The sequence below is a fragment of the Rhincodon typus genome, chromosome 5 (genome assembly GCF_021869965.1).
Source record: "Rhincodon typus isolate 14 chromosome 5, sRhiTyp1.1, whole genome shotgun sequence".
Taxonomy (NCBI): domain Eukaryota; kingdom Metazoa; phylum Chordata; class Chondrichthyes; order Orectolobiformes; family Rhincodontidae; genus Rhincodon; species Rhincodon typus.
The window spans coordinates 54,807,492-54,951,670 of record NC_063336.1 but is presented as its reverse complement, the minus strand read 5'-3'; the positions used below and the strand labels follow the sequence as shown (position 1 = coordinate 54,951,670).

Sequence of the window (144,179 nt, the reverse complement as noted above, 5' to 3'; positions counted from 1 at the left end):
GTGCTGCACTCTGTAGACCCAAAATACTGTTAGGGAGGTACTTCCAGGATTTTGACCCAAAGACACTGAACGATCAGTACTATGTTTCCAAGTCTGGGTGATGAGTGGCTTTGTGTGAAACTTGCAGCTGGTGGTGTTCCCATGTATCTGTTGTCCTTTTGAAGTGGTAGTTGTCTGTGGTAATGGTAGCTACCAGCTTACCTTTGTCTTTATTTTGTCTTGAGCCAATTTAGATTAACGGTAGAGTACATGGATACACTGAGCTTCTACACAACAGACACTGTTCTGAGGTAACAAGAAGATTAATTGATTGATAGTAACAAGTACATCCTGTGTTTGAAGCATAACTATTAGCCTTGAGGGAAATACATCTGCTCCCACTTTTTCTTCAATAGCAGACTGTGTGACATCAGTAGAGTGGACTGAGGCAGTGTAACAGAACATTAACCCTTCAGAACTATTATCTTATGCAATACCATCTACATACACAAGGCAGCACAAAGCAGATTGCTTGATTGGCAGCCCCTTCCTCCAGCTTAAACGTTCACTCCCTCCAGCACTGTGCATCCTGATTGCAGTGTGCACCATCTGCAAGATGCTTTGCAGTAGATTACTAAGGCTCCTTAAATAGCACTGCCAAACCTGCGATCTCTATCACCTGCAAACTAAAAGGCAGCAAGCACATCACTATCACTATCTGCAAGCTCTCCTCCAAGTACCAGATTGCTCTGACTTAGAAATATATTGTTGTTCTTTCATTATTGTGGGATCAAAATTCTGGAACTCCTACTTAACAGCACTTGGCATACCTATACAATACTGACTGCCACACACCATAAGGAAATATTTCTCCATCACCTCCTTCAGGTTAATTAGAGATGGGATGTAAATACTGGTGCTGGCAGTGATGCTCACCTTTCAGTAATGGTTAAGAAAAATAAAATCAGACTTCAAGAAGGAAGCTTTGCCAACATTATCCATGCCTGGAGAAGAAAATTTACAAGTAATCTGGTGACCACTGTGTCTTGGCGAAATACATAAGATGATCAGCTGTACTTTTTGTTTATATGTAAGACATTGGCACACGTCAAAGAATATCTGTTTATTTTTAAGGGCTACATGTCAGGTAAAATGTTTTCTCTAGCTTTTCCATAAATTAATGTTTAAATAACTTGAGTCCAGTTTCTGTCTCTGCAGAGCACAGGAAGCACCCAAACCAAAGACAGAGCCCTGATGCTTGCAGTACATTACCCTTCCTTGTGGGTTTTGACGCAATTGAGTAGGCCATCCTCCTCAAAATCTCTTCTCCTTTGAACATCTTCATGGTACTACCTAGCTTAATTCCACTCCTGGCTATCTGATTGTAGCCAAAATGATTTTTCATCAAGCCGCATGGATAAATTTACAGGCCTATTTTCTTTGGTTACTGCGCCAGTGATGTGGTTGATTTAAATCTAATTAATTGAGGAGCAATATTTGAGTAATCTGTTTGTTCACTAAGTTGATCGAGCATTGAGTACTTTGCCACAAGCAGTGGTTGAGGCAGAGACCATTGCATCTTTACGCGTTAATTGCTAAGTATTTTGAGAAAGAGAAAGATTTGGCGCTTCTTCCTTTTCAGCTAATGTTATTATTTAAGACATTTATTGAACACTTATTGATGTTTATTCAGTCTCTGTGTTAAGTGTTTAATCTTTTGATGGGAATATTGGGTTTTGTTGCAGCTTTTATATATTTTAATACCAAGATAATGCCTGTAGTGCAGAAAATTATCAGGCTGAAAGTTAGTGAAAGACGAGTTTAAAAATTAATGACTATGTCATGTTAAGAAACATGTTCCAATATACACATTGGCACAAGTGTTAAATAGCTAACACAATTTATGAGAATCTACAGGACATAGTAGTGCAATTAATTCTGAGAATCAGATACAGTGGTGACTTGTTTGGCAAGTTCCTGGAATGTCAAATATGGGCGTGTTACAGGTTCTACCGTACATTATAGTATGGTCTGCACATTGTAGAAATTATTTATTTTCAGGTTACTGTTTAAGCTGTAAGAAAAGTATTTTGGTGGATATAATTTTTTTACCCATGGTTGTTTTGCATGCTTAATGCTGCTGTGATATGATTGCTTAGAGTCTAGAAGTCATTTCCAAATTTTCAGTATCAAGGCACACTTCAATGAGACAACCATTCCACAGCACGCCCACTTTTTTCACACCACATGTGTGTTATGGGAAGTCTACACAACCAAGGCTCTGGAGGCTTGCGCATGTATTTTAGATAGTGGTGGCTGGTGTCAGCAAACACAGCCTTCAATAATCGGCACCAAGGCTCCGGAGCAGTTTGGAAACACGCACACTGCCTCGAACTTTAGTTAAAGCAACGCTGCTTCTTGAGAATTTCTTGGCATACTTCTCACCTTACGGTTGCTGCAGTGCACCAATTGAAAACCACTGTTGTAGAACATTAATTTTCTTCTTGCCTTCAAATGTATTGATTCAATGATGAAGTAAGGCTGTAAGCCAGAAATGTATGTTCAATTACACTAAATCATAAAATGAACTTCATACATTGAGTGTCATTTTTGTTACTGAAGTGTATCTTGGGCAAATTGAGTACAAGTGTATTTTTTTCTGGAATGTTTGCCTTGTTTAAATTTGTTGAATTCCTAGTGTGCTATGGAAAATTTACTTCTGAAGACAACACTTGGATATATCTGGTTTCATATATTTGGCGATAGAATGACATTGAACTTAATAGTGTATATTCATTACAACCAAATAAAGTTTAAACCCTTGTGCAAAATGAAAATGTGATCATTACAAAACTCATAATGTTTTGAACTGTTAACCATTTGCTTTTCACTTTCCTCTGTAGGCTCAGCTGCTGGATTTGAAATCGGAGCTGATCGACAGCCAAGCTGAGAAAGTTGTGTTAGAGAAAGAAGTACATGATCAACTTCTCCAGCTTCATGCTGTCCAACTGCAGCTGCATGCTAAGACTGGGCAGAATGTTGACTCCAGCTCAATCAAGGCTAAACTAGTATGTTCTAGTAACAAAGCTACCTACTTTAATCCTCAGACAATGAAAACTGTTTTGTTCAGCCTTATTTAGAATGAATTATTTCAAGGTTAATTTTTTTTTTCAAATCAATTTTCTTGAGCCTGTCAAGCCACAGTTCAAAATACAAAAGACTCTTTAAAAAAAAAAGTCTGCTTCCCCTAGAAACATTCACTACTTCTGTAGACTAGTTTCTTGGAAGTTTATTCCATTTTTTTGATATTTTGCTCTCATCAAATTTTTATTTTTAGCCATAGAAAATAATGATACCTCCAAACTCTCATGGAAACTGGAGCATGCATATATTCAATGAAAGACTGATGAATAATAACCAGAAATGAAAATTTGTTTGCTGTTCCTCCTGCTCTAGCCTACGTTCCCAGGTAGCTTAGGTACATTGAGATCAGTTACTGTACTCTACTGCTGACTGCTGAGATCAGCTAATTCAGGACAACTCAATCACTAAACCTGAGCAACTTTTCACTGGCATAGCACAGTCCTTTGTCATGTTGTGTATTATTCACTAAAACTTTGGAACTTCAGAAAGCTGGTTTATGCTGGATGAATAACTCCAAAGGATGCTGAAACTCTAACCTGCTGAATATTCTTCATAAAGCAGTTCTCAGCCAAGAGATACAAAAGGTGATTCTGAAATCAGATGTAACCACTTGAAACTTGCTGCGATTTTCCATCCATTAAAAACAATATAATAAAATTGAAGTTCAATGCTATAGACTTTTAAGATGCAGTTATTTGGATATACTAGATATTTTATAGACTGTCTCTCAAAACACTCTGTCAGTGGCCCTGTTATTTGTAGAGGAGGATCTTGTGATGGGAATAGATGGGTAGGTAGCAGCTTTCTTCTAGAATTCTAGGTTCTCCACACGCTGTAGGGTTTTAACTCCACATTGTGCATTTTTGATTTCAGCCAGGGTTCTTCCCTAGAAACTGGCCTGATTGGCAGGCTTGTTTCTCTGATGAGCAGAAAATGCTCTTGAAGAGACCACAACTCCAGGAATAGACCATGAGACTGCAGTTATATTCATTGAAGTGTGGGTTGGGATCTGGACTTAATGGATGGTCACTAATTGGTTGAGAAGGGTTCTGATCCCCAATCCTGGGAGGAGGTATTTGAATGGATGGGTGGTATTAGGCTTATTCTGATAGTGAGCTGGGATAGGTAAAGTTGGTAGACTGAAAGGAAACACTCCTGCTTCATCTAGCTATAACTGTACTGTAAATATATTTGTTTTTTCCAGGAAGCAGTCCTAACCTCCATTCATTAGCTGAGTTTCCTGAGGCTTGAAAGACAGGTCAATAATATTTAAATTGTTGTATGGTGGCATGCTTCCTTGTGCAAATTGGAGGTGAACTGCAACTTTGTAGTCTTTCAGGTTTTCTCTAAGCAGCAGTCAATGCAAATAATTCTTCACTTTATGTTGCAATAAGCAGAGTTTATTTTGGTGTTTCATTGTTTTATTCTAAGTGTTGCTTTATTCACTAATGTAATCATAAAGCCATTGATGACTTGGATATAGATACTTTTTATCAACCTTTTCAGTCATATTATCGTAGATCGTAGATCATAGATCATAGAATCCCTACAGTGTGGAAACAGGAACCCGGGTCCCTGGCGCTGTGCGGCAGCAGTGCTAACCACTGAGCCACCGTGCCTCTGGAGCAGGTAGGACTTGAATCCAGGCCTTCTGGCCCAGAATTAAGGACATTGCCACTGCACCAGTTGCTAAACTTGATGACGCAAAGAAGAGTAAGTTGTGAAAAGAACATAAGGCAAAAATAGATTAAGTGAATTGGCAGAAATTTGTGAGGTGGCATATAATGTAAGAAATTGTGAACCTTTCCACTTCGGTACGCGGACTACGGAAGGCGTGTATTAATTAAATGGAGCGAGGGTTACTAAAATTCATTAATGAGATGTGGGCATCACTTATTGCCCGTCCTTAGTTGCCTTCAAGAAGCTGAGCTGCCTTCTTCAACCGCTGCAGTCCATTGCAGAACTCTTATGTACATAAAGATTTGGCTGTTTTGGTACAGGAATCACAATAATGTATGGAGATACAGCAAGTGATTAGGAAGACAAACGGGATATTTTTATTTGTTGCAAGGGGGATGGAATGTAAGCGTATGGATGAGACCACATCTCGAGCACTGTGTATAGTTTGGATCATCTATTTTTAAAATAGAATATAATTGCATTAGAAGCAGCATAGAGAAGGTTCCCTTGGTTGCCAGGGATGAAATGATTGTCTTACAAGTTAAGTTTCTACAGGTTGTGCATGCATATGTTGGATTTTTGAAGAATGAAAGGTGATCTTAAGAGCTGAGGGGTCTTGATAAGGTGGATGCTGAAGGGATGTTCTGTTGTTGGGGACAGAGGAACAAGTCTACACAGTTTAAAATAAGGGGTCATTCATTGAGGATAGAGGAGGAATGTCAGCCTGTGGAATTCTTCTTAGCCCAGAGAGTAGTGGAATGAGGGCCGTTGTGTATCTGTAACGTTAGATAAATCCAAGTTAGATTCTTGACTGACAAGAGTAAAAATTTATAAGGGAAAGCAGAGGCCATGGTCTTATCAAATGGTGGAGCAGGCTCAAGGTACCAAATGACCTACTCCTATGCTTCATTTGTGAGTTTGTGTGTTAATATTGAAATATAACCTCTGCTTTGCTTTTGGACAAAATCCACCGATTACTCCTTTGTTTTCCTGTGAGTGTTTTAACTTTTTTAAATGTACTAAAATGTCCCTTGTCTTCCTAATACCATTTTCTTTCCTGTCCCAAGTCTGTCCTTTCAGTGGATGAGCTGGTAAGTGAGTGCACTGGTGTGACTATTTTTCTGTCGATTCACTGACAACCGTCACTGCTTTCCACCAATCTTATTCTTTCATTATAAGTCATGCAGCGTAATATATTTTTGAACTGGAGTGCTGGATTAACTGTTGGCATAGAGTACAATACTTAATGTGCCCTTTCATAAATGTCAAACTATGATTGTTGCTCACAGCAGTAAAAATAATGATACATTAAAGCAGCTTTTAAGAATGATTTGCTAAAGCTATGTAAATTGACCATTTCTGCTAACTTCAGTTAATTGAAGATTTTTAATTTTGGGTATTTTAATAAAAGCATAGATTTATACATTTTTCAGAACTTTTTACCTAGGTATAATAGATGTTCTAGAAATGACTTATTAGTTTATGCCATTTATCAGAATTAAGGGAGTCTTTATAAATTATTCTAAGTGCAGTGAATATTCTTCATCTTATGAGCAGCTTGTGATTGCCATAACAGCCACTAGACTTGTGATGCTTACGATAATTATGTGTATTGGTAACCAATGTGTCTATTTTTCTGAAAAGGAGAAAGAATTAGAATCCAATAAAAAAGAAAAAGTGAAGGAAGCAAAGCTGGAAGCTGATGTGAAACTGCTGCGAAAAGAGAATGAAGCATTGCGTCGCCATATAGCAGTTCTACAAGCTGAGGTATATGGTGCAAGGCTGGCTGCTAAGTACCTTGATAAAGAACTGGCAGGCAGGTGAGGAGTCACTCTTGATGTATATTCCTGTATCTCTAACAGAAAGCGAGCTAGGTCTTTTCAGACATAAATAACTTGTCTTTAATATCTCGGTTGTGATAACTTATGACTTGTGATAACCAATAAATAAAATCACATTTCTTTACCATTTGCAATAGTAGTGCACATATAAGGTAGCATTTTAAGGTATTAAAAGGAAATTAAATTGTCACAGCCTGAGTTGAAGGGAATTGGAATTCGTACACTTTACATAGATGCATTTGATGAGCATAATCTTTATTTTATATATAGTTTCAGGTTATCTTAGTTAGCATATTCTATATATTCTACATGTTAATCCATGTGGTGAATTTAATGTAGAGTCCAGCGTGAAGTCTGGGTGTGAGAAATATAACACCATAAGACAAAGGAAAAGAAGCAGGCCATGCAGAGCAGACGAGATGGGCTGCTATTCAGTAGGATCATGGATGATCTGATAACCATCAGCTCCATTTTCCTGCCTTTTCCCCATTACGCTTGATTCCCTCACTGATTAAAAATCTGTCACGGTCTTGAGTATGCTTAATGATCCAGGCTGTACAGCTCTCTCTGGTAAAGAATTCCAAAAATTCAATATCCACTGATAGAAAAACTTTATTCTGAGATTATGCCCTTGAGCCCTAGGCTCTCCTATGAGGAGAAACCACCTAAGGCCAGCATTCATTTCATATCCCTAATTTTCCTTGGAAATATGGAAATGATTCACCTTCTGTAACCACAAAAGTCTATGAAATTTAGATAAATTCATGGTGCTGAAAATGTTGACCAAGACAATATTCACTTTCTAAAGGTGAAATGGTTGCACCCGAGTCACTTGCCTGTTTCTTTTTCTTAAATGTCCACTGTACATTTTCTGCATTTTTTATTTTTATTTCATGGCAAATTTGATTTTCCCATTTTGTTGAAAAGGAACTTCAGTTGGGTCATGCATTGGTTTAGCAAGCAAGCAGCCTCTGCTTTTTGTTGACGCATGTAAGGGCAAAAACATCCATCTTTCTAATGTTTAATACTTTGTGCAGAGTGCAACAAATCCAGCTGTTGGGTCGAGACATGAAAGGACCTGCTCACGACAAACTCTGGAACCAGTTGGAAGCAGAAATACATCTTCACAGACATAAAACTGTTATTAGGGCATGTCGAGGGCGCAATGACCCAAAACGACCTCTGCCCATGCCGCCTGGGCACGTACGTAAAATTCAAATTTTTACTGTTTGAATGAAAGATATTATTTACTTGTGTGTAAGTTTAAAAACTTTTCAAACGATGAAAATCCCCTGGAGTTGTGCAGTTTGAGATTTTATATATGAACCCAGAGGACATGATGCTAAGTAACTATTTTGCAACTATTTTTTAAAAACAAAGAAAAAGATGCTGCTAAATTCTTAGTCATAGAAGAGGTAGTTCAGCCATTGGATAGGCTCAGATTTGATCAAAAAGTATTAGGTTGTCTGGATATTCTTAAAGTTGATATGGCACCGGCACTTGATCAGCTGCATCCGTGGATACAGAAGGAATTAAGTGTGAGAATAGAGAACGCACTGCCCATAACCTTCTAATCCTTCTTAGGTACAAAATGGATACGAGACACTGGAGAATTCTAAATGTTACATTGTTTTTGAATAGGTGTGTAAGGATAAGACTAGCAACTGCACACCAGTTAGCTTAACTCATTGGTGGGAAAGCTTGTAGAAACAATAAACTGGGGAGAAAATTGACAAAATTAAGGAAAATAAGTTGCATACATTTAAATAATGTGTTTTTCAATGAAGTAACAAAAGAATTCTTAAGGATGATATAGTTAATGTGACATAAATATATTTCCAGTAGACATTTGATAAAATGCAATAAAGCTGCCTGTCAGCAAAATTGTAGCCCTTTGAAGAAAAATGACAGTACCTATATGTAAATGAAGTTGGAAACAGTATTAGTGATCAATCAGTTTTTGTAAGTTGGCCATGGGCTCCTGCAAATTCTATATCATCTCTGAGGAATCTCATCTACTCAAATAATTATTGACATGCATATTTGAAAACAATCCATTCAAAAGCACCTTTGTATTCGATTCTGAGCATCACATTTTAAGAACGATGTTAAGGCCTTCAAGAGAATATAGAAGGAATTTTATAGAATTGTACCAGGCATTATCATAATATATATCATCTCTGTACACAGTTCTCCCAATGCTGAAATTTTTGAATAATAAAAATCCTGAAAGTATAACGTTGTTACACATTTTGCCTCTTAGATTTAACTTCATATTCTCAATAATTACCAAATCAGAATATTTGATTGGAGTTGCTAATTTATTCTTGTGTGCCCAAGGTCAGGTTTCACTAGAGTCTTGTGTTGTCAATGCTTCAGCTGTTATTTAATTATCTCATTAAATCATTTCATTTCATGTTCTCCAATTTATACTTTTTTTTTGGCAAACACAGTTTTCTACTGCTCATTAAGAGTTTGTCATCATTTTCATTTGTCAAAATTATTCACCACTTTTCCTTCCTCAAATAGGATCCAAATATCATAAGGAAGTCCCAGGGTGTTGGGCCAATTCGGAAAGTCCTGTTAGTCAAAGAGGATCATGAAGGACTTGGCATATCAATTACAGTAAGTCTGCTTTAGTATCTACTTACTGAGATTCACATAGCTATCTAGAACAGGAATACACCAGTTTGGACAGAACCAAGGGAGGCTGTTTTTGTTGCTGAAGACCAGATGCAGGAGCTTCACATTTGTCTTAATTTAGGAAGTTTAAATGATAGGTCCTGTAATGGACAAATTTTTCATTGATTTCTATGATACAAAAATGATATGCAGCATATCTTTGATCATAGATCATAGAATCCCCTCAGTGTGGGAACAGGCCCATCTGTCCAACAAATCCACACCGACCCTCAGAGCATCCCATCCAGACCCATCCCCCTATAACCCACCTAATCTACACATCCCTGAACACTATGGGCAATTTAGCATGGCCAATTCACCTAGCCTGCACATCTTTGGATTGTGGGAGGAAACCGGGGTACCCGGAGGAAACCCACGCAGACACAGGGAGAACGTGCAAACTCCACACTCAGTCACCCGAGGGTGGAATTGAACCCGGGTCCCTGGCGCTGTGAAGCAACAGTGCTAATCGCTGAGCCACTGTGCCGCCTCGATCTTGCAATATACGGTAGCTCTATGAGCAGTAACATCTAGTGTCTCAAGATTTACTGGGATTTTTTTGTCCCAAGTGTTTTAGATCCATGGGCCTGTGTAGATTGTGGCAAGTAATGTAGGAGACGTCACTTAACCACCTCTACACACAAACTCTCACCGCTATGGGACAAATGAGTCAAGCACTCTAGATTCTGTGTCATGGAAAGTAGGCTACTTGGTTTCCTGTAGACTCCCTGATTTATCTTTTTCAAATCTCTCCTGGGCAGAAAGTTTGTAATTGACTATTTTGGGCTTGTTGCTTTCTTGATTGATAAATAGCATGTATCTGTTATCTATTGATTGAGATATAAGCAAATTAATGAGAATATTTACTTAAATGTTTGAGGTTTATAATGTTCCATGATGTACACAAAGTTAAACAGATTAGACGCACCTATATTGGTGTATATTGAAACAAATGAATTATGGTTGAATTTGTGAATATAATCTGACCTTTCATTTCATTCAAGCTAACAACTGATATTGTCTAGTTAAGAAGTAAAGTTGCATTGAAAAACTAATGTTGTGATTTGCCAGTTGATGTTTAATTTAGTATCAGATTGTCACCTGGATATAACAAGAATATACATCCATTAAACATACAAATAGAGAACAAAATCTCAGCAATTTATAGAATGTACACTAAATAAAAAGCAACATCAGAGTGTGTGGTCAGGAAGCAAAGGCAAATTTCAAGAAAAAGATTGAAATTAAGTGTTTGGAAGTAGCATGGGGATGAATTTAGGAGTTTTGACATGGAATCAGAATTTCATTGTAGCTAAATAAACAGACAACAATTAATTTCTCACTTTAATTGTACTCTATGTTTGAAGAATGAGTGGTGCATGTAGATACTCAGCTGGTAATACTGGTGAGATATGGTAGGTGAACGCATGAAAGGATTTAAACAAGGCTGAATAAATCCGCTTGGGTATGAGAAGTTGGTGAAGTTTGCAGAAGATGAAATTGTTGGGCAGTGAAGGAGAAAACAGGCAAGTTGTACTTTGCAATCTAGATAAGTAGTTTGAAAGGAAAAGGAGGTCAGCTCAAGGTATTCAAGAAATTGTGTCTTGGAGTGACAAAATATGGACTTGGGGTTAACAGTAGCAGAAATTTGGGAACAAAGACATGGAAAATTCTGAGGTTGAAAAAATATTGGCAATCATAAATAAATCTCAGTTTGGGTTTAAGTAGGATGCATCTCTTGGATTAGTTTGCACCTCTTGGACTAGTTTCAAAGTAGCAGTTTGGGAGATTGAATAAGCCTTGAGGAATGGCAACACGATGTGACTGGGAGCCAAAGACAAAACTGACAAAATTACAAATAGTTGTCTGGAGGAAGTTGCACCTCAGTAAAGGAACTTTAATGCTGCCCTGAGAATATTAATGTGCAGTCTATAATTCCATCTTCAATCAAAAGTGTAAAATGTCGCTTTATGGTGACAGTGAGGTAAATTTTTACAAGTTTAGTATTCCCTCTGATCTATATTATATTTCCTAATAGTATGCATGCATTGAGATTTTTATATGCATGTTAAGAAAATTCCCATAACATTGAGTCACCATGTCAGTTTTTTTTACTCTTTAATAAGAGAGGAGTTACATTATTTATTGGTTAAAACTTTATAGTAGACTTTACTTATTTAAACACTACTGCTCTATCAGGAGGTGTTGTAACAACTTGTAGCATACCATATAATGGGATAATTTATGGGATTAAAAATATAAAGTGCATTGTCCAGATGTTAACTAAATGTTACTGCTTTTAAAATACAAAACAGGGTGGCAAGGAGCATGGAGTCCCAATTCTAATATCAGAAATCCACCCAGGTCAACCTGCTGAGCGATGTGATGGCCTGCATGTTGGAGATGCCATACTAGCAGTTAATGGAATTGATCTGAGAGATGCCAAACACAAAGAAGCTGTTACTATTCTCTCCCAGCAGGTAATTAAACTGACCTACTATCGAGGAACATGTGTAATTTTAGTGTTTTCTTGCTGAACATTTGCCACTGGACCTACCATGTATTTCCTGCATTTTGACTTGCACTTATCTTGACAAAAAGTTATTTACGTGTTTACATGAGGAACTTTATAAATTTATAGTTCATTTATACCATCTTGCAAATTTAAGAATACTCTGCTTTTTCATATAATTCAATAATTCTGCTTTATCAACAATAGAAAGTTACAATAACCTTTTTTCAACATTTAACTGTAGAACATTTAAGTGTATTCTGAAAGCATAAATAGAACATTTCAAAGTAGTAACAGCACAAAAACATGCCATTCAACCCAATAGATCGATGTTGATATTTCTGCTCCATACAGACCTCCTTGTGTAAGATCAGCATATCTTCCTATTCCTTCATCCCTTGTCTGGGTATCAAGGCTCTCCTTGAATGCATTTTAGTGCTATTCACCTCAACTGTTCTTTTTTCCTTGGTTAGAATATGGAACTGCCAAAGTGTGAAGAGATTTTCCTCAATTTCACAACTGATTTAGTAGTTTCTACTTTATGAACCCCACCACTGATTTTCAACTGCAATGAAAATGCTTTGTCTATATGTCAATACTGTCAAAGCCTTTCATAATATTAAAAACCTGTATTAGGTCACACCACAATCTTGGTTTTACGAAATGTGGTCTTGGCTTGTAGAACATTTCCTTATAAATCCAATAACCTGGTGAATTGTTTTACATCTCCCTTCCATGCCCATATGTCCTTTTTATAAAATGAAGAGTAGAACTGCTCACAGTCCCCTTTTTGGCCCAATCAATGTTCTATCCAGAATTGTCATTCAGCAAAAAAAAAAATCATGGCCTTGCCAGCAATGCCTGCATCCTGTGAATAGATTAAAAAAAGGTAAAGTTGGAGTTCAACATGACTTATCTGCCCTTCAGTACCATTAGAAATAAGCCTGTGATTTTTTTCTCTAAATGAATTGTGTTGCTCCTTCCAATGATTTATGTATTTGTACCCCAAGATCTTGATGTTAATCTACCTTGTTTAAACATATTTTCAAAGGAGTAGGTCGCCTTATTCTTCAGCCAACTGCACTACTTCACAGTTTTATATATGTTGAAGTTTATTTCTCATATGAAGAAATTAACTTTATACCTAGGCATTTTCTGAAGTATAATGTGGGGGTTCTGACAATCAGTCAAAGATCGGAAAATGTAATTGCTACCTTCCTGACTATTGATTCTGTTTGACTGGCTGAGTGTTTCCAATGTTTTGTGTTTTTATTTGAGATTTCCAGCAATGCCAGTAATTTTATTTTTGTACATTGTAGAACCACTTATTTCAGGGCTAAAACTAAAGCTACTTTTTGTTTTAAAGAGAGGAGAGATTGAGTTTGAAGTGGTGTATGTTGCTCCAGAGATAGACTCTGATGATGAAAATGTTGATTATGAAGATGAGACTGGGCATCGATATCGCTTGTATCTTGATGAACTGGAAGAAAGCAGAAATGCAGCTGTTGGCAGAAATGATGGCAGTGGTGATGCCAAACCCCTAGCAGGTAGATATTTGAAAATGTTTACTAAGAGTGACTAAACATCTTAAGGCACTTAAGTATCATTTAAATACTATGCACAGAATTTTTCCAATTTTCAAATACTTTACAACACTTAGACAGCATTGGTTGTAATACGGAGAAATTTGACACCAATTTGTGCTCAGCAAGGACATATAAACAACTTTGTGATAATAACTAGATGATCTGTTTGAGTCATGTTGGTCAAGGAATATATTTTGGCCAAGAGACTGAGAGAATGCCTTGCTTTCGCTTCAAATAGTGCCTCTTCTGCCTGTAAGCTGGCTGAATTCTCGGTGTGCCATCTCAGGTTTTTATGTGAGTTATATGTTCCAATCTCCGAATTGGGACTTGAACCCAAATCCATGACTTTCTGGGTTCAGAGATAAGAGTTCTATTACTGAGCCAATGCTGATGACCATACTTTTAGATTGAATAGAGATTATGCTGTGTTCTGGAACTTGCTACGTTCCAGTATTTTGTCCAAATGGATAATCTCCAAGTGAAGCAAGATTTGAGTATCAACGAGTTGCCGTATCTGTCAACAATTAAGCTATATTTTACCTTTTCTATATATATATATATATATATTAAACACACAAAAAAAAGTCTGGTTGATTTTTATCCTTTGTATCCTGGTGCATTGGGGCCATCATGGGCATTTTATTGTGCAGCTGATATGTACTTCAGCAAAGACCTAAGATTTTTTTGATCTGTGCACTGAATTAGGTGCTGCCCTTAGCAGCCTAATTGTTGGGTGAATATTATTTCTTCTCTTTCACTAGAGGTTCTAATTTTAGAAATTAGTTTCTGTTTCTCCCTGCTGAATATCTGCATATTTCCCATGTGATAGGGCAGGTCTGTATTTTTATGATTGTTGCCAGCTGCTAGCAAGTGTTTATTGTGCCAACTTAACCACTTGAGTATTCCTGAAAATTTGCTTTATGGTATTAAATAATACTCTAACTTTTTTTTTGCGGAGTGAAAAAATGTCACTAATATAAATCCTAAAATGTCTATACCAGTTGCATGCATTTTCACATAAGATATTAACACTGACTTTTTTCACAATAGTGACAGAGCAGAAACCAGTTCTAGATGCCATCTTAAATGGGGATGCAGGAACAAGCAGTGAAACCGCTTCAGAAGATGCAGCACCCAAACAAAAAGATTGTGCAGAATGCTCATCTTAAGTTGTCCCTATGTTACTTGAACAATAAAGTGATATTTCTGCACTTGACTGCCAGTACCGAAGGAACATCGTGTGAATGTGATCAACTGTGTATACCTATATTGAAAATAATGTCTATAAGGGATCACCATGATTATCTTCTGTGCCTAAGGAGTTCCAAATACTGTATACCATAGAGTTGCATTATTAACGGTTCTGCATGTATGAAAATATTTAGATGTTGTATTAATTAACCATCACAAGTAAATTGTTGGGTCTGTATGTTCTGATGTTACAGCTACCTTAAGTTTTGAAATTAGTGGGAGATTTGGCATGTACTAGGTGCTAGTTTACTAGTTGGTGTCTTTTGGAGTATTTTCAAACTACCAGTTGCACTTTGCCCTGGGGGTTCTTTTTGTGCACAATATCTGCATAAAAAGCACTTTCACCTGTTACAGTTACATTCTATCAATCTATTCAGTGATGTTGCTCCTAAATTAAACCATAGTCCTTTGGGGAAAATTTGACATTGCATTTGCTCCTTGTTTTTCATATGTGATTAATCGGAAAATCTAATTTGTCTTCAAATATATGCAGAACTGTTAATTGGATTTCCTAATGGTACAATAGAACTGTCTGCGCCCTTGGCCTTCTCCATAGAGCATAGTTGCATTGTATTAAATGTTGCTGTTAATGTAGACAGAAATTTGCAGTTAACAATTAGTTAATATTCTCAAATAGTAAAAGTGTGATATCTTGTGTTTAAACTTTATGAGACAGAAATAATGAGTCAATGAGATATAGATTGTTAGGTTATATAACTGAATCTCATTGGAAGACTAATCTCTTGGAGTACATTTCTTAATCCAGCAGGAAGGATTATTTAATGATACCTTGACAGTTACTTTGTTGTAAGTACTCACTTCCTATGTATCTTCAATCCAAAATTGAAATGCACTATTTGTAACTATCAGGTTATCCTGTTAAGGGGATAAAATAGAACATTTGGTAAAGTTAAGGTGACCTTGATATATTTGATATAGTGTCACTTCTTCAGGTGCATTGCATCCTTGGAAGAGAAGCATGTTGTATGAACTGGCCTCCATGCCCTATGAATCCTGGTTTTCAAGTAGAGCAGGTGCAGAATGAAGTTCATATCACATTAAAATTCAATACAATTTCCAATGTATGCAGACATGCTTAAGGATGCTTAATAACAAGAATCTGGGGCTGGGAAAGCTCACAGTACTATAACAAACGGTTATTTAGGTGGAAAAATATTTTAAAAAGCACAATACAGTAGCTGTTGGAAACTAAAATAAAATCAGAAAATACATTGATTATTTAGGTCAGGCAGTATTTGAGGGGCAAGAGAGGGAGAAAACAGGCTTGGCATTTCAGTCAATTACTTTTTGGTAGATGAAAATAACTTATTTTCTGAACAAAAATCTCCCAAAAATGGTATCATCGTTTTTCCTGTTTTTATTTATATTTACACACTAGAGTTCACACTCTTTCTATTTATATATTATAATGGAACAAACACTTTTATAGTGCAAGTTTGTTCTCAGCAGCACTAGCTATTTCCTCACTATTTGTGTATAAGCAACTCTATTGTACATACATCTTAATTGGATTTTTAACTATTTATAAAGTTACAGTTTATGCTTATTTTTATGTCACCTCCCCATCCCTTTTCATCGCTTTAAAATTGTACCATAAGTGACCGTTGACTGCTATTACACACTGACATTTGGGTTTATTCACTTGCTGAAGTGGCTTGAAATTTCTTCCATATTATATCATCCACCTATTTTCCTTGACACTTTCTCTTTTAAATATCATTCATTCTCCACCGCTTCTGAAGCCTCAGCAGAAGTAGCAATACCATATTCTAAATTTTTCATCTATCACCAGAAGATAGGTGCACAGAATTTGAGGTGCAACAAATTTGTTGTGCATCTATAGGAATGTAGATTTTATTTCTTGCAATTTCATATCTTGTCACGAAGTGTTCAAATGGAATGCGTAGGAGTCTTTGATGTGCCAAGATCCTGTACTTCTGATTTCACAATATTCATGATGACGCTCATGGTAGAGACATCCTGTCTTATCTGGAAAACTTCTCATCTCAATGTCCCATTACATAATGTGATGGAATATTCTTTTACATAACTATTCATTTTAATATCCTTTAACACTGGGAATACTGGCCGTGAAATTCATTTAGTGATCTATGCCTCTTGCCTCACGGCACAAAATTTTGGCTTTGTGAACAAAACCGTGGAGAAAATGGAAAAGCTGTTTTAATTTATTTCCTATTCACTTGTTAGAAAGTTTTTAATGTATTGTTTACATTTGGTTAACACTCAATATATTTATGGCTTGTATTCATTTCTTTATGCATTGGGAAGTCTTAACCTGGATGAGAATATAATCATTATAGTTTTGCAGCCAAGTATAATTACAGAAAACCAAAAATAGACTAAAGTAACTAGGGACAAAAAAAGTGATTTTCTTAAAACTTTAAAAAGAAATTGAATCTTTCATACCTATGCAGAGAAGCAAGGGATTTGGGAGGATTAGAGTCTGAAAGTTATCTGCAAATGTGAATTTATACAGGATGCATCCAATTACACAAGTGCAAAACGGATGGCATATGGGAACGTTTTCATCTCCAATGTTACTATTCTTAAACACTTTTAAAAGATTTTAATCCCTGGTTCATTTATTTAATCAACGAGAAACCATATCGCTTTTTAAAGAAATTTCTTTGTGGTGTTCATTCAATGTCTTGAGGAAGAAAACAAAACCATAGAACTTGGGGCAAATTTAAATGTAACACTAGTCGTGCTAAGTATTCCATTCTTCCATTTAAGGAGATTTTTGATCAGTAATGTGCCCGTGAATATTACGTTGTTTTAGGAGTGTTGTTGTATTTCAAGTTCAGTACCTGTACACAGTAGTGCAGAGCTAGTGAACTAGAATTCCATCAACATTCTCTGTTTACCCTGTGATCAGCATTAGCAACACTTTGGAGAGCTGTGTTGAAAGGCAAGTTAAATTTTAATGTTGACACAAAGCTGACAAAATTGCTACTTGCTCTAGTTATATTTTAAAAAAAAATCTCCCAGGTTGTTTAACTTGCACTGGTTGAAGTGAGGCTACTTACTGGAAGGGCTACATTCAATTAAGCACCTTCATGTTGGAGTTGCTCCACAGATTTTCTGTGGAACCAATGAAACTGGTTTATATCAGTATGAAGGTGCAACGTAATTAACCTATAAAAGGAGCTGATGTAAAATGTGTTCTCCTTGTCATATTCCCAGCAGTTGATGTCTGATGTTTTGCTTATGATTCAAAAGCAAAGTCTACATTTGTTACAGTGATGGCGCAGATAAACTAGTGCACACCATGAGAACCATTGCAAAAGTATCGGAAATGTGGTTTCTAATGATATTACAGAATCACTTAAGACTTGTCTACAAAATATTTTGTACATTTGTGTTCCAGTTCAAATGTCACTGGAGAATGAAGGACAGATGACTGTACATTATTCTACTTTAAATGGCTTTGATTTCAAGTGTCGTGTTAATGAAAATATTCCTTAGTTAATAGTGTTTCATCTGAAAGTTCAAAATGAATCTTCTCTCATTTATTATTGAGTACATAAAATTACAACACAAAAGGGTCAGACTAATTGAAGTGTTGGCCAAAAGCTATGATCAATTCTCAATGACTACATTTGACCTTTAGTGGCAGAATGAATTTCAGGGACATCTTGTAATATTGCTTTCTCCCTCAATATTCCTTTTTTGTTTACTAGTCTTTTTTCCCTAGGGGGATGGTTAAATTATTGATGTTTATGAATATAATGCATAATATATACATCTGTATAATGAGATGAAATATTGTTTATGAATATTGGTACATAAAAGTCAACACATTTCCTTATTCTCAAAAACAGCAGCTAGTAAAATTAGTATGTAATGGCAAATGTATTTTTTTAAAAAAAATGCCTTTGTATGAAAGTTTTTTTTCTTTAAATGTGAAGCAGGTTTTGTCCATAAAGGTTCATTGGAAGACAAAAAGCAGGATCATTGAAATTATTTGTGCTAACAATTTAATTTTGCTCATCTAGATGAGGAAAGTTCATGCTTGTTACTTAATTGATTATGGACTTGTTTTCCAGTTTGTGTATCAACCATTTGATTCGAAACTAGAGACATTTTGTGTATTTCTCTCCTGTTAATTACATCTAAAACTCATCAGAAGAGGTATTAAGGTTACAAATCATTGACTTTACAAGGTATTTTAAACACAATCAACATGTAATAAGATGTCTGCTATTAGCACTGCATTGTTTTTAGGATTTGCCTTCCATTTTAATTTTCAATGTATCCTGGTAGCCTGCTTTCTTGAATTATTGTGACAGGAGAGATAGGAGTGTCAATTCAGAGCTATTTGAAACAACTGATTTCCCTTTTTTGATGCCATTTAGAGTTGTGAGCAGGGGGGCCCTGTTGTGGTGCAATGATAGTGTCCCTACCCCTGAACCGAAAGACCTGGGTTCAAGATGTGTAATAACATCTCTGAGCAGGTTGATTTAGAAAAAATAGGTTGAATTAAAAAAAAATTAAGAGTCGTGAGTATAGCTTTTCTTAGTTTGGCTGAATGGGCCAGGACTTCTATCTGCTACTGCTGAACTTGGCCAAGGGCATTCAGCCGAAATATGGTTTGATGGTTTTTATTTGTACTAGGCTCTGGTTTGGATGTTAGAAAGTTGAACTGCCAGTAAAATACACCAAAATTGAGTTTCCTTAGGGGCTTATGCGACACAATATTCAAGACATTTTCACAACTATGGCTAACTTTTTGTTCCCTCCATTCATACTTCAATTCTGAAAATATTACATTTAACTGTTGGCCCTTGTATCTAACGTCGAGACACCTCAAAGACCTAAAAGAATGTAATTCGTGTGTACTGCTTATGTATACGTGGATGCAGTCAGTGGCAAAAGAATGGACTGATGGCAATTTTAGAGGGAGAAATGGGTAAACAGTAGTTCAGAAGTGTGTATTCCTTCATTGTTACTGACAAACTTCAAATCTGTTTTCCTCTCCAATATCTTTCAGAATTCTGATTTAGATGGTCAAACCCTTAATGCATTTAGCAATCAAACCTGATTCAAACAGCTTATTTAGACTTACTAACTCCAGTGATTAAATTCATTTTCATTTATTCAACTATTATAACAGGTGACCAGGAGAATGGCCATTGAAAAATAGGAACAGGAGTAGGTTATTTGACCCTCCAAGATTGCATTGCCATTCAGTATGATCAGTACTCAGTATTCTGTACCTGCTTTATTCTCATACCCTTTGATTCTTATAGTTATCGGGACTAAAACTCCTTGAAAACCTTCAATGCTTTGGCTTCAGCTGCTTTCTGTGGCAGATAATTCCTCAGGCTCACCATGTCCTCATCTCAATCCTAAATGGCGTATGTTATATCCTTAGACTGTGACCCTGGTTCTGGACTTCCCCAGTCATCAGGAACATCTTTTCTATGTTTACCTTGTCTATCCTAACCAATCCAGGATCTTCATACATCAGTCCTGTGCTCCCAAAAATCAGTCTGGTAAGTCTCAATTGCACTCCCTCAACAGTCTGAACATTCTTCCTCAGATAAGGAGACCAAAAACTGTGCACAATACTTCAGGTGTGAGCTCATCAAGGTTCTATACATTTGCAGCAAGACACATCTGCCCTTGTATTTGAATGCTGCAGCAGGTGTGGAAGACAGCTTTATATTTGGCTAAGTGGAAATATAACCATTTACAGCTTTAAAAAAAAGTGGGAATTATTAGATACAAGATAACTCAAATGAATATAAGATATTTCTCATTTTAGATAGCCTCAGGCTTCTCAATCACAGACACAAAAACAAAGTTGCTGGAAAAGCTCAGCAGGTCTGGCAGCATCTGTGGAGGAGAAAACAGAGTTAATGTTTCGGGTCTGGTGACCCTTCCTCAGAACTGATGGTGGCTGGGAAAATGTCAGTTTATATGCAGAAAATAGGGAGGTGGGTGGGGTAGGGAGTAAATGATAAGATAGAGCCCAAAGAGAGAGAAAAATATTTGGACAGACAAAGGAGTTGCTAACGAAACTCAGGCTTCTCAATTATGTGTAATTACTGTTGGGTAGACAACTATGAAAGAATGAAAAGAGCTCTAGCAGAAGGGCTCTTGTGATACTTGTGTGGTATTCCTATCTCCACACCAGAGAACAGAGGTTCAAGTCTCACCTGTTTCAGAGTTGGCTGACAGGTTGATTGAAAAATATCTAAAAACTGGCAGAGCTGCCAGCTCTTTATCAGATGGTATCTGACTTAGTGGTAGTAGTTTTGATTGAGAAAATTATGTTCAAATCTCACTCAAGGGGTTTCAGCACAGCTTCACTTCACTGCAGTACTGAGGTACCATCTAACATGTTAAATATAGAACCGAGGCCATCTATGTCTCTAGTGGAAAAAAGCAAATCCTGTGGCATTGTCTGAACAGCAGCAGACTTCTCTTGATGGCTAAAACAGCATTCAAATAACTGACACTGCAAAGAAAAAAAAACGTTATTATGATATTTACTTACATGGTAAAAGTACTACAAATTGGTTGGGAGATCTTGAGGATGTGATAGATGGCTCATAGGTATATGATATGGAAGTCTCTTCATTGAGTAGCTTGATGTCTCAACTACTGTCAGCTAGAAAAGCAACTGTAGAACTTAAATTAGGAGATGCAATGGTCCAGTGGTATTAGCGCTGGACTATTAATCCAGAAACTCAGCTGAGTTCTGGGGACACAATTTTGAATCTCGCCATGACCGATGGTGGAATTTGAATTCAATTTTTTAAAAAATACCTGGAGTTAAGAATCTACTAATGAACGTGAAATCTTTGCCAAATTGTTGGAAAAAAACCCACCTGGCTCACTAATGTCCTTCAGTGAAGGAAATCTATCATCCTCACCTAGTCTAACCTACTTGTGACTTCAGACCCACAGCAAATGACGTTGATGCTAAACTGCCCTGTGAAATGGCCACGCAAGCCGCTCAGATTGTATCAATCACTATGAAGTCTCAACAAGGAAATGAAACTGGATCGTCCACCTGGCATTGAACCAGGCACTAGAAACAACAATGGCAGAAACCAGCCTGTCGACTCTGCAAAGTGGGGGCTAGTGCCAAAAGTGGGAGTGCTGCCTCACAGCCAAATTAAGCTAATGCCTTTAAGTCATACTGAGTCATCTTTAACAATGTCCCAGAAACCATCATCATCATCCCTGTCCCACTGGCAGGACAGACCCAGCAGAGATGGTGGCACAGTAGTTTATAGGAGTGGCCCTTAGACTTCTCAACATTGACTCTGGATCCAATTAAGTCTCCACTGCCTTGGATTAAACATGGGCAAGAAAACCTGCTGCTGATTACCATCTGCTGTCCTCCTCAGTTGATGAATCAGAGTTCCTCTATGCTGAATAACATTTGGAGGAAACACTGAGGGTGGCAAGGGTGCAATATCTACTCTGTATGGGGTATTTAAATATCTACCACCAAGAGTGATTCAGCAGCAACAGTACTGATTGAGCTGGTCAGGTCCTAAAAGACATAGCAGCTTGATTGGGTCTGCAGCAGGTGGTGAGGGTATGTACAAGAGGGAACTACATGTTTGATGTCATCCTTACCAGTTTGCTCCCTGCAGATGCATCTGTCCACGACAATATTGGTAAGAGTGACCCCTGCTGAGTCCTCATAGAGATGAAGTTCTGCCTTCATAATGAGAATACTCTCCATCATGTTGTGTGGCACTATTATCTTGATAAATGGGACAGATTTCAAACAGATCTAGCAACTCAGGTTTAGGCATCCATTAGGCACTATGGACGATCATCAGCAGAATTGTACTCGAGCAATTGTAGCCTCTTGCCTGCCATATCCCCCATTCAACCGTTACCACAAAGCCCAGGGATCAACCATGGTTCAAGGAGAGTACAGGAAAGCATACCAGGAGCAGTACTGGGCATATGTAAAAATGAGATGTCAACCTGATTCAACCAAGCTCTCAAATAGGTCTATTTGCATGTCAAGCAGCATAAGCAATAGATGCTAGGCAGAGCTAAGTGATTCCACAATCAAAGAATCAAATTAAGATCTGCATCCTGCCACATCCAGTCATGAATGATGGGGGACAATTAAACTACTCACAGGAGAAGGCTCCACAAATATCTCTATCCTCCATGATTGAAGAGACCAACGTATCAATACAAAAGATAAGGCTGAAACATTTGCAGCAATCTTCGGCCAGAAGTGTCAAGTGGATGAGCCATCTTGGCCTCATCCAGCAGTCCTCAGCCATTCCTATTCACTTCATGTGATTTTAAGAAATGGTTGGAGACAAGCGATACTGCGAAGGCTATGGGCCCTGACAACATTCTGGCAATAGCACTGCTCCAGAACTTGCTACTCCCCTGACTAAGCTCTTCCAGCACTGTTACAAGAGTGGAATGTACCTGCCAATGTGGAAAATTGCCCAGCTATGGCCTGTAAACAAAAAGCAGGAGTAATCCAACTTGGCCACTTACTGTCCCATCAGTCTACTCTTGACCATCAGTAAAGAGGTGGAATGTGTCATCAACCATGGGGCAGCATGGTGGCTCAGTGGTTAGCACTGCTGCCGCACAGCACCAGGGACCCGGGTTCGATTCCACCTTTGGGCAACTGTGTGGAGTTTGCACATCTGTCCCATGTCTGCCTGGGTTTCTTCAGCCCAAAGATGTGCAGGTTATACAGATTGGCCATGAGGAATGCAGGGTTATAGGGTAGGGGGTAGGTCTGGGGGGGGATGTCCTTCAGAGGGTTAATGTAGATTCAGTGGGCTGAATGGCCTGCTTTCACACCGTCAAGATTCTATGATATGGTGTTTTCAATCAGCACCCTCTTAGCAATAACCTGCTCCATGACATCCAGTTTGGATTCTTCCAGGGCTCATCAACTCCTGACCTCATTACAGGTCCAAACATGGACAAGAGAGCTGAATTCCAGAGGTGAGGAGAAAGTGACAGCCTTTGACATCAAGGCCACATTTGATCGAGGATGGTGTCAAGGAGCCTGAGCAAAACTGGAATCAATCAGTATCAGGGACCAAACTTTCCTCTGGTAAGAGACATACCTAGCACATGGTTGTAGTTGTTGGTCAGTCATCTCAGTTCCAGGACATCTCTGCAGGAGTACCTCATGGTAGTGTCCTAGGCCCCACCATCTTCAGATGCTTCATCAATGACCTTCCCTCCATCATAAGGTCAGAAGTGAGGACATTCTCCAATGATTGTGCAATGATTCAGCACCATTTCTGAATCCTCAGATACTCAAGCAGTCCATGTTCAAATGCAACAAGATCTGGACAATATTCAGGCTTGGGCTGACAAGTGGCAAGAAACATTGCCTGGCATTTTTGTGCTGTGAACAATCATCTGCGATAAGAGACAATCTAACCACTGCCTCTTGACATTCAATGGTTTCACCCTCACTGAATCCTCCACCATAAACATCCTTGGAACTAGCATTGATCAGAAACTCAGTTGGTCTCATTACAGAAACACAATGGCTACAGGAACAGGAGCAGGTCAGAGGCTAGGAATACTGCAGTGAGTAACTCACCCTCCTGACTCCCCAAAGCCATTTACAAGGCATAAATCAGAAGTATGATAGAATACTTCCCACTTGACTGGATGGGTACAGCTCCAGCAACACTTAAGAAGCTTGACATCAGCCAGGACAAGAGACTGCTTGATTTCCGTCACATCCATAAGCATCCACTCCCTCCACCACTGACACTCAGTAGCAGCAGTGTGTAGTATCTACAAGATGGACTGCAAAAATTCTGCCATGACACACAGACAGCACCTTCCAAACACATAATCACATCCATTTAGAAGTACAAGGGCAGCATAAACATGGGAACAGCATCACCTCCAAACCACTCACCATCCTAGCTTGGAAATATTTTCCCATTCCTTTCCTGTCACTTGGTCAAAATCCTGGACTTTCTTCCCTAATGGCATTGTAGGTCAACTTGCAGTGGATTGCAGCTGTTAAAGAAAGCAGTTCATCTTCTCAAGGGCAACTAGAGATAGGGCAGTATATGCAAGCCAGCATGTAAATAATGCCACAAATGAATTTTAAAGAGGTCCTGGTACTGTTGACCACCTTGTAAAGTCCCGCTAGGAGGTCCGCATATGCAAATTACACAGCTTCAATGCAGTTTCCCTTATCTCTTCACACACATGAAGCACATGAATAGCCTGATAATTTTTCATCTACATTCATAAATTCTGGGCACGGTACTGGATGCCCTTTACCACCATACATCACAGAATCATTATGATGCAAACTGATACCATTTAACCCATCGTGTGTGCACTCCAAATATGCATTATGACTCAGTGCCTTTCTTCTGCCTTTTCCAGTAACTGTGCACATTATTACTATTCAAATAATCATCTAACACCTCTTGAATGCCTCAATTGAACCTCTGTTTATGACACTCCCAGGCAGTGCATTCCAGACACAGAGTTCTGAGAAAGGGTCACCTGAAACGTTAACTTTGATTTCTCTTTACAGATGCAGCCAGACCTGCTGAGCTTTTCCAGCAACTTCTGTTTTCATTCCAGATACTTAATTACTTGTATGAAAGTTTTCTTTCTCTCATATTATTTGCTTCTTTTGCAAATCACTTCAAATAGAGTCATACAGCACTGAAACAGACCCTTTGGTCCAACAGTCCATGCTGACAATGTTCCTGGACTAACCTAGTCCCATCTGCCTACGTTTGGCCCATAGACCTCCAAACATTTCCTTTTCATGAACCTATCCAAATGTCTCTTAAGCATTGTAATTATATCTGCAACCAACACTTCTCTGGGAGTTCATTCCACACACTAACCACTCTATGTAAAAAAAGTTGCTCCTCATGTCCTTTTTAAATCTTTCTCCTAGAACCTTAAATATATGGTTCCTAGTTTTGAACTTGCCCACCTTAGGGAGAATACCTTTGCTAGTCATCTTATGTATACTCCTCAAGATTTTATAAACCTCTATAAAGGTCACCCCTCAATCATCGACACTCCAGTGGAAAAAGTCCCAGCCTTTTTTTATAATTCAAACCCTCTATTCTCAGCAACATCCTGGTATACATTTTCAGAACCCTCTCCAGTTTAATATCCTTCCTTTAAGAGAGCAACCAGAACTGCACACAGTATTCCAGAAGAGACCTCACCAACATCCCGTACAATCTCAATATGACATCCCAATGCCTATTCTCAAAGGTCTAAGCAATGAAGACAAGCATGCTAAACACCTTCTAACTACCCTGTCTACCTGTGATAAGCAAAGTAATTTATAACCTGCTTAAGCAGGGAATTTAGCACCTGGTCACCTCTACTAACAATTCTCCTGTTTGTCCAGTTACAAATCTGTGCCTTCTCATTCTTGACCCTTCTACAACTAGGAACAATTTCTCCTTATCCACGTATTGCAGATCCCTCATGATTTTGAAACCTTCTACCAAATCTCTTCTTAGTCTTCACATTCCCAAACTCTCCAGTCTTTCCTCTTGCAGTAATCAAAATTTCCTTTCCCTGAAACCATTCTCAAACTTCTTCTGCACTCTCCAATGCATTCACATAATTTCTGAAGTGTGGCACCCAGAAATGTGCACAATACACCATCTGAGGTCTAAGTAATGTTTTACACAAGTTCATCTTCAGTTCCTTTCTCTTATATTCTGTATCCCTCTTAATAAAGCCTAGGATGCTCTCTCCACCTGTCTATCTACCTTTAATAACTTAGGCACATATACATGTAGGTCACTCTGCTCCTGCACATCCTTTAGAATAGCACCCTTATACTGTCCATATTCTTTCTACCAAAAAGATATCACCTCTCTCTTTTTCACATCGACAAGTTGATGAAGTGGGCAGTTGGCAGCAGATAAAGTTCAATGTTCTTTTGGAGTTCTTTTGGAGGTTTCTTTAATCTGCAAACTTTGAAATTGTCCTCTGTAATATGCATCAGGCAAAGCAAAGATCCCAATATTGAAAACCTAGGTAACGTCACTACAAATCTTCCTCCAGCCTGAAAAATATTATTTAACCATTACTCTGTTTCCTATCACTCAGCCAATTTTGTACCCATGTCTACTGTTCCTTTTATTCCATGATCTCTAACTTTTTTTACAATTTTGTTATGCAACATGCTTTGATATATATTAACAATACTACCCTCATCAATCTCCTTGTTATCTCAAAAAATCTTGAAGGTGGTTGAACATGACTTTTCCTTAAGAATTCTTTGCAGGCTGTCATTAATTAACCAGCATTTGTCCACATGACTAAAAATTAAATTCTAAATTGTTGTTTCCAGAAGTTTTTACACCCCCGAATTTTAACTCACTAGTTCTATAATTGCTGGGTTTATCCTTAGATCTTTTGAACAGAGGTGTGATGTTTGGAGTTCTCTAGTCCTCTAAGGCCACCTCCAAGTCTAAGAAAGACTGAAAAATTATGGCCATTGCCCCTGCAATTTTCACTCTCATTTCCTTCAGTGTCCTTGGATGCATCTCATCTGGTCCTGTTGTCTCATCAACTTTTAAGTTCTAACAGCTTATCCAATATTTCTAGTGCCTAAATGTCCTTCTCTGTTGCCATGGCTTGGGTCGCATTGGTTTGCTTGGTAAAGATATTTAATGCCTCAATGGCCCATCTCCTCCTCTTACTATTTATGTGTCTATAGAAGATTGAGATTCCCTTTCATGTTAGCTGCCAGTCTTTATTCATTATCCAACTTTGCTTCTCTTCTTTGAAGATAGCCCATTGTTTAGTTACAGTTTTTCCCACCAATCTTTGACTCTATCTGTGTAGCTCAATCGGTTCATGGCCGACTGAAGTCACCTTTTTCCCAGTTCATTATTCTTAATCTTTATTATAGCCACAACATCATAATTCCTGATGGCAATCTGTGCCTGTAACGCATTAACCTTATTGTCTATATTCTGTGTATTCACATACATGCACAAGAACCATGACTCAAAACATTTTAATCCTCATTCCAACTCTACATATTAACTTACTATTCTCTATTGTAGTGCTATCTGTCTCCCCCAGTATTTCATGCACCCTGGTATTTCACTCTGATATTCTTTTTCCTCACTTCCATACCCCTGTGTTAGTTTAATCCCTCCACAACAGCATGAGCAAAATGCTGCACAAGGAACTCAATCCCAATTCTGTTGCCCAGAGTCTGTCCCAGTGTCCTTGGAATCTAAAGCCCTCCCTCCTCCATCAGCTTTCCAGCTACACATTCATTTGTCTTATCTTCTCATTTATGTACTCATTTGTACATGGCACTGGGAGTAATCTGGATATTGTTACTTTTGAGATCCTGACGGCTCATTTTCTACCTTGCTCCCGAAATTCTGGCTGCAGGACCACATTTCCTTTCTACTCACATTGGTGTCAATATGGACCACAACCCTTGGTTGATCACCCTCCCCCAGCTGACTGTCCTGCCACTGTTATGTGACATTCTTGAGCCTGGCACCAGGAGACAACACAGCGTTCTGGAGCATCAGAAACACATGACTATTCCCCAAATTAACAAGCTCTGTTCTCTACTTTTCTCTCCTATATAGCTAAGCCAAATGTGATGGTACAAGGCTACTATATTCCTCTGAGGAACTACTGGCTTCACCATTTTGCAGAATGGAAAATTTACTGTGAGCAGATTCATCTTGAGGCAGTTCTGCACTACTTCCCTAATTCTCTGCTCACCTATGTGCTATCCACTCAATCCTTTGCTTTACAAATGCACCACAGTGACTCCAACCTGGAGCTCATGTATCAGCATCTGCAGAAACTTGCTGCACTTGCTAATGTGAGTTAAATCAAGTGTCCGTGAAACCCCCACCTACATTCCACACACTTGAGCTACCCTGCTTTAAGGTTTACTTTTAGACTATTATTACAAACTGTACATTAGAGAGTAGAAAGCAGAATTACTCACCAATCAACTCGTCTGGACCTACGTATAGGATACTTAAGGGGAAGGGTGAGAACCAATTCCTATGGGGCTAAAATGGTTTTTAAAAACAAAGAAGCATCTCCTTGCAATCCTCTTCTAACTCACCCATCTCCTGGCACTCTGTTCATGTCACAATCCATGCTAAATCACACTGGGATACTATATGTTTGAACTGAAGACTTTTCTGAGCCCCAGTTACAGACAAAAACAAAACATTTTAATCTAGCTTCCTTAATTAATTGCTGCTGTACAACAGTTTGTAATGGAACTTTTTCTGAGCATGACCCATCATTTAAAATTAAACAGAGTAACTCTTTTTTTCATTCAATTAAACTAGAATTTAAGGCCATTGTAAAATTAGTTGTTTTTTATGCCAGTTATTATAATGATATCTATATAATACTCACATTTGCTGGGCCCCTCAGAGGGCAGAGTCTAATAAAGACTCCGGAAGGAGCTCTTCAGCCACAGGAGAAGGTGACTGAGGAGGATGCTCATATTAACTTTCCCTGTGGCTGATGACAGGGAAACTCCTGTGCAATCACTACTGATGGACCGGTCATCTTTCTTGAAGTAAGTCACAATTGCAGCATCTCTGAGATCTGCTAGCATGCTCTCCTTCTCTCTGATAGACGAAATGGGGTCATGCAATAATATTAATAGTGTTTCTCCGCCATATTTTAGCACTTTGCTGGGAATTCTATCTGCTCCTGATGCCTCGCTGTTCTTTTTTTATCTCCAGGTTGCAGTTGTGCTGACTTGGTGTGGGATGGAGTAAAGATATTTGTGTTAAAGACAGAGTCTCTCTCAAAGAAATTTTCAAAATGCTCCTTCCAGCAGGTGCTGACTGCCTCTCTGTCCATTCCTCCAATTCTTGGCCAGCAGTGGAGTTGGGCATTGGGTGTGTGTGTCATATAGTCTTCCCTGTGCTAAGGAAATTAGGCACATCATAGCTACTAGCTAACTGATGCATCTCCTGTGCTTTCGCTGCCCACCACCTGTACTTTAGGTCACAGCTTTTTTGCTACACATCAGCCTTCAGCCATCTCTAGAGCTACTTTCAAGTTTTCAAGATGGGTTGCTGTTTCAGCCTCAAAAATGCTTGTACTTGTGACCCAGCAGGTCCTGGACCTTCCCACTGAACCGACTCTTGGTGTTTTCTGATTGAGTCAACAACCGTCTCTTCACAGATACTTATTATGGAAGCCTTGGCACGGTCAAGGTCCAGTGTAAATGTTAAATTTAAATGTTAAGTTTAAAATTTAAAATGTAAATGTAAAATTTTCACTCTGCGTCACCAGGAGTCATCGGGATGGTAGTGAGGCATGGGCAGAATAGGGTTGTATTAGCAGGGTGGTCCAAGTGCCTGTGTTATAGTTTCTGTCACTGCTTTGGGCAACATTAATGTGGATGACACAGTGAACTATGTTCTGGTCCATCGAGCAGTTGTTGGCTCATGCCATGGTGTGGATGATACGCATGTCCTTTCTTTCCTTTTCTCGGATGATGATCATCCATATTCCTGACATGAAACTCCCAAAATAAGTGCTCTACTCAAGAGCTTTGACATGGTAAGCAAAGTCCTCAGCGAGGCAGAGGAAATGTCTCAAGGACACCCTCAAAATTCTCCTTAAAGAAGTGGAACATCCTTATCAACATCTGGGAAGGATCTGCACACCGGAGAGCATGGCAACCCAGGCAGCTCACCCCCACTGTTCCCCCAACCACTGTCTGCCCTTCCCTTGATAGAAACTGTAGGTTATGCATCGAATTCTTCAGTCACTTGAGGGCTCGCTTTTAGTGTGGACATAAGTTGTCCTCAAACACAAGGAACTGCCTAAGAAGTCATCGATTGCTTCAAACTTGTTTAATTTTGAATTTCTTAAAAGCATCCTGTTTCATTAACAGGAATGCCACTGAATACTTTCTACTTGATAGAGACATTTTACATGCTACGCTGTGAGCTTTACGATTATACAATACAAAAGCAGCTTTGAATAAAAAAAAGTATACCACCCTGAACTAGAAATATAAATTAATTTTATATTTATGTATACCCCTGGTAATTTGGAGAATCTATTGGGATTTCATCAGTCTCAGCACCCTTGGGAGGCAAAGAAAAATAAACCAGCAGCATTATTCTAATTAGTAACCTATTGGAAAGCACCAGCACAGACTGTCAATTGGATCAGGTCCGTTTGAGATCCTCCAAACTCAAAGCTTTTTATCACTATCCAAGCATGAAAATGAAAATGGACACTTAAGCAAAGTATTACTTAGCTTTTGGCCATTATGGAACATGATATTTGTAGGAGGTGGCAGACTGGGAGAATGGGAAGATGTTTTTACAACCTAAAAATAAAGACTAATGAATACAAAATACTGCTATGCAGTGTCTTGCAAATCAATGAAATACCACCATTTAATACCTGAATTATAACCAGTGCCTTTGGCACTGTTATAGAATGATATCACAATAGTGAATAACCATTTAAAGTCAGAGGCCAACAGTGTTAGGGTAAACTAGGTTGAACTTGAAACAAAACTAATTTTCACATTTGCTAGATTTATTTTTGAAACAGCTGTTACCTTGAGAAAGTTAAAATAAAACCCGTGAAGTTTAAACAATGCAATATGGTAAAAATACTATTTACAGTGGTTGGTATTTAACTGTTGGCCATTAAATAAAGAATAACAGCCAATTTCCATAGGCCATCGAATGAGCCAGCAAACAACTGCTACGATGAACTATATTAGCATACACAATGAGAAAATAGCAAACATCAAAAACTCTTTCCAGTTACCAGGAGTAAATTGAAACAAAAGCTTGCATACAACAGTGAAAGGTTTCTCATAGTAATAATTCATCCTTTAACAGCAAAAAACTGAGTTAAAATTTTGTCTACCTCCATTGCTTAAAAGTTAAAATCCTTATATTACATTGATGAAAATTGGAAAAAAATGCACATTTAAAAATTTACTATGAATAAGCAAAAGCATGTAACCAATGTCCACATTAAGAGCATCTCATAAATCAAATTGCACATTGTTTTTTAAGCAGCATATTTATACCAATTAAGGCATGGGACATTATAAATGTGTGCAATTTTGTACATTTTCTCTTTTGAAACAACATCTTGTTTACCAAAGTATACTAAATTTACATAATGACAGAAAATAAAATTTCATTATTGCAGTGGTAGTTCTGAGAGACTCACACCAGGTGTGGCATGGAACTACAAAAGCTTACTCAAATGTTCCACTTTGGTGACATTCTTGCAGTTTATTCCTAGTCTATGATAATGACTAAAGTCTTGAATTATCAGTTCACATCTTTAGGGATTTCTTTAGGGATGCCAGATATTTTTTTCACCGACAGTAGAAAAAATTTCAATTACCACAAAATCTGCCAACACTCTGAATGCTGTGACTTGCTGGCTGATCATATTCTGCTTTGCCATTCTTTGAATTATTATTAGTAACACCTTGTGGTATTTGATAATACACACTACTAGAGTGTAATCCATTACCATTAGGAATGTTGGGTTCAATGTGAGAATCAGTCACTTGAGAAGACAAAGGCATTTTCGTTAAAGATGTTACTGGTACATTATAGGAAGCTTCTTTTGAGCATGGATTCTTTCTTGTAGAAGAACTGAGGTGTTGCACTTTGTCAACAATTGGGGTTGCATATACTGGTTCCTGATTAGTTAAGGGTTCTGCATATTCATGTTGGTTTTCAACAAGAGGGTTCATTGAATCTGTTCCACCAATTCCACCATCTTCATCTGTGTCCATTGGTTTAAAGGTGGAGCCCTTTCTCGCCACTCTTACTGTTCCAACCATTACAGATAGCTGGTAATCTTCAAAACAAAGGACAATTCAAACACATTAGCACATAATTTTAATCCTCCATACCATCCCACACTGTAAGACTTCTTTCAGCATTAATACACAAATAGATTTTAGAACTGTTTTTAATGGTTATTGTTTTATGGGATTTCCCAAGAAAGGAATTCTGTGCATTGTGCAGGTAATTGCGATCGCAAATGTAATATAGAAGGATAAGTATTTGGGTTTCAGCAGCCAGCCAGTAAAAAAAAATGCACAAAATTTTGCTTTGGATTTTATTAATTCAAGGATGTAGGCTCCACTAGCTGTACCAGCATTGTTTGCCCATCCATACTGGTCATGTGATTAGCTTCTTTTCCTTGGTTTTTAAGAATAAGAAATGATCAAACCTTAAAGACATTGTGACCGCATCTAAAATATCATACATGTGGCAGATATGCAAAACGACTTTTAATTTTATAAACAGCATTTTTATATTAGATTGATCGTAATATCTCAATAATAATACTTATGCCACTGCTCATGCAGCTTCTTTCAAACATGTTACAAGTAGACCCTTTCAAGTAAAAGGATTAAAGATGCTGGAAATTTGAAATAAAATCACGGAACTGGACAAACCCAGCAGGTCTGGCAGTGTCTGTGAACAGAGATGGTGGTTAAGAAAGGCATATTAGATACTTACCTTTGCTATCCTACTGAAAGAAGGGAATTCCAAAGAATAGTCATAATGAATTTGAAATCTGTTTCTCTCTCCGCAGATGCTGATTTTCTCGAACACTTTGGTGTTATTTCAGATTTCCAGCATCTCTATGCTTTGTATCATTTTTATATAAAATGCTGGTAAGGCCACAACTAGAGTAGTGTGTATGGTTCTGCTCATCACATTATATCAATTATGTGGGTTAACTCGAGAGGGTGCAGATTTACCAGGATGATGCCTGGGCTGGAGGTTCTATGCTATGAGGATAAGCTGGGTAGCTGTCCACCTTCGAACAGCAAAAGGTTGCGAGAGCACCTTATCAATGTGTCACAATTAGGAGGATTATAGATGGATAGGAAGGTACTTTTTCCAGTAGAGGTGTCAATAACCGGGAGCACAAATTTAAGCTAAGTAGAAGGAGGCTTAGAGGAGAATTAAGGAGAAATGTTTTCACTCAGACAGTCCTGGGAATCTAAAAGAGAGGTTGAGTCAGAACCACTCATAATATTTAAGCAGAATTTTAGATACTCACTTGCATTGTCATAGCCTCCAGGGCTATGGGTCAAATGCTGGAAAACAGGATTAGTGCATTCAGATCTTTGTTGACTGGTTTGGTCATAATGGAGTGAATAACCTCCTTCTGTGCTATAAATGTCTATGAGAATAGAGGTGTTTTTCAAAACTTTAAAACTGGCTGTCCAAAAACTGGACAACTTTAAAATGTGTCATGCATTTTTATATAACCCAACTAAAATTAGTTTAGAGATAGTAGGAACTACTGATGTTGGAGAATCTGAGATAACAAGGTGTACTGCTGGATGAACACAGCAGGCCAAGCAGCATCAGAGGAGCAGGAAAGCTCGGGAAGCGTCAGCTTTCCTGCTCCTCTGATGCTGCTTGGCCGGCTGTGTTCATCCAGCTCTGCACCTTGTTATCTAAAATTAATTTAATTGGACAATTCTACTAGGCACTGCATGGCACTGGATTTATCCAATTTGTTGCTTGTGTGTCAATATATTCCCATATTCCAAGCACTCTTGAGGCCACCTGTTCCAGATGGACCTAAACGGCTCATTGCGTAAAGTATCCGAACCCAAAATTCACCTTAATCCAGTCTTGAGGCTGCTGTTGAGAAAGTGTACCTGTACAAACTTTAGTGCATAAATAGGTTTTTCAGGGTGTCTAAGTTCACAACAGTTTCTTTTACCTGATGAGTCACTCCTGACAACGTCAAGTTTCTGCAAGGTCTCCTTTTCATGGCTGTAGTTAATAGTAAACTCAGTTGATTGGGGCCTTTTGAAGGACTGTTTGAATTGTTTCCAGCAACCTATGTTACATAATATGAGTACTGTTTCAATTCATTATCATAAATGAATGAATATTTGACAATATTGATTGGTAGAGAAGCAAATCATCCACTTGTGACATTAAATCAAAGATTACACGATTGAGTACTGTACCTGCCAACATAGCAGCACCAAAGGAAGAGGCGCAGGTTGTGAGTAACTCAAAAACATGGTGGGGGAGGGGACAGTGGAAAAAAGAAAGGGAGGCAATGGCCTGCTGGTATTATCGCTAGACTATTAATCCTGAGACCCCTGTAATGTACAGTCTCACCAATGACCCGTATACTAAAGCATACCATCATTAATTTAAGATCAATTTCTCTCAAAATGAAAAATAGCATCTAATTAGCTTTCTTGATTAGATGCTGTACAATAACATTTTATGATTCATGCAGAACACCTAAATCCCTCTACAGCATGGAATTCTGCAATTGTGCTCTGTTTCTGTAATTCTTGCCTTATGTATTCTTCCCGCCAAAGTGAACCACTTCACATTTTCCCACATTATACTCCATTTGCCAGAGTTTTGCTCACTCACTCAAACTATCTATATATTTCTTCAAATTCCTTAGATCTGATTCATGATGTACTATCCTACCTATCTTGTTATTGTCTGCAAATCTTAGCTATCGTGACTTGGCCCCACTCAGCTAAGTCATTGCTGTAAATTCTAAAAAGTTAAGGCCCAGCACAGACCCCTGAGAGATTCCGCTGGTCACATCCTTCCAATCATCCCCACTGCCCTACTATACACTGTTAACTCCGTATTGTCTCTCTCCAGAGGCCCAACACTCAATTTACTCACTCTTTTCCATTTTAAATGTTCATAGAAATCCCTGCCCTCTGTTTTTACATTCCGGGATAACTTCCTTGCACACTCTTACTTGATCCTTTTAACATTTTAATCATTCTCTGTCTTTTTAAAATATTTTGACCAATCATCTGACTTGCCACTCAGCTTTGTGCAGTTTTGTTTTTGTTTTCCTAAATTTTATGTTTTCATTAACTTCTTCTGTAAACACAGTTGGTGGGTCCTCTCTGTAGAATAATTCTTTATAGAATAAGAAATATACTTATACTGAGTTGTTTGAAACATCCCCTTACATATCTGTCTGTGTGTCTCTATTCATTTATTCCTTAGGCTAATAGCCCTGTTCACTTCAGCCAGATGAACTTTCATCCCCACATAGTTGCTCTTATTTAGGTTTCTTAACTGCAGTTTTCTCCCTTTCAAATTGCATGTGATAATTAATTCCATTTCAAATTATTTCTAGAAGCTACCCCAATGCCGAAGGTAAACTGGTTTGTCTGTAAATGCTAGCCAGAACCCTATGCATTTTGTTTTAAACAACAGCATAATGGCAATTCTTCAGTTGAATAACTACACTTACATCGTTGGCTGTAAAGTATTTTGGGATATCTTGAGAAAATGCGAGGTACAATATAAATGCATTTATTTCTTTCTAACCTGTTCTTTGACTAGAGATACCAATATCTTGTGTCTTCTTTCTGCAACGGAAAAGCAATTCTTAGAATTAGGACAAAATAGAGCAACAACTGATTTTTACATGACAAGAAACAGTTTCTAGGACTACTTTATAGGATGTGTAACTGAAGAAATAATATCAGCTAAGTATTTGTGTCTTTCTTGTCCAGCAAAAGAAAAAGGTCTAAGCCAAAGATCTGCCTAGACTTATTAAAGAAGACACCATGCTCATCCGCTGCTCCCGATGTGGCCTCCTCTACATTGGTAAGAACATGCGGAGGCTCGGAGACCGCTTTGTAGAGCACCTGCACTCTGTTTGCAACAAACGACAACACCTTCCAGTCGCGAACCACTTCAACTCCCTCTCCCACTCCCTGGACGACATGTCCATCCTGGGCCTCCTCCAGTGTCACAATGACGCTACCCACAAACTGGAGGAGCAGCACCTCATATTCCGCCTTGGAAGCCTACAACCCAATGGTCTCAAAATGGACTTTACCCGTTTTAAAATCTCCCCACCCCCGGCCTCATCCCATGACCAACCCTCCCTCTCATCCCCGCCTCTTTGATCTGACACAACCTGTCTGTCTTCTCTCCCACCTATCCGCATCCCCCCACCTCACTGACCAATCCTCACCACTGCCTACCTGCACTCACCTATCACCATCCCACCTACCTTCCCCAGCCCCACCCGCTTCTCCCTATTTATTTCAGAGCTCCCTTCCCCCTACCCCATTTCTGATGAAGAGTCCCGACCCGAAATGTCAGCTTTCCTGCTCCTCTGATGCTGCCTGGCCTGCTGCGTTCTCCAGCTCCACACTGTGTTATCTCTGACTCCAGCATCGGCAGTTCTTACTATCTCTGAGCATGCTCTCCTCATGAGCTTTACTAAAAGATGTTCCTAGATAGTCAAAATAATAAACCACAGAAGAAAACATTAAAATTGTTTCACTGGGGACTGGGGTAAGGAATACAAAAAGTGAATGGCAGTGGGAAAATTCAGCCCTGAAATTCTTATTTTAGATGCATATAACAATGTTTTTTTAAAAAATAAATTACTTCCTCATTTACACTATCCTCCTTCAGTCAATTTACGAAGTTATAGAAAAATACTGATTAAACTTCGCTTTCAGTTACTTTCTTAAACTCTTGATAATGAAAATTCCTAATATTATTAACTTACTTTCTTAAACTCTTGAAAATGTAAATTCCCAATATCGTAAGTCCTATACAAACTACAACTGGAACCACAATAGCTACGAGCCATATTCCTGAATGGGGAGAGAAGAAAAATACTTAAATTATACATTTTCTTTCTGGATCTAATGGTTGGAGCATTTTTCTCATGAGTTATGGTTTCACACAAAATAATTATTTTATCAAAGTCAAAAGCATCAGAAAATGTCCCCTAATCAGAAACCAAATCTCTGTAGCAGAAAATCTCTGACTGAATCAATCGCTCATTTGTTAATAAACTTAAAATCTCTGGAATTTTCCATTTTTAGCTGATCTCACAATAAGATGATTACTGGTCGTGGAAAGTTTGTTAACATTCTACCAGTCTATCCATTATAACTCTGATGGAATACCCTCAAAACAGGAAGGGAATTATGATAAACATCTGCTTATGCAGCTTCCCTTAGAGTTCTGTGGTCACCTGCTGGAGTTTCTTCAGTAGACAGGTAGACCTCTGACAGAGTTTCAGAACTTCAGTCTCTAATTTTAACAAAAAAAATGACTTATACAAGATACATGTAGTTCTGTTACAAACTCACTAATTCAGGTACAAATTCCAGACAATCAGTTATTAACTTGACTAAAATAAGCAAAGTTGGAGATTATACTAACATCCTTACCACAATTTATATCTCTTGTAATTACTGGATCTGTATTGTTCACATGTTCTTTGTCTTGTATATCAGGAGGACGAGTAGGTTTTTGTTTATCACCTGTAATTGCTAGAAAAATACAAACAATTTCTCTTATTAAAATAACACAACTTTAATTACATTATCTCTCAGTTAGCAAATGCAGATCATGTTTCCCCACAAGGATTACATCACACCTGTGGTGTTCAGGGTGGAAAAACCCACAAATCCATTACACTGAAATAACAGGTAAACATGTAAGTGATAGTAATATTTTTACTTGAGGTAGATCTTTCCTCTGCTCTTTAATACTAAGAGCACATTTTTTTAACCAGAGAATTCAGCATCTTCTCTACATTTTTTCATTTTGTTTAGCTTCTTTTTGATTACACCATTCATTCATCTCTCCAGTCTCCTCATTTTTCAGCTCCATCTAAGATTCAAAAGTCTCATTTTCAAAGAAGGTTTGGAATCCCGAATTATCAGAATTCCAGCAGTATTATTTTCTTATGTAATACTGACATTGGAACACAAACTGCACACCATGTTCTGATATCTGCTAATTTAAATAAATAAACTAACCCTCCATTAATGCGATGGATGCATGGATTTAGGATGAATAAATACTTTTAATCAAATATTGAACAGAAATATTGGCATGGTTGAAATCCAACTAATTGTCATCAACAGAACACTTTTGAACAAACATTACTAGCTGATGCTCAGTATTGCTGCGCGTGGATGTCAAAGCTACGATTGGTATTTGGTTGAAGCAGGGACAAAGGGCAGGGAATAATTGGATCCTGGTAGTACAGAAGAAAGAATGAAGGTGGAGAATGACACTAAGAATGGAAGGTGCACAGGGTGCATTGGAGAAACATGGCTTGAAGGGGAGACGAAGGGTATGACAGTATTTGGGAATGAAGAGGAAAAACATGATGGGGTTGTGAGAGAATGGAAGGAAGATGTGGAAGCAATGGCATACTGGTATTAGCACTAGACTATTAAGTCTGAGTCCCTGTAATGTTAGAACATAGAACAGTGCAGCACAGGAACAGGCCCTTCGACCCACGATGTTGTGCTGAACATGATGCCAAATTAAACTAATCCCTTCCGCCTGCCCTTCATCCATCTCCCTCCATTCCTTGCATATTTATGTGCTTATCCACAAGTCCCTTAAATGCCCCTATTGTATCTGCCTCCATCACCACTCCTGGGCAGCATGTTCCAGACTCCTACCACTCTGTGTAAAAAAACTTGCCCCTCATATCTCCTTTGAACTCTCCCCCTCTCACCTTAAAGGCATGCCCTTTAGCATTAGACATTTCAACACTGGGGAAAAGATTCTGACCATCAGTCCTATCTATGCATCTCACAATTTTATAGACTTCTATCAAGTCTGTCCTCACTCTCCACTGCTCCAGGGAAAACAACCTGAGTTTTTCCAGCCTCTCCTTCTAGCTCATACCCTCAAATCCAGCCAGCATCCTGGTAAACTTCTTTGGACCCTCTCCAAAGTCTCTACGTCCTTCCTGTAATGTGGCGACCAGAACTGAACACAATAGTCTTAAGTGTAGCCTAACCATAGTCTTATAACGCTGTAACATGACATCCTGACTCTTGTACTCAAATTCTTGACCAATAAAGTCAAGCACCCTATCTACTTGCATGGTAACTTTCAAGGAGCTATGGACTTGAACCCCAAGATCCCTCTACACCTTAATGATGTTCATAGTCCTGCCATTAACTGTATACTTTTCCTCAACATTTGATCACCCAAAGTGCAGCAACTCACACTTAGCCAGATTAAACTCCATCTGCATTTCTCCGCCCATATCTGCAACTGATCTATATTCCGCTGTATCCTTTGACAACTTTCTACACTCTCCACAACTCCATCGATCTTTGTATCATCTGCAAACTTACTAACCCGCTCATCGACATTTTCATTAAAGTTATTTTATATATTATATCACAACAGCAGAAGTCCCAGTACAGATCCCTGCAGAACACCACTAGTCACAGGGACCTCCAGCCAGAAAAACACCCTTCCACCACCACCTTCCACCTTCTATGGGCAAGCCAATTCTGAATCCATGTGACTAAGACACCATGGATCCAATGCATCTTAAGCTTCATGATGAGCCTAACAAGAGGAACGTTGTCGAAAGCCTTACTAAAATCCATGTAGACAACATCCATCGCACTACCCTCATCTGAGGACCTGGGTTCAAATCCTGTCATGGCAGACGGTGAAATTTGAATAAAATTTAACAAATTCTGGGTGACTATCAATGTGGAGTTTGCACACTCTCCCTGTGTCTACGTGGATTTCCTCCGGGAGTTCCTGTTTCCTCCCTCAGTCCAAAGATGTGCAGGTTAGATGGATTGGCTGTGCTAAATTTCCCATAGTATCCAGGGATGTGCAGGCTAGGTGGATTAGCAATGGTAAATGAAGAGTTATAGGGCTAGGGTGAGGGTGGGTCTCGTTTGGATGCTCTTTGGAGGGTCGGTGCGGATTTGATGGGCTGAGTGGCCTGCTTCCACACTGTAGACATTCTATGAAGTGGAAGGTAACCTCTCCTTCTGTGGACCTGAATTCCCCTCTCAGGAGCCCATCCCACGGATCTATCCACCTCTGTCTTAAAATTATATAAAAACATTCAAGGGCTCTCCATCCACCAGCTTTGCAGGAAGAGGGTTGCAACACTCAGAAAAACATTCACCCAGTCTCTGCTTTAAGGCTGCGATACCTGATTTGTGATGACTAGTTCCACGAGGAAACTCCTCTTCATAGGATCATTCTTGATTCAATCAAAGTCACCTTTCACTCTTCTAAACCACAGCGGAAACAAGCTTAGCCTGTCCAAATGCAGCAAGACCGAGATAATATCCAAGTTCGGGCTGACAAATGGCCATACAAGTATCAGGTAATGACTGTCTCCAAAAGGATCTAACTATAGGCCTTGACATTCAGTGGCAATAAAATCACTGAGTTCCTCACTAAGAATATCACTGGGGGGTGGGGGTTTACCATTTACCAGAAGGTGAAGTTGGCTATTCATATATATATATATATATATATATAGGTTATAAAACCAGGTCAGAGGTTGTGAATCGTGCAGTGAGTAATTCATTCTTGATTCCCCGAAACCTGTCCATCATCAATAAAGGAGTGTAATGGAACGCTTCCCTCTTGCCTGGATGAGTGCAGTTCCAACAGCATGCCATGAAAATTGAAACCATCCAGGATAAAGCAACCTGCTGGATTGGTGCCGCATCCATATACATTCACACCCTCCACCAGATATGCTCAGTAGCAGTGGTCTGTACCACCTACAAGATGCACTACAAAAATTCACCATGGCTCCTCAGACAGCATCTTCCAAACTCACAACCGCTACCATCCGGAAAGACAAAGGAAGCAGACACATGGGAACATCGCCACCTACAAGCTCCTCCCCTAAGCCACTTGCCTTCCTGACTTGGAAATAAATTGCTGTTCCTTCAGGGATGCTGGGTCAAAATCCTGTAACGCTCTAATAGCATCATGGGTCTATCTATAGCAAATGGGCTACAATAGTTCAAGATGGCAGCTCACCATCACTGTCTCAATGCTAACTAGGGATTGACAATAAATGCTATCTTAGCCAGTGACACCCACATCACATGAATTAATAAAAGAAACCTTTTCTCGTAACGGTAACCTATTAATTTGAGCAATTAGTCTAATAAATTTTGTCTGAAATGCTTCAGATGTATTTAAATCCTTCTTTAAGGTGACCAGCACTGTGCACCGTATTCCAGATGTAGTCCCACCAGTTCCTTGTAGAAGTGAAGCATAACCTCCCTACTTTTGTATTCAATACTTTTCACAATAAGTGATAAAATTCCATTTGTTTTCCTAATTATTTGCTGTACCTACATACTAACCTTTTGTGATTCATGTATGAGGACACCTAAATCCCTCCGCATCTCAAAACTCTGCAATCTCTCACCAATTAGACTATATGTTTCAGTTTTATTCTTCCTGCAAAAATGACAACTTCACATTTTCCTACATCATATCAATTAGATTTTTCCAATCTATATGAGGATTAAAATTACCCATGATTAATGTACTTCATTTTTTCACAAGCCTTCATTTTCTTCTGATTTATTCTTTGTCCTGTAGAACTATTACTATTAAGGGGCCAATAGACTTCACCTATCAGTGTCTTCTTTTCTTTGTATTTTTCTTACCTCCATTCATATGGATTCTACATCATCAAACCCATTATCATTTCTAGCTAAAGTAATAATTCCATCTTGTACTAACAAGGCCACCACATCACCCTTCCCATTTTGCTTGTCCTTTTGAAAGGTCACAGACCCTGAATGCTCAGTTCTCAACTTTGATCTCAAGACAAGTGTGCTTTTTATCTTTATTATTTCAAAATCTCATCCTTAATAATGTAAAAGCAACTTATAATTTCCCTAACAAAAAACTCTTCAAAATGTTGTTAGAATTAACGTCCAAAACTGAAAAGCCATTATCTTAATTCAAACTGCTTAGAGTTATCAAAGATTGTGAATGACACTGTATGAATGTAAATTCTTCCTTTCTAATGGTCTATGAACATCAGATTAAGTCAAAAGAATATTCATACAGAAGGATTAATGATTATTAAACAAAAATTGCAGGCATAGTGATAAAAGATTGATTATGTGCAAATATACTCTAAAACTATAAATCAAAATACATTGATCGTATTTGGTTGAAAAGGTCTAGTCAATTTCATGCCAACACACCTTTCACATTTTGATTTCAATCTAAATGTACTCACATCGTATTTGCTGGCATCCTATTAACTCCATCTTAATGGCTATTCTCTGATTCCAGCTTTGAGGGATGACACGAATGTAACGTGCCAAGATGGCAGGGATGAAATTATTGCGAGTCAGTTGATTGTAATCAGTATTGCCCTCAAATATCTGCAATTAACATTAACATTTATTTATTCTCTTTTGAGAAGAACACTAAATACTTCCTAAATATAATTCAATTTTCACTAAGCATGAAATATTGACAGCTGTAGTTTTAGAACATAATTGATTGCTTATAGCAGTTTAATATTTTAAATGTTAATAATAATAAATAATAAGTGCCCTATTAGAGCAAATAAAGATTTACAAAAGTGTTTTTAAAGATGATGCTCAAACAAAATGCAGTTAAAAAATGAACTGCTATGATCAGCTGAGGTTTCCAAACTGCTGCAAAACACACATTTTCCCAAGCATACTTGCCTGTCCAACATTATTGTTGCTGTCTTTGTAGATTTTCCATTTTTGCCCATCTTTACTGAAGGAAACCTTATAAGTTTCTACATAAAACAGAAAGCGTGGAAGTGTGGAACCTGTGGTTATAATTCCTGAAGAGATTACAAAATAATATGAATATACCACTTGCATGAATTTTTATTTTTGTATATATATTCATTATGAATCTACAGAGTTCACAATGTCATTTAGAAGATAGAAAAATACAAAATAATTTTTAATATTGGTTTATTTTGAAGACTTCCAATGGAGACATGTTGCATAAAAGATTATCCTCAGATTCCAGTCAAACTACAATAATCCAGAAACCATTACATCCCTGCTCTTCCCTATTCAATGACTTAATTCTGACCTTGATGCATAATTAGTATACAGCAAACCAGGACAAGCTAGCCACACTTTCTTTACACTGTTCTCATTCTATTCTACATTTAATTGAAATTCAATTAAATCCTTGCACTTGTATTTTAATACTATCGATTTTTCTTTTGCAAAGTTCACATTCACATCATTTGAAAGGGGAGGTTGGGATAGGACGGTTGACACTTTGTTTTTTGGACAAGGCTTAAGAAACTAAGAACATGACAAAGTTATGTCCACACTTAAAATTTTCCTGAATAACCTTTCAGGAATTAAAAAAAAAGTCACTAGAAGGATTCACTAAGTAAGGCAACATTTGTAAAGAAAGGGAAGATGCTGATGTTTCAGGCACAGCCCTTCATCCAAATACATTTGCCTGGTTTTGTTTTAGGAAATGTTTCATAGTTTTTCATTTTTTTTTTGTCAGAGGTCAGGGGCAATGGTAACTTACTTTAACAATGGTATATTTAATAGGTGACATTACGGAACAGTTAGCTTTGCACAGCACATAGAATTAAACAGAAATTATAACATAGAAAGAAATGACTTAAACCAATGTGTTGGTGTTCAACTTCCTCATAAGGTGAAATATCAATTGAATATGATTTCTCTGAACATTTATCTATCTATTCACTATTCTTTCAATTTTTTTTTATTAGATGTTGCTACGGTCTCCAAAAACTCTTTAATAGTGTATTCAACAACCTCACCTCCCTGGGTGTAAAAATATTTCTCCTGCCGTCTGCCCCAATTTTCTCCAGAATTAATCGCCGCAAATTCCTCAATCAGTTTTTTTTGTCTACCTTTCCCTACCCTTTCACAGAGTCAGCATTTAATTCTTATGTTGCATTTCATGTTGCCGTAAAATTTCTATGTTTGCTACAGAACACATACATACCTGACGCATTAGACTTAATACACTGAAACAAAAACAAAAATTGCTGCAGAAACTCAGCAAGTCTGGCAGCATTTGTGGAGAGAAAACAGAGTTAATGTTTCATGTCCAGTGCTCCCTCCTCAGAACAGCATCTTTATAGAAGTTCTAAAGAAGGGTCACTGGATTGAAACGTTAATTCTGCTTTTTCTCCACAGATGCTGCCAGACCTGCTGAATTTCCCTAGCCATTTCTGTTTGTGTTTCAGATATTCAGCATCTGCAGCTATCGGTTTTATTTCAATACAATGCCCACGTTGGATTTTGATTCAACCACCATAAAATGCTTGATGCAGGAGCAGGACATGACTCCTAAAGGCAGCATGTTTACAGCATATCCATTTACAGTTGGTTCTGTTATAACACGTGTTTCATCAACATTAATTGGCTTTAATGCGATTGAAGAATTTAGACCACTATTTGTATTATGCAAACTTTCCTTACCTATAATGTAATTCCACCCCATTAGTTTAAATGGCACAGCTATTGCGCAATTTTCTTAGAAAGAACTATCTCGTTATATCAGAATCCCCTGTATTTGAAGGGCAATATTAACCTATGTTATTTTTTACAGATGAAATTTTTTAAAAAACCTTGTCCATCACAAATTGTATAAGAAACAAACAAAAACAGAAATTGCTGGAGAAACTCAGCAGGTCTGGCAGCATCTGTGGAGAGAAAGCAGAGTTCTGTGATCCTCAGAACTTGGTTAATATTAATAGGATCTGGAAATTGGTAGTGTGTTTTGGGTTTTTCTATTATTGCCATACAAGTTCACTAAAGCAACATATTACAGGACCATATAAACTGAAGAATATTATATAGGCCTCATAGAGGTTTATAAAATCATGAGGGGCATGGATAGGGTGAATAGTCAAGGTCTTTTTCCCAGGGGGTGGTGCGTGTATGACTGAACTGCCAGAGGAAGTGGTGGAGGCTGGTACAATTACAACATTCAAAAGGTATCTGGATGGGTATATGAATAGGAAGGGCTTAGAGGGACATGGACCAAATGCTGGCAAATGGGACTAGATTAATTTAGGATATCTGGTCAGCATGGACGTTTTGGACCAAAGAGTTTGTTTCTGCGTTGTACGTTTCTATGACTCTAAATCAAATGCTACGAAAAAGTGTAAATTTTGCAGGTATTTATAAATGTATTTATGTAAAATTTTGAAAAACAATATGCTCAGAAGTAGTAACAGAAATTCTTACCCCATCATATATACTACAAAAAGCCAATATAATTGATTTTTGCTTATGATGCAAATCATTTACTTATTATTTTCAACTCTTAAAGAACAGTATTTTTTTCCTGCTGTTTGCATGGTGGAAGGAGAATATTCTTTCTGATCTACAACTTGAAGTAATTTATGGATTACTTCCAGTTGCACAAGCTAGCGAGTACAGAAATAGGATGAATGCGTGACTCAGGACTTGGTGCAAGAGGGAGGGTTTTACACTTCTTGATCTCTGGGACTATTTCTGTGGAAAGTGGGACCTGTACTAGTGAAATGGTCTGCACCTGAACCAGAATGGGACCAAAATCCTTGCGGATAGGTTACTAGTGCTGTTTGGAGGGCAGAAAGGGCATTAATATAATAGGGACACAGCTAACATAGTAAAGGAATCAGGATAGAGAGAGTTCAGCCATGTTGTGACTCTATACAGTAAGGTAAGCCTTGATGATCTCTATTATAATGCTGGGAGTATGATAGGTAAGACAATTGAGTTAAGGGTGTGCATTAACACATGGAAATGAGATATTGTATGTCTCAGTACGGCTTTGTCAGAGACGGGAGGGAGAAACAGGACTGGCAACTCAATATTCCAGGGTATGGGATCTTCAAGCGAGGCAGAGGAAGTGCTGCATTACTAATTAAAGAGTTAGTTACTGTAGTACGGACACAAGATATTCTTTAAAAGATCTTCAAAAGAAGCTTTGTGGGTAAAATTGTGGAATAAAAAGGGTCAACCACATTACTGTATTATAGATCCTCAAACAGTAAGTGGACAATAGAGGAACAATATGTAGTCAATTCACTGAGGTGTGTAATGCTGATAGTAGGGTAATTACATTAGGGGAATTCAAGTTTCCAAACATTATTTGGGATAGTCACAGTGTAAAGGGTTTAGAGGGGGTAGAGTTCTTGAAATTGCTCAGGAGAGCTTTTTTATGTCAACACATGGAAGGTCCAACAAAAGTCAGTGCAGAGCTGGACCTAATTCTGGGCAATGAAGGCTGGTTGAGATGGCAGTGAGGGAGCATTTATCAACAACAACACTGTAATGGAAAAGGAAGGAGATAGTCTGCAAAAGAGAATTTTAGATTGAAGAGAGCAGATTTTCTTTTAAAAAAAGGCAGGAACTAGCCAGAGTAGACTAGTCTACTAGAAGTCTAGTCTACTAGTAGACAGCTAGTTGTGGGAAATACTTTAGCAGAAGTGTAGAATGCACAAAACAAAGGAAATGGGGAGAGAACAGGTCTTTTAGGATGAAATGTAGGAGTAACAAGCCCAGAGAAGCCTGGTTGTCTAGCAATATTCAGGACAGGATAAGAAGGGAAAAAGAGGATTTCAGCAGGGGCAAAGGGAGAGCAACTCAAACAGAGGCCTCAGTGGAGTATAACAAGTGCAGGAGGGAACTTCAGAAAGCAATTAGGACACAAAGGCAGGGCATGAAAGACCATCAGTGGGTAAAATTAGGGATAATCCCAATAATAGTAAATAAGTATATTAAGGAGAGGAGGTTAACCAGGGAAGGAGTGGGGCAGAGTAGCATGCATTTGGGACCAAGTGGGAAATCTCTGTGTGGAGCCAGAGGACTTTGGTAGGGTGTTAAATGATTACTTCACCTCTGTCAGGCAGAGCAGGATGTAGATACAGAGTTCCAGCAGAGCAAATATGAGGTTCCTGAACAGATTGACATAGGGTATGAGGAGGTATTGGAGGTTTTGGCAGGCTTAAAAGTGGACAAATTTCCAGGTCTGGATGAGGTGCATCTCAGGCTGCTCTGGGAGGTGATGGTGGAAATTACAGGAAAGCCAACCCTAATTTTTAATTCCTCTCTGACTACAGGGAAGGTACCAAAGGATTGGAGGACAGCTAATTTGTTTCCACTTTCCAAGAAGGGTGGTAGAGATAAACCAGGAATTACAGACCAGAGAGTCTCACAGTGATAGGAAAACTGTTGGAGATAATTCTAAAGCAGAGATTAATCTCCACTTGGACAGGCTTTGTCAGAGGAAGGTCATGTCTAAGAAATTTGATAGAATTTTTCAAGGAGGTGATCAGGTGTTTATATGAGAGTTGTATAGTTGATACATCATTTAGATTTCAGCAAGGCCTTTGGCAAGCTCCCACACGGGAGATTGAGAAAGAAGGTAAAGCACAGGGTAACAAGACAAAATGGATCCAAAACAGTCTTAAATATTGCAGACAGGGGGTACTGCCCTTTAATATATTAAATGAGAATGAGGGTTTGCTGGTGTTTGATAATGAGGAAGAAGGTTACAGGAGGATATAGACAGATTGGCTAGATGGAAAGATCAGTGGCAGATGGAAATTAACCTTGAAAAGTGGGAGGTGATGCACTTTAGTTAAGTTACAAGACAAGCGAGTACATGATGAATGGCAGAAGCTCAGAAGAACAGAGGGATCAGAGGGAGTGCTCATCCATAGAAGGTGGCAATAGGGTGGTTATGAAGGCATAGGGGACAGTTGCCTTTTCCAGTTGAAGGAAAGATTACACGAGCAGGGAGGTTAGGTTGGAACTGTACAAAACTTTGGTAAGGCCGCAGCTGGAGTACTGTGTGCAGTTCTGGTCACCTCACGAAAGGAAGCATGTGATTGCACTGGAGGGGGTTACAGAGGAGATTCACCTGGATGTTGCCTGGGATGGAGCATTTTAACTAGGAAGAAAGGCTGGATATGTTCACTTTGTTTTCTTTACAGCAGAGAAGGCTGGGGCTGGGGATATGATTGAGGTATATAAGATTATGAGGGGCAAGGATAGAGTGAATAGAAAGCAGCTGTTCCTGTTAGTTAATAGCAAGGGGACATTATTATAAAGGTGAAGGGCAAGAGGTTCAGAGGGGATTTGAGGAAACAATTTTTCACCCCCACAGTGGTGGGAGTCTGGAATGCACTGTCTGGGAGGATAGTAGAGGCTTTAAAAAGTGCCAGGACGAGGACTTGAAATGCCATAACAGTCATTGTTATGGGCCAAGTATTGGAACGTGGGATTAATGTAGATAGGACAGCACAAGCATGATGGGCCGAAGGGCCTCTTCTGTGCTACTTTTGTCTTTCACTCGAAAGAGCTTTGTTAACATTTTCCAGAGACACCTTGTCCCCTTGTCAGATCTCCAATGGCCGCTCTGCTTCTTCAATCCAAGACCATCAGCAAAGCACCTCATAAATCGTAACATCAGTTCCAACCAGAAGTGCAAAATAAAGTCCTTCTAAACACTATCCCAGCGCTCACTTAAAGACTGTACAGTTTGTGGGATATGTTTCCTCATGCAAATCTGCTATGGGGAATGAGGAAAAGCACAAACCAAATATGCTGATGCCCACAGCCTATCTACTGATCCATTCTCCACTGAGTTGGGGAGAGGGAAGACTTTCAAATCTGGCCTTAAAAAAAAATTATGTTGATTCCGGACCTCATACCAAATCAAGTGGATGGCTTTATAGTTTTTGATTTCCACTAAGAAGCACCATAGTATTAAGTTTCCTTATTTTCTGAGAGGACCGGAAACCAATCAATTCATGATCAAAAACGAAGTTGCTGGAAAAGCTCAGCAGGTCTGGCAGCATCTGTGAAGGAGAAAACAGAGTTAACGTTTCGGGTCCAGTGACCCTTTCTCAGAAATGAGTTCTGAGGAAGGGTCACCGGACCCGAAACATTAACTCTGTTTTCTCCTTCACAAATGCTGCCAGACCTGCTGAGCTTTTCCAGCAACTTTGTTTTTGTTCCTGATTTACAGCATTTGCAGTTCTTTTGGTTTTTAATCAATTCATGATGCTGGTTAAGTGCTAATAATTTATATGTTTGAAATGACAATCTCTGAATAGTATTGTAATCACTCAATTTGCAAGATAACATTTTTGCAATTGTTATTTTAAGAGTGAATTTATTTTAAATTTTAGTTAATGCTAAATGTTAAAATAGTAGACTAAGCAATTTCATTTGATCTTGTTTCAGTGTGATACTTTAAGGCTTTAAATTTATTTGTAATATTCATTGAATAAATTTGGGCATTTGTTTTAGACGGAAAAAAACACTGGATTGCTATGAAAAACCAGGCAAATATTAGTGAATGCACTTATTACACTATCATATAAGCAGCACCTTTCTTCACTAATTTTAGGAGCACAGCTATTTACACCATAAGCCCACAAGAAGGCCATAAGAAACAGGAAAAGGAGCAGGCTCTTCAGCCCCTTGAGACTGCGCTGCCATTCAACAGGGCCATGGCTGAACACTGAGAACAATTCTACATAACGTTAACAACTTTTTAGAATGAAAAAGTTACTTCATGGTGATGCGATAAAGATACATGCCTGTCATCAAGTATATTTGAACCAGCATACCTTTTCAAACTCAATAATCTATTAAATATTGACTAAACTCTTGTTTTGTATAATTTAAAATGGTTGACTCAGAACTAACCTGTGAGGCACTTCCTCTCTCCCAAATCTATTTCGAGCCATTGCTGGCTCTCACCCTCGGCAGCAGCCCAACTAGGTCCTGGAACATTAAGTCGTGCTTTGTCTGGTGACCAACTGACAGTTTGACCATTTTCATCTGTCCATCGCCAGAACGATGTGGCATTGATCCGATGTTCAGCAATGAGTCCCAATTCCATTCCCAAGGGTTGATTACAACCTGAGTAAAGAGATGTGTATATGAGAAAACTGTGGAATTGGGGTTCAAAAAGAACACGGATGGATAGACATTAGCCACCTGGATTACTTTAGTAGAATCTAGTTTTAACTCAGTATGCATCAATAACTAGAAACCTAGCAAATATTACAGCATTGAGAAAAAAAAAACTCACATTGCTCACCTACTCCTGATAGCTATCACAACTGCAAGTTTAATTTTACTCATATACACAGGCATCTTTGTAGAGAATTGTGTCAAGCCTCCAGTGTCCCAATACTTCATAGGTTCTGTGGAAACATCCCTTTGGCACCTTGTCTTCGCCATCATTGTGCATAATGAGCCAGAAATGGAACAACTCCTGTTTGGTTAGCATGTTATCCATAACTTTCTGCCCTTTGGCTCTCTTCAGCCAATAAGCCATGGGGATAACACATCATTTATGAGGGACAGAGTGAAATCATTTACATGTGATATCAGGCTTCATAGACACCAAACCTCCTGAATACACTTCCTAGATAAAACAACTCTGTCAAAAAGGCTGAACTCACTGCCTACCTTTCTGACAAACTTTTATTCAAAGTTGGCTTGTGGCAATTCCTGCAGCCCAGTTGAGCTTACAGTAACTGGATTCCCCAGATAACCAATAATTGTACTTGGGTCCTTAAGACTTGCTACTGCACCTTTCACCTCTACCTTAACTCTACTCAGGCCCTGGACCAGGCCAATAGAAGCCATCTCAGCCATGGATCAAAAAAATATTCAAGTTACACATCCACCTCTAGAATCTTAGCAAGTTGGATGCAATCAAACTATAGTTGATCTTAAAGCCAGCAGCCTTTTGATATGGAACCTAACTGTAAATACCCAAGCCTAGATGTCTTAATCTACATTAGTGTATCACGTTGATAACTCAAATAGCTAAACAAAAAGTTCCCAGCAGAATGATGAGGTGCTGCCCTTTAGTGACAGAAATAAGGATGCCACATCATCTTTGGGAAATAAGAGTTTAAATGGCGTTCGGATGCACAAATGATTTAAGGGAACAATGCAGGTTAACAAGGCTATAAAATATACCAACAATATACAGGGGTTCAGTTAAGAAGATCAGATTCGAAAAACAGAGTTATTTTCAATTTGTACAGAATCTTAGTTAGGAAAAAATGAGTCCTGGCCAATATTCATTCTGTCAATCAATATTTTAAAAAAAAAACTAAGAATTATCACATTATTGTTTGAGAGAGCTTTCTATGCATGCAGTTGGTTGCAGTTCTCAACACACAAGACGAACTACATTTGCAGAAAAAATAAATGCTCCACTGCTTAGAATGCATTTTACCACATCTTGAGATTGTGAATGGCGTTACATAAACATATCTTGAATATATAAAGATGCACTAGATAAAGTGCAATAAAGGTCTACAAAGATGATATTAGAACTGAAGGTGGAAGTTCCCTGTTTTCAGTTGAAGCGTGTTGTTGAAAGATTCATGAATCCAGTCTTGCATGGCACACAGCGTCTTTTTTTCTCACAAGCTTCCTCTCCTCATTTTGTTACAAATGCATTGAAGTGATTCAGCAGCTTTTTTGCGCAGCTGAACAAGGGGAAGTGCTGTTTGCTGGTAGGGCTTTCCAACATTCACTCTTTTGGCACCACATCTAAAACCCAGCTACGCGCCACTTCAGATGCTGCAAGTCAGGAACTGGCCCTCACGTTGTTATCCCTGAAAACATGGCCAGGAAAGGCACGTTAGCTCCCTGGAAGCCAGGAACCGACAGGTGCTGGTGGATGGAGTAGTGGAAACTTGCTACATTTTTGTTTCCAGCAGAGTTTTTTTTAAAATTTATTTAATGTGGATGTCGCTGGCTGGGGTGGGTCACCCCTCACTACCTTCGAGAAGGTAATGGTAAGCTGCAAACCTGAATTGCTGCAGTCCATGTGTAGTTGGACCCGCAATGTCATTAGGGAGGCAATTCTAGGATTTTGACCCAAAAACATCGAAGAATCTGAATGAACAGGCTGGAGAGAAAATTGCAGGTGGTGCCTCATCCCTGTGTCTGCTGCTCTTGTGCTTCTAAGACAGGAAAGATTATGGACTTGGAAGGTGCCGTCTAAAATCTGGTAAATTTCTGCAGTGCGTCTTGTAGATAGTACGCATTGCTGCTAGTGGGCATCGGTGGTGGAGGGAGTGAATGCTTGTGGATGTGGCGCCAATCAAGCGGGCTGCTTTGTCGTGGATAGTGTCGAGCATTTTGGGTTTTGTTGAAGCTGCAGTCATCCTGGCAAGTGGGGAGTATTCCAACACACTCCTCAAATGGGCCTTGTAGTTAGTGGACAAACCTTTGGGAGTCAGGAGATAAGTTGCTCACCTCCAGTATTCCCAGCCTCTGACTTACTTTTGTAGCCATTGCATTTATATAGTTAGTCCAGTTCAGTTTCTGATCAATGATACCCTCCAGGATGTTGACAGTGGGGGATTCACTGATGGCATAGCCACTTAATGTCAAGTGATAGTAGGTAGATTCTTTCCTGGAGATAATCATTGCCTGGCATTTGTGTGGTGCAAATTTTACTTGCCACTTGACAGCCCAAGCCTGGATGTTGCCCAGATCTTGTGTATTTGAACATGGATTGCTTCATTACCTGAAGAATCATGAATGATGCTGAACATTGTGCAATCATCGGTGAACATCCCAGAATCTGATCTTTATAAGGGAGGGAAGGTCATTGATAAAGCAGCTGAAGATGGTCTGGCCTAAGACACTACCCTGAAGAACACCTTTATGCCATGGAGGTGAAATGACTGACCTCTAACAAACACAACTAACTTGTGTGCTAGGTATGACTCTAATCTGCAGACAGTTTGTCCCCTGATACTCTTTGATTTCAGTTTGGCTAAGGCTCCTTGATACCACACTCCACTGAATGCAAACTTGATATTAAGGGCTGTCATCCTCACCTCCCCTCTGGAATTCAGCTCTTTTGTCCATGTTTGAATGAAGGCTGTAATGAGGTCAGGAGCTGAGTGGCCCTGGCAGAACCCAAACTGGGCATCACTGAGCAGGTTATTGCCGAGCAGGTGCTGCTTGATAGCACTGTTGATGACACCTTCCATCACTTTACTGATGATCAAGAGGAGACTGATGGGGCTGTAATTGGTCAAGTTAGATTTGTCCTGCTTTTTGTGTTCAGGACATACCTGGGCAATTTCCCACACTGTTACAAAGATGCCAGTATTGTAGCTGGACTGAAGAACATGATTAGGGATAGGACAAGTTCTGGAGCACAGGTCATCATCAGGATTATCGCTGGAATGCTATCATTGACCCAGTGCAACGAAATCCATCCCCAGACTTGAATGAGACTTTCTTTATGTCTCCATGGGCTGCCCCTTGATAAGTCCCTTGATCATTATTGAGCAAGCCTCTGGAACTGACTATGGCCCACTCCCAGACTGACTTTGCAGGACAACTCAAACTGAGCATGGCCCAGCGTCTGGTCTGAAATTTCCACAGCACCCTTACTAACTGAATTGTAATCCTGGGATTGGTTGGATTTGACCTACAGGACAGACTGTGGTCCAAAAGATTGACTGCTAGGATACAGATCCATGGAACCTAGGAGGACAAAGTGTCTGACTGACTGTGATCAATCGACTGGTTTGAAATCAGGTAAGCTTCTTGACTCAGTGTGACTATACCACCTCTTTCATCACTGTCAGGACTGCACCCTTTTAACTTTCAGACATAGCCATTAAATTGAATCAATGGATTATGTTTGCTACTTAAGCTGCTGGCACATGCTGTAGGTATGACATAGTGCCATGCAGCGATATATTCACCTTCTTTGACAGTTCTTTGCACAACACCATGACAAGCTGGCTGTCTTTGCCCCTGCACTAAAAGACAAGTAAGTACCACGTCAGAAATGAATCTAAAAGTTACAAGACTTTGTTGATGCCCAAGATATGTGATTGTTGCTGCATGCAACATGATCCAGCAGAAGCTTTCAAGTTATAAGTGACCCGTTATTCCAATATAAAGTGTGAAGGGCTGGAGTAGTGTTACAAGTTATCTGAGAGCTGCCACAGGTGTGGCGAGGCTGGTGGTTTGCTGCTGCCAAAGTACATCAACATGGAGCATGAGAGTGTGCAGGAGATAATGCTGAAGGCATAGGTAGATGTTGCCATGACTAACATTTAGTGAGCTGTGCCTGTCAGGTATCTGCTACAATTTCCATATCGACAACTTAAGGTGCCTGGTTTCTCAGGAAGAAGAGGAGAATTGGAAGTCGCAAAGAAACAGGGTGAGTGTGGCTAATGACAAGACACAATGCATGCAAGGAAGGTAGTTGGCACTTGATAGTGAGAATCTGAAGTCATCTTTCAAAGCTGGAGGGTAAAATTGCAAAACCTTTTCTTGACGTCAAGGTTCAAGATTTTTACATTGTTCTTGAATTTTCCATACTTTGTCACCATTTCAGGGAGGGGGAAAATACAGCCTGGAATGTTTGTATTCATCAGGAAAGTCTGAACCAATTGGACCTCTTCTCTGCAGAAGACAGAAGGTCAATAGGTAATCCAAAAGAGACAAATTATGAAGGAGGTTTGACAGGGTAGACAGAGGTAAGATGCGACTACTTGTTGACAGTTGAAACTAGATGGTCCAAATATAAAGATAGTAACTAGTAAATCCAATCAAGAATTCAGCTCCCTTCTTTAGAGGGCAACTGGTCTATGAAATTCACCACACATGGAGCAACTAACACAAACAACTGGTACCTGGGGATAAAGGACTAGAATAAAATGCTGAAATATTTAGGTGAAATAGGGCAGGGGGAAGCTCATATGGAGTAGAAGCAGTGACATCAATCCACTAGGTCAACTGGCCTTTACCTGTACTATAAATTCTTTGTTGATCTTTTAAAATCATTCTTCTGAGTTACTTCAGCAAAGATTCTCTTAGTCTGGCATTAATTTCATTTGAGTTACATCAATTCTACGGATCTAAACCTGTTTGCATTCAGCGCTTGATGAAAACATTTGCATACATCCAATTCAAGCCTAGTGACCAAGACGCTTGAATGTTTTTTCAGGTCCAAAAGCTATGTTAAAGTTTTCATTTTTGAGATATGTTCAAACTTTCACGTCGCCCAAATAATAGTGGGCAAAACCTTACCTTACAATATCTCCAAGAACCACCAGTGTTTGAGTAGGTTTTTGGTAAAGAGACCAAGCTGGTTATGGTCTTTAGTGACCCACACACACAAGATAATCACAACTACCACACTGAATATTTATTGGTTTTTGTACATTCTTTTACATAAAGGTCTTTTTAATACTATTGTTAATGTTCTGTACAGGAACAGCTCTTGTAATCTAATAAATAAGGACTTCAAAAATAAACGTGCATATTCCAATAGACATTATTTTACAACCTGACCCAAAATAATTTGATTGAAAATTCAAACCACTACGTCTAGCTTCCGGCTAGCAGCAGCCCTGAAAGACAAAAAACTTAAAGCAGCCTGTATAGTGGTGATGAGTGAGGCCTCAAAGAATCAATGAACGGCATTGATTTCTAAAATTGATGTACAACCATTGTTCACTTATTGCAGTTGCAGTGTAGTTAACTTTAAGAGAATTAATGCTGTGCAAGAAAGCAAGCTTTCGCAGTTGAAGTGTCAGTAGACAGTAAACCTAATTTGGAAGTTATTTAAATGCAGGTCATTGACTTTATGCACATTATCTGTCACACTCAGTTCAACTCCATAGTTGGTCCCAAGTCTCTCTGGAGAGAGTCATTCTCATTTTTCCTCATCACTTGCCCACAAGGCTTTGTATCATCGGCATATGTATTAGTATTACAAAAACTCAGTTGCCTATCATTTACATTGCAAACAGGTTTCTGCAAAGATTCCTGCAGAGCTACACACTCACTAATCTGTCTTCAAATGCCATACCAGTTAGACTGTTGGCTATTCCACAACTTTAAGACTTTTTTTTAATTAGCCACACATGAGGAAATTTGCCTAAGGCTTTCTGAAAATCTGCTGGATAACAGTCATAAATTAGCATTCTTAACTCCTCAAAGAACTGCAGAAAGCTTTTAAGCTATGCTGCATTACGTCTCAAAATGAGGAGCAGAATTTTACAGTGGTTTGCCAATAGGTTTTCAGGTGGGAAAGGGCCTGTAAAATTCCTTAGATGACCTTCCTACCACTCTGTTGCCTGCCCCTGACTCCTTTGTAATCATACATGGGCCAGCTGAGGCCTAAGATGGCCTATGAGCCCTTGTCCCAAGTGAGACTGTTAAGCAACAAATAATTGTCACAAAAACAAATTAGAAACAATACTGGATAAATATTAATTTTGTAGGCAAGTCATACTTTAGGCTAAGAAATGAACTTCCCTCATTTAATTTTTAAAATGACTGAAAATCCTCTCCATGGTTATAATTTACACCAATTCTTCAGTGGTCACTTCATTCTGCAGAAGCCAGTCCAAAGCTGTTCTTAGCTCCTGACGGCTCGCTTCCCTTTTACAACAGGATAAATTCAAATCTCTGAACTGACTCTCGTGGTGGTGGTTTCTCTGGAATCCCTCCCTTTAGTCAAAGGTGAATCTTCCAGCTTCATTTAAATCTCATGAAATTGGTCTCTGCAATCATTGTGTGAGCTCTTACCTACATTCTATGTGGTAAACAATGCAGACTGGCTCCCTCTGTCCTTCTACCCTCTCTTCCTCAAATTCTTGCATGCCTTGTCTGAAAGGTTCAAGGACATTTTCAGAAAGTCCTAACAAATATTACAATACAAAAGCTTTCTATTATGTTTCCCTTTCAAAGCCCATGTTCATGGCAATGTGAACCACACTTGTTTTGTATCTGGTAGAAATGCTGATTAACTATCTTCTAAATCCAAGTCCATTCTATCTTGGAACGAAATAGTTTAATTAAAGTGGAATCATTCATAAAATTTGACATTCTCGATAGCTCATTGTGAGACTTGGGAGACCAACAGACTACAGAAGTCATCACAGATGCCGTTGTTCCCCTGTGTGAATATCTCGTACCTTTTTCCCAGTATAAATAACCTAGATCACACTTTAACCTTTTAATAACCATGCCGCCCAAGCGTGGGTTGGGGAAGAAGTTAGAACAGCTCATATGACTCCCTTCATTCTTCCATTTTACCGAAATTTAAAGAGCCATTCACAAACATAACAACCTTACGAAGTTCATAATTTTAACAATACTATCTTACCATTAGTGTTAAACACAATCCGTTTATCTGACAGGGATCCACTGAAAATGCAACAAAACAAGGAGAAATGTAAATACAATATATTTTCAGTCAGACATTTGAAAATAGTAAACATGAATGACTTTTATCCTAAATGGTAGCTTGAGCTCAGTGCTCTTACTCTTTTGTAGCCTCAAGCCCTGCTACAGATTTCAGCACACAATCTAAGTTTACATTGGAGTGAAATAACTAAATAAATTTGGTCTTGCTCTTTTTCTTTTCCTTTATTGGAAAACCCTAAAGCTTTCTATAGGTATGTCAGGAATAAAAGAATGACTAGAGTAAGGTTGGGGCCGGTCAAGGACAGTAGTGGGAAGTTGTGTGTGGAGTCCGAAGAGGTGCTAAGTGAATATTTTTCGTCAGTATTCACGCAGGAAAAAGACAATGTAGTCGAGGAGAATACTGAGATACAGGCTATTAGACTGGACGGGATTGAGGTTCATAACGAGGAGGTGTTAGCAATTCTGGAAGGTGTGAAAATAGATAAGTCCCCTGGGCTGGATGGGATTTATCCTAGGATTCTCTGGGAAGCTAGAGAGGAGATTGCAGAGCCTTTGGCTTTGATCTTTATGTCGTCATTGTCTTCAGGAATAGTGCCAGAAGACTGGAGACTAGCAAATGTTGTCCCCTTGTTCAAGAAGGGGAGTAGAGACAACCCTGGTATTTATAGACCAGTGAGCCTTACTTCGGTTGTGGGTAAAGTGTTGGAAAGGATTATAAGAGATAGGATTTATAATCATCTAGAAAGGAATAATTTGATTAGGGATAGTCAACACGGTTTTGTGAAGGGTAGGTCGTGCCTCACAAACCTTATTGAGTTCTTCGAGAAGGTGACCAAACAGGTGGATGAGGGTAAAGCGGTTGATGTGGTGTATTTGGATTTCAGTAAAGTGTTTGATAAGGTTCCCCATGGTAGGCTATTGCAGAAAATACGGAGGCATGGGATTGAGGGTGATTTAGCGGTTTGGATCAGAAATTGGCTAGCTGTAAGAAGACAGAGGGTGGTGGTTGATGGGAAATGTTCATTCTGGAGTTCAGTTACTAGTGGTGTACCTCAAGGATCTGTTTTGGGGCCACTGCTGTTTGTCATTTTTATAAATGACCAGGATGAGGGCGTAGAAGGATGGGTTAGTAAATTTGCGGATGACACCAACGTTGGTGGAGTTGTGGATAGTGTGGAAGGATGTTGCAGGTTACAGAGGGACATAGATAAGCTGCAGAGCTGGGCTGAGAGGTGGCAAATGGAGTTTAATGCGGAAAAGTGTGAGGTGATTCACTTTGGAAGGAGTAACAGGAATACAGATTACTGGGCTAATGGTAAGATTCTTGGTAGTGTGGATGAGCAGAAAGATCTCGGTGTCCATGTGCATAGATCACTGAAAGTTGCCACCCAGGTTGATAGCGTTGTTAAGAAGGCGTACAGTATGCTAGATTTTATTGGTAGAGGGATTGAGTTTCGGAGCCATGAAGTCATGTTGCAGCTGTACAAAACTCTGGTGCGGCCGCACTTGGAGTATTGCGTACAGTTCTGGTCAACGCATTATAGGAAGGATGTGGAAGCATTGGAAAGGGTGCAGAGGAGATTTACCAGGATGTTGCCTGGTATGGAGGGAAGGTCTTATGAGGAAAGGCTGAGGGTCTTGAGGCTGTTTTCGTTAGAGAGAAGAAGGTTAAGAGGTGACTTGATAGAGACATACAAGATGATCCGAGGATTAGATAGGGTGGACAGTGGGAGCCTTTTTCCTCGGATGGTGATGGCTAGCACGAGGGGACATAGCTTTAAATTGAGGGGTGATAGATATAGGACAGATGTCAGAGGTAGGTTCTTTACTCAGAGAGTAGTAAGGGCGTGGAATGCCCTGCCTGCAAAAATAGTAGACTCGCCCACTTTAAGGGCATTTAAATGGTCATTGGATAAACATATGGATGATAATGGAATAGTTTAGGTTAGATGGGCTTCAGATTGGTTTCACAGGTCGGCGCAACATCGAGCATTACTGCGCTGTAATGTTCTATGTTCTATGTTCAATGTTCTATTATTTAAGGTAACAAGAGACAAAGATGTGTTTGCATAGTGCTACTTTAAGCAGGGAATTACTCTGACTATAGTGATTCCCTCGGGCAGATGGCACAACAGGCAGTTACCTGCAAAGTCCATGTGTTGCTTGGCAACGATATCAATGAGGAAATCTACGAGGGAGTGCTGATAGCAATCTAGAGTATCGTCTGCCACCGAAGAATCAATACATGGCTGCATAGCTCTGCTTGAAGTGACGTTGCACAAGCTAATCATTCCTAACGTTTTAAAACATTTACGACTGAAAATTCCACATTTTATTCAATTCTCGATAACAATTTTCGACCTTCAAGTCACCTTTGGTTAAGGGGGCTGTGGGGAGAAACTTAGCATTTCAATTTATCTTAGAAGTTTTTGCTGCCATAATGAATTTATTTCTCAATTAACAAATTTGAATTTGAATTTGAACCGAAACAAAGGAAACTTGTTACTTACTCTTTTGACAGAACACCATTAGCCAGGATGCTTGCATATCGACTCAGACCTTTGTGCTGAACAACATCTATCTTGCCACCCAGTTCATCCAGAATTACACCAGCATGAATGGCAGCTTTGCAAAGGGCAGATGTCTAAAAAAAAGTTAGTTAGATTGGCAACATTGATGTGCTAATAAATTGTTTATTTCATTCACAAAGGTAAACAAATGTTTCACAATCAAAGTTTCCCACCCTTAGCATCATCCTGTTTTTGAAAATCTTGAGATCCTGGGAATACTTCCATTGGAATAGAGAAGGTTAAGGAGAAATTCAAAAGTTTCCAATGCTGGTAAGGAATTCCAGTCTTGCTAACAGGCAAAGACCATCAGCCTCATCTCGGTGGAAATATGCCACCTCAGGAGCGTGGGTTCAAGTCCCACCTTGGTTCAGGTCACACCCAGTGCTGAACCAATAATTGAAATTGCACTCAAACACAGTACAGAGGGGGTGCTGCCATTTAGATGAAACATTAAATCACGGCACAATGCATATACTAAGGTGGACAAAAATATCGCAAATTTGATTAAGATTAGGAAGTTCACCTCCTATCCTGATCAGTACTGACCCCATAACAAACATCATTACAACGACTGGTCTCCAGAAATGGTGATGCACAGTTAGGAAAACTCAGTTATATCACAACCTCTAACACATCTCCTGAGCTGCTCTGAACATACAAAAGTTTGCTGAATCACAAACATTAAATAGTCTCCTCATTTTGTGTCAGCTGCTAAAATACTAGACAGCTGACAGGATGGGTAACAACGACTTCTGTCTAAACCACAACCTGTGGCTAAGTACGCCATATTCCAACAACCTTTTGAATGAAAAACTGGCAATTAAGTATTGCTGAAACACTCACTCATGACATTGTTTCCTCTAGTGGTTACGGGACTGGGCTTCCAACCACCACCTTCCACTAACATCTGTGCACCCAAAACTCTCCTGGCCTGTGTTTGAATACAAACCACATCCTATCAGAGATAGTAGGAACTGCCGATGCTGGAGTCTGAGATAACAAGGTGTGGAGCTGGATGAACACAGTAGGCCAGGCAGCATCAGAGGAGCAGGAAAGCTGACGTTTCGGGTCTGGACCCTTCTTCAGAAAAAAGAAGGGTCCAGATCCAAAACGTTAGCTTTCTTGCTCCTCTGATGCTGCCTGGCCTGCTGTGTTCATCCAGCTCCACACCACATCCTATCACGTCCACTTGCTGCCTGACATTGGTTACTGGTCCAGGAACTGCTCAAATTTAAAACGATCACCTGTTTTTCAAAACTACCCCCATGCCCTTTACTATCCATAATCTGTAATCCCTGTGATCCTAGATATCTGCACATCTCTAATTCTGGTCTCTTGTGCATTCGAAACAGTGACTTTTCATACCTTGGCTCTAGGCTCTGGAATTTGCACCACCTTCCTCTCTCTTCTCCGTTATGGAGAATCATTAAAGCCTACTACAAAAACAAGCTCTCATGAAAGGTTATTGACCTGAAATGTTAACTGTGTTTCTCCGTTTGCAGATGCAGTCTTGTCTGCTGAGTTTTTGCAGCTTTTTTTTAAATTTTCAGTTAATCCTTAAAACCTACCTCTTTGACCAGTCTTTTGGACACTTCTAAACACTCCTCATGTGGATACCTGAAGAATTTTGCAACATTTAACTATTTTAAAAGATATCACGAAAACGTAAGTTGATGTTGTATTTTTTATATTATCCACGCTACCAAGGCCCCTTAGGATTTTGTATGTTTCAATCAAGTCGCCTCTAGTACTGCTGAACTTTAACAGGTATAAAATCTAGCCTGACCATCCTTTCCTCATAAGCCAGCCTGTCCACTCATGTTTTAGTCTGGTGAATGTTCCCTGTCCTTCTACCAACACATTCACAACCTTCCTAAAATAAAGTGTTCGACACTACACCAGCTACAGTCTCACCAGTGCCTTGTATAATCATAGAATCCTACAGTGTGGAAGCAGGCCACTTGGCCCATCAAGTCCACACTGATATCCCAAAACTCCAGACCCACCCTGTTCCTGCAACCCTGTAACTATAACTGAAACATAATCTCCCTACTTTTGTATCAATTCCTCTCAGAATAAATTATAACATTGTACTAGCTTTCCTAATTATTTGTGGTACCTCTGTACTAGCCTTTTGCCATTAACACTCTAGAACATCCCAGAGTTCTGCAATCTCAGAGTTCTGCAATCACCCACCATTTGGGTAATAAGCTTAGTTTTATTCCTCCTACAAAAATGAATCATTTACCCACATTATACTTCATTTACCAGATCTTTACACACTCACTCAACAATCTCACTCCTTTTGTAGCCTTCTCAAGTTCCTCTTCACAACATGCTTTTCAACCTATCTTTGTTTGATCAATGTCAAAACCAGGATCCGTTTCAGGATAGCTTTGAGCTCCACAGAATCTATGAAATGTACAGTCAGAGAATTAAAAAGCGACATTTTCTCTAGTCTGATACTCACATGCCTATATCCTTGAGAAAAATCACCAGAGACTTCTCCAACCACAGCTTTGCAACCAGCAGGACAATTTTTGCTAAAACAAACATGAAAAATATCAAATTAATGTCTGTTTTTCTAAACTGCAAGTAGGACAGGATGCCTGCTCCAGTTTTAGAATCAGAAAAATTCCAATAGACAGACTACTCACTTTAAAAAGATCATCAACCACAAAGGTCCATTAATATGGAAGGCACTGCCATTTACTCTTACCAAGGATGACATTAATTACTTGCATATTTTACACTGAAACGTAACAAAAGGATTATAACAGCCTAACACAACCCTTGAATTTCAAACTTATTTGTCTACACATAGTACTTGGACAAATTCTACATTTGAAATATCTTCGGTTGTAAGGCTAAGGACAAAGGTGAGGAACAGTCTTTTTTTTCCCCCATAGAGATTAGTAATTATGTTTCAGTGAGAAATTGCTTCAAAACGCAGTTCTTTAAAAGGCATTCTCCCAATTTCTCCATCTCAAAGCAGATAATGTTACCTTCCATACCAGTACTTGTAAAATTTCCCCCTTCACTTTGTGCTGAGAATTCCACTGCACTGGATGACCAGGCCCTTCATTCTGTCTATCCAATTTGCTGCACTGCCATTCTCTTTATTCCTTGTCCTACCAGATCCATTATATTGTTCCCTTGTGTCTTTCCTTTTGCCCAACAGCTTCTATCCTTTATCATTTAGGTATGACCCCACAAATGCATCTTCCACTCCATTTCCTAGTCGGCCTCTCCACCATCCCCAAACCTGTTTGCCGACCTCCCTGAGCTGCAAGAACTGTGAACAGTGATGTCCTTGTATTTCTTACAATTTAATGCAATGCATTCACGGTACACAATGTGATCTCCTCTACACTGGGTAGATCATTTACCAAACACCTTGTTATAGTTAACATGCGAGGCCTTGAGCTTGCTTGCCGTCTTAATTCTCCATCCCACTCGATTCTGATCTCAGCCTTATTCACTGCTCCAGCAAAGCCCAATGCAAGCTTGAGAACCAGCACCTCACTTTTTGATTAGACACCTTACAAGCTTCCAGATGCAATATAGAGTTCAACAACTCATGGCTTCTATTTCCTTTGGAGAGTAGATGCTCACATTAGTTCTGCCTACAGCCAGTAACACTTTGTCTAAATCTATCCTTTGTTTTTTTTTAAAACTTGTTGCATTACTGCCACTATCCACCTGCAACACCCTTTTGTCATTTAATCACTCCTCCCAACCATTCTATCACAGACCTCCCTCACTGTTCTTTCCTCCAGTCCTCAACCTTGCTCTGCACTTGTCTATGAACGGTTAAATGTTCACTTTCTTGCAGTTCAAATGAAAGCTAACCAGAAATGTAGAGTCTTTCTCCCTCCCTCTACCCACACACTCAAGGATGATCAGACCTGCCAAGTATTTTTGCTATTTTCTGCTTTCACCTCGGTGATTTTTTTTTTTGACAGATGATGCAGTATTCACTCAGCTCTGCACTTGTCTGTTATTCTAGAATACATTCTCAAATCGTACAGTGGAGCCTGAAATCTATAACTGCTTTACTGAATAACCATAAATTGTGTTATCAACTGGCTTAAATTACATTAAATGGTAAATGTATCATGACAACCCTATCATTTTCCAAATTCAAAATGTGAAGGGAGAAGCATGTGTTATGATATAGTGGTCACAATATCTAAATTAATCCAAGCTAAGTACTTTATTCTACATGGATGTGAGATATAAAGCATACATATTCTGAAGCTGGAAATTTTTAGGAGAAAGATCAATTACTCTGACATTTCTGATAAGAGTTTTAAATAAATTGGAAGGCAGTTCTCCAGGTCTGAAGAGTGAGAGGGAACCAATAAATATTTTAAAATCTGGCTTGATTGTCTTTGAGGAATCATGCAGTGGTTACATCACAGAAAAAGGCCATTTTGCCTTCTGTGTCTGTACTGGCCCTCAGAAAGAACAACTCACGAAGTGCCTTCTCTTCCTTTTCCCCTGCAGCCCTATGATTTTTTTTTCATTTCAGATAATGATCCAATTTCTCATTTGAAAGCCTCAATTGGTCCTGCTACCAGCACATGCACAGGCAGTTCATTCCAGATCCTAACCACACGCTGTATGAGAATGTTTTCAAATTGCCACTGCTTTTATTGCCAATTACTTTAAATTTGTACTTGCTGGTGATTGAAATGTCCATCGATAGAAACAGTTCCTCCTCATCTATTCTGTCCAAAGCCCTCAATGTTGAACACTTCAATCAAATTTCCAATCAGACTTCTGCTCTCTATGGGAGAAGTCTGGGCTGTTCTCCAACTTCATACATACCTTAAGTTCCTCATTCCTATGAATCTTTTCTCTACCCTTTCCATTTCCTTTCTAAAGTGTGTTGCCCAGAACTGGGCACATCACCCCTGTTGAGGCCAAATCAGTGTCTTATTCAGATTCAACATAAATTGTTTGCTTTTGTACTTTATACCCATATTGCTGAAGTCCAGACTACTATATGTTTTATTAACTGTGCTCACAATCTGTCCTGCCAGCTTCAATTATTTATGCAAATATACATCAAGTCCCACTGTTCCTGCACCTCTATCACTGATCCATGGGGATCTCCAATATAAACCTTCCTTCCGTTTATGAAACAATTGCTTCACCACTAATTATACTTTATTTCCAGCTTTTTAGCCATTTTTTTTGTATCCATTGGCTAGACTTTTCATGCTTCTACCACATAGTTACTTTACTAATGTGACAACGTTACTCTGGGACCTCAGAGATTTGAAAATCACTGCCAGAGATCCTAATATCTTCTCCCTTGCCGTCCTCAACAGCCTTGGCCACATGTATTCTGAGCTTGTGGATTTATATACTTATGGAGGTTGCTAAAGCCAGTATCTCCTCTCTCTCCGTGAACTTCTTCTAATATGTACACAGTCCTCAATCTAATGTCTATACCTTTTCCATTGTGAAGACTGATGCAAAATATTCATCAAGTTCTGTTCACAGCCAGATTACCTCTAGGTGCCCAGTGGGCCCAAATCTTTAGCTTTGTGTTTTTCTTCCCCCTGTACTCCACCCACATTATCTTAGCTGTCCTAATTTCCCCTCCCGTACTTTTTATAATCCTCCAGGAGCTCTGCATTAGTGAGCCCTCAGTATCTGCCATAAGCTTTACTATCTTTCTTAATCCTAATCTTTATGTCCCTTGATATCCAAGGTTCTCTGGTCTTGGATCCCCTCTTTGTCTTTAAGGAAATATATTTGCCCTTTGCTCTTGCCATTTCCCCCTTGAATGTGTCCTGATTCTCCACGACAGTTGTATCTGCACGTGACTGCTCCTAGTTCACTTGCAAATTAATCTTTTATAATTAACCTTAATAAAATTAACCTTTCCTCAGTTTAGATTCATTATCTCTGGCCCATCCTTATCCCATTCTATAAGTAGCCTAAATCTAACTAAGTTACGATTACAGTCTCTAAAATGTCCCCCAACTGAGTTGCCTTCATTCTGCTCCAGCTTATTTCAAATATTATATCCAAAACTGTCCCCTCCCTTGTGGACTTTCTACTTATTGGCTAAAAAGGTTCTCTTGGATGCAGTTTAAGAAATTTTCCCTCCCAACTCTGCATGCTATAATGATCCCAGTTAATATCTGGGTAAATTTCTCTGCTATTCCTTCCTTATTATGCTTACACTTCTCTAAACTTTGAGCAACTAAACAGAATACAGATCATTTACTTTTATGTTACCCTTATGCCTACTTAAGTACAGACTAGAAAATTCTTGTTCAGGTCTTGAATCTCTTTCAGGTCTGCCACCAATTTGTCTGTTTCTCTGTGAGAATCCTCACCTCGCTCGCTTCTCTCACTGATACTGACTGGCTATCACAGGGTCCCACTGCTCTTCAATACAAGAGATTACAAGAGCAAGAAGATTATACTGAAAGTTACACAACAACTGGAGAAGTCTCTGCAATCCATATTATAGGAAAGATATGATTGCACTAGAGAGGGTGCAGAGGAGATTTACCAGGATATTGTCTGGGCTGGAGAATCTAAACTATGAGGAAAGATTGGATAGGCTCAGTTTGTTTTCTTTGGAGCAGTGAAGGTTCAGAGTGGTAATAAAAACAAAGAGCTGGAAAAGCTCAGCAGGTCTTGCACCATTTGCAGAGATAGAAACAGAGTTAATGTTGAGTCTGACCGATTTACTTCACTCTGCGGTTTACTGGGTCTTCTTTGGGCTCCTTCCTGGAGTCCTGCCAGCACCCACTAAACTCTTGGCAGTGCCAGAACTGTTGGCAAATATGATTGGGCAGAGGGTACAGCTTCATTTCACTGAGGGGTGGAAGTCTGACTGGCTACTAATTGAGCTCGCCTGTATACAGTATAGCTGCAGAACAGGCTTCATCAAGTCGTCACCCAAGGGCCTGGAAAAAGTGTTATATAACCAACTCGTGAGCTCATGAAATAAGAGGGACAGCAGCAATACTGGGAAGAATTTTATGGGGACATCCCCAAAGCATTTTGCCCCAAATTGCTGCAATCTCTCTTATCCAATGAGCTCACATGAAGCACTTGATCAAATGTCTTTTGGCAGTCCGTAACCTCACGCCAACTGAATTATCCTCATCAACACTTACTGTTACCTCATCAAAAAGACTCAAATTAGTCAAACATTCTTTATCCTGAAAAATTCCATGTTGGCCTTTCTTAAATAATAACATTTGCCAAATTGAGTATTAACTTTGCCTTAAATTATCACTTCTAAAAGTTTCTCCATTGAGGTTAAAATGAATAACCCATAGCTGGATGCTGGGCTCACCTTTACATCCTGGTGAGAACAAGTATACAACAATTGTCTTCAAGATATTAGCAGGAAAAGACAGACTAGATAAAGATAAGCTATTTCCACTGGTTGGAGATTCTAAAATTAGGGTGCACAGTCTGCGAATTAGTGTCAGATCATTCAGGAGAGATGTTATGAAGCACTTCTACACACAAACGCTGGTAGATGTTTGAAAGTGTCTTCCACAAATGGCAAATGATGCTGCATCATTTGTGAATTTTAAGTCTGAGAGAGATAAATTTTGTTAAGTCAAAGGTATTAAGGGATATGGGCCAAAGGCAGATTTATGGAGTTAGGTCATAGATCAGCCAAGATCTAACTGAATGGTAGAACAGGCTCAAGAGGCTGAATGGCCTACTCCTGTACCTCTGTCCCTATCTGCCCGTCTTCCAGTATCATCCAAGTTTCTGGAAGACTAGAAAATTATGGCCGGGGGCTCTGTAATTTTTTCTATTACTTTCACAGCAGCTTTGGATCGCTCTCTTCCAGTCCTGGTGTTTTATCAAATTAAAGTACAGACAACTTATGAATGACCTCTTCATTCTCAGTTTTAAATGTTTCAAGTGTTTGAACTTTCTGCCAGTTCACCACCACCTGGGCAGCATCTTACTTAGTGAAGACAAACACAAAGTATTCATTTAATACCTCAACTAAGCCCCTGTCTCCATTAATGAGAAGTGATCTCGCTGAAACATATGGGATTATTAAGGGGCTTGACAGAGTAAATGCTGAGAGGATATTTCCCCTCATGAGATAGTCTAGGACCAGGGGGCATAGTCTCAGAATAAAGGGGCACCAATTTAAGACTGAGATGCAGAGAAATTTCTTCTCTCAGAGGTTTGAAAGTCTTTGGAACTCCTTGCCAAAGAGAGCTGTGGGGGCAGAGTCCTGGTGTATATGTAAGGCTGAGATAGATAAAATGTTATCAGTTGGGGAAATCAAAACGCATCTTGGTGTTTATTGCAAAAGAACTGGATTCTAAAAGTAAAGAAGTGTTGCAATTATGGAAGGTGTTGGTGAGATCATACCTGGAGTATTGTGTCCAGTTTTGATCTCCTTACTTGAGGAAGAATTTGGTGGCATTGGAGGCAGTTCAGAGGAGATTCACCAGATTGATTCATGGGACAAAAGGGCTATCATAGATAAAGCAGTTGAATAGCTTGGGCTTGTACTCACTGGAGTTCAGAATAATGAAGGGGATCTCATTAAGCATATAAAATGCTGAAGGGGATTGATAAGGTGGACATTGAACAGATGGTCCCTGTTGTGGGACCGTCTAGAATAGGAGGTCATAGATATAGAATTAGAGGAGATAGGGTCAAAAATGAGACAAGGAGAAACTATTTCTCTCAGAGGATTGTGAATCTGTGGAACTCATTGCCCCATAAGGTAGTGGAGGCAGAATTAATCAACAGATTCAAGAAATAAATAGACACGTTTCTGATGAAAAGTGGGATAAAGGACAATGGGGAGCAGGGAGGAAAGTGGAGTTGAGACCAGGATAAGATCAGCCATGACCATGTTAAATGGTGGAGCATGATCAAAGGGCTGAATTGCCTACTTCCGTGCCTAATTCCATCAAGGGTTATGGAATTACTATCATCCAGGAACTCCAGATTTCATGCCATGTTTCCTTACATGGGAAAGCTTCATGACAGTATTTGGACTCTCTCTTCCTCAAGGGGAATACGTTCTTCAGTTACAAATCTGACTGTTAATCTTTCAACCAATGTATTTGTCAGATCCATTTTGTAAAAATCATTCATGGGATGTGGGCATTATTGGCTAGGGCAACATTTATTGCCATTGAGAAGGTGAGCTGCCTTCTTGAACCACTGCAGTCTATTTGGTGCAGGTATCCAGTCACTGATGTTTTGGGATGGTGTTCTGGGATTTTGATCAAGCGACAAAGAAGGAGCAGTGACATGCTAAACAGGATGGAGACTGAAATCGAAGAGGAACTTGCAGGTGGTGTTGTTCCCATGTAGTAGACACTGTGGTTATTGTGTGTCAGTGGTGGAAGGAGAAAATGTTTGTGGATATGGATTAATTAAGCAGACTGCTTTGCGAATAGTGACGTTAAGCTTCTTGACTATTTTTGAACCTGCACACATTTAGGCAAGTGGACTGCATTCCATTGCACTCCTGATGTATACTTTGCGCATGGAGGACAGGCTTTGGGGCATCAGGAGGTGAGTTACTGACTGTAGCATTCCCGACCTCTGACGTGCTTTGTTTTTTTTAAAATTTACTTGTGGGGCATGGGCATTTCTGGTTGGCCAGCATTTATTGCCTGTCCATGGTTGTCCTTGAGAAAGTGGCGGTGATCTGCCTTCTTGAACCATTGCAGTCCATGTGCTGTAGGGAGACCCATAATTCCCTTAGGGAGCGAATTCCATACTGAAACAATTGTGATATATTTCCAAGTCAGGATGGTGAGTGGCTTGATGGGATACTTATAGGTGTAGGTGGTGTTCCCATGTATCTGCTGCTCTTGTCCTTCAAGATGGAAGTGATTGTGGGGTTGGAAGGTGCTTTGTGAGGAAATTTCTGCTGCTGCTACTGAGTGTAGGAGATGGAGGCAATGGATGCTTGTGGATGTAGCATCAATCAAGCAGCCTGCAGTGTCGTGGATGTTGTCAAGCCTCTTGAGTGTTGTTGGAAATGCACTCATCCAGGCAAGTCACACTCTGGACTTGTGCCTTGTAGGAGCTGAGATATACTTGCTGCAGTATTGCTAGCCTCTGACCTGCTCTTGTAGTCACTGTTTCTACTTGGTGAGTCTGATTAAGTTTGTAGTCAATGGTAACTCCCAGGATGGTAGGTATTCAGTGATGGTAATGTCATTGAATGTCAAGTAACAGTGGTTAGATTGTCCCTTATTGGAGATGGTCATTGCCTGGCATTTGTGTGGTACAAATGTTATTTGCCTTCTGTCAGCCCAAACTTGTATATTGTCCAGGTCTTTCCGCATTTGGACATGGACTGCTTCAGTACCTCAGGAGTAATGAATGGTGCTGAACAATCGTTAGTAAACATCTCCCCTTCTAACCTCATGATGGAAGCAATATCATTGATGCAGCAGCTGTAGATGGTTGATCCTAAAATACCATTTTACCCCATTGAAATTGGCTTTCCCTCAGTTAGTTATTTTTAAATTATTTTATAGGATGTGGATATTGCTGGCTTGGCCAGCATTTATTGTCCATCCTTAATTGCCGTTAGGAAGATGGTTATGAACACTGTTCTTGAAACTGTGCAGTCCACTGGGAGGTAGGTACATTCACAGTACTGTTTGGAAGGCAGTTCTAGGCCTTGTGACCTGGTGACAGTAAAGAACAGCAATGTATTTACAAATCAGGATGATGTGTGGGTTGGAGGGGAACTTGCAGCTGTTGGTATTCCTATACATCGACTGCCTTTATCCTTCAAGGAGGTCCCAGTTTTGAAAGGTGCTGTTGAAGGAGCCTTGAGGCAGGATATCTTTTAGATGTTATGCACTGCTGCTACTATGCGTCAGTGATGGAAGGCGTGAATGTTGAAGGTGGTGGATGAGGTGCCAATCAAGTGCGCTCCTTCAACCAGTTGTTCTTTCTCAGGATTGATCCTTGCCAGTTTCCATAACCAAACTAAATTTTATGATGCAATGTCTTTTATATGTTCCCAATTGATAATTGACTGACTTGGCCTACCTCATTCTCATGAAACAGATCGAGCAGTGTTTTCTTTCTCATTTGACAGGAAAGGTATAACTGCGGAAGATTTTCCTGAACACATCCTAGGAATTGTCTGCCCTTTACACAACAAGGAGATGGTGCCCTAGAGGTAATGTCGCTGGACTAGAAACTAGTGACTCAAGCTAATGCACTGGGGTCATGGATTCAAATCCTACTAGGGAACCTGATGGAATTTAAATTCAATTATTAAATCTGGCATATAAAGTTACTTTCAATAAATGGTGATCATGACACATCATCAATTATTGTAAAAACCCAAACTTTTTGTTTTATTTTAAATCTAGCCTACATGTGACTTGAAACCTGCAGCAATAATTCTCAACTTTTCTCTACAATAGTCCAAGCAAACCAAGCAGTTCAAGGGCAGTAGTCCTAGGCAACAAATGTTTTAAGATCTTGATCAATAAAGTCAATGGGCTGAGGAATGGTAGATGGTGTTTGGTTTGAATAAATGTGAGGTATTGTATTTTAGTAAAACATACAAGGACAGGAATTAGACAGTTAATGGTTTGGCCCTGGGTAGTGGTGTAGAATGGAGCGACCTAGGGGTCCAGGTACATAATTCTTTGAAATTTGCATCACATGTTGACAGGATGGTTAAGAAGGCTTTTACATGCTTGCCTTCATTGGTCAGACCTTTGAGTATAGGAGTTGGGATGTCATGTGAGGGTGTGCAGAATGTTGGTGAGGCCTCTTCTGGAATACTGTGTGCAGTTCTGGTCACCCTGCCACAGGAAGGATATTATTAAATTGGAGAGGGTTTAGAAAAGATTTACCAAGGTGTTGCCAGGAATGGAAGGTTTGAGTTATAAGGAGAGGCTGGATAGGCTAGGACAGTTTTCACTGGAGTGTAGGAGGTTGAGGAGTGACCTTATAGAGGTTTATAACATCATGGAGGGGCATAGATAAGCTGAATAGCAAGGGTCTTTTCCCTAGGGTGGGGAAGTTCAAACCTAGGGGTCATATTTTTAAGGTGCTACAAAAAAGATTTAAAAGGGACGTGAGGAGCACACTTTTACTACAGAGAGGGTTAGTGTGTGGAATGAACTGCCAGAGGAAGTGGCAAATGCAGGTATAGTTGTAACATTTAAAAGACACTTGGATAAGTACATGAATAGGAATGGTTTGGAGGGATATGGGCCAAATGCAGGCGAGTGGGTCTAGTTTAGTTTGGGAACATGGTCAGTATGGACTAGTTGGACTGAAGGATCTGTTTTCAAGCTGTATGACTCTATAACATTAAAATCCCATAAAAGTGAACAATAAATTATCACTATCCCAGTCTAAGTTTGACTATTTAGAGACTCCCATTATAACTACTCTATAATTTTTGCACTTCTCTATAACTTGCTTGCAAATTTATCTCTCTACATCTTTCCCACTGCTTGGTGGTCTATAGATGACACCGAACCATGTAACTGCACTTTTTTTGTTTATCTATTTGGCTGGAACAAAAGAACAATTTCATTGAGGATGTCCTCTCTTTGTAGCATCGTAAATTCTCTGAAATCATATTGCCACCCTTCCCTTCTAATATATCCTTAGTACCGTGTATCCAGGAATATTAATAGACAGCCCTGCCTTTCTTTGAGCAAGGCATCCATGAACAACAAAACTAACACCCCACCGCCACCCCCCCCGACCCCAGTCCATCCCTGGCCTTCTCAATACCTTATCAGGTTGCAAATTCAGCCTGATATTTCTTAAACTAATGCAGAAAACCATAGAAACTCAACTTGTACTGATGTAATTTACATTTCTTTCTGCAATGTTTTGCACCTGTTTGGCCACTTTCCCATCTAACTGTGACAAAAATAACTAACACAACCAGTGGAAACACCCATCCATATTACCACAATTAATACTATTGAATAATATACAGAAGAAAATATTCATTCAGAGAAAATCTGTTGATTTGAAGCCTTACCTGAACTGTGGCTCATCATAATGGTTTCCTTTATCCAGACAGGTAATCAGATCTGCATAGAATAAAAATCAGTATCAATGTACATTATAAACCCAGCCTATGCTGCAGCTAAGATGACCTCTAAAAGTGAATTCACCAAGTATCAATCATCAGAATTTCCTTTTATAAATCTATAATTTATAAGACATAATTGAGGCCAGTTAATTAAGTCAACTGTGCACTTTATTCCATGGGGATTCTACTGTTACATTCACGTTGCTGATTCCATCCAGTTGTCAGTGGTTACAAAATTAATGAGTTCAACAATTTTTAAATTTTAGTTAAACATCATTTATATTCCAAAGACTGTCTACATTATTTAATTATTTTAAAACTGAAAAACAACTGGGGTAACTAAACTACACGTGACAGGTAAATTATGGGACGTCACTTTTGACTGGATTACTAGTAAATAAATTGCCAACTCTTAGCATTTACATTAGATATTATCACAGTCACAGCAATATTAGTCATTCCTATGAGTGGACCTCATTTCCCTATACTCTGGAGTGCATCTTTTGTTATGTCAGACTAGACCCCCTCAAAATATTTTAAGCAGGTAATCTAAACCCTATTTATTCTTATTTTAAAGGCAAATGTAAAGTGAAATGTGATCCAGATGCAATGCAACTGGTCAAACTACTTGATGCTAAGCAAAACACAATTTATTCAAACACTATCGTTAAAATACAACAAAAGGAAGTACGTATAAAAACTTAACTCTACTGGAAAACTTAACGGAATAATAGATACAGTAACTATTATTAAATAATTGTTCTAATTTAATAACATCCAATAAACACACCCCTTGGCAAAAAGGCAAATTCAGAGATCAAACTTTTTTTCACATGCAATGCTCACAATAGGAAGAGAAACCCCAGCTTCTAATTGTAACTGAGAGAGAGGAAAAATAGCTTCTACCTTCTTCAAAATTCCAGCAGCTCCTGCCGAATCTAAAAGCTAAAGAAATCTAAACAAATCTACTCCAAAACCTTAAAGCTAAAGAAAACCTAGAAATTCTGGTCTGAGAGAGCTGGCCACACCCACCCAGACTGCTTCTATTGTAACAATTTAAAAAAAAACCAAGGCCTCACAATCTGTTTACGTAACCACAGACTGCATGGCATCTCTTGTTAAATCTCTCTTAAAAGAAACCAAAACAAGATACATCTCTTAAAGCGACAGCATTGTCACATTTCTTCATTGTGTAACAATTTGACAGATGAGAGCATAACCTGGGGTTTGAAAGTTTTTTCTGAACTTTGAGTCACAGATGTACAGCACAGAAACACAGCCTTCGATCTAACTCGTCCATGCCGACCAGATATCCTAAATAAATCTAGTTCCATTTGCCAGCATTTGGCCCATATCCCTCTAAACCCTTCCTATCCGTGTACCCATCCAGATGCCTTTTAAATGTTGTAATTGTACCAGAATTCATCACTTCTTCTAACAGCTCATTCCATACACGCACCACCCTCTATGTGAAAACGTTGCCCCTTAGGTCCCTTTTAAATCTTTCCCCTCTCACTTAAAACCAATGCCCTCTAGTTTTGGACTCCCCCTCCCCTGGGGAAAAGACCTTGTCTATTTGTCCTATCCATGCCTCTCATGATTTTATAAACCTCGATAAGGTCACCCCTCAGCTTCCGATGCTCCAGGAATAATAGCCCAGTCTATTCAGCCTCGCCCTATAGCTCAAACACTCCAACCCTGGCAATATCCTCATAAACTTTTTCTGAACCCTTTCTGGTTTCACAACATCCTTCCTATAGCAGGGAGACCAGAAGTGCACACAGTATTCCAATAGTGGTTGAACCAATTTCCTGTACAGCTGCAACATGACCTCCCAACTCCTATATTCAATGCACTGACCAATAAAGGCAAGCATACTAAATGCCTTCTTCACTATCCTATCTACCTGCGATTCCACTTTCAAGGAACTATGAACCTGCACCTCAACGTCTCTTCGTTCAGTAACACTCTTCAGGACCTTACCACTAAGTGTATATGTCCTGCCCTGATTTTCCAAAACACAGCACCTCACATTTATCTAAATGAAACTCTATTTGCCACTCCTCGACCCATCGGCTCATCCGATCAAGATCCTGTTGTATTCTGACGTAACCTTCTTTGCTGACCACTACACGTCCAATTTTGGTGTCATCTGCAAACTTACTAACCATACCCCTTATGATTCCATCCAAGCCTTTTGTATAAATGATGAAAAGCAGTGGACCCACCACCAATCCTTGTGGCACACCGTTAGTCACAGGCCTCCAGCCTGAAGAGCAACCCTCCACCACCGCCCTCTGTCTTCTACCTTTGAGCCAGTTCTGTATCCAAATGGCTAGCTCTCCCTCTATTCTGTGTGATCTAACCTTGCTAACCAGTCTACCGTGAGGAACCTTGTCGAATGCTTTACTGAAGCCATAGAGATCACATCCACTGTTCTGCCCTCATCAATCTTCTTCGTTAGTTCTTCAAAAAACTCAACCCAAGTTCATGAGATGTGATTTTCCATGCATAAAGCCATGTTGACCATCCCTAATCAGTCCTTGCCTTTCCATATACACGTAAATCCTGTCCCTCAGAATTCCCTCCAACAACTTGCCCGCCACCGATGTCAGGCTCACCAGTCTATAGTTCCCTGGCTTTTCCTTACCATCTTTCTTAAATAGTGGCATCACATTAGCCAACCTCCAGTCTTCTGATATTTGCCTGTGTCTATCGAAGATACAAATATCTCAGCAAGGGGCCCAGCAATCACTTCCCCACCTTCCCATAAAGTTCCAGGGTACACCTGTTCAGGTCTCAGGGATTTATCCACTTTTATGCATTTTAAGACGTCCAGCACCTCCTCCTGTGTAATAAGGACATTTTTCAAGAGGTCGCCATTTATTTCCCCACATTCTCTATCTTCCATATCCTTCTCCACAGTAAACAATGCTGAAAACTACTCATTTAGTATCTCCCCCATCTTGTGCAGTCCCACACATAGGTGGCCTTGCTGATTTTAAGGGGCCCTATTCCCTCCCTAGTTACCCTTTTGTCCTTAACGTATTTGTAGAATCTCTTTGGATTCTCCCTAACCCTATTTGCTAAAGCTATTTCATGTCCCCTCTTTGCCCTTCTCAGTTCCCTCTTAAGTATACTTAGCCACTGCAATCTCATTCATATGTGCTATCACTGTTCTCTACTCTTAAGCCTGAAATGAAATACTGAAATGGTGCATAATTTTAAACAAAATTGTTGTGATTATGTACATGAACAGTTTTCAGTGAGTTAAATCTCCTCCCATACTTGCATGCCTATTCAACACTTGCTTCTTAGCTCTTTCTCTCTCTCCATAAAGATTTTCCTATGTGCCTATTCTCCCTGGAAGTCTTCTGCCCTGACATTATGGTTCAACAACTGTCAAACAGCTTATCTAATTCACTGTGAACAATGTCACAAGGTATGTACCAAAATGGAAGAAAGGAAATCAAATGTCATGTCTAGTGTTATTCAAATTGCTTATCAGATTTCACATGTTTTATCTCCTACCTTTGCATTTGTATTTTCTGAGATCGATATTTTTAAACTAAACAGAAAATGCTAGAAATACTCAGCAAGTTATAGCAACATCTGTGCAGAAAAAACATAGTTAATGAGCTAAACATTCCCATTTTTAGGCGAAGTTTTTTTTGAGGGATATTAATGGCACCCATTCCCCCATTTGCCATGGCAACATTCCTCACACAATCTTCCACTCTTCACCTCATTAATATTGCAACTGCCCTTTAAGGAGAACATCTCGTGGAATCATGTGGCAGGAGAGATGAAGTGCTCACTGCTGCTTGGAATGTGACATTCCTATTGCTGGCTCCACACATAAACTCCAGAACAAAAGTACCTCATAAGTTTCAAGCCAGGAACCGTCCTTATACTGTGGTCCAGCACTCTTATCACCGAGGAAATGGCTCAGAAAGGCAAGTTAGCAATTCAGTTCACCGAGTTAGGCGGGCCAGTGACAAAAGAAAGGTCGTACACTGAGTTCACCAATTTCAACCACAATATTTGTTTCCTTTCTTTAGTTTTCTTCCTTCATTCAGCTGCTCAAGTTATGTCTTGCCAGGGTAGATGTGGAGAGGTTGTTCTGCCCTGTGGGAGAGTCTAGGTCCAGAGGGTATAATCTCAGAATAAGGGTTCACTCATTCGAGACAGAGATGAAGAGGAATTTCTTCTCTCACAGGCTGGTGAATTTGTGGAATTCTTTACCGCAGAGGGCTGTCAAAGCTGGGTCATTCAGGATATTCAAGGCTGAGATAGATTTTTAATTGGTAAGGCAATCAAGGTTTTTGAGAAAAGGCAAGAAAGAGGAGTTGAGGATTATCAGACAGCCGTGACTTTAATGACTGACAGAGCAGGACTGATAGACCAAAAGGCCTACTTCGGGTCCTAGGTCTTTAGATTGATTTGTTTCTTGCCCCCATCACCATTCTCTTTAGCCATGGAATGCTGGATCTTATGTCCTTCAATCTCTCCTGACTTTCGCCGTATCACAGATGTTCCTTTTGGCCTGGTCCTACCCATCCCTCGCTCAAAACCTATTGCATTTCTAACTTCTACCACCTCTGACTAAAGATCACAGATTTAAAACACTGACTTTGTGTTTCTCCCCAGTTGTAACCTGCTGAGTTCTGCCATCATTTTCTATTGATATTTTTCATTTCCAGCCTCTGCAATATACTACTTCTCAACTATTTTTATGAAAATATTTTTTGTTCTTCTTCTGCTCACAATTGACATGATCGTGATGTTAGAATAAGAAGAGTTATTGATTTTCAATTCCATCATTTTTAATGCATGGCTTTAATACTTGAGACCTTTGTGCACTAAAATAGCTTTGAAACCGATACAGCAATTACCTAATGACTGGCTATGTGAGATAAACAAAGTCAAAAATCACACGACGTCAGGTTATAGTCCAACAGGTTTCTTTGAAAGCACTAGCTTTCAAACTGTTGCTTCTTCATCAGGTGTAGTGAGAGAGACATCAAGATACGGAATTTATAAGTAAAAGATCAAAAGATCACACATCTGATGCGAATGTATTGAATAAACTTAAAATGGCTGGCTGATTCCATCCTGTTAAATCTTTAATCAGTTAGACAGCAGATGCTGGTTTTGATTGATTAAAACGCACATCCCAGAATTTCTTTCACGTCACTGCCCTGAGATAACTAAAGGTTTTATCAATGTATACAAGAGGTGACATCTCAGGTCAGACAATGCATTTTAGGTTTGAGACCTTGTTTATAATCTGCCTGTGATTTAACCTGGAGTCAGACTGATTTTATTTCCAAAGCAGGAATTTAAAGTGCCCCATTGACTGACTGTGTCTACAAATTGCGTGCTTTTTGAACAAAATAGAATGTATCTGCAAATACAAATTCATCCCATAGATTTGTTTGCGTGTGTATGTGTGTGTCTGCATGTGAGACAGAGAGTCCCTGAGTGTGAGGGAGTATGTGTGTAAAAGACTGAGTGTGAGAGTGTGTGTGTGAGAGAGGGTCTGTATGAGTATGTTTGTGTGATTGAGTGTGTGTGTATGTGTGTGAGAGGGTATGGTGTGGTGGGGTCACCTGTAGTGTGACATGAACCCAAGAACACCGTTGAGGCCGTCCTTGTGGGTACCGAAGTTGGCCGTCAGCCTCTGCTCGGCGACTCTGCGTTGTTGTGTATCCCGAAGCCCGCCTTACAGGATGTTTACCCGAAGATCCAAAGCTGAATGCCCTTGACTGCTGAAGTGCTATTTTTGACCTTGTCCAACCCAGTCCAACACTGGCACCTCCACATCAGAGATACACAAAAACACTGATTTGAAATTAACATTTTATCTTAAGGCACTATAACTTAGTCAGCTGTGAAGGAACCCTAACTTCCTATGTTGATTTACACCTATATGCTAAAATTCACAGAGGAGATGGAAGACATTGCCAGCAACTATCAAGCTTGGAAACACATAACTCGGATATTGGAATACACAGTTCTGAGGAAGGGTCACCAGACCCGAATCTTTCTGTTTTTGTTCCTGATTTACAGCATCCGCAGTTCTTTCGGTTTTTATTGGAATGCACAAGCCAGCTATTTTCCAGAGTAGGGAAGATGGATTTGTGACTGCATTTAGCTTGGGAAAGAAAGTGTTCTCTTACCTTCTAAAGAAGAAAAATGTCCAGTGAAAAAGCTGGTTAAAAAGAAATATCAGGTCACTGAGAAATTAAAGGAAAACTGAAATCTTCACAGAAGTTGCTGGAAAAGTTCAGCAGGCCTGGCACCATCTGTGAAGAAAAAATCATAGTTAATGTTTCGGGTTCAGTGGCCCGTCCTCAGAGCCCTCCCCTTCTGAGGAATTGTCACCAGACCTGAAACATTAACTCTGATATTTTCCTCACAGATGCTGCCAGACCTGCTGAGCTTTTCCAGCAAGTTATGTTTTTGTTACTGATTTACAGCATCTACAGTACTTTCGGTTTTTATTCTGAATAATCATTAGTGCTGAGGATACAAAACATGAATTAACCAACCATCGTCTCAGGTTAAAATTGTACACCTCAAGGATACTCCAAGAAATTTAAATGAAAATTCCATTCATCTTCCTTTTCTACTGGAAACTATCCCTTTTAAACTTTGCACCTGTGTATATGTGTATAGTTGATGCTGTGTCTATGTTATTTTGCTCAGGGTTAACAGATAATTTTTCTCTCAAGAAACCTTGTAATTGCCTCTGTGCTGATACAGTGTACACTGGGTACGTACATTGTGGTTAGAGAAAGGTATAAGCTAAAAAGAACATAAAAATCTTTGTCCGACCCATGCAGAGAGTAAAAACAGAGTTCATGATTCGCCCCTGACCTGGTCATTTACACAGTTCAAACATGAATCTTGTTTTTGTGAGATGTCTACTCTAAAAATGAATACATTTTAGAAAATCCTTAAGTCTCAAAATAACTTCAAGGAAAAAGTATCAATGCAGAAAACTGATAAAGGCAGATTTGGAACAAATGCAAGCAAATTCTTCTACGTACAAAGTGATAAACACAGAAATAATTCAAAACTGGGTAGAAAAGACAAAAGCATTAGAATCATTTAGGCCAAGCAGCATCAGAGGAACAGGAAAGCTGACGTTTAGGATCCAGACCCGAAGTGTTAGCTTTCCTGCTCCTCTGATGCTGCTTGGCCTGCTGTGTTCATCCAGCTCTACACCTTGTTATCTCAGATTCTCCAGCATCTGCAGTTCCTACTATCTCAGAATCATTTAGGAAGCACTGACAGGCATTTTCTGACAAAGTAAAGAAACTGGTTAAGTGGCATTCTTCGTTCTAATTCTATTACGATCTCATGCAAGACAATTATCTTCAACCATACACTGAATAGTTTAACATGAGTTAAAGTAACTAATAAGTTTGGTTCAGGACATTCAACTATTTCACTTATATGTGGAAAAGACCGTTATTGATTTCAAAGAATCATAGGAATGCCTACAATGTGGAAGTAGGCCATTCAGTCCATCGAGTCCACACTGATCCTCCAAAAAGGATCCCACTCAGTCCCACTCTCCTACTCTATCCCTGTAACCCTACAATTCCCACGGCCAATCCATTAAGCCTGCACATCCCTGGACACTACAGGCAATGTAGCATGGCCAATCCACCCAATCTACGCATCTTTGGACTGTGCGAATAAACCGGAGCATCCAGAGGAAACCCACACAGACACGAGGATAATGCAAAGACTCCACACAGTTGCCCGACGGTAGAATCGAACCTGGGTTCCTGGTGCTATGATTGCTGGTATTTTTTTAAAAATCGTGTTACAGAACTAAACAAAATATCTCTTTTAAAAAATGCTGGAATCAAGGTGATCCTTGGTTTCTAATACCTTACCTGGACGGCTGCTTGTAGCATATGATAGTAAGAAGCCACGTCCTGATATGTGAGAGCCACTTTTAAACTGAATGCTCATTTCATTGCTGTCTATGTGGATTTCTCCGGAGTCTGAGTTTAGGCTTCCACAATAAGTACCTATGTATAAATAGAAAGTTATTCAATGACACTTAGATTAGCCCAAATTTACATTTTTAAAATATTATTTGAACACATAATAGACACTGCACTTCAAACAAGCACTCTAAAGTATTTTGCAGGCGTGGTAAAATGTGATAGGAATATTAGCTTCTCTTTTCTATCGGCATGTTTACTTTTTAAGCTGATTTCCACATTATGAGAAGCACAGTGTTTCTTTTAGAAAGGATTTATAACTTTAAAAGGGTACCTACCAAAGAAGATAACATGACTAGTTTTAGATTGAGCTAGCAAAAACAGGTTGCATGTTTTCCTGCACTATAAACATCCAGGATTCACAATTAGTCAAAATTGGTCCATTTTATATTACTTCCCCCAATCATAAACCAAGAATGTCCAAATGTAAACAACTTCAAACAAACAAAAAAATCTGGATTCATTAAATCTGATGTAATTAGATTTGGATTCCAGATGTTATTTCAGCATTCTGTTTTTATGTCATATTAATAAATTAATTCTAATGAAAAAAGTACTGATCACTGATGCAGCTTTTTATTGAAATTCTCAGCACTTGGGCATTAAAAAATTGTGTATAACGATATGGAATATAGTGGTAAAATATGTCATGATGATGTGTCATGTGCAATTCTGTGATATTAATCTTTAGTTTCACCACCTGGTAAAAAGCTTAGGGTTGTTTTATCCAAAAGGAAGGAAGGAAACAACTTGAGCTGCATGGACACTGTTTTAAGATGACTGCAGAAAGCACTTGACCTACAAGTCACAGCCATAGAATTCAAATTACCAAGCAGCATGCTTGGGCAGTTCACTTGCAAAATTTCATATCTGCAATTGGTTCAACTCTCTCAGGAAACACACATGAAAATAATCTAAGGACAAAAAGCTACCAGAAATCTGGACAACTGATGTTGCTGGAAAAGCTCAGCAGGTCTGGCAAGATCTGTGAAGAAAAGATCAGAGTTAACATTTCGGGTCTGGTGTTCCCTCTGTTTTTTGTGCCTGATTTATAGTATCTGCAGTTCTTTCAGTTTTTATCTGGACAATAGAAACTGCCAAGGACAAAGGTGATCTATCTACATTCATTGTACAAAGAGGGGCTGAGAACACACCCTATCTGTTTCAATAGTGTTTTAATAGCTTTGACAATGGCAGATTAAAGTACTTTTTTTTAATGTGAATTATAGATTCATAGAATCCCTACAGTGTGGAAACAGGCCCTTCGGCCCAACAAGTCCACACCGACCCTCAGAGAATCCCGCCCTGCACATCTTTGGACTGTGGGAGGAAACCGGAGCACCTGGAGGAAACCCATGCAGACATGGGGAGAATGTGCAAACTCCACACAGACAGTCACCTGAGGGTGAAATCAAACCCGGATTCCTGGCGCTGTGAGGCAGCGGTGCTAACCACTGATCCACCATGTTGCCTCAGGCCAATGAAGAACATTTTGGCTCTGAAATTAATAAACCATGTGCCGCTTAGCACGGGTGGGGATCGAACCCACGATTTCCAGTTTACAAGACCAATGCCTTCCCACTTGGCCACCATATCTTCAATATGTGGCAATAGTCAGTTATCACATGATCAAACCCATCCTTATGAAAAGCTATTTTTATAATAAAATTCAGGAAATCTGAAATAAAAACTGAAAATGCAGGAACGTAGAACAGCCTTTGGATTCAATATGTTAACTTTGTTTCTCTCTCCACAGATGCTGCCGGACCTGCTGAGTTTCTCCAGTATTTTGTGTTTTTATTAACTTTGATTAAAAGCTTGTATGTTTATTACAACAGGCAGCAAAATTCAAGATGACCTGCAGTATGGAACAGTAACATCAGCTGTTTCTCAATACATTTTTTTTTGAAGTTGGACCATATTTCTGTTACAGTTTGGAATACATCACAACAGCTAAAGAATTCTACTTGAAAGGAACTTCAAATGCCACTTTGAACAAGGTTGGATTAGAGTTTAAAAGAGACTGTTTTCAGACAAACAACAGCTTGCATGTGCCAAAACATCACTGGAATTTGTCTGACTCCATGTGTGTTGTGAGATTAAGGATAGTTTTACCTTTTAATACTCCTTATACTTTTAACTGAGGGAGCTTTTAACAACAAAAACCAAACTCTCCACTTAATAATCCATGAGACCCAGCTAGCTTATTTCTGTATATAGCTTTATATTGTCAAATTCATACCAGTTTAGGAATTTAAACAACCTTTCTTTAAAAAAAATCAAACTGTGTTTTAACCAATCTCAGGAGCGAGAGGGAGGAATTTATTCATCCCTCCAGAATTGGTCGTAACAATAAATTGAGGACAAACTTCATTTTGTAAATGTTATCAAAGGCAATATGGTATGAATGATTGTCAAATGCCAGATAATATATTACATATTGGGCAAACATATTGACAGTGTGATAACCTAACAGAGAAGATTGGAACTGGCATTTCTGTTCATTACCTTAAAACAGATGTTCAAATGATTACTCATTTGCACGCCAACCATATACACATTAAAACATAAAAGCTTTCTAAAAACAGCATGTTGCAAATTCTGACTGATGAAGTACTTTTGAAATGTAGTTACTGTGTGATTAGTGAATGCAGTAACATTTTGCTTAAATGAAGGACACACACACACACACACAGTCAAATAGTCCACATTAATGTTTTAGTTAATGGATAAATCTGGCCAAAATTCAAACAGAATTCCAATTCTTCAAATACACCAAATAGAATCTTTTGCCATCATGAGAAAGGAAAGAGGCAGCCTCGGTTTAACATCACATTTGTCAAATTGCTGAAAGTTCAATAGCTTGTTATGGTCTACCTGACCTGGAAGACTAAAATCAGCAATCATGTAAGCACTTAACTTTTTTTTTCAGATGGAACATGCTTAAGTTATAACTTTGTATGGATTCGTGGGACAACTGCAACAAAGCAGGTCATTTGACCAGTTGTGTACATACTGGAGCAACTTATCTAGTTTCACTTCGTTGTTCTTTCCTAATAGCCCTGCAAGTTATTTTCGTTTAGATAATTATCTAATTCCCTTGAAATTGCCTCTAGCAGACCCTCAGGCATAGTACTTCAGGCTCTAACCAAAAGCAAAATACTGTGAATGCTGGAAATTTGAAAATAACACAGAGAATGATGGAGAAACTCAACAGGTTTGGCAGCATCTGAGGAGAGAAAAACAGAGTCGTCCACGCAATAAAAACCAAAAAAGAATCCCCCTCGTCCTCACGTACCACCCCACCAACCTCCGGATCCAACGCATCATCCTCCGACACTTCCGCCATCTGCAATCCGACCCCACCACCAAAGACATCTTTCCCTCCCCACCCTTATCTGCTTTCCGGAGGGACAACTCTCTCCGTGACTCCCTTGTCCACACTCCCCTCCAGCTCCACCACACCCGGCACTTTTCCCTGCAACCGCAGGAAGTGCTACACCTGCCCCCATACCTCCTCCCTCACACCCATCCCAGGCCCCAAGAAGACTTTCCACATCAAGCAGATGTTCACCTGCACATCTGCCAATGTGGTATACTGCATCCGCTGTACCCGGTGTGGCTTCCTCTACATCGGGGAAACCAAGTGGAGACTCGGGGACCACTTTGCAGAACACCTACGCTCGGTTCGCAACAAACAACTGCACCTCCCAGTCGCGAACCATTTCAACTCCCCCTCCCATTCCTCAGACGACATGTCCATCCTGGGCCTCCTGCAGTGCCACAACGATGCCACCCGAAGGTTGCAGGAACAGCAACTCATATTCCGCTTGGGAACCCTGCAGCCCAATGGTATCAATGTGGATTTCACAAGTTTCAAAATCTCCCCTCCCCCCACCGCATCCCAAAACCAGTCCAACTCGTCCCTGCCTCCCTAACCTGTTCTTCCTCCCACCTATCCCCTCCTCCCACCTCAAGCCGCACCTCCATCTCCTACCGACCAACCTCATCCCGCCCCCTTGACCTGTCCGTCCTCCCTGGACTGACCTATCCCCTTCCTAACTCCCTACCTACACTCACCTTTCCTGGCTCCATCCCCGCCTCTTCGACCTGTTTGTTTCCTCTCCACCTATCCTCTCCTCTATCCCTCTTCTATCCGCCTCCCACTCTCTCCCTATTTATTTCAAAACCCCCTTCCCCTCCCCCTTTTCTGATGAAGGGTCTAGGCCCGAAACGTCAGCCTCTCTGCTCCTATGATGCTGCTTGGCCTGCTGTGTTCATCCAGCTCTGCACCTTGTTGTCTCGGATTCTCCAGCATCTGCAGTTCCTACTATCTCTGATTCAACTCTTCAAGTCCTCTTCAGAAATGCAGTTTCTCCAGCATTCTGTGTTTGTTCAAATTCTAACCACATGCTACATAAAAATACTGAATGGCGCATTGCTTCTTTTGCCAATCATTTTAAATCATTGTCCTTTATTCTCAACCATTCAATCCATGGGAACAGTTTCGCCTTGTCTGCCCCATCCAAAATCCTCATCATGTTGTATGTCTCTATTAAATGCCCTCTCAATCTTCTCTTCACCTTGAAAACAATCCTGGCTTCTTAATTCTATCCATGTAACTGAAGTTCCTGATTGCTGCAAGTATTTGGCTGATGATTTTCTGTGCTCTCTCTAATGCCTTCCAATCTGTCCTGAAGTATGGAGGCTTGAATGGGACAGTCATCTCTTGCTGAGGCCAAACTATTGCCTTATTTAGGTTCATCGTAACTCCCACACTCCTGTACTATCTGTCCCTGTTTATAAAACTTGGGGTCCCTTATTCTTGATTAACTATTCTCTCAACCTGCCTTGCAGGTTGATTCAATGATTTGTATTGATATGCTTGCAGTTCTCGCTGTTCCTACACTACATTTAGAAGTGTACCTTTTATTTATATCATCTGTCCTTTAAACCTTTAATCCTCTAAGTACTTTAGAGTGTCATTGATACTTAAATGTGCACCAGATGTTTTGGTTGAGTATCAATTGAGCAGAACATTTCCTCATTAGATTACAAATTCCTCCTGATGGATCACATTTGAATTGAAGTAATGAGCTTTATGGGTAGCAAAGGAACAAACAAATTCAAGCGATTTCTTCTCATGCACTTACATAAACATTTGTGCAATTCAATTAATTTAATATTCTGTTCTACCAAACACTTGTATGGAATAAGTAACTCATTCAGATGGCTCTCCATTATTTTCCCCAGCTAACGATTCTGCACGGAAGACTGACATTCTGCAATAATTACAGAGCATGTTGGGGGGTCGAGCTAATTAGTTTCAGATTGAGCTAGCAAAAACAGGTTGCATTGTTTTCCGGCACTATAAACATCTAAGATTCACAATTAGTCGAAATTGTTGCACTTCATATTACTTCCTCCATTCATAAACCTAGAGTCCAAATGTAAACAACTTCAACAAACAAAACAAAAAGACTCATTATAAATTATTTAATTGGATTTGGATTCCAGAATTTGAGCATTCTCTCATATGTCATATAAGTAAATTATTTGTAAATGAAAAAGTACTGATCAGTGATACAGCTTGAGACTGAAATTCTCAGCACTTGGCCATTAAAACATTTTGCATAACGATACAGAATATTGCAGTAACATATGTTCCAATGATGATGTGTCACGTGAAATTATGGAATATTAATCTTTAGTTTCATTGAATGGTATAATGCTTAGGGTTGCTTTATCCAAATAGGAAGGAAACAAGCTGCAAAGGCACGGTTTTAGAGAAACAGTTACCAACTAATTTATCTTGATATTTTCTTCCTTTAAACAGTACCAATACCATCACTGAAGGCAGATCACAAATACAGCGAGTAAGAATGAGCAGCGCAACACACTTGAGCATATTCATGAATTGTTCATTGATCACCTTCAGACAACAGAACAATGCTCGTGACAGAGTAGTGCTGGGTCAATAGCAATCTTTCAGTAACACAATTGAGACCCGTCAAACAATTACAAATAGCAACTGAAGACATCTGACCTGATTAACAACTTGAGGGAGATAAGCTGCAGATGATTCCATGGGACAAACTAATCTCCATGGACCCTGGTCATTGTCAAGAGGAAGAAACTGCCTGGTCCCAGCATCCAGGAAACCGTAAAAAAGAAAAAGACTACCAATCAGGCAACAAAGTACTTATTTCAACAAGGCAGCTGTCTTCCATAAGTGACATTTATAAGATTGAAGACATTCTAGATAATTAAAGTTTTAGCAAAGATTTGTAACTCTGGTTGTGGGTGAGGTTATTGACTTGCTCACCGAGCTGGCTTGTTTTCATTCAGATGTTTCATCACCATGCTAGGTAACATCATCAGTGAGGCCTACGATGAAGCAATGTTATTCTACTCCGCTTGGAATTTATATTGTTCTGTCCGTTATGGTGAGTAGTGCCATTTCCACTTTTGTTCTTCATAGAATATCTACAATGTGGAAACAGGCCCTTAGGCGCAACAAGTCCACACCGACCCTCAGAGCATCCCATCCAGACCCATTACCCTTTTCCCTGTAACCCATCTACACATCCCTGAATGCTATGGGCAATTTAGCATAGCCAATCCACCTAGCCTGCACATCTTTGGACTGTGGGAGGAAACCGGAGCACCCGGAGGAAACTCACGCAGACAGTGGGAGACACGCAGACACGGTCCCTGGTGCTGTGAGGCAGCAGTGCTAACCACTGTGCCACCATGCCGTATGGATTTGTATATGGGGTCCAATTCTATGTGTTTGTTGATTGCATTATGGGTTGAGAACCATGCCTCTAGGAATTCCTGTGCGTGTCTATGTTTGGCTTGGGCTACTATAGTTACATTATCTCAGTCAAACTGATGGCCTTCATTGTCCGAATGTACTGATATTAAGGAAAGAATTGGACACTATATAGAAACCCATACAGAGCAAAACCGGAAATGACTCTACTCACCATAATAGACCGGAAGTATAAATTCCAAGCAGAGTAGAACAACATCGCTTCATCGGAAGCCTCACTGATGTTACCTAGCATGGTAATGAAACGTCTGAACGAAAACAAGCCAGCTCGACTAGCAACTCAAAAACCTCACCCACAACCCGAGCTACAAATCTTTGCTAAAACTTTAAACACCTATGAGCATAACATGCTAAAAATTGCCTTTCCTGCCAACCGACTGAGCTCTACCTGCGAACAACTTCATTTCCTCCACAAATGCCTCAGGAACCAGATACTGGCCCTCATTTAAAGTACAGACTTTGACTCAACAACTCATAGGCACACAAAGTAGCTGAATAGAATGGACGCAGAATGCTACGGGTAATGATTAATGATCTCCATAACTGACTCTACAAGTACAAAGGGGAAATTTTGTGCTAAAAATCACAGTATCGGAACACTGCAGACCAGCAGTGGACTACAACCCTAGAACAAACCATCACCATCAATCAACACAAGACCAAAACTAAGAAGAGACACAAGCTACAAGAGAAACTGACCAAACTGATCCACCACAAAGACAAGGACAACAACAAACCAGACACATGGATAAGAAACCCATCCAGCAGACAATTCACGGAAACTGAGAAAGCTGTCTTATTACGTGGACTGAACTATAACCACAAAGATGCGAACAGAACAGACTTCATGGCTGCCCTGGAAACTACATTAAAAGACAACAGACTCATGGACGAAACACAACAAGCCATCCGACAAACTATAATCCCCACACTAAACTGAAAGACGGAATGGGACACCCTGAACACAGAGAGAAAAACACTAGATAAGCTCAAGAAAGACAAGAACATTATAATCCTACCAGTGGATAAAGGACGCATGACCTTCATTATGAACAACCCAGACTACATTAAGAAAGCACAGGTACTGCTCGCAGATACAAACACTTACAAACAGGTGGTGATAGACCCAACACCACAGCTCGGTAATAGGATCACCCAGACACTGAAGAGACTGAAGGATGCAGGACCGATAACCAAGACAGACTACATGAGAAAGAAACCAGAAGGCACGAGCAAAACCCCCCGCCCTCCCCCGGCTTCTATGGACTTCCTAAAGTAAGCAAACCAGACATTCCCCTCATACCCATTGTTGCAGCTCCTTGGCCAGTTTGTGTGAAGGTTTGCCCGGTTCGGGAAACAGAGACTGAAACACCTAGTCGACTGATCACCCCATTCCATCCACTCAACCCAAGAATTCCTCAATATTCTCAAGAACATAAAAATCAGTGACGATGAGATTATGGTATCCTTTGATGTCACAGCTTTATTGACATCAATCAACGTCCCACTAGCCAAAGAAACACTGGCCACATTACTAGAGGAAGCAGGAACGCACACCAGCAGTTCCATCAGCAATGACAACATACTCAAACTACTAGACCTGTGCCTCACCACACACTTCGTCTTTAATGGTCAAGTATGCAAACAGGTCAATGGCACGCTCATGAGGTCACCCATCTCAGGACTCATCGCAGAAGCAGTCATGCAAAGACTAGAACACACCACCCTTCCCCGCATTCAACCTAAACTGTGGATCCGGTACATAGACGACACATTTGTCATTATTAAACGCAACAAACTAGAAGAGACCCACTACCTCATCAATGCATTCGCCGGGATTAAATTCATGAGAGAAGAAGCAAACATCAATCACCTTCCATTCCTGGATGTCACAATTGAACATATAACCAATGGGGAGTTCCAAACCTCAGTATATAGAAAAGCAACCCACACTGACCAAATCCTCAACTTCTACAGTAACCACCCCAATGTCCACAAACAAAGCTGTATTAGGACACTATTTAAATGGGCCATCACTCACTGCAACACTCCAGAACTACGCAGGAAAGAGGAAGAGCACCTATACAAAATCTTTGCTATAAACGGATATTCCTGCAACTTCATCCGCAGGTGCTTGCTAAATAGACAACAACTGGAGGACACAGTACGCCCTAACACACTGGCCACACTGCCATACATCACGAACATATCAGAACTGACAAGACTCCTAAGACCACTAGGAATCATTGTAGCACACAAGCCCACAGCCAGTCTACGACAAACACTTACAAAGATTAAATACCCCATTCCCACAACATGCAGAACCAACGTAGTTTACAAAATACAATGTAACGACTGCCACAAACATTACATCGGTCAGACAGGAAGGAAACTAACCATCAGAATACATGAACATCAGCTAGCAACAAAACGACACGACGAACTTTCCTTAATATCGGTACGCTCGGACAATGAAGGCCATCAGCTTAACTGGGACAACGTAACTACAGTAGCCCAAGCCAAACATGCACGGGAATTCCTACAGGCATGGTTCTTAACCCATACTTCAATCAACAAACATATAGAATTGGACCCCATACAGAACAAACCCGGAAATGACACCACTCACCATAACGGACCGGACAGTATAAATTCCAAGAGGAGTAGAACAACATTGCTTTATCGGAGGTCTCACTGTTGAAGTTACCTAACATGGTGACGAAACGTCTGTACGAAAACAAGCCAGCTCGGTGAGCAAGTCAACAAGCTCTCTATGATGTTATAGGACAATTACCTCAGTTAGCAGAGAGAGGTTCCTCAGCTAAGGCAATTCACAAGGTTAATGGTCCTCCATATAAAGTATTGGACAAGATTTACAAGGAATGATAGAACTGTATCCAGGAGATAAAAACAAATCCTCCAGCAGAAAAGAGCCATAGGTAGACCCACAATGCCATTAGGGAGGGAATTCCAGGATTTTAACACAGCGACAGCGAAGGAATGGTGACATATTTCCAAGTCAGGATGGTGGAGAGGAACTTGCTGCTGGTGGTGTTCCCATATTGCTGCTGCCCTTGTCCCTCTAGATGGAAGTGGTCATGGGTTTGTAAGGTACCGCCTGAGGATCCTTGGCAAATCTCAGCAATGCATCCTGTAGATAGTCCACACTGCTGTTACTGAGGATAGTGGTCAAGGGAGTGGATGTTTGTGGATGCAGTGCCAGTCAAGTTGGCTGCTTTGTCCTAGATGGTGTCAAGCTTCTTGAATGTTGTTGCAGTCATACTTATCCAGGGAAGTTGAGGTTATTCCATCACACTCCTGATTTGTGGTTTGTAGATGGTGGACTAGTTTTGGCGAGTCAGGAGGTGAGTTCCTCGCTGCAGTGTTCCTAGCCTCTGACATGCTTTTGTAGTCACCGTGATTATATGGTGAGTTGAGTTTCTGGTCAATGGTAACCCCCTGGATGTTTACACTGGGGATTGAGTGATGGTGATACTATTGAACGTCAAGGGACAGTGATTTAAATGTCTCTCATTGGAGATCATCATTGCATGGTATTTATATGGAGCAAATGTTACTTGCCATCTGTCGGTTCAAGCCTGGATATCGTCCAGATCTTGCTGTATTTAAACATGGACTGCTTCAATATCTGAGGAGTCGCAAATAGTGCTGAACATTGTGTGATCATCAGTGAACATCCCCACTTCTGACCATATGATGGAGGGAAGATCACTGATGAAGCAGCTGAAGACTGTTGGGTCTAGGACACTACCTTAAGGAACTCCTGCAAACATGTCCTGGAGCTGACTGACCACCAACAACCACAACCATCTCTCAACCAACAGAGAGTTTGCCCCTTGATACACAGTGATTCCAGTTAATCCGAGTGTTCCTAACTGGAAACTATGGATGAACCGGAAGATCCATTCCCTACTGAAGTCTAGGTCTGAGGCATTCAAGTTGAGTAACTCTGACCTATACAGGAAATCTAGGTGAGATCTTCGCAAAGCCATCAGGGATATGAAAAGACAATACGAGACTAAAATAGAGTCCCAGACTAACCACACAAACACAGGTCGACTGTGGCAAGGCTTACATGATATAACAGGTTACAAAGCGAAGTCGAACAGAATTGCTGACAACAATGTATTCCTCCCCGATGATCTCAATGCATTGTGTGCTCGGTTTGAATGTAGGCTCAATAAAATGATGTCACCTGCTGTGATAGCCTTGCGTGCACCTGTACCCACAGTCACCACCACAGATCGGCCATCTTAAAAAATACCAGGGAACGCGCCTTAATGACCATTACTCAGTGGTTCCAACATCCATCATTATGAAGTGCTTTGAAAGGTTAGTAATGGCACACATCAATGCCAGCCACCCAGGCTGCCTTGATCCATTACAATTCACCTACCATCACAATAGGTCCATGGCAGATGCCATTTCCCTGGCTCTACACTCATCCCTAGAACATCTGGATAAAAGGGACACTTTGTCAGACTCCAACACCTTAATTCCAACAAAACTGATCCCCAAACTCCAAAACCTAGGACTCTGCTCCCTGTTCTGCAACTGGACCCTTGCTTTCCTGACCCGCAGACCGTAATCAATAAGGATAGGTGCACATCCTCCACAATTATTCTCAACACTGGTGCCTCACTCCATTTACAAATTTGCTGATGACACCACTGAGTCAGATCTCAAACAACAAAACAGGAAAGAAATAGGCAGCTTAGCGGCATAGTGGAAAGAAAACAATCTCTCCCTCAATGTCAGAAAAATGAGGGAGCTGGTCATCCATTTCAGGAAGTTGACTGGAGGACACGCCCCTGTCTGTATCAATGGTGCTGAGGTGGAGATGGTTGACAGCTTCAAGTTCCTAGGAGTAAATATCACCAACAATCTGTCCTGGTCTATCCATGTGATGTTACAGTTAAGAAAGCACACCAATGCCTCTACTTCATCAGAAGGCTAAGGAAATTCAGCATGTCCGCAATAACTCTCACCAATGTTTATTGATGTGCCATAGGAAAACATCGGATGTGGATGCTTGGTATGGCAACTGCTCTGACCAAGATTTCAAGAAATTACAGAGATGTGAACGCAGCTCAGTCCATCATGCAAACCAGCCTTCCTTCCACTGACTCTTTCTACATTTCCCATTGCCTCAGGAAAGCAGCTGACATAATTGAAGACCCCTCCCACCTCTTCCATCAGGCAGAAGATAGAGTAGGTTGAAAACATGTATCAACAGATAGGAAGCTTCTTCCCTGCTGTTATCAGACTTTTGAATGGATGTCTCATATATTACAGTTGATCAATCTCTGCACCTTCTCTGTAACTTAACACTATATTCTGCATTCTGTTCTATTACCTTGATGTACTCACATAAGGTATGATTTGTTGGTATAGCACATAAAACAATACTTTTCACTGTATCTTGGTACATGTGACAATAATAAATCAAATCAAATGATTCCAGTTCTGTTAGGGTTCCTTGATGCCAAGCTCAGTCAAACATTGCCTTGGTGTCAAGGCCAGTCAATGTCACCTCACCTCTGGAATTTAGTTTTTCTATTTATGTTTGAACCAAGGCTGTAATGAGGTCAGATGAACATCCCACTTCTGACCTTTACAATGGAGGGAAGGTCATTGATGATGCAGCTGAAGATGGTCTGGCCGAGGACACTACCCTGAAGAACACCTGCAAGTATGCCATGGAGGTGAAATGACTGACCTCTAACAAACACAACTAACTTGTGTGCTAGGTATGACTCTAATCTGCAGACAGTTTGTCCCCTGATACTCATTGATTCCAGTTTGGCTAAGGCTCATTGATACCACACTCCACTGAATGCAAACTTGATGTTAAGGGCTGTCACTCTCACCTCCCCTCTGGAATTCAGCTCTTTTGTCCATGTTTGAACGAAGGCTGTAATGAGATCAGGAGCTGAGTGGCCCTGGCAGAACCCAAACTGGGCATCACTGAGCAGGTTATTGCCGAGCAGGTGCTGCTTGATAGCACTGTTGATGACACCTTCCATCATTTTACTGATGATCGAGAGGAGACTGAAGGGGCAGTAATTGGCCAGGTTCGATTTGACCTGCTTTTTGTGTACAGGATATACTTAGGCAATTTTCCACATTATCGAATAGATACAGTCTTGTTACTGTACCAGAAGAACTTGGCTAGGACTGTGGCACAGGTCTTCAGTACTATAGCCATAATTTTGTCAAGGCAGTGCCTTGAACCATTTCTTGATATCACACGGAGTGAACTGACTTGGCTAAAGATTGCTATCTGTGATGCAGGGGACCTCTGGAGGAGGTCAAGATAGATCATCCACAGGGCATTTCTGGCTGGAAATTGCTGCAAATGCTTCTGCCTTGTCTTTTGCACTGACGGGTTGGTCTTTTCCATCATTGAGGATGGGAATATTTGTGGAGGCTCCCCCCCCCAGTGAGTTGTTTAATTGTTCACCACCATTCATGAGTGGATGTGACGGGACTGCAGAGCTTACATCCGATCCATTGGTTGTGGGATCACTTAGCTCCATCTATCAGCTGCTGCTTATTCTGTTTGGTGTGTAAGTCGACCTGTTTGGTCACTTCACCAGGTTGACACCTCATTTGAGATGCTGCTCCTAGCATCATAATAAAACCAAAAACTGGGGGTATTGGAAATCTGAAACTAAAACAGAAGTTGCTGGGGAAACACAACAGGTCTAGCAGCATCTGTGGAGAGAAAGCAGAGTCAGAAATTTGGGTCCAGTAATCCATCATGAGAACACATGCTCTGGCATGCCCTCCTGCACTCTCCATTGAGCCAGGGTGTTCCCCTGACTCGATGGCAATGGTCGAGTGGGAAATACACTGGGCTATGAGGTTATAGCTTGTGCTGGGATACAATTCTGCTGCTGTTGATGGTACACAGCGCCTCATGGATGTGCAGTCTTGAGTTGTTTGTTTTGTTCAAAGTCTGTCTCATTTAGCACAGTCATGGCGCTACATAACACGATGGAGGGTATTCCTAAAGTGAAGGCGGAATTTCATCTCCACAATGACTGGGCAGTGGTCACTGTTACCGATACAATCATGGACAGATGCATCTTCAGCAGACAGATTAGTAAGGATGAGGTCAAGTATGTATTTCCCTCTTGTTGGTTCCCTCACCACCTGCCGCAGACCCAGTCTAACAGTTATATCATTTAGGACCCGACCAGCTCAACTGAAGTGCTGCTGTGAAGTCACTCACGATGGTGAACATTGAATTCCCCCACCCAGAGTACAATTTGTGTCCTTGCTATCGTCAGTGCTTCCTTCAAATATTGTTCAACACGGAGGAGTACTGATTGATCAGCTTGAGAGAGGACAGTATGTGACAGGAGGTTTCCTTGTCTATGAGACTTCATGGGGTCTGGAGTTAATGTTGAGGACTCCCATGGCAACTCCTTCCCTCCTGTATACCACTGTGCCGCCTCTTGTGCTGGGCCTGTCCTGCCAGTGGACATGACATATCCAGGGATGGTGATGGTGGTGTCTGGGACATTCTCTGTGAAGTATGATCCCGCGAGTTTGATTAGGTCAGGCTTCTGCTTGATTTGAGTTCGAGACAGCTCTCCCAATTTTGGCACTAGCTCCCAGATGTTGATAAAGAGGACCTTGCAGGGTCAACAGGGCTGTTTCTGCTGTTGTCGTTTCTGGAGCCTAGGTCAATGCCAAGTGGTGCTTCCAGTTTCATTTCATTATTGATATGTTATAGTGATTGATACAACTGAGTAGCTTGCTAAGCCATTTCAGAGGGCAGCTGAGAATCAACCACATTGCTGTGGGTCTGGAGTTACGAGGCCAGACCAGGTAAGGGATGACAGATTTCCTTCCCTGAAGGTCATTAGTTAGCCAGATGAGACTTTTGTCCAGCAAAAGACAATGGTTTCATGGACATCAGTAGATTCTTAGTTCCAGAAATCGTTATTGAATTCAAATTTCACCATCTGCCGTGGCAGGATTAAATCCCAGGTCCCCAGAACATTAACTGAGTTTCTGGATTAATAGTCTCATGATAATAACACTCGAAAGTTTTATTATTATGAGTTACTTAGTTACATTCAAAAGTCTACATAGCTGCCACAGGCTCAGAGAAACAGTCAGCCTATGTTAATCAGGTCAGAGGTCAAACACTAAGTGCCAAATTTCTGAAGGAGATCAGCAAACAAATAACCACCTACCATTTTACTGTCAGCAAACAATGACACTAAGCAAGCAATTTATGAGTAACAAAAAAAAATTGACTTGGTGGATTATAGTGGTGAGATCAACAGCACTCATCACTGGCATGGATTAAGTCAGACAGGAGCTTCTGCATGACATATAGAGTCAATTGCAGCAGAAATTGATGTGGGAAAATTGGTGAGCTATTGAAGTAGATAAGGGGGCAATTAGAAACTCTACTGTGTCAAATGGAATTTTCCAATAAGCTGACAGGCTCCACACAACAGCCAAGCCAAAGTTCAGCAAAGTGGCTCTTTAGGGCAGGGCTCAAAATCTCACAGTAATGGCCAGGTGACTGAGGCTTGGGCAAATTAGTTTTCTTTTATGTCCTCTCTCTCGCTTTCTCTTTTTGTTGGCATCAGCAACTCCTATCTCAGGAAAGGAAGATGCTGATGAGTCATCGCCTCCTATTGGTACTTCAGTCTTGGAAGTCTGCCAACCAGCCTTAATTTTAGGTGCCAAACATTCCCTTTAGTACTAATTGGCCAATCCAGTCAAAATCAATGTTGGGTTACTGGACAATTTACACCCAACATGAGGCAGCCAGTACCTACATTAACCCCAATGTCAGAGAAAATCCTGTTCCTGATGTGCAGATAACCTAAGGAGTCCAGATGTAGCTGTCAGAAATCCCCACTTTGGCTGTACGCTGTGTTTCCGACTTTACTGATAAACTCAGTATTAAAATGAATCTAGTCACTTGAACTTCCACAATAAAAATTACTGGTGAAATTAGAACTAGGCAAAGTAATTGCGTATTTAAATCTCAGAATATGCAATAATTGCTTCCGAATGATCAGAAGGTCTGAATATTAATTTTAATGGTGTCAAGTGTAGTGCCTCAAGAAAATTAATGGAGATTTTAATAAAATTACAACATAATTTAACATATTTTAAATATTTTATCAATTAATTCCATCTGTATTTCCAAACCTGTATTTGTTTTCTGTACACGATTTAATTTCAACTTAGATTTCCCAGCTTATACATTTTTTTATTCATTTGTGGAATGTGGGCGTCGCTGGCTGGCCAGCATTTATTGCCCATCCATAGTTGCCCTTGAGAAGGTGGTGGTAAGCTGCCTTCTTGAACCACTGCAGTCCACCTGCTGTGGGTTGACCCACAGTGTCATTAGGGAGGGAATTCCAGGATTTTGACCCAGTGACAGTGAATGAATGGCCATATATTTCCAAGTCAGTATGGTGAGTAGCTTGGAGGGCAGCTTGGAGGTGGTGGTGTTCCCACACGTCTGCCGCCCTTGTGCTTCTAGATGGAAGTGGTCGTGGGTTTGGAAGGTGTTGTCTGAGGATCTTTGGTGAATTTCTGCAGTATATCTTGTAGACAGTACACACTGCTGCTACTGAGCGTTGGTGGTGGAGGGAGTGAATGCTTGTGAATGTAGTGCCAATCAAGGGGGCTGCTTTGTCCTGGATGGTGCCAAGTTTCTTGAGTGTTGTTGGGGCTGCACTCATCCAAGCAAGTTGAGGATAATTTCATCACACTCCTGACTTGCGCCTTGAGGAGGCTTGGAGCAGTCAGGAGGTGAGTTACTCACCGCCATATTCCTAGCTTCTGACCTGCTTTTGTAGCCACTGTGTTCATATGGTGAGTCCAGTTGAGTTTCTGGTCCACGATAACCGCCAGGATGTTGATAGTGGGGGATTCAGTGATGGTAACACCATTGAATGTCAAGGGACGGTGGTTAGATTGTCTCTTATTGGTGATGGTCATAGCCTGGCATGTGTGGCGCGAATGTCATTTGCCACTTGTCAGCCCAAGTCTGGATATTATCCAGATCTTGTTGAATTTGAACACCGACTGCTTCAGTATTTGAGGAGTCGCGAATGGTGCTGAACATTGTGCAATCATCGGTCAACATCCCCACTTCTGACCTTATGATGAAGCAGCTGAAGATGGTTGGGCCTAGGACACTATCCTGAGGAATTTCTGCAGTGATGTCCTTGAGCTGAGATGATTGGCCTGCAACAAACATGACCATCTTCCTATGTGAGATAACAAGGTGTAGAGCTGGATGAACACAGCAGGCCAAGCAGCATGTCTGAAGAAGGGTCTAGGCCCTAAACATCAGCTTTCCTGCTCCTCTGATGCTGCTTGGCCTGCTGTGTTCATCCAGCTGTACACCTTGTTATCTCAGATTCTCCAGCACCTGCAGTTCCTACTATCTCTGAAACATCTTCCCATGTGTCAGGTATGACTCTAACCACCGGAGAGTTTGCCCCCGATATCCATTGATTTCAGTTTTGCTAGGGCTCCTTGATGCCACACTCGGTCGAATGCAGCCTTGATGTCTAGGGCTATTACTCTCACCTCACCTCTGGAATTCAGCTCTTTTGTCCATGTTTGAACCAAGGCTGTAATGAAATCAGGAGAGCTGAGTGGCCCTGGTGGAACCCAAACTTCCTGGTTTAGAATTTGCAAGTTGGATTTCCAATGGGGATAAGTCCAGACGCAGGGGGGTTGGAAGTAGAGAATTGTGCACTCAGAATACATCAATGGATCCCCGTGTCTCAAGGGATTCTTTTTGATTTTCAAAGGGAAGGGAACATGGCAACTTGCACATATCCAATTAATTGTTTGTTGAACTCATAGTCAAGCTCATGTGGGGTTTGAGAAGTGAGAGAGAGCAATTTTCACATTGTTCATGCAGGGACCAGAGAATCTGAGTTATGCTTATGTAAAGCTTTCATGGTCTCAGCAAGGAGCCATTAGTGTTCATGAAAGCATTGTATCGAAACGGGAGATTTATATTTAGTTGCTCATTCAGTGGAAAAGTTGCCATGGTGAGAGCTGAGTAACTTGGTTTGTAGGGATGAAAGTTTCTACTCTGTTTCTGTAATCTTTCGTGGTGGATCGCTGGCTGGGCTATTTCTATAGTGACTTATGTCCTTTTTGATTTAACCCTTTCCCACTCTCCCTACCTCTCCCTGACTATTGATGGTTTGCATTGCTCATAGTGGGCTTTGCATTTCTAATTAGCTGCATAGGTGATTTACTGGTGGATGTTAATAGTTTAAAAACAAAATTATTTTATGATGGGAAATAAAACCATTAAGTTGTGTGTAAAAGCACTTCTGGATATAAAGAAAGAGAGAAAAAAGTGACTTATTAGGCCTTTTCAGAGGCCAGTTAAGAGTCAACCAAATTGCTGTAGCATCACATGGAGGCCAAGCCAGATGAGGTTGGCAGATTTTTTTTTTAAATTAATTCAAGAATTACAGGCGGGAGAGGCTGGTGCTTGACTAGTCTAAGAGACACTTCTCCCAACTTTGGCACTAACCCCTAGATGTTAGTAAGGAGGACTTTGCAGGGTTGACAGGGCTGTTTCTGTTGTCTTTTCTGCCTAGGCTGATGCCAGGTGGTCCATCCAGTTTCATTTTGCTATTGAGTGGTTATGATTGATACAACTGAGTGGCTTGCGAGGCCAATTCAGAGGCCGTTTGAGAGTCATCTACATTGCTGTGGGTCTGGATTCACAATAAAATCAAAATCAAAATCAAATCAAACATATAGGCCAGACCAGGTAAGGATGGCCAATTTCCTTCCCTGAATGACATTAGTGAGCCAGGTAGGTTTTTGTTTTCCTTGACAATCAACAATGTTTTCATGGTCATCATTAGATTCTTAATTCCAGATAGCTTTTATGGACTAATTTTGGATGATGTTTCTGGATAAATCATCTAACAATAATACCACTGGAACATCACATTCACTTTTTAAATGTTAATTTTAAATGAATAATTTAAATTAACATTTAATCAGTTTGTGATTCTTCATTATCCCTAAAATCAGTGTTTACTATAACAGAAAACCTTACCTTTCTGTAAAAAGCTTACTGTCCATTCCCTTTGCCCTCCCTTTTACCCAAACCTATATGCAAGCTTTTTGTGATTCATGTATAATGACCAAAAATCCTTCTGGGCTTCAACTTTCTTGCAATCTTTTTCCATTTAAATAATGTTCAGCTCCTCTATTATTTCTGCCAAAGTGCATAACATCACATTTTCCCACATCATATTTCACACATTCAATATGCAAGTTCTAGATATTCATATATCATTGGAATGAAAGAATGAGAAGTGATTTTATTGAAACATAAGATGATAAGGGGACTGAACAAAGTGGATGCCAGGAAGATGTTTCCTCTTGTGTGGCATTAAAAATAAGAAGCCTCCCTTTTGAGAGAGAAGTGGAGATTTTTTTCTGAGATGTTCATTAGAATGGGGAATTCTCTATCCATGAAGATCGTGAAGGCTTGGTCTTTAACTTCATTGAAGGCTGAGTTAGATGGATTTTTGATTCAGAAGAGAGTCAAGGGTTATGGGAAACGGATAGGAAGTGGCAAAGGATCACAACCAGATTAGCCACATTCTTATTGAATGATGGAACAGGTTTGAAAGGCCAAATATTTCAGAGTTTCAGTCTATCAGTGCATTTCAGTCAGATGCTCCTGCATCTACATCAGAGTGGTGCTTCATTTGACTTTCCATGAGGTTGGTCACTCTCTCAAGGGAAGAGCACGCACGCTTAAACTCAGACTTTGCCAACCAAGATTGCTACATAGATTCCTCCATTGTGCAATCTACAATATCTCTAGGAGCTCCATCACTTTGGAATAAATATGCAACTAATGCCAGAGAAAGCCCTCTTTGTACTTGTGGGGTAGTTTTTGACTGGCATGGACTTGATGGGCTTTTAGTGTTGTAGACCTCTGTGATTGTGACCCGAGACCCAAACATCTCCATCCATGGAGCACAGCTGTGTTTGTCCTCCCTCCTCAAAGGGGCACTGTCAAGGGCGGCATCATTCGGACGGAACATTAAAAGATGTCAAGACAACATTTCATAGACTAAGGATATTCAGGCTGATTACCTCACCAATATTTATCCCTCAATCACTACCAAAAACATATAATTTCCTCAATACTGTTTGTGGCATCCTGCTACGTGCAAACTGATCACTGAATTGAACTGAATTAGCTTTATTGCAACATGTACTTAAATCAGTACAGTGAAAAGTTCATAAGTTGTCACTTGCAGTAGGTACCTAGGCACAATCCTTAGATACAGAATAGAGAATTGAAGAGAAAAGTTACATGACAGCTATACACAGTATAACCGTAGGTTGGACAAAAAAACAACCAGTTAAAAAGACAACCATCACAGTCTCTCTCCAAAGGCTGTCTGCAGGGGGCCTCCACATAGTCTGACCACTGGCTGCCATCACACTCCGTACTGGGCCGCTATCCCTGCTCCTGCACCAGGCTGCTGGCGTCTTGCTCCAGTCTCAGGCATCTCCGCCGACCCCACTTCAGAGGGCAGGGCTGGGAGTCCAAGGCCATGAGAAGGGAGGAGAAAGGGAGAGAAAAAGAAAAAGTAGAAAATGACGGGTGTAGCGGAGGAGCTCCGGCTGGAGCATCCTGCTGCACTACCATTTTAGCGGAATTTGCGAACAATACAATAGTGACTACATTTTAAAGGTATGCCATGAACTGTAAAGCAATTTGACCCAACTGGAGGTCATTGCTTTGTAAATGCAAGCTTTCCTATTCATTTTTCTTGAGTCTCTTATTAATCATTCAAAAGTCAAGATGAAACAATGATTGTTTATTATGAACTGACGAGTGAACTGGTTATTATGTTTATTATGAGTGAACTGATAAACATCTAAAGTAAATCTTACCACAACAGAACTTGATGCAGCATTCTTCTTCCTCACGAGTAAGCAACAGAAATCAGCAGTAACTTGCACTCTTCAGTAGTACCTACCGTTAGTTCCCTGAACATAAAGACCCATTTTCAGAAAGATTTGTGTATGATACACAGGAACAACTTAACATCATCACTCTGTCCCACTCATTTAACCACCTCATTAGATCGGAATGATCAGTCCACCAGGCTTGTCTACACATTCATTATCTTCTTCCCCCTCTCTGCCTCCAGAGCGAACTGCAGGCAGGGGATTAAATCTTTCTAGCTTTCAGCATGAATCATACCCAAATGCTTCCTGAAATACGACATGTCAAAATTTCTCAAACTTCATTGACAGTTTAGTACAATAGGTGTTTCAGGTGTTCAACAAAGTGGTGAATAGCACTTCAAATAGATGAGTGGTGTTCTGTTCAAAGTGCTAGCATGAGGTTTAAACACTGTTCAATGGATCATCACGGCCTTGCTATCTTTTGATTTATTGTTTGTTTAGAAAACATAAAACAACCTACTGGAGTCAAGGAGTTGTACAGCACAGAAACAAACCCACAGTCCAACTCATCCACGCCAACCACATTAATGTAGTCCCATTTGCCAGCATTTGGTCCATATGCCTCTAAACCCTTCCTATTCACGTACCCATCCAGATGCCTTTTAAATGTTGGAATTGTACCAGTCTCCACCACTTCCTCTGGCACCTCATTCTATACACGTATCACCCTCTGAGTGAAGAAATTGCTCCTTAGAACCCTTGTAAATCTTTCCCCTCTCACCTTAAAAAACTATGCCCTCCAGTTTTGGATTCTCCTACCCTGGGAAAAAGACACCTTGGCTATTCACCCTGTCCCTCATAACTTTATAAACCTCTATAAGGTCACCCCACCTCCCCAGCCTCTGACATTCCAGGGGTGTTACAACACATTTCTGGAGCAGTAGGACTTGAACCCTGATCTCCTAGCTCAGGAGTTAGAACACTACCACTGCACCATTTGGGCCACAATTATTGCACTGCAAAGATCATTTGGGAAACATGAGTAGATTAATCTCTAACACCAAATTTTCAATTACTATAGGGAGGCAATGGCCTGGAAGTATTATCGCCGGATTGTTAATGCAGAGAGCCAGGTAATGTTCTGGGGACCTGAGTTCAAATCCCATCCATGGCAGATAGTGGAAATTGAATTCAATAATTTGGGGCGGCACGGTGTTTCAGTGATTAGCACTGCCGCCTCATAGCGCCAGGGACCTGGGTTCAATTCCAACCTCGGGTGACTGTCTCTGTGGAGTTTGCACATTCTCCCTGTGCCTACGTGGGTTTGCTCCAGTTTCCTCCCACAGTCCAAAGATGTGCAGGTTAGTTGGGCTGGCCATGCTAAATTGCCCATAGTGTTCACGGATGTGTAGATTACATGGGTTATAGGGGGACAGGTCTGGTTGGGATTCTCTGAGAGTTGGTGTGGGCTTGTTGGGCCAAAGGGCCTGCTTCCACACTGTAGGGATTCTATGATTACATAACCTATTTTTCCATGATGTTCCAAAAGTGAGATTTTGAAAATAGCAGAAGGATAGGTTAACTCCTTGAAGGGATTGAAAGTTGCTGGTACATGATGCCTCCGCTGCCAGCTGACCAACTGACACAAGAGGTTATCACTTCTGTGTGAGCCTAGACAACAATGGTCGGCAGGTTGTTATCAATCACAACACAACAATAAGTATCAATAGATATCATCCTTCCAATATGAATCAATGTTTGTAAAGGGGGCAGAAACACAAGTCCACCAACCTGTCAATGTCCTTTGAAGCTCCGTACTGACCACTTCACAATTTACAATTCTTCTAAGTTTTGTTACTTTGGAATTGGCCCAGCATGCTGGCTGGGTCTGATTGGGATGCTCTGTGGAGGGCCGATGCAGACCCGATGGGCCGAACGGTCTCTTTCTGTACTTTGGGGATTCTATGAATAGCCTGTAATTGATGGAATTATCCTTACAACTTTTTTTTGAAGAAGGACAACATGTTTTCCATCCTCCTTCTGGCTCCTCCTTCTGGTGCAGGGAAGACTGAAAGATTATGGCCAGTGACTCCAAAATTTTTACCCTCACTTCGTTCAAATGCATCGTATCCAATAACGGTGCCTTGTCAGCTTTTAAGTATCAACAATCCATCCAAGAAATCTTCCTTATTAATTTTGAACCTCCTCTGCCACCATGGCCTGGGTAGCATCCTCCTTTTTTGTGGAGACAGATGCAAAATATTCATTTTACACCTGAGCTGTGGCCCCTACCTCCATGTGCTAATCTCCTTTTTGGTCCTGAAGAAGGGTCACTGGACCAGAAACGTTGACTCTTCTTTCTCTCCACAGATGCTGCCAGACCCGCTAAGTTTCTCCAGCTATTTCTGCTTTTGTTCCCCTTGTCAGTATCTGATTGTCTCTACTTCTCCTTAAACTACTCTTATTGTTTGTATTCCGAGAAATGATGATGGCATTTCTCTTTATGTTAGCTTCTAGTTTTCTCTCATAACTCGTCTTTGCTTCGCTTATTTGCTTTTTCACCTCCTCCCTAAACCTTCCATATTCCTGTTGATTATCAATTGTATTTTCAGCCTTACACCTGTAATTAGCAAACAGTTTCTTTCTCATGTTAATTTCTACCTCCTTTGTCATCCAGGGAATTCTGGATTTGTTTTTCTATTAGAGGGAATATATTTCACTGTATCTGAACCATTTGCTTTTTGAAGGTAGCCAATTATTCAGTTGCAGTTTTTCCTGCCAACCTTTTGCCTGATTAAAGTCAGCTCTCTGCCAATTGACTTTTTTTTTACTCTGGATTGTTGCATGTCATTCTCCGTCACCATCCTAAAGCTTTTAATACAATGGTTACTATCTTCGAAATGTTCTTCCAGATACTTGATCCACTTGGCCTACCTCATTTCCAAGGATCAAGCTCCGCAATGTATTATTTCTTGTTGGACTGGAACACTTGCTCCTCACTGCCCTTTACATTATTAGCATCCCAGTCTAGATTTGGGTAATTCAAGACCGCCTTTATAAATACTCTATAAAGTTGACATTTTTCTGTAATTCCCTTACAGGTTTGTTCCTCTACATCTTTTCCACCAGGTGGTGGTCTATAGACTACACCAAACAGTGTAATTGCATCCTTTTTATTCCTTAGATAGTACCAATTTGGTACTGTCTTTGGACCTGCTGAGACATCTTTCTTATCCAGCACCCTAATGTTCTCCTTAACTATTACAGCTACCCCTCCTCTCCTTTCATTCCTTTAACATCTTTCCTGAACAATTTATACCCAGGAATATTTAACATGCAGTCTTGCATTTGGAGTAAGGTGTATTTGGAAAGAGCATCCTAATTTCACAAGGCCAGCTCTGTAAGTGCATAAAGATGCATTTGAAAGAACTGTGGAACATTAATAATTAATTTTATGTAGATATTACCTGCCCCTCATTGCCCTTGAGAAGGTGCGATAGTAAATTAATTAAATGTTGCAAACAGAAGATAAGGAGAGAGGAACTAAAGGTTGCTCACACATCTTTTCACTACTGTTTTCCTTCTGTAGACCACTGACCACATTCAACAAATTCGAATGAAGGTACAGCCGATAGGCAATTTGAAACTGGATTTTTGTTTTGGATAGGGCTGTACAATACATTTTAAACCAATAATTATGTAATTCATAGTTATTTGGCATCGTGTGACAAGAAATTTGGATGCGTGAGGGATGCGTAAGGAATGCAACCTCAAACTGGTTCCAAAGTAATATCCAGCTCAGACTCTTCCTCATTCCTTCTCACTGTTTGTACAAAATAGAATCTAATGCCTTAGTTCCTGGTGCTAATGTGAGAAACTACTTTTGCCATTATTGATCATTGAAAGAACAGCTGATCTTTACAGTTAAGCCAAGAATAAATGCTTAGCCAACAAGTAAAATAACAACAAACTACATTACGTAAGCAAAATATTGCAGATGCTGAAAATCTAAAACAGAATCAGAAAACGTGCTAAGTACTCAACAGGTCGGGCAACATTGGTGATGAGAATTAACACTTCCTGTTGATGGCCTTTCATCAAAACTGAGAAAAGTATGAAACTTCCGAGTTCGGAGGAAGGATCACCGGACCCGAAACGTTAACTCTGTTTTCTCCTTCACAGATGCTGCCAGACCTGCTGAGCTTTTCCAGCAACTTTGTTTTTGTTCCTGATTTACAGCATCCGCAGTTCTTTTGGTTTTTATAAAGTATGAAACTTAATGGGTTTGAGTGAGTTAACAGGTGGAGGATTGGAAGAAGGGTTTTTTAAAAAAGGGACAAACCTGTAATAGGATGGAGGGCAGAATATTTTCTGAAGAGTCCTGACCCGAAATGTCAACTTTCCTGCTGCTCTGATGCTGCCTGGCCTGCTGTGTTCCTCCAACACCACACTGTGTTCAATAAGACTACATACAACAAAGAGTTTCCCACAGGAACTGGTATTAGAGCAGACAAGCATGATAACATGGTCCAGTGACAAGGGCATGGTATTGATTTGGGCACTGGAATAATATGGTAATTTGGAGAACCTGCATTTTGAAATTAACAGCAATCTTCAGTAAAATTAATCATGAAGCCATCAGATTCCTAGTGAAATCCTAACTAATTCACTATTTTCCTTCAGGGAAGCAAATCTACCCGTCTAGATCTCAGATAAAGTTATAAAGTTGTACAGCACAGAAACAGTCCCTTCAGTCCAAGAAATCCGAAATTAATCTAGTCCCATTTGGCATAAATCCCTCTAAACTCTTCCTATTCACCTGCCCATCCAGATGCCTTTTAAATGTTGTAATTGTACCAGCCTTCACCACTTCCTCTGGCAGCTCGTTCCATACACGCACCACCCACTGCATGGAAAAGTTGCGCCTTAGGTCCCTTTTAAATCATTCCCCTCTCACCTTAGACATATGCCCTCAAGTTTTGGAACCCCGCCCTACCCTTGGGAAATGACCTTGGCTGTTCACCCTACCCATGCCCCTCATGATGACCAAAGGCTTGGTCAAACGGATAGGTTTTATGGAGAATCTTAAAGTGAGAAAGCAAAGCAGTGAGATGAGCAGGCAACTGAAGTCACAGCCAATAATATGGAGCAACTATAATTGATGCACGAAATCAGAATTAGATGAGTGCAGTTACCTGGGAGGGCCTTTTATCAGATGCAGACAATACCGGCCAGGCCTGCATTTATTGCCCATTTCTAATTGCCCAGAAGGTGGTGATGTTAAGCTGTCTTCTTGAACTCCTGCTGTATATGGGGTACAGGGACACCCACAGGTCTATAAGGAATGGAGGTCAGGATTTTGACCCAGCAGCAGTGAAGGAATGGTGATGTATTTCCATGTCAGGATGGTAAGTGGCTTGGAGAAAAACTTGCATGTGGTGTTGTTTTCATGCAACTGCTGATCTTGGACTTGTAGGTGGTAGAGTTTATAGGTTTAGAAGGTGCTGTTGGAGAACTGAGATGCTGGATGAGATTGCAGAGATAAGGAATGGCCTAGTCAAGGGGGAATTTGAAAACAAGGATGAGCTTTTTCTTAAATCAAGATGTTGCTTGACTGAGAGTGAATGTAGGTCAGTGAGGATGGGATGCCAGGGAAAAGGGAATTGCAATAAGTTTAGACTCAGGCAGATGTTTGGAAGAGTGAAAGTTCATGAAGGATTGATTGTTGGCAACCCAACAGAAGTATTTAGGAATAAATGAAGTCTAGCGGTAACAAAGAAGTGGGGTTCCAGCAGAGAGCTGAAAGAGACAAATTCAGGTGATACTAGAGGTAGCGAGATTACTTTAGTGATGGTACAAATATGGTTGGAAGCTTATTTCAGAGTTCAATTAAATTCAGAGAATTTCTCTGATATCCTGCCCAATCACCAAAGCAGATTAACTGGTCATTCATCTGATTGCTGTCTAGCAGATTCTGTGGGGCTTCCATGTCGGCATTACAGTCACTGACATCACTCCAAACAAAGCAATTTATGCAAAGCACTTTGAGACCTTTCTCTGCTATGATAAAGTACTAAAGTTTTTCTTCCTTCCTTTTAAACACTACATCCCTCACCAATGTTGGAAAATAGTGCAGCAAGACAACGATCTAGAACCATTTATTCCCCAAAGCATCTAATTTCTACAGCTTTCTAGCAAATCATCACTATGACATATAGACAAAAGTCTACCATCAGGGAACAGGCACTCCAGCACATCCATCAAGCAGAGAAAGGACTTGCTGTCATTATCAGATATCGTGCTACCAAGATACATTATGCCACAATAAATAGAATATTGTTTAACACAAAAATCTCTATATGGGATTTGCAAATCTTTGGTGTGCCAAGGAGACATCAAACACTGTTTCCCACCACAGTAAGAGAAATTAAACAGCAATTCACCAAAGCTGTTCCGATGTAATTCCTACTGGGTCAGTCAAAAAGCAACACAATAAGCAACTTCATTCATAGTTTTTTTTCCATGCTTTCAATGTCTAAGATTGGTGCAAATAAAAAACAGAGACTAGAATGTGGGGTGAGGGTACCAGATAGAGAGGATTCAGGTAATACGCTCGTCATAGTACATCATACAACATCACTCCTTGAAAGGCGCTTTTGGGGGGTAGGGGTTGGGCTAAAAAAAGGGGAGAGAGAGACAGAGTGTATGTGTGAGTGACTGAGTGAGTGAGGATGTGATACAAAGTTACCGAGGAGAGAGCCTGAGGGGGGAGAGACACAGAGAGAGGGAGGGGGGTTTGGGGGGACCGAAAATAGTTCAGCAAACCAGGGGGAAGTTTGAAGCAGAAGATCTATACATGAATTTAGTCCCTCACTAATCTCCTTAACTTTTGACTTGATCTCTGAAAGTCCACACCACCCTCTCAGGGGAAATATGGGTGGACAATACATGCCACCCTTGCTAACAGCATCCACAGTGCAAGAATGAACGTACTGAAAAAAAAATGCAAGGCAGACAAAAGGTCAACAACCTGAAAGATTAGCTCGGTTTCTCTCTCCTAGATGTTGCCAGATCTGTTCAGTACTTCCAGGTTGTGGTTTTCAATTTGAAGAAATTACAGTACTTTGCTCTTATATCAGCTTTGGACATATCCATTTCATAGTTTTCCACTCATTTGCTTCAAAAGGCAGACAACTAACTGCAGGGTGACCAGCAAAAAAAAACACCCAGGCCTGTTGGCTCAAATTGTTCACTGTCTAATGGGAGGTGGGGGTTGGGTACAAGCAAATAGCAGTTAATTATCAAATTGAAATGGGTGGAAAGTATCAGGTCAATATGCCAAATGCTCATTTTGACATGCACAGAGTCTGACTGAGTCATACATCACTGTTCATTAAACACGGTTGGATACATTTGACTTGGTTCAATTCCACTTTAAACCACAATCACTTTTTCTCTAGTAGGCTGAAAAGCGGTATGAATAAATTTACTTTAATTTGAGAAAAATTTGTAAAATCAAGACCAGTCTAGCTTTAATAGAGAATACATGTCAAAGCATGAATATGAAAAGAGCATGTTTTGGGTGGAAAGAGAAAGCTATGTGTTTCCTTAAATTTATATACTGACTGACTGACGAATAATTTAAAAAGTACTAAGTCAAATGTAGCTGCAAACCTAGAAAAGTAGTAAAATAAATCACTTTTCCACTTTTCAGCACTGTTCTCTATTAAAGAACTGTGCCCATTCATATGCAGACCAATCTAGCAGTTTACCTGTTTTGGGTTTGGATATAACATTCCCCTAATAAATAGAGACAACAAGGTGTAGAGCTGGATGAACACAGCAGGCCAAGCAGCATCAGAGGAGCAGGAAAGCTGACGTTTCGGGTCTAGACCCTTCTTCAATAAATAGCCTTGTTTGCACAAGATGGAAGAAATCCTCACTTTGGTGATTCAATAACTCACTGAAATGCAGTCAAGTTCTCTGCAGTGTCTGACTGGCTGCAAAATACAGGTGGTTATTGAGGAAGAAGATGGAGAAAGGGCATGAGGAACTGCAACTTTCTCCAAATTCTTTGTGCCTAACCTCCAATGCACAATCCACCCATCAACAGACTCAGTGCAGCAAGCCATACATGCAACATTGGAGTGAATCACAGGTGCAGCTATGCCTTTTTACAGCAGTAACTGCCATGTTACAGTGAGTAAACACTGTTCAAGTGTCCCAAAGACACTGAGCTACAAAACTACTGGGAGTAGGTCAGTGTACAAGTAAAGTTGGTGCCTGGTGGATAAGAGGATTGTTTGCCAGATGGACAAGGATGAAAGGTGGCAAATGGACGAGGAGGTAAGGGGCAGGTACATTGGTGACGGGATAGGGTGACAGATGTGGGGGTAAGTGAGGGTGTCAGATGGGTAAGTTGGAAGGTAAGTGGGTGAACGGAGAGGGTGGTACAGGTTAGGGTGGGGAGCGCAGGGAGACGAGCAGCAGGAAGGTCGGAGTAAATGAGGAGGAGAAGGGTAGTCAATTTTGCAGAGTTATTCAGGAATCAGCACAGATTTTATAATTCCACCATCTTTTCCTGGGTAACTGGATAACTCTGACTGTTAATTTGGAATTGGGATTTTTTGGAAGGTTCCATATTCCAGGTAATTGCCCATTGGAAATTTGAATTTCCCAGATAATTATCATATGGGCAGCAAGTCAGGACTTCCAATGAGTCCACAGTGTATCTTTCAGGGTAGTTCCATTCCCCAACTATGTACAGACTGGAATTCAGGATATACATTTTACACAGACAGTGGTTAAAATGTGCAACTTTCAACCACAAAGAGTGGTCAAGGTGAATAGCATCGATGGTATTTAAGGATAAATTAGAAAAGCATGTGAGACAAAAAGGAACAAAAGGACACCTTGATGGATTTAGGAAGGCTGGGAAGAAGCTTATGTGGAGCGTAAGCACCAGCATGAAGCTCCTGGACCAATGACTGTTTTTCACACTGACAATAATACTCCATTAAAAGGAGATCTGAAAAGTAAATACAGATGAAATTAATATATTTGCCGCAGGACCAAATATGAAATCGATTTTCTAAATGGTTTAATAATGTAAAATATAAACTACTGGGTGTCACAAGCTTCATTCTGTTACAATAAATTGGAAAGTAGTCAAGCACAAAATACTGTGAGATTAGTCAAGCTATCTTTGTCAGGCAAATAGCCAGCAGTTAAAAGTGTGCATGAATCTCATCATGGGATCAAATGGACTTCAGTCATAATTCCATTGAAAACAGATGTTTTATTTCACGTAAACTTGAGTTACTGCCAGAGGTGAGTTTGGGATACACAGTCACAGCCACCTTAAAACCCAGATTAATTGCACCATAGATATTTAGAAGAACAAGGGGCATTTCATATGCAGATTCCATTCTAACCAGACCGATCGAGTTGGGTTTCCTTATTGCAGTCAGGCATTAAACTGTTAGCTGTCTGAGTGTCTCAGTCCACACTTTTGTCCACATTAAGCATTTATTTTTAGAAAATGTTTAATGTTTTGATTTCTTGGTTATTGAGAAGAAACGTCTTGATATTCAGGAGAAAAAATGCTCTATAACTGAAAGTTTCCTAGATCTTCAGTTTCCTATTTGTTTTACCATTATATGTGCCATCAGGAACATAAAACCGAGGACTAAAAGGAACTACAAGGTGATTGGATTAGTATTGCACACAGTTGATCATCATACTAAATATTCCGCTTTTGGATTTTTCATCCATGATTAAATTTAACTAAGTAATTTTAATTGAATTGATTGACCAACGACATGTTATTCTCCACTAATGAGGGTGATGCAAAAATGTGGTGGAAATCAACAGATGTTTCCAATGCCTGACACATCACAGTTAGATACTAACAGTTGAACTTGTGCATGCTAACTTACTTACAAAACTGAATTTAAAAAACACAGGTTTTGGCTCATAAATGATTTGCTTGGCTGCTGGAAGCTCTTGCAGTGAACGTGAGGAAGCATGGGTGAAAAGAATAAACTCCAACAATATTCACCCGGGTCCAGATTCACCCGGGTGCAGACATCTCTACTTTAAAACATAGTTTACATAAACAATGAACGAATAAAAATGAAAACCCACTGAAGTCTTCATTCCATTTCTGTGAACACACTCCAGTCTTAACTTGTGAGTAATTTTTCTTCAGTGAAGTCAATTAATACTTCATTTGAACCAACCACTTCAGGACAGACTTGTCATTTACTGAATTTGAACAATTACAGTCATAAACTCACCATGTTCAGTTATTGATGAAGATGTTTTTTTGAAGATTTTGAGGTAATCAGAGGTACACTGCAAATCTAGGTCTCCAAATTTGACAAAAATGTTCTTTCCTTCAGGCACTTGGATTTGCCACTCACAAGAGGTATGGTTTGGGTAGGTTCCAGGATAATTCCTTGATGTTAACGTCCCACTGTCAGGACCTAACAGCGTGTGACCACATCCATCTCCTGTTAAAATAGGTCATCAATCAAAAAATGAAATACTTGACATTGTGTGCTTTTTTCTAGATTCTGATAGACTTTATTTTTCTTTAACTAGTAATTTATTTAAAGGCGGCTGGCACGCAGTGTAGAATCAAAATTCATCTATTTTGAGTCCTGAGGCAAGGGAGGGATTGGAATAACATTTAAGAGAGCTATTCAAAAACATTTAAATAATAAATTATATATAACATGATTCTTAATTGGTGGATAATGCAATACAAAGTGCTATGACAAAAAACATTAATAAGAAACATCTTCTATCTAATCTCTATCTAAATTCACTGAAAAAAGGTAGTTTCCATTGGAAACAACGCACCTCTGAACTGAATCTCAGTTGGAGTGATTGGGAATAGTGTGTTCAGGTTCAAAAATCTACCCTTGTACCACTGGTGCACACACCAAAAATGGAATGGGTTTCCCCCAAAATCCCCCACAACCAACAATTTTCCTCAACATACACTCCTAACCACTAAAAGCAGGGTGAGAATCCTAACCTGAACAGATCAAATACTTGATGCCGAAACTACTAATCAATCTTATTACAGAAGTAGTACGTGCCAAGGCAAGTTAAATCAAAATCTAAAATACCAACACAACACTTAGCAGATCCAGATATTTTAAACAGTTCACTCAGATAAAAGTAAGAATGCGTTTGCAGTTCTTAAGTGTGCTTTTCTCTAAATCCTTGCTGATGAAATTTATCATGTAAATGGCACCCCTGCTCTACAGAATTTTAAATTAGTATGTACCCTGGAAATATGGTTGAACTGAATGAAAACAGTGAGAGGCAACAGTAACATAATATCTTGTTGAGGTTACTTTTCACGCTTGCAATTTTAAAATTGTTCTCTTTAACCTTTTTAATACAGATTACTTGTAATCAATACAATAATTTACAGCAATTTGGGAAGCAGGGTTAGTTGGTGAGCGAACTCTACAGTACAGATCAAAAAACTGAGATACATTGCATCAGACCTACAGCACAATCACTGGCACAAAGCATATTACTTCCAATGACAAATTTACAAAAGTTGTTTTGATTAGAAACATGTCAGTACATAACAGAAAAAAGTAACAAAATAAAAAGCAAGTAACAAAAACCTTGCAGCAGAAAAAAGAACTTGGTAGACAGGAAGTGGGTAGAGATCCAAGATTTGTAGAAAACAACAAGGAAGAGTCAACATAAGAGAGAATTGATTTGGTAGGACAGAATCTGAATCAATTGATCTAATAGAACAATTCTGTTTATAAAGCTTATGTACCTTGGGATGAGACAGAAATTAAATGTTTAGGCTTATATAGCTGAGGTGGAAAGAAATGTGTGATGGGGGGAATTTCTGAGATTAGATTGTTGACAGTTGCTATATTTAAAAATTATTATTAAAAAGACTCCTATTTTTCAATATCAGCACCTCAGTATGTAAACTAATCAGGCAGTTTGGACCTGTATCTCTACAGTATTTATATCTACTGTCTTTCCCAACCAAAGAATTTCACATCCATTATGGCGCAGTCATAGTGACAAAAGACTCAAGTCGTATCTATGGATGTGATGGCTACGGAGACACCATAATAGATTGCTGAAAAAAAGGTTTTTCTAAACAGTCGTTAGTGGGAAACCTGGCAACCAATTTCCACACAGCAACAAACAGCAATGAGATAAAAGAAGTCACAATTGTTTTAACGATAATGGTTGAGGATTAAATGTTTGTCAAATGTGAGGAATAACTCCCCAGCACCTCAAGTGATGTCTCAGAATATGTAATGCACATCTAATATGGAAGAGAAGGCCTCAGTTTAACTTGTCATCTGGTGTTTGGATCTCCAGTTGTACAGCACTCTCTCTCTGGTCCACTGTAATAGGAAAGGGTTTATCAGAGAAACACCAGCAAGAAGAACCCAATGAGACTGAAATTCTGTCACCAATGGGAGCTAACAGAGCAAGTCACACAAACGAGAGCAAGGAGGTCAGAAGTAGCAACTGGGAATTAATGTGGTGGATGGGAGGCCAGGAGGAGTGGAATGGATAAAACCATGCATATGGATGATTAATGCACGGCTAAATTACAGTGGTGATAAGAAAGAGGGAGGGGCAGAGGCAGGCAATATTGCAGAACTGGAACTCAGCAACGGCTGATGGACTTAGTTTGAGATGAAACAAAATTTTGGTTCTCTCACAGACACAATCGGCTGGAGCCTGTAACCAGAGAACAGAGTTCAAAGCAGGGATCCAAAATGATGGCCTCCAGATGTTCATAATGCAACATAGCACAGATAAAAACAGAAACTGCTAGAAACACTCAGCCAATCAGGCAATGCCAGTAGAAAGAGGAAGATAGGGTTAACACTTCAGTTTTATGCTGAAAGATCACTGACCTAAAACACTGACATGACCTTCTCCTCTGTACAAATTTTGCCTGACCTACTGAGAGTTTCCAGCATTTTTGCTTTTATTACATATGCTCAGTTGAATGAAAACCAACAATAACATCATACAGGCAGATTTCTGTCAGATATCTGTACAGCTTCCCAACTGTCTTTTCAGACTCTCAGACTTGTTGTGCTGGATCCACAGGGCTGACCATGGGCTACCAACCCGCACCCCCCACCCCTCCACCCCCTTTTCAGGCTGTAGAAGTATGACCCCTCACTGTAGCCACCCCTAGTGGCTGAATGACCATATCTAGGCCCCTGGCCTGATATCAGAGGCTGCCCTTGGCTTAATTGTGCTAGAACCATCCTGCCTGAAGGCCGTCATGCTCGACCTGACTGAGGACCAGAGCTCCTTTAGACTTGAGACATGGCCATTTGCTTGATGCTCATGCAGTCTGTTCACTGCGTATGTGGCAGACATGTGGTACATGTGTGAGATTGACATGCTGCACAACAACACATCTACTCCCCTTCACTGATCACTACTGACAACCACGACAAGCTATCGGCTTTCTGTTTGCATTAAGCGGCATAGCAAGACAAAAGGTACTGTGAAATATGAGGCTGTGGTGACAAAGTGCAAAAAGGCAAGGCAGTGTTGGTGTGTAGGCACAAATCCAGAGAGCGTTAAGGGAGCGAGGAAGCTAGGAAGCTTCTTAAAAATGCACCAGGTCAAAACCGTGAGCAGGGTGCCTGTCCTTGCGTACAAAAGCACTGCAATGAGAGGTACTGGTACACTCCAAAAGGGCAGTGTTGAAGTGCAAAATCATACTCCATGTGCCATGATGATGTGGTGAGGCTGGAACGTATTCTATGCCGATGTCTGTGGTCATGGAGCTTGTATGATCGCTGCACAAGGAGTGTGCTCTGAGGCGCTGGTGCCAGGTGTCTAAGATGGAGGTTCGCAGGAGCAAACGGTGAGCTGGAGTTCTGGTCCTCAGTCAGGTCGAGCATGACGGCCTTCAGGCAGGATGGTCCTAGTACAATTAAGCCAAGGGCAGCCTCTGATATCAGGCCAGGGGCCTGGATATGGTCATTCAGCCACTAGGGGTGGCTACAGTGAGGGGTCATACTTCTACAGCCTGAAAAGGGGGTGGAGGGGTGGGGGTGGTGCGGGTTGGTAGCCCATGATCAGCCCTGTGGATCCAGCACAACAAGTCTGAGAGTCTGGGAAGACAGCTGGTGGTACCTGCCTGGATTTCATGTCGGTAATTCTCTGCATCCTGTTTCTATCCAGCAGTTGGGAGAATGGGAAGTTGCATATTCATTTGGAGAGATGAAATAATAATGAGGCTGTTAATGAGTGGTAATCCATGCACGTAGGCCTCATGCCAGTCACTAGTGAGAATCTCGACTTTTCATTTTCAAGAAGGTCCACGCTTTCCAACTTTCTAACCAAGGTCCACATCTTTCAGGGGTTGGGAAAATTACATCCCGATGTCTAAATATTCTCAGGAGCTCCTACTCATCATTTTGATCATTTATTAATTCCAAATGTGTGTTGATCAACTGAAATAATTGTCTAAGGAATCGATTTCACCAATTATCAACCTGGGGGATGGGGAAGGTTAAACAACAAATGAGAATAATACCAGCTTGTAGTATGATCAAAACTAGACAGGAAAAATTAAATGTTGGTACTTCAGTACTAAATAAATACTGCAGAATACTATTGTTGAAGTATTTACAAATGACATTAACTCAAAGTGTCAAGTGGACATTCCAAAATGGCCTGCTCCCAAGGTCCTCAATGTAACTATCAATGCCAACTTGATTTATTCCAAGTGAAGTTTAGGAGCAATAGGATGCGCTGTAGGCAGCAAATGCAACTAGTCCCAATAACATTCCTGCATTGGGACTCATGGTCTGCACATGAGAAGTAGCTACATCCCTAAATACTCCAATACAAGTACTGCAATAGGATCTACTCAATAATGTACAAAATTACATAAGTACCTCTGAGCTACATGAAATAGGATAAATTTAATATGGTCCATTGTTGCTCTATTGGGATGAGATGAACTTAGTGGGAACAAAAATAATAAACAGAGTGTAGCAACATTGACAATTAATAATTTGCCAGGCGCAGATGAAAGTTATCACAGGCTACTGAACAAAGGGCATTGTGAAACTTCTGACCATCATTTTCCAATCCTCCAGAGGCATATCCCACAGTACTCAAGGATTTCCTCATGTTATACTTCATAGAATCCCTACACTGTGGAATCCCTTCAGCCCAACAAGTCCACACCAACCCTAGGAGCATCCCACCCTGACCCATCCCCCTATAACCCACCTAGCCTGCACACCTTTGGACTGTGGGAGGAAACCAGAGCACCCAGAGGAAACTCACGCAGACACGGGGAGAATGTGCAAACTCCACACAGACAGTTGCCCGAGGGTGGAATTGAACCTGGTCCCTGGCGCTGTGAGGCAGCAGTGCTAACCACTGAGCCACCGTGCTGCCCCTTACTATTGATTAAAAGAACAGGAAGGGATAAACTAAGTAATTACAGAATAGTCAGCAAAACATTCAAGTAGAGGCCCAGAAGCTGGGACATATACAGCACCATCACTGGCAGGAAACATATTATTTCTGATGACAAATTTACAAAAGCAGTTTTGATTAGAATGTAGACACGTCAATACAGAACAGAAAAATGTAACAATGTGGAAAAACAAGCAACAAAAACCTTACAGCATAAATCAGGGGCTTGGTAGATAGGAAGTGGGTATAGATGCAGGATTTGTAGAAAACAAGAAATTATAGTCAAAAAAAAGAGAGATTTGATTTGTTAAGACAGAAGCTGAATGAATTGATCTAACATAAACAATTCTGTTTATAAAGCTTATGTATCTTGGGAAGAGACAGAAATTAAATGTTTAGATTTATATACCTGAGGTGGAAAGAAATGTTTGATGGGGGGAATTTCTGAGATTAGATTATTTACAGTTGCTGCATTTAAAGTTATTGTAGTAAGTGTTTTTTTTTCCAATATTAGTACCTCGGTATGTAAACTGATCAGGCAGTTTAGACCTGTATCTCTACAGTATTTATATCTACGGTCTTTCCCAACCAAAGAATTTTACATTCATTACGGCACAGTAATAGTGACAGAAGGTTTAAATCACAGCAACGGATATGATGTCTATGGAGGTGCCATGACATGTCCAAACAGACTGCTTTTAAAAAAAAAAGTTCTTCTGAAGAGTAGTTACTGGGAAACTTGGCAATCAGTTTGCACACAGCAAGGTCCAACATACACCAATGAAATAAAAGAAGTTACAACTGTTTTAACAATGATTGAGGAAAAGGAAAATTATCTTTTCGGTATAGTTTTGATTGCACTACAAGCTGGTATTTATTCTCATTTGTTGCAAGTATTGTACTGGCATCTGTGAAAGGCAAGGCTGGTTGGTGTCAGGAATGCTGGATGACCAGAGAAAGTGAGATTCAAGTCAAGAAAAAAAGAGACATATGTCAGGTACAGATAGCTGGGATTGAGTGAATCCTTTGAGGAGTATAAGGGCAGTAGGGGTATACTTAAGAGGGAAATCATGAGGGCAAAAAGGGGACATGAGATAACTTTGGCAAGTCTATGAGTCTGTAAATCAGGAGTGTGATGGAATACCCACCACTTAATCTGGATGGGTGAAACTCCAATAACACACAAGAAGCTCAACACCATTCAGGACAAAGCAGCCAGCTTGAGTGACACTGCATTGACAGACACCCATGCCCTCCATCACCGACATTCAGTAACAGCAGTGTGTACCATCTACAACATGCACTGCAGAAATCCATCAAAAGTCCTTAGACAGCACCTTCCAAACCCACGACCACTTCCATCTAGAAAGCCAAGGACAGCAGATACATGGAAATACCACCACCTGCAAATTCCCTTCCAAGCCACTCCATTCCTTCAGCGTCTACCTACAGCACATGGACTGCAGTGGTTCAAGAAGGAACCTCACCACCAACTTTTCAAGGGCAAATCGGATGGGCAATAACTGCTGGCCCAGCCATGTCTCATGAATGAACAGAAAAAAAGCTCTGACCCAGGGCTTTTGGTCACCTGACCTAACTTTCCTTTAGGGGCTCGGTGTCAATTCCTGTTTTAAAATTGCTCCCATAAAACAACTGCTTGTTAAAGGTGTTAGACAAATGTACATTGAGTTTGGATTAATATTGAAAGAGTTAACAACTAATTGTGAAGAAAGCAGGTCATTAATCCTTTATTAAGACATAGATCAATGGCAAGGATTGTAAAATGATGCTGTGTACTGGAATGTTCAAGTACTCACATTGTTGTGGGACATGTCGCTACATGTTTATGTGACAATCGGTGGGTGGAGAGAATTCAATCTTTGTAGTTGGGTCACACTGCGTACATTCCCAGTCCCAGTCCAGTGGTCTCTCTGTCCCATGATTGCGAACACCCGATATAAACTACCCAGCAACAAGGAGTCACCTTCCTGTGCCCAGACACCAGATTCCCCATCTCTCTCCCACCTCCCATTGGTCCACTTACATATCCATGCTCAGCTCACCAGTGTGTCCCTCAGTCAATGGGAAAGCCAATACTGTCTTTCTTTCTTATCTAATTGTACAATTCTTGATTTGTAAGTCAAACAGCTTCCTCTTTCCCATCGCTATCAATTGCATTTTACTGATTAACAAAGTATCGCACAGAAATTACATTCGATTTGTTCACGTTTCCCCCGAGTAGCTCCCAGAAGTGTTCTGAGAATTAATTATTAGATCCTGGAGAACTGAAAACTCTGTCAGGAAGACACTGTGGAGGACAACATGTTCCTGCCCATTAACTGTAGCAAACCTGGACCATAGCAACAGGATGAAGCCATTCAGCCTGCCTAACCATTCAATACAATGATGGCGGTTAAAACACGTCAATTCCTTTTACCTTCCCCAACTCAAAAACCTTTTATCGCTTTGGTAATTAGAAGCAGAACACAGAAAGGAGCAAAAGCAGACCATTCGGCCCTTCAAGCCTGCGCTGCCATTGACGGTGACCTATCCTGTATTTCAACGCCATATTCCTGCATTCTCTCGATGCCTATTGAGGCCTCATATCTTAAAATTTATCAATCTCAATCTTGAATATATTCAGTAACTCTGTCTCCACACCTTTCTATGGTAGTGAATTCTGAGTGAAGAAATGTATCCTTATGTCAGTTCTAAATGGCCCCACTTCCTGAGACTGTATCCCCTAGTTTTAGACTCCTCAACCAGGGAAAAGAACCTGCGTGCATCTACCTTGTCCAGCCCTGTTTCACTCGGATCACCTCACATTCTTTTAAACCCTAGTGAATACAGGCCCAATCAACCAATCATGACTCATACGATAGTCCTGTCATCCCCAGTATCAGCTTGGCCTGACAATTTCTACCTTAAACATATTCAAAGACAGAGCTTCCACAGCCCTCTGTGGTAGAGAGTTCCAAGGATTCACCACGCTCTGAATAAAATTTCTCCTCCGACCCCAGTTGCCTCCCCCTTATTTCTAAAGTGTGTCTCTGGTTTTCTCTCAGAAGGTTGTGAATCTGTGGAACTCTCACTGCCCCAGAGTGCAGTGGAGGCAGAATCAATCAACAGATTCAAGGAAGAAATAGATATGTTTCGCATGAAAAGCAGGATAGAAGGCTATGGGCAGCAGGCAAGAGAGTGGAGCTGAGACCAGGATAAGATCAGCTATGATCATGTTAAACGGAAGAGTGGGCTCAAAGGGCCGAAATGCCTACTCCTGCTCCTAACTCCTATGTTCCTCTATTCCTATGTCCTGGACTCCCTATTCAGGGAAACATCTCACCCGCATTTGCCCTTACAAATACAAGTATTTTCTAAGTTTCAATGAGATCACTTCTTATTCTTTAAAACTGTAGAGATTACAGGCCCAATTTGCCCAATCTTTCTCTTCATAGGACAGTCATGCCATCCCGCAAACAAGTCTGTTTAACCTTTGTCGCACTCCCTTTATAGCAATACTATCTTTCCTGAGAAAAGGAGATTAAGACAGTACATAGGTTTTTGGGCGTGGTCTAACCAAGCTGCTACATAATTGAAGCAAGACTTCACTACTCCTGTACTCAACTTCTCTTGTGATAAAGGCTAACATTCCATTAACCTTCCTTACAGCTTGCTGCATCTGTATGTTAGCCTTCAGTCTTATTGTCAAGGATACCTAGGCTCCTTTTGTACATTTACTCTTTCCAACTTCTGCCCATTTTAAGAAAAACTTTGCACATCTATTTTTGCCACCAAAGTGGCTGCATTTTTCCACATTATATTCCATCTGCCATGTTCTTGCCCATTCACTAACGCTGTCTAATCCTCCTGAGGCCTTTTAGCATCTTCCTCATAACACACATTCCCAATTAATTAGTACCTTAACTCAAAAAAATTACATTTGAGTCCCACAATCCTGTGAGACTTCTTCAATTCACCAACCCTGGCATAGTTCCTTGAAAGTGCAGTCACGAGTAGACAGGATAGCGAAGAAGGCATTTTGCATGTTTGCCTTCATTGGTCAGTGCAATGAGTATAGGAGTTGGGATGAGTTGTGGCTGTAGGACATTGGTTGGGTCTGTTTTAGAATACTGCATTCAATTCTGGTCTGCTTGCTACAGGAAAGATGTTGTGAAACTTGAAAGAGTTCAGAAAAGATTGAGGAGGATGTTGCTGGGATTGGAGGGTATGGGCTATAGGGAAAGGCTGAATAGGCTGCGGCTTTTCTCCCTGGAATATTGGAGGCTGAGGGGGTGACTTTATAGAGGTTTATGAAATCACGAGGGGCATGGACAGGGAGAATAGCCAAGGTCTTTTTCTCAAAGCAAGGGAGTCCCAAGCTAGAAAGCTTTGGTTTCAGGTGAGAGGGAAAAAGTAAAGAAGGGACCTGAAGGATAACTTTATGAAAGGAGTTGCCAGAGGTGGTGTGGAGGTGGGTACAATTACAATATTTAAAAGGCAACTATATGGGTACATGTTTAGGAAGAGTTTACAGGGACATGGACCAAATGCTGGCAAATGGGACAAGACCAGTTCAAGATATCTGGTTGGTGTGGATGAGTTGCACTAAAGGGTCTGTTTCTGTGCTGTATAACTCTGACTCTAAATTGAGTTAAGGAGAATCCAAAGGGATTCCATGAATACAATAAGGGCAAAAGACTAACTAGGGAGAGAATAAGGTCCCATAAAGATTAATTTGGCCGTCTATGTGTGGAACTATGGGAGATGGGCAAGATACTAAATGAATATGTCATGTCAATATTTACTATGGGGAAGGACATAGAAGCTAGGGAGCTTGGGAAAATAAACGGTGATGTCTTGAGAAGTGTCCATGTCACAGATGAGGAGATGCTGGAGTCTTAAAACAGAAAGCTAGATAAATCAGAGAATCCCAACAGCATGGAAGCAGGCCATTCAGCCCATCAAGTCTTCATCATCCCTCGAAAGAACACCCCACCCAGGCCCATCCCGCTACCCTACCCCTGCAACCCTGCATTTCCCATTGCTAATCCACCTAGTCTGCACATCCCTGGACACGATGGGCAAATTAGCATGGCCAATCCACCTAACATGCACATTTTTGGACTGTGGGAAGAAACCAGAGCACCCGGAGGAAACCCACGTAGATTCGAGGAAAATGTGCAAACTCCACACAGACAGACAATCGCCAGGACCTGCTCAGGTGTTTCCCAGAACTTTGAGAGAAGCTAAGGAAGAGCTTGCTGGGCCCTGAGCTAAGATATTTGTATCATCGACAACCACGGGTCAGGTGCCAGAGGGCTGGAGAGTGGCTACTGTTGTGCCATTATTTATGAAAGGCTGTAAGGAAAATAGAGCCTTACGTCAGTGGTGGGTAAGTTGTTGGAAGGGATTCAGAAAGACAGGACTTACATGCATTTGTAAAGGCAAGGACTGATTAGGGATAGTCAACATGGCTTTGTGCATGGGAAATTGTGTCTCACTAACTTGATTGAGTTTTCTGAAGAGGCGACAAAGAAGATCGATGAAGGCAGAGCAGTAGATATTGTCTGTATGGACTTCAGCAAAGCATTCAACAAGGTTCTGCATAGTAGACTGATTAGTAAGGTTAGATCACATGGGATCCTGGAGGAGCTAGCCAATTGGATACAAAATTGGTTTGAAGGTTGAAGTCAGAGGGTGGTGGTGGAGCGTTGACTTTTGGACTGGAGGCCTGTGATCAGTGGTATGCCTTAAGGATCGGTGGTGGGTCCACTGCTTTTCATCATTTGCATAAATATAGGAGGTATGGCTATTAACGTGACACTAAAATAAGTGATGCAGTGGACAGTGAAGAAGATCAGATGGGCCAATAGGCCAATGATTGGCAGATGGAGTTTAATTTAGATAATTGTGAGGCATTTCAATTTGGTAAAGCAAACCAACGCAGGACTTATACAATTAATGGTAGGGCACTGGGTAGTGTTGCCAAACAAAGAGACCTGGGGTGCAGGTGCATAGTTCCTTGAAAGTGGAGTCACAGGTAGACAGGATGGTGAAGAAGGTGTTTGACACACTTACCTTTGTTGGTCAGTGCATTGAATATTCTAGTTGGGACATTATGTTGTGGCTGTACAGGACATTGGTGAGGCCACTTTTAAAATAGTGTGTACAACTTTGGTCACCCTTCAATCGGAAGGATGATGTTAAATTTGAGATGGTGCAGTAAAGATTTACAAGAATGTTACCACGGCTGAAGTATTTGAGTTATAGGGAGAGGCAGAATAGGCTGGAGTTTTCCTCCCTGGAGCATTGAAGGCTGAGGGGTAACCTTATAGAGGTTTATGAAATCATGAGGGGCACAGATAGGGTGACTAACCAAGGTCTTTTTCCTAGGGTGGTTAAGTCTAGAACGAGGGGGCATAGGTTTCAAGTGAGAGGGTAAAGATTTAAAAATAACTCAAGGGGTAAAATTTTCATGCAGAGGGTGGTGTTTGTTTGGTACAAGTTACCAGATGAAGTGATTGAGGCGGGTGCAATTACAACATTTAAAAGGTACCTGGATGGTATATGAATAGGAAGGGTTTAGAGGGATATGGGCCAAATGCTGGCAAATGGGACTAGGTTGGATTGGGATGTCTGGTCGGTGTGGACGAGTTTGGACTGAAGAGTGCTCTTCTGTGCTGTATAGCTCTATGGCTCTACCCAATAATGCAAAAAATTACATGGGTAAACCAGCTACATGAAATAGGATAAACCTAACACGGCCAATTGTTGCTCTTTTGGAATGCGATGAACATAGTCAGGGATAAGAAAAAATTAAAGCAGTGTAACAACATTGAAAATTAATAATTTGCCAGGGTCAGATGAAACTTTTTACAGGTGACTGAGCTAAGGAAGGACATTGTGAAATCCCTGACCATCATTTTCCAGTCCTCTCTCTCCACAGGCACAGTGCCACAGTACTCGAGGATTGCTCATGTTTAAAAGAAGAGGAAGGGATAAACTAAGTAATTACAGAACAGTCAGCAAGATATTCAGATAGGCAAATTATTGGAAAACATTGAGGTATCGTAAAATTTGAAACTGGCCAATGGGATTATGTAATTTGAGGAAGTAGAGAGTGGATCAAGATAACACAGTTGATATAGTCCAACATTAGTGTGACATACTGCTTAGAAAAGTATGAAGCCACTCTTTCATTGGCAAGCTGAAACAATGATTAGCTCAGTGAATGAAAGAAAAGTGTACAGTAATGACCAATGGGTGCTGTTTAGATTGCAGAGCTGTTTTCAGTAGGATCCTGCAGGGCTCAGTATTGTTCCTTGCTTTTCACGGTATATAACAAAGATTTTCACTTCACTGCAAGCAGGGCAATTAAAAAGTTTGGAAATGACTGTAAAATTAGTTATACGGTTAATGGTGTGGAACAAAGTTGGAGGCTGCAGGAAGATATCAGTGGACTTGACAGATGGGCAGGTAAGTGGCAAATATAATTCAGCCTGGAGAAGTGTGGGGTAATGCAGTTGATGAGGATAAAACTCGATAAAATTATAACACACTAGCTAGACGATTTGTGTTGCTCCTTCACTTGTGTCAGAAAAACACCATCTTTTTCCACAACCTCCCAATTTTCAGGAAGTTGCTGCCATTTCACATTAATTATTCATTAATGACATCACAGAAAGTTAAGCCCAGTCATAAGAGATAGTAAGAACTGCAGATGCTGGAGTCAGAGATAACACAGTGTGGAGCTGGAGGAACACAGCAGGCCACACAGCATCAGAGGAGCAGGAAAGCTGACGTTTTGGGTCAGGACCCTTCTTCAGAAATGGGGAGGGGCAAGGGAGTTCTGAAATAAAGAGAGAGAGGAGAGGAGGGGTTGGGGCTGGTGAAGGTAGGTGGGATGGTGATGGGTGAGTGCAGGTAGGAAGTAGTGGGGATTGGTCAGTGGGATGGGTGGGGCGGATAGGTGGGAGAGAAGATGGACAGGTTGTGTCAGGTCAAGGAGGCAGGGATGAGAGGGAGGGTTGGGCATCAGCTGAGGCCGCGGGTGGGGAGATTTTAAAACTGGTAAAATCAATGTTTAGGCCATTGGGCTGTCGCTCCCGAATATGGGGGTGTTGCTCTTCCAGTTTGCGGGTGGTGTCATTGTGGCACTGGAGGAGGCTCAGGATGGACATGTCACCCAGGGAGTGGGAGGGGGAGTTAAAACGATTGGCAAACAGATGTTGTTGTTTGTTGCAAACAGGGTGCAGATGCTCTACAAAACGGTCTCTGAGCCACCACTTGGTCTCACTGATATAGAGGAGGCCACGTTGGGAGCAGATGATGCAGTAGGCCACGTTGACGGATGTGCAGGTGAACCCCTGTTTAATGTGGAAGGTTTGTTTTGGGCCTTGAATGGAGGTGAAGGGTGGAGGTGTAAGGGCAGGTGTAGCACTTCCTGTGGGTGCAGGGAAAGGTGCCTGGTGTGATGGGGCTAGTGGGGAGTGTGGAGCGGACGAGGGAATCACGGAGACAGCGGTCCCTCCAAAAGGCAGACAGGGGTGGGGAGGGAAATATATCTTTGGTTGTGGGGTCGGATTGTAGGTGGCGGAAGTGGCAGAGAATGCTATGTTGGACATGGAGGTTGGTGGGGTGGTATGTGAGGTCCAGGGCGATTCTGTCTCCGTTTTTGTTGGGGGGAGGGGATGTGAGGGCAGAAGTGCAGGAAATGCAAGAGATGCAGTTGAGGGCATTTTTGATCACCGGTGGAGGGAGTTACAGTCCTTAAAACAGGAGGACATCTGGGATGTTTGGGAGTGGAACACTCCAACTTGGGAGCAGACACAGTGGAGGTGGAGGAATTGGGAGTAGGGGTTCGCATTCTTGCAGGAAGGTGGGTGAGAGGAGGTGTAGTCTGGGTAGCTGTGGGAGTCGGTGAGTTTGAAATAGACGTCAGTTTCGAGGCGGTCACCAGAGATGGAGACAGAGAGGTCCAGGAAGGAGAGAGAGGTATCAGAGATGGTCCAGGTGAATTTAAGGTTGGGGTGAAAGGTGTTAGTAAAGTTGATGAGATACAGTCATCAGTGTAGTGGAGAAAGAGGTGGGAGATCGTGCCAGTGTAGCTGCGGAAAAGGGACAGTTCCATGTACCCTACGAAGAGGCAGCCATAGCTTGGGCCCATGCGGGTACCCATGGCCACCCCCTTAGTCTGTAGGAAGTGGGAAGAGTTAAAGGAGAAGTTGTTCAGGGTAAGGACAAATTCTGTTAAGCAGATGAGGGTGACAGTGGAGGGGGACTGGTTGGATCTGCAGGAAAGGAAGAAGTGGAAGGCTTTTAGGCCATCTGCGTGGGGGATACAAGTGTACAGGGATTAAGTGTCCATCGTGAAGATGAGGTGTTGGGCCAGGGAATTGGAAGTATTAGAGGAGGTGGAGGGTGGGGGTGGTGTGCCAGACATAGGTGGGGAGTTCCTGGACCAGGGGAGAAAAAACAGAGTCAAGTTAAGTAGACATGAGTTCAGTGGGGCAGGAGCAGGCAGAGACAATGGGTTGGCCGGGGCTGTCAGGTTTGTGGATTTTGGGAAGGAGATAGAAACGAGCGGGGCGGGGTTGGGGAATGATGAGGTTGGAGGCTGTGGGTGGGAGGTCACCTGAGGTGATGAGTTTATGAATGATTTGAGAGACAATGGTTTGGTGGTCAGGGGTGGGGTCATAATCGAGGGGGCGGTGGGAAGAGGTCTCAAGAGAATTGGTGCCAGGCATTGGCTATGTAAAGGTCAGTGCGCCATACCACTACTGCGTCTCCCCTTATCCACGGGTTTGACGGTGAGGTTAGGGTCGGTCTGTGGGTCTGACGGTGAGGTTGGGGTCGGCCTGTGGATCCGACGATGAGGTTAGGGTCAGTCTGTGGGTCTGACGGTGAGGTTCGGGACGGTCCGTGCGTTTGATGGTGAGGTTAGGGTTGGCTGTGGGTTTGATGGCCAAGTCATAAATTGTGCAAGGACCCTCCACAATGTGTTAATGGTTGTTTACCTACATCTCTAGCACACAAAGTGAGTTAAGTATGGAGTCTCTTTCCTCCAGGTTGTGACTATGCTTAGATATTGTAAAATGGCAAATTTAATTCCATCATACTCCTGACTTGTGCCTTGAGGAGACAGGAGACAAGTTACTCATCAAAGACTTCATTTTCTGACCTGCTTTTGTAGCCACAGTATTTATATGGCTGGTCCAGTTCAAATTGTGGTCAATGGTAACTCCGCAATGTTAACAGTGGAAGATTCAGCTGTGTTGTGGAACTATCAAGGCTAACAAAGAACGATCAAAGCTGTCAAGTAATTTAACTCTTCTGGGATTAAAACTTAAAGTAAATGTTTGTAAAGCTTTTATTTCAGATAAGAATAGATCTTGCTATCTCCCTTTTCTTTGATAGGAGCCTGGAGTTTATCATTATAGGATTTGAGCTGTTTGACCAACTTACTATCTGAGATTATCGTAGTGGGGTGCCAGTTAAGTGAACAATTTGATTGACTACTTTAAGTGCCTATAGAAAACAAATGTTTGTTTTCGTAAGAGGTCAGTTTAAAGAATTTCAATGTATTAAGTATTTTTTTTAATTAATAATGGTTTTCTTTGTGAATAGTGATGTCATCAATAAGTAAAACTTTAAAAATATTTTTAATTACTCTGTACAGACACATTATTATGACAAACTTCTGTGATAGGTGGGACTTGAACCTGAACCTTCTGATCCAGTGGTAAGGACACTACCACAGCACAATAGGATCTCCGAAGTAGGTTTACAATCAACCTGTTCAAAAGTGTTATGATACAGTCAGCTTGGGTGGGCACGGATGGGGAAATGGGACATGTGTGTGGGAGCGAGGTGAGGGGTAAGAGATGGAGGACTGCTTCTTGTTTTCTTAGCTTTTTTAGTTAATCTCTCTACATTGCCAGTGCAAAGAGACAAGTGTTGCACCTAGTCTGCATCTGCAGCCAGCAGTATCTGCCTTCATTTCAGAGTGAGCTGGGCCATTTCCAGGAAGTTATGCCATCTTGGAATGAAAATTTGACCTCGTTGACTAGTTCTTCTGTCTCGTGAAAGCAGCCAACATGATTAAAGACCCCTCCAACCCTGGTTATACTCTCTTCCAGCCTCTTCAATCAGGCAGAAGGTACAAAAATTTGAAAACACGTATCAACACATTCAAGAACAGCTTCTTCCTCACCGTTATCAGACTTATGAACAGACCTCTCATAAATCAGAGTTGATCTTTTTCTGCACTTTCTCTGTAGCTGTAACACTATATTCTGCATTACCCTGATGTAGTTTTTTAAGTTATAATCTGCCTGGATAGCACACAAAACAATACTTTTCTGTATCCCGGTACATGTGACAACAATAAATCAAATCAAATCAAATCAAAATGATGCCAAGAATTGTCCTATCTCTGCTCTTTTGGGAGAAAAAACTTGAGCCTATATTTTCAAGAAAATACATGCCACTTTATAGACTACACTACCACTTCTTAACAACAGCCATATCATTATTTAGCCTCAAAGTTCAATTCTCTGGCTCTAAGCAAGGTAGAATGACCATATTGAAACTTTGATTACAAAGCTGGTTTGGTAAAACTTCACTGAATAGCTTTTGTGCACACGTGCAATAGAGAAGCACTGTGCAAGGATGTGAAATTTCCCAGTGCTGGTAGAAATATTGCAATAGGCCTGCACGTTAAAGTTCATTGGTCATACAAACAAAACTGAATCAGCAACCACAGTCACCCATAAACAAACACAACCAGAGACATTTGTGCATTCTACAGAACATTCTACTTCATGAAACAAAACAAAGAGCTGGAGAAACTCAGCAGGCCTGGCAGCAATTGTGCAGCAGAAAACAGAGTTACTAGCTGCATCTGTGGACAAAGAAAGAGTTTCTGGCAGCATTTGTACATCTTGCATTTATTTGTGTTTAATTCATCGCACTTCATTTTTACTTATGCCTATCATAAAGATGCTCTGCTCAAATGGGGTTTCGATTTCCTTCAGGATCTCAATATTTTGCTTTATTTGTATGCTTAATACTACTTCATAAAGAGAGTTAGTGTTTACACAAGCAACTCTGATATAATAACTCACACCGGTAAAGGTCAATATTCTGTTCTAACAAATGATCTACGGCCAGAATATCACACTGCCATTCCTTCTGATAATTGCAATGATGCAAACATCATCAGAAAAACACTCAGTACAGCACTCAGTATTAAATATCATGTAAAATTCAAATTAAAACTATTGTAACATAAATTAGGAAGAACATTTTTTGGGTAAAGAAAAAAGATTTTACTTAAAATTGCTGGAATTTGCTGCCACATTTTTGTTGTCTTTGCTACCCCTGAAACCAAATCAAAGAGGCATCAACAACAGACTTGGAAAAGGATAGGACAGATTGCTTTCAAAGTGACATAAATTTAGAATCACTCGAGGCCCAATGAAACTTGAAGTTCTCTCTCTATGGAGTATCTAAATATCATGAACAGGTACAGAAAATAAATATGCTCATGGATGCAGACCTTTATATTGAGAGTGCTAAAATACAAGTGGATGTTAGTTGTGTTAGATCTAAACAAAGTCCAAGTTGGACAACATTTGGAGCACTGTGAGCAAAGATATATATTGGTAACTTGGCAAAGGCCACCTTAGCAAAGATATATTGGCTTTGGAGTGTATGGAATTTAGAATGTTCAGCAGCGATGTGATGGAAATTTCCAGGTGATTCGAGGGAACAGGTGGACTGGAAGAATAGAAACAATTTCCACTGGTTGGACAGTCCAGGATGAGGAGGTATAGTTTAAAAAGGTTAGAGCCAGGCATTTCAGGAGTAACCTTAGTTAACACTTCTAACAGCCTTTGGATGTGAAAGTTTGGAACTTTGTTTCAAAAATGGAAACTGATGCTTGATAAATTGTTAATTATAAATCTGAGACTGATAATTCTCTGGTTCACATAATCCTGACGGCAAAGGCAGGTACGAAGATACTGCCACAGATCTAATCATTGTTCAGAAGGGTACTATAGAGTAAATAGCATAATCCATTATGTACTCTATGCTAATCAGGAGGGTGACCTTGAGGAGTATAATGGCTTTTTCTTGCTCAACTGCATTTGAATTTATGCTCCAAGGAGAGAAATGGGTCATTATCCCTCTTTAATATTGATCCAGGAAGTAAAAACCTAATGACCACTACTTTTTACTTGAGATAGAAGCATAGCAGATTTCCAGATAATCTTCTTTCAGGATTATTCATTTAGATCTCTGGATCACTAGTCTGTTGACTATCCCTTGATTTGTGACAAACATTTATGCAGAGTTCCAAGTCTCTGCTCTCAGCATTCATGTGACTGAACAGACCGATTTCCAACCCACCAGTCTTTGGGCACGAGGGAGGATGTCACTCCAGGAGGTGAGAGCCTGAGTGCAGGATTTGCTTCCTTTTCTTTCCTCCTGTACCACTGCTCTGCTTCATGATTAGTCATTTGGATTCAAAGCATGACACAGGACAATGTGTCACCAATTAGAGCGATCGGTAGCGAGCTCTGCCCAATCATTTATGTCACTGCTGCTGTACTTCAACGAAAGCTTCACAATGCGTCTTTGTAGCACTTTCTTCGACCTCCCCTGGCAAATTGGCCATTTGAGAGTTCAGAAACAGGACCTGGCAAGCTGAGATACTCTTCATCCATCCCAATACAATGCACAGCCCATCGCAATTGCTTGCACCCGCATATTCTTTGTGTGAACTTCAAGGAAGACACTAGCATGTGTTCAATGGTTCTCCCATGGAATCCAGAGAATGCGGTGGAGGGATCACTGGTAAATTTCTCTAATGCCTTTGTGTGCTGCTGATGCAAACTCTAGGTGTCACTGCAGTACAAGGTCTAACAGTTACTGTTTGGAACACCAGGTCTTTAGTTGATTTGTGCAGATCGAGATAGGGTAGGTGTAGGAAGGATGTTCCCGGTGACAGGGCAGTCCTGAACCTGGGACCAGTCTAAGGATACGTGAAGAAATTTCTTTACCCAGAGTGGTTACCCCGCGGAACTTGCTACCACAGAAAGCAGTCGAGAACAAAAGTTTGTATGCTTTCAAGAAGGTGTTGCGATATAGCACGTGGGGTTAAAGGGTTCAAAGGATATGGGGGAAAAGTGGGGACAGACTACTGAATTGTATGATCAGCCATGATCCTAATGAATGGCAAGCAGGCTTGAAGGGCCAAATAGCCATCTCCTGCTCTTATTTTCTACGTTTGATTTAATTTGATTTGATTTGATTTGATTTATTGTAGTCACTTACCTAAGTACAGTGAAAAGTTTTGTTCTGCGTGCAGTACAGGTACATCATAGCAAACAAGGACATATAGGTCATAGGGTGTTTCGACACAGTGAGGCATACAAGATTATGGTTACACAGGAGGTGCACAAAAGCGAGATCAATATTAGCAAGATCCACATTATTTGAAGTTAGACAGTCCATTCAGCAGTCTAATAACGGCAGGGAAGAAGCTGTTCTTGAACCTGTTGGTACATGTGTTCAAGCTTCTGTATCTTCTGCCTGACAGAAGAGGTTACAAGAGAGCATTACTGGGATGGGAGGGATCTTTGATGATGTTGGCAGCCTTTCTGCGGCAATGAGAAGTGTAGATGGAGTCCATGGATAGGAGGTTGGCTTCCGTGATAGCCTGGGCTGTGCACACAACTTGCTGTCAAATACCCATTGCCATGGTTTGTAGAAGGCTGAACGTATCTGGTATTAAATTTCGTCAGTAGTGGTGTTAAGAAAGAGGGGGGGTGCCAAGCAACATCCCCTCTAAGCTGCATGATTACACAGTTGAGGGTCTGTGCATGGTAATCTACATGGTGACGCCACTTGCAGCAATGACTTCCATTCTGTAGTCAATGGACCGCCAATGAAGATGAAATCAAAATGAGTGGGAATGATGCAGCCGAGGTAGGGGTGTGCTCAACATATTTCAGAGACTTCTTCAACATATATGGGATGTGGAATATTTAGCTGACTGGATCTGGGTCGAAATGTTGAAATGACAAGTCAAATCTAACATTATTACTATTATGTCAAATTGAAGAGATCAAGAGAGGCTTGAAAACTTTGTTCATTGCACTATGACACTGCAGATCATACATGTCCAAGGTGGTCAGTTTAGTTTTGGCATGGAGGCAACAGAGTCTTCCTGAGTTTCCCATCTAGGTGATATTTAATGCTCACACCAGACAGCTCTTGATCCTTAATGAGGTGAATAAACACTCATGTAATACGTGAGTAATCACACAGCCTTATTTGAACCCAGTCCAGATCTCAATGATATCTTTTTCAGATTTTCCACTCAAGACAGTTGCAGTCATATCATCATGAAATATTTGCAGGATTGTGATCAGGCTTCTTGAACATCCAAATCTCTGAATGAGAATCCAGAGACCCATGTGATTTACTGAATTCAATGCTTTGATTAATGCAAGTAAGAGTTCTGGATAGTGTTCTTGACGTTTTTGTTTGTATTTTCCTGCAATGACCAGGTCCAAGGTTCCATTTGAAGGTCTAGACCCAGAGTGCGTCAAGCAGGATTTCCTCAGCCACAGGAAGTAGGCAAATCTGAAGAATGCATATCAGGATTTTCCCTGCTGTGGAACATAGGAAAATAGTTCGATAGTTTTCACAGCATTAGTTGTTATCTCCTTTTGTGAATATCATTCCAATTTGAGTTTTGCTGAAGAAAAGACACATTTTATTTAAGAATTTTAAAATGCTGGCAGATTGTGTCAAACAGCATATTCCTTTGGCTGTTCACAAGAAGCAAAGTACTCAATGTACCCAACCAGCACCTGGTTGTAAAACTTACAACTGTGTCCTACATTAGATGTGATTCGGCAATTGGGCATCATTTGCTAAATGGAATCGTGAAGTGAGTAAAAGCCCGTCAATGTTAAGACCTCAGCTGGAATACCATCAGGCATTGGTGTTTCTCATCCGTTTGAATGCATGTTGCAGCTCTCCCATTGTGATGGTTCACCTTGGATTTCACAGGATACTGGAAATAATCTGGAGAATAATCAGCTGCCATGCTTATTTTTGTTCCAGGAGATCACATATTTCTGCATGCTTTTCAACAAACCAGTCCTGGTAACAGCAATGCTCGAACCCAACAGACTGAACAAATGTGTCTAGTGCAGCTAACTTCATTTGATCCGACTATTCTGAAATGGATTTGGGTCTGTGAAAATTTTCCAGATTGGTCATGAACTGCCCTATACTCCGATTCCTAATGCCATGTAATAATGTTGCACTATATACTTTTTGCCAGATCCCATGCATAAGCTGTCCAATGTTAACACTTTTCTCCTGAGCAACCTATGCCACCAGCAAGGTTAAGAGTAGAAATACTGTGGTAACATGATTACTTCCTAGGTCTCCTCCAAAATACATCCCATTTTTACTTGCCCTTGTATGCTGTTCCCTTCATCATCGTGGAAAAATATCCTGACCATTATTCCTATGTTATTTTAGTATGATCCCAGTTGGTAATACTACTGGGCAAAAAGGAAGATTGTTGTGATTGTTAGAGGTCAGCGATCTCAGCTCCAGGTCATCCTGCAGGAGTTCCTCAGGATAATATTCTAGGCCGAACCATCTTCAGCTGCTTCATCAATGACCTTACCTCTGTCATAAGGTCAGATGTGGGAATGTGGATTGATAATGATACAATGCTCAGCACCATTTGCAACTTCTCAGTCCATATTCAGATACAACAAGACCTGGACAATATCCAGGCAGGCTGACAATACATTTATGCCACATAAGTTCCCGGGAGTGACCAACTCCAACAAAAGAGAATCCAACCATTGTCCTGGAAATTCAATGGTATCACTGAATCCCCAACTATCAACTTGAGAACTAACATGAAATAGAAACTGAACTAAACTGGCCATATAAATACTGTAGCTACAAGAGCTATGAATCTTGCAGCATGTAATTCACCTTCTGACTCCCCAGATCTATCCACCATCGACAAGGTGCAAGTTGGAAACGTAATGGAATAAAACCCTGGCTCCAACAACATGCAAGGAACTTGACTCAGCGGCTCACTTGATTGTTTGTGGATGTGGCATCATTCAGTTCTTCCACCACAGAGGCAGCAATGTACAAGATCGACATGATTTACTTCAGCAATTCACCAAGGCTCTTTAGGCAACACTTTCTAAGCCTTGACACTGCTATCTAGAAGAATACAGGCTACAGACACATGGAAACAGGACCATCTCCAAGTTCTAACCTAAGCTACTCATCAATCCAACATGGAAATACACCATTCCTTCAGTGCTGCTGTGTCAAAATCCTGGAACTCCCTCTCTAACAGCATTATGAAGGTACCTACACCAAAATGTATTGCAGCAGATCATGATGGTATATTACTACACCCCCAGACAATTAGATATGGGCAATAAAAGCTGGTCCAGCCAGCAAAGTCCCAATCCTATGAATGAGTAAAGCAAAACCAAGTTTGTTGACTATCCATTGTAAGGTCTTAAGTCTGAGAAATTACAATTCCTTAAGTTTCTACTGAAAAATTGCTTTCAGTTTGTTTGCCATGGACTGTGGAAGCAATTCAATGAGTCCTTTCCAAGTTTGCCAAAATGGGCTTTTCACAAATCTGAGAGTCTAAACTTGCTCAGTTCCAATAACCTGCAGACATCTAACCAAATACTCCTGGTTTGGAAGCTTAACAAACTAAGTACTTCTGCTGAAGTAACTAATCCCCTGAACTCCTTCTCAGAGAGAAATTAACATTTCTTCTGAAGTCAACCCTGATGTTTTCTGAACTGAATTAAACAAGTTGGTCGATCCTATATTTTTCTTCAGTTCAGAAGAATCATGACCTTAAATGTTCACCCGAACTGTTGTAAATCCAACAGATGAAACATCTTTCCAATAATACCACAGGGGTCTTTAGTCACTTGCTTTCTGACAAATGCTGGATTTAGGTAACAAGGTCACTCTGACCTGATTTTGCTTTTGAAAAGAAAGCCCTTCACAGGAGTTAACTATATCCATCTGTCACTTTTTTGAAATCCAACTTTCAATGGTGATATATATATATTCACTCCTTTCATCACAATACCATATAAGAATAGTGCAGTCCAATACATTAGACATAGACTGGCAATCTAGGTGAGAGTAATAGTATTAGTGATTCGTAAATAAAATTGAGCAATAAGCATGATTGTCAGACAGGAAATCTCAATACTGATTTACAAAGTATTTGTACTTTAATCCTTTTTGTATATTTGTTGATAATAGTAAGACAAAAAAGAATGCAAGAGATTCTTTGGTTGTGTTTAATAGTGGCTCTCCACTAAAATGCATGTAATACATTGAAAACATATATGTACTACAGAAACATCAGCATTATTGTAAGTACAGGACACTTGTTAATGTAGGCAAACTGAATTGCTATTCTAGGTGTACAGAAGAAAGAAAACCCGACAATTAATTAACAGCTCCAATACAGCACATTATGTAAAGGGCAATCACCATCAAACCGCATTTTAGTTGACAAGTGGGGACAGATCTGGTATGCATCACAGGGAAATCACTCAACGTCAAATGTACAACATGCAATTGCTGAACAGTGTTTTTTCCCAAAAATTCTGAAGCTTTACTAACTTTATTGGCATGATTGTAATCATGACAGAATTCCAAATGGAATGAAAAATGTTTGCCAAGTTTTGTACCGAATGGTGCTACTTGTTAACTCATTAAATACTTCCATATATACAGTATGTGAGATATATTTTACTAAGATTATTGCATTTTGCTAGTATTATGTTGCTGTAAACACATTGCAATTTCTACTAGGTAGCACTACCCATGAATTACAGCTGTTAAAGGAGAAAGGCTTTCGACATTTAAAGGATAAGCCACTTTGTCAGATCAACTGGACATGGGCAACTTGTGGCCTTACCAGCATCATCTACATCCTATAAACAAAGGAAATGGTGACATTAGTCTTTCAGTAGAAAGTATTAAAGTAAAATGAAAAAAACCTTTTACTTTAATACCTGATGTGAAATAATAAAAGATGGCAATGAATCTTCTTAGGCAGTCATTTGAGACCAAGGGTGTTATACTACAATTGTTTGTCACTGTATATTCAGTACAGACTTTACCCTTAAGGTTAAGGAAGTTACAACTCACCTTGAGCCTACAACAATTGTGAGTTCCTTTTTTGTGGAGGATACATTCCAGACTTGACACATAAACAGTGAGCATTCTGTTTCATTAAAAAAATTATAGAGAATTTACAACATCCAAATAAGGCATTCAACCACGTTTATATGTTGATGCTGATCCTCCATAAGCTGCAGCCTTAATCCAATGAGCTAACTGTGTTTCCTTAGCCCTTTATACCCCATAAGCCCACACCAGACAAGCCATGTATGTGCAATAAAGATTAATATTCCACAACCAATCCAACTTGTTGTATTGTTGTATTGCCATTTGCTATTTTCCAATTGTAGGTTACATAGTGTTACAATTTTAGATGTTTATTGAAAAGTTGTCAAATAATTGCACACCAATTGCAATTAGTTGACTTTATTCACGGTGACATTGAAGTTGTACCAAAAGAAACAATCAATCAACAAGTTTCATCTCTTTTGTGGCTTTAGCATGGTATAACCTCCCAAGGTGCTTCACAGAGACATAATCAATCAAATTTAACACTAAACCCCTTAAGGTGATATCAGGACAAAGGAAGACGTAAGTTTTAAATGTGCACCTAAAAAAGATGAGCGTGACAGGAAAATTTCAGAAAGGAGTCTTAGAGTGTTAAGGCCAATATTGGAGCAATGAGCATCAGTGCTGCATAAGAGACCAAATTTGTTTCATGTGAATCATAAGTGCATATTTCCTTGAAAGTGGAGTCGCAGGTAGACAGGATGGTGAAGAAGGCATTTGGCACGCTTGCCTTCATTGGAGAGTGCATTGAGTATAGAAGTTGGGATGTCATTTTGTGGCTGTACAGGACATTGGTGAGGCCACTTTTAGAATACTGCATACAATTTTGGTCGGCCTTCTATAGGAAAGATGTTGAACTTGAGAGGGCGCAGAAAAGAGTTACAACCTCGTTGCTGGGACTGGACGTTATGTGCTGTAGGGAGAGGCTGAAATGGCTGGGGGTGACCTTATAGAGGTTTGTAATATCATAAGGGGCATGGATAGGGTGAATAGCCACGGTCTTTTTCCTAGGATGGAGGAGTCAAAAATGGGAAGGCAAAGGTTTAATGTGAGAGGGGAAAGATATAGAAGAGACCTGAGGAGTAATTTTTTTCATGCAGAGGGTGGTGCGTATTTGGAATGGGCTGCCAGAGCAAGCGGTGGAGGTGGGTACAATTACAACATTTAAAAAGGCATCTGGATGGGCATATGAATAGGAAGGGTTTGTCGGGATATGGGCCAAATGCTGGCAAATGGGACTAGCTCAGAATGGGATACCTGGTCGGTGCAGACAAGTTGGACCGAAGCATCTGTTTTCATGCTGTATGACTTGATGTTAAACATTGTTCGGTCATGCTCCAGTCATTCGAACATCAATTGTGCTAAATAAATGAAAGTTGTTGATTACAGGGTTGGAAGAATTTGCAGAGAGATAGTGTGGATTTTCTCAGGGACTGTAAAATTATCTATTAATGATAGCTTTCAAAAAATAAATCTTAGCTGTCTATTTCTTCAGTTAGGCTGAACATAATAATTAAAGGAGACCAAGTTCCCATTTTTACACTGAAAATTGTGTAACAGAGAAATGCAATGCTAAAACAGTACTTAAGATGTATTTACAATTCTATCTACACATGCTATCAATTAAAAGAAAAACAATCGTACACAAGGACAGCACTACTTCAGCCCTTTTTCTTCTCTCAAAAAAGCAAAACAAGCATTTCTGAAATATAGACAATCTACTGCACCCATTTAATTTGTAATGATTTAAACATGTGGCCCAAAGCAGTCATCACATTTTAATAAAAAAACAAAAAATGTGAATGCTGTAAATTAGAAACAAATATAGAATCTGCTGGAAAACCTTAGCAGGTCTGGCAGGATCTGGAGAGAGAAATCAGAGTTCATGTTTCTGATCCACCTCTGACCAGTTCTGAAGAAGGGTCACTGAACCCAAAACGTTAACTCTGATTTCTCTCCACAGACGCTGCTAGACCAGTTGATATTTTTCAGCAATTTCTGTTTTTATCCCTTTTTAATAGACAGAAATGTTGACAGATAGCCCTGGCAAAACCTATGGCAAGCATATAACTTTACAATTTCCCCACTTGGCAGTGTGCGTATACAGATTAATAAAGGCCATACATTCGATCAACATCAAAGTTGCACTATATCTACTGCCTGAAACATTTATTCTGCAATACATATGCACAGTTATTATAATAAATCAATTTCCAAGAGGAATCTTGGCGAAGAAAATCTGTTTAAGAGATTTCTAAATCTGATTTTAAAAGTTTCAAATCGGGAGAAAATTCATTATTTCTAAAATAAACAGTAAAGAGAGACAGCCCTAATATTTAACTTGCGTGTCAGTGTTGAAAGAAGTAACACAAAAGTCGCAAGGAAGTAACCTCTTCTGAACTAACCAGCTGGAAATAGGCGGATTTTTCTTTATTGCTTTCTATTTGCAAAGTAACGTCCTTGTTTGTGAAGCGGAGAAACAGATTTCAGTGCAGAACAGACCTGCTCAACACTGACCTTATTGGAGCAGAGCAACCATTCTAACATTCAGGAAGTAACATCGGAGCCAGGGAAGAGGAGGGGGATAGCGCATACAAAACAATTAATGGACGCATTCGGACTTTACAATGAAGTTTTCGATTCTAAATACTGGTGGGAGACGTCAGGCGTCACAAGGTTTCGTTAAAACGCTCGGTGCATGCCTGGTCCGATCCACCCGCTCCCCTTGGTTTGGCCAGCCCGCACTTTGTGCCCAGTGTGTATTCGGAGAGATCCCGTTTCTAATTGAACTTCAACCAAACTTTCTACTCACCCTGTCCCCACGACCCAGTCGATTTCGCTGAAGAAAGGGAAAGTTCCATCAAGAAAGTGCCAAGCCTTAAAGCATAGAGAGCGAGCCACATTATCATTAACAGCAGCAGGGAAGAAAGTGCGGCGGGACAGGGGTAAGATTGCCTGGAACGATCTGGCAGGTTTCCCTGTGCGGTTGGGTGGCGCAGGTCTGTGGGCGGGACATACTCATTCACTGAGCTAGAGGCTCCACCTTCTTCAGTCAAGTTACAGTCGGCACTCCAGCAGCCAGCCTGCAACCGGTTATCTCCATTGTACAAATCTTCCCTGGCCTCTGGTAACCCATTCAATCCAATGTGAGGTTATCCATTTTGGACCAAAACAGGACAGATCAGGGTACTTTCTAGATGATATGAAGTGCATTCAATGTCCAAAGGGTATGTAGTTCTGGTCGCCACGCTATATAAAGGATGTGGATGCTTTGGAAAGAGTGTAAAATAGGTTTACCAGGATGGACCCTTTCTGAAGAAGGGTCCCGACCCAGAACGTCAACTTTCCTGTTCCCCTGATGCCACCTGGCCTGCTGTGTTCCTCCAGCACCACGCTGTGTTATCTTTACCAGGATGTTGCCTGGATTGTAGAGGTTGGACAAACTTGGATTGTTTGCAGTAGAGGCTGAGGGCTTACCTGATAGAAGTATACAAAATTATGACAGTGTGGATAGTCAGAATCTTTTTTTCCCTAAGGTGAAAAGTTCTGGGGCATGGATTTAAGCTGAGAGTGGGAATTTTAAAGGAGATTTGTGTGTCAGGTTTTTTTTAACATTGAGGATAATAGGTGCCAGGAACGCGCTGCCATGGGAGGTGGTGAAAGCAGTTGCAATAGCAATGTTTATGAGTTAATTAGTCAGACACATTAACGGAAAGGGACATATGGACCATGTGCAGGCAGATGAGATTAGTTTAGAATGGCAGTGTGGTGAGTACAGACACGGTGGGCTGAAGGGCCTGTTCCTTCGTTGTACTGTTCTATGTTCCATGTTCAATGCAGATTTGGGGTTCAGGTGCATGGGTCTTTAAAATGCCATGAATAGGTGCAGAAAATAATTGAGAAAGCTAATGGAATGCTGGCCCTTATTTCTAGAAGGACCTCAAATGAAAGGATGCAGAAGTTATGCTGCAGTTATACAGAATCTGGTTAGACCCCACTTGGAATACTGTGAGCAGATCTAAGTACCACACCTTAGGAGGGATATATTTGCCTTGGAGGGACTACAATGTAGGTGTACAAGAATAATACTTAGACTTCAGATATGATGAAAGATTGCGCAAGTTGGGCCTGTTTAGAAGATTTAGGGGTGATCTGATCAAAGTCTTTAAGATATTAACAGGAAAACAAAGGGTAGGTGAAGATAAACTATTTCCACTGGTTGGCGTTTCTAGAACTGGGGGCATAATCTGAGAATTATGGCTAGTTCATTCAAGAGAAATGTTAGGAAGCACTTTTACACACAAATGGCAGTGGATGCAGGATCAGTTGTTAATTTTAAATCTGAGATTGATAAAGTTTTGTTAAGCAGAGGCATTAAGGGATATGGGCCAAAGGCAGGTATATGAAGTGAGGCCACAGATTAGCCATGATCTCATTGTATGGTGGAACAGGCTTGAGGGGTTAAATGACATATCCCTGTTCCTGTGCTCCTCTGATGGTGCTCCTTTAATAATGGGCATTTTTGGTTTCCTTATTGGATGGCACTGAATTTTGACACACTGAATTTTGACACTCACCCTTCAAACTTAAACAACTGCAAACAAATCAGTGACCCTGGTAGTTCTGCACTAGTGTTTTTCTCCAGTTCCCAGAATCCCATTGTTCTGCTCCTTCACAAAAAGTCATTGTGGAGGGCAAGATGGAGGCGTTGACATTGTTTTCTTGTCCTGAAGACGCCAGACTTTGTTCTTATGAAGTGTCAAAATCACTTAGAGACATAAGGATGTGCAGCACAGAAACAGGCCCATCGGTCCAACTCATCCATGCTGACCAGATTTCCGAAATTAATCTAGTCCCATTTGCTAGCATTTGGCTCATATCCCTCTACTCATTTTTTATTCATGTACTTGTCCAGATGCCTTTTAAATGATCTAACTGTACCTGCCTTAACCACTTGCTCTGGCAGCTCGTTCCACGTATGCACCACTCTCTGCATGAAAAAGCTACCCCTCAGGTCCCTTCTGTATCTTTCTGCTCTCACCTTAAAACTATGACCTCTCGTTTTGGGCTCCCCTACCCTGGGGAAAAGACCTTGTCTATTCACCCTATCCATGCCTCTCATGATTTTATAAACCTCAATAAGGTCACCCCTCAATCTCCAATGCTCCAGGGAAGATAGCCCCAGCCTTTTCAGCCTCTACCCATAGCTCAAACACTCCAATCCTGACAACATCCTTGTAAATCTTTTCTGAACCCTTTCAAGTTTCATAACATCTTTACTATAGCAGTGAGACCAGAATTGAACGCAGTATTCCAGAAGTGGTCTAACCAATGTCCTGTACAGCTGCATCATGACCTCCCTCAATGCACAGACCAATAAGGGAACGCATACCAAATGACTTCTTCACTACCCTGATGACAGACACTCCCCTTTTGGTTCAGTTCAAGGTATTTTTATCCCCCATATATTGGGATCAAGTTTGCAAGTCCTAAGGTTGGCTTTTAGGTTGTCTTTATTATCTACGTGAGGATATCCTGTGGTGCTGATACCTGTGCTCAGCTGCCTGTAGAACTATGCCACTCAATGAACCTGAGCTGTGATGAGCATACTCTCAATGCCACGTATGCAGCACTTTGCAAGAACTTCTACACTGGGGCTTTGTCCTGTCACTTGATGTTGCACACAGACCTCAGCCAGTGAAGATGGAATGCTTCTAGCTGCTTTTTGTGCTGCTGTAGGTTGTCCATAGAGTAATGTAAGAAACCCTGCCTAGTAGACATTGATCTTTATTCTAAGACAAACTCCATGCACTTTCCAAAGGAGGTGGAGTGAGCCTGCCACATCTTGAGCTTGCTTTTGCTTTTCATTGGTTGATTTTGTTGTCCAACATAGCGTTGCTGGTGAATATACTCCACAAGATATCAAGGCCTTTGTAATGAACTGAGAGATGTGTTGCTGATAGTGACTTTGGAGTTTTGGCGTATTTGACTAGGGCATGATAATGCAACATCTTTGTCTTCTTCAAGCTTGTTTTTGGGCCAAAGTGTCCTGAGACTCGGTCAATGTAATCAATGAGCAGTCAGGTGTCCTCTGGAGTATGTGCTATGACAGTACAATTGTGTTCAAACAAGAGTTCACTCAGGGGCTGATCAGGAACCTTTGTGTAAGCTTTGATCATTTGCAAATTGAAGTAGTTGCTGTCAGTCCTGAATTCAATCTGTACTCCTGTATCAGGACCTTTGATTCTGGAGCCAGTACTCAACCTCTCTTGGTGCAGTCAATGACAGGAAATGCATCCAGTGACCTGCCACTTTGCATCACACTATCCAGTGTGAAATGACTGAATATCACTGATCATCTTTTCAGAGCAGCCATATTTTGTACAGAAACCTCCACAGATGACTCTGTTTCCTCTATTCAAAACCTTGGCCAGTTCAGCAAACACCATGTGGAAGTCGTTACTCTGTTCGGGAGACTTGTCTTGAATTTAGTGTCCAGTCGGAACAGAATCCACACTGCAATTCTTAATACATAAAGCAATGAGATATGTGACAAAGTGAATAAGAATAACCTTTGCAAGAACTGTTGAAAGAAGTGATATTCCACAATTGATTCAGAGATAGTGGGAACTGCCGATGCTGGAGAATCTGAGATAACAAGGTGTAGAGTTGGATGAACACAGCAGGTCAAGCAGCATCGGAGGAGCAAGAAAGCTGACGTTTCGGGTCTAGACCCTTTTTTCTGAAGAAGGGTCCAGACCTGAAATGTCAGCTTTCCTGCTCCTCCGATGCTGCTTGACCTGCTGTGTTCATCCAACTCTACACCTTGTTATCTTATATCTGATATTCCACAATGATTGTCACAGATGGACTTGATTCCTTTCTGCTTGCCGTGATGAGTCATGAGGGTGAGTTTGAGGCTTAGAGCGCAGAGCCTTTGTTCCAGATTAGGGAGAAGGTATCAGTGAGGTCCATAACCGGCGGGATACTACCAGTTTCCAGTGACTTGGCTAAAGAAAGCTGCTGTATAGACTTTGTGAATTCCGCTTGAAAAGGATCAAGAACAAACACTTCCAGAGTGTGGTGCTGTGGAAGTGACTCAATCATATCATTGTACACCATGAATTGTTAGTTTTAAAGGTTACTGAACT

The 144,179-nt window shown here is 40.4% G+C and overlaps 2 protein-coding genes across 3 annotated transcripts in view; one reads left to right on the top strand and one right to left on the bottom strand.

The window, feature by feature from the left end:
* gopc (golgi-associated PDZ and coiled-coil motif containing) overlaps positions 1-18,662 on the top strand; it is a 28,400-nt gene extending 9,738 nt beyond the window's left edge. For both annotated transcript variants that reach the window (XM_020532777.2, XM_048596992.1), the window contains 7 exons: positions 2,883-3,047; positions 6,448-6,623; positions 7,682-7,847; positions 9,174-9,269; positions 11,642-11,806; positions 13,205-13,385; positions 14,475-18,662. In XM_020532777.2, coding sequence (XP_020388366.1) covers positions 2,883-3,047; positions 6,448-6,623; positions 7,682-7,847; positions 9,174-9,269; positions 11,642-11,806; positions 13,205-13,385; positions 14,475-14,593 — 1,068 coding nt within the window. In that variant the 3' untranslated portion in view covers positions 14,594-18,662. The remainder of the gene's footprint in view (positions 1-2,882; positions 3,048-6,447; positions 6,624-7,681; positions 7,848-9,173; positions 9,270-11,641; positions 11,807-13,204; positions 13,386-14,474) is intronic.
* A 12,588-nt stretch (positions 18,663-31,250) lies between these two features.
* On the bottom strand, positions 31,251-140,011 carry dcbld1 (discoidin, CUB and LCCL domain containing 1). The gene is made up of 15 exons (XM_048597479.1): positions 139,841-140,011; positions 112,560-112,775; positions 81,321-81,458; positions 73,354-73,405; positions 62,803-62,875; positions 60,273-60,406; positions 57,722-57,762; positions 50,245-50,460; positions 43,243-43,367; positions 42,783-42,930; positions 37,945-38,046; positions 37,272-37,359; positions 36,071-36,111; positions 34,464-34,583; positions 31,251-32,567 (listed from the first exon to the last, which is right to left on the bottom strand). The coding sequence occupies exons 1-15, from the start codon at positions 139,935-139,937 to the stop codon at positions 32,095-32,097; spliced, it is 2,064 nt and encodes a 687-aa protein (XP_048453436.1). The 5' UTR covers positions 139,938-140,011; the 3' UTR covers positions 31,251-32,094.
* Between the last annotated feature and the right edge of the window lie 4,168 nt (positions 140,012-144,179).

Excerpts from the sequence above, each read along its gene's own strand:
- dcbld1 (XM_048597479.1), bottom strand. The coding sequence starts at position 139,937 with ATGATAATGTGGCTCGCTCTCTATGCTTTAAGGCTTGGCACTTTCTTG. Across the intron at positions 37,360-37,944 it reads TACAAGAGATATAAATTGTG|GAATATGGCTCGTAGCTATT; the intron begins GTAAGGATGTTA and ends CTCCCCATTCAG. Across the intron at positions 34,584-36,070 it reads TATCTCTAGTCAAAGAACAG|GTTGCTGGAAACAATTCAAA; the intron begins GTTAGAAAGAAA and ends TATGTAACATAG.